The sequence below is a fragment of the Macaca mulatta genome, chromosome 13, assembly GCF_049350105.2.
Source record: "Macaca mulatta isolate MMU2019108-1 chromosome 13, T2T-MMU8v2.0, whole genome shotgun sequence".
NCBI lineage: Eukaryota > Metazoa > Chordata > Mammalia > Primates > Cercopithecidae > Macaca > Macaca mulatta.
Genome location: NC_133418.1, coordinates 13,245,476 through 13,360,518, shown reverse-complemented (window position 1 = coordinate 13,360,518; position 115,043 = coordinate 13,245,476). Strand labels below are relative to the sequence as shown.

The following is a 115,043-nucleotide window of genomic DNA, read 5'->3' as shown; positions in this document are numbered from 1 at the left end:
GAATATCCAAAACAGGAAGCCTTAAGTATCAGAGGCATATCCCCACAATGGAGAACTCCTGGCCACCAGAAATCACTTCCAAAAATGGGACAAAAACCAAACAAAACCAAAACAAAGATAAAAACCAGGCCACAAAGTTGTGATGCTGTATGATCTGAAGTTTGCAAAAGAAAAAGCGTATTTTTATACATAATAATAAAACCGGTTTTAAAATCCCTCTAATAAACACACTGGTTGTTTGGTTTCTGTTTTGTTTCTACAAGGAGCACGTTACTTTTATAATTTTAAAGAATCAGGATATAAGATTTTTTAAAACTAGGAGGCCAGGTGCGTTGGCTAATACCAACTGGGATTACAGGATCCCAGTGCTTTGGGAGGCTGAGGTGGGAGGATTGCTTGAGCCCAGGAGTTTCAGATGAGCCTGGGCAACATGGTGAGACCCTCTTTCTACAAAAAACGTTTTAAAATTTAGCCAGGCATGGTGGCACATGCCTGTAGTCCCAGCTACTCAGGAGGCTGAGCCGGGAGGATCACTTGAGCCCAGGAGTTTAAGGCTGCAGTAATCTATGATCACGCCACTGTACTCTGGCCTGGGAGGAAGAGCGAGACCCTGCTCTTTAAAACAAACAAACAAACAAACAAGGCCGGGCATGGCGGCTCACACCTGTAATCCCAGCACTTTGGGAGGCCGAGGCAGGCGGATCGCCTGAGGTCAGGAGTTTAAGCCCAACCTGGCCAACATGGTGAAACACTGTCTCTACTAAAATACAAAAAATTAGCCAGGTGTCATGGCACGTGCCTGTAATTCCAGCTACTCGGGAGGTTGAGGCAGGAGAATCGCTTGAACCCAGGAGGCGGAAGTTGCAGTGAGCCCTGATCGCACCACTGCACTCCAGCCAGGGCAACAGAGCTAGTCTCCATTTTAAAAAACAAACAAAAAACCAAGGAACATTTATTCACATATGTCATTCTTGTAGACAATTTACAACCTTTAAAGATGTTAAAAAGTTTAAAGATGTTAAAAAAAAGTTTAAAGATGTTAGTATCATCTCACATCAGGGAAAGGGCTGGTATCTGCTTATTGCATGGTTTAAGGAGAAGGAAGGATTCAAGGAAACCAGAGAAGAAGGTAGGAGAATGAAGAGGACATGCAGACCAAAGGAGGCTCCCATGAAGTATAACAGAGATTTAGAGATGAGTGGGACAAAAAAATCATGGATCATCATCCAGGGGAATGTGGGAGGCAGCCAGGAACCCTGTCTGGGCTTGGCTGGAGAGAAACCCCATGGTGCCCACAGCCACCCGTGCGGGTCTGAAGGGAATGCATCCCGGCAGTCCCCAAAACCCCCTGCAAGGGGGAAAGGACTTTCTGGTAGCCTAGACTGGCTGTTTCCCAAGGGGTCCTTCAGATTCCAGAGAGAATTCCAAGGCCTTGGGGAGAAAGAGCCTCCTATTTCAGATAGTTTCAAAGCAAATTAAGCTTCCCATTGTTCCTTGTGCATTTTTAAAATCATTCAGTCTTGTTTATCTTGTACAGTGAGCTTAGTGACCCTCTCATTCTGGTGTAATAAAGCATCTAGAGTCTTCAGAAGACCATCGCAAAAATGCCAAAAGGAAGAAATATGGCAGCAGCATTTTAATGAGGGAGGAAATGAGAAATATATTCCTCCAAAGGACCATGAATAAAGAACAGTAGGACTTCCTTTTAAAAAATGCTTCCGAAAATGAGCTTGGTTATTTTTCCTAGACAGGAATAGCTGGCAGAGGGGCAGCAGATGCCAGAGGCAGCAGGAGAGAGAACGGAGATGGAACATAGAGACCCAGGGCGAGTAATTTGTTCTCATTAACTGGGCCTTGGGGATCTTCAGGAGTTTACCTGAACACCCAGGAGGCTGAATTTGCATATCAGCGCCCTCAGATTGGTGGATGCAGAAGGTGAACTTCTGGTCTCATCTAAGTGTTTCTCACACAGATAAGTTCTTTCTGTTCTTATCAGACTAAGAGAAGTCTGTGCTGCAGCTCCTACTGGTTCCCTCTTTGACTACGGCAATCTCTGGCACCTCTCCTATTCCTAGAACACCTTGTTCTCTGCTCCTCCCAGATGAAGGGGCAAGAGAGCAGAAGGGAAACTGGAACTCTCTGCTAAAATAACCTTGGACACCAGCCCATAATAATGCACACACCTGTGCACGCACGCACACGCATGCACACACCATGCTTTTGCGTGCAAACATCCTTCTATTCTTACAGAATCCAGATGCTGACCTCCCAGCGAGGGTTCCCAAGCCCTCCGTCCCCTGGAATAGTTAAATTGTGGTGCCCTGGCCTGAGCCCCGCCCATACTCTATGGTGCTCCCTCTGAGCCACGGCCACCAGCCTCCACCTTTCAACAGCCAGAGCGTTGAAACTACCTTCCTTCCTTTAATGTAATCAAATTCTTGGGCAGAGTTGATTGTAATCAGTGTTGACTGTTTATTATTTTACACAGTAATTTTTTTTCTTATCCTGGCAAAGTTCCTCTCCTTGTGGCTCCAGATTTTCAGTCGTCTAGTTACTTTATGTCTCCCATCGTTTGTTTAAATGTGGTGCCTTTCTTTCCTTACCACAGGTATAAATGCATGCATTTTCTGTATTTGGATGTAGGACTTTGTAGGTTGGGGGCTGAGATAAAGAGAGAGGTAACCATCTTTGGCTGATGTGTTAGAGAGATGCTTACTTTACAATAAACAAAGGCTCCTTTGTGAAATTTGTAATTTGTATGTGTTGCTAGGACCTCCTGTTTTTAAAAATTGTGTAGTGTTTTGGTAGACACCACCAGATGTCCACCAAATCCTTCCCGTGTTTCTTTCTTTCTTTTTTTTTTTTTAAGATAGGGTTTCTCTCTGTTGCCCAGGCTGGAGTGCAATGACACCATTATGGCTCACTACAGCCTTGACCTCCTAGGCTCAAGTGATCTTCCTGCCTCAGCCTCCTGAGTAGCTGGGACTGCAGGTGTGAACCATCATGTTTGGCTAATTTTGGCATTTTTTTTATAGAGACAGGGTCTCCACTATGTTGCTTAGGCTGATCTTTAACTGAACTCTTGGGCTTAAGCTATCCTCCTGCCTAGGACTCCCAAAGTGCTGTCCTTATAGATGTGAGCCACTGCACCCAGCTCCCATCTTCTTGCACAGTAGGCTGGAGCTGGGCAGACAGCCTCCCGACGAGGGACTCCATTTCCCAGCCTCCTTTGCAGCTAGGTGTGGCCGGGAGCCTCCGCTCTTGGTGGTGGAAGACCAGGGTGGAGTGCGGGTTGTCTTATTGCACATGCTCCCCCATCCTCTCCCCAGTCTCATGAACTGGAACATGGAAGTGGCTGCAGCCCAGAGTGACCATAAAGATAAGGACAGTGCCCCGGGGACCATGGGAAACTACATGGAAGGAAACTGCATCCTAAACAACCATACAGAGCAGAGCACCCACCTGGCTGCCTGCACTATTAATCGGAGGGAAACGAAGTTTGTCTGTTTCAGGCCCCTTAGTGTTGGCTGTCTTTGTGACAGCAGCCTTTTACCCAATCCGCCTCCACCCTTCTCTTGCCTCTCTGCCTTCCCGGACAGGCTCCACAGTGCCCTGGGGACCTCAGAACAACCCCGAGAGCAGCGACGTGCACCAGAGGCTGCGCTTTCTAGGCATGGGAATGGGCTGCATCACACATCCATCTCATCCGTCTGTGCAGCTCTGTGAGACCAGCTTACAACCTAGGGAGAGTTTTGAATGGAGTGAAGTAGTGCAGTTGAGGTCAGCAAGCAGAATTTTGCTCTTGAAAGCCAAACTCATGCTCCTGGCTTCTGTGGATGTGGTGTTAGTGTCAACTGAACCCTGAAATCCTAGACCACATGAGGATGAGGAATGAGTCTGTGAGAGTGTGATATAATATATTATGTATTTGGTCTCTGCCCCTGGTTCCTGGCCTTAGTATCTCCAGAGTGGTAAGAGTGTCTGTTGTATGCTAATGAGATGACTGGTGGCTGGGGGCCCGAGGTGGCTTCAGGAGGAGGGCTGATCACTAGAAAGACTGTGACAGGATTAGCGGGTTGGGACTTTCATCCCACCCCCAAAACCTCGGGAGAAGGGAGAGGGGAGAGGGGCTAAGTTTGAGTTGATCAAGAATGGCCAGTGTTGTAATCAGTCATGCCTATGGAATAAATCCTCCATAAAACCTGAAAAGGTCTAGGTTCAGATGGGCTTCTGAGTCGCTGGATGTGTGGAGGTCCCTGGTGGTGATCCGGGAGAGGGCGTGGAAGCTCTGCACCCCTTCCCACACCCCTTGCCCTGTATCCCTTGTAATAACTTTGTAATTAATATGGTTTGGCTTTGGCACCACTCAAGTCTCACCTTGAATTGTAACAATCCCCACGTGTCAAGGGTAGGGCCAGGTGGAGATAATTGAATCATGGGGATGGTTTCCCCCATACTATTCTCACGGTAGTGAATGAGTCTCATGAGATCTGATGGTTTTATAAAGTCAAGTTCCCCCGCACAAGCTCTCTTGCCTGCCACCATGTAAGATGTGACTTTGCTCATTTGCCTGTCGCCAGGATTGTGAGGCCTCCCCAGCCATGTGGAACTGTGAGTGCATTAAACCTCTTTCCTTTATAAATTACCTAATCTTGGGTATGTCTTTATTAGCACTGTGAGAACAGAATAATACACTAATACATGGGTAAATGTAAGTAAAGTTCTTCCCTGAGTTCTATGAGCCACTTTAGCAAATTAAGCAAACCTGAGAAGGCGGTTGTGAGAAACTCCCATTTATAGTCTGTGGGTCAGCAGCACAGGTGACCACCTCCTGCTTGTGATTGGCATCTGAAATGGGGATGGTAGTCTTGTGGGACGGAGCCCACAACCTGTGGGTTCTGACTAACTCCAGGTAGGTAGCGTCAGTATTGAATTGAGTTACAGGACACCCAGCTGCTTTCCACTAGAGACTTGCTTGCTTTTGTTTGTTTATTTCCAGAATGACCAAACAGCCATTTTCTCAAAGAACTTTCCACCCTTGCCCAAAAGGAACAAACCTTGGCCATCAGCAGGTCAACAGTGCGACTCTAATGCTTCCATGTCTTTAGCATCTGCCATGGACTCAGCCTTGGATTAGATCCTTTCCATACATGATTTTGTTTATTCCTCACTGTGGTCTTCCGGCTGGGAGTTTTTCTGCCATTTCAGAGATGAGGCAGGTGGGGTACAGGAATGCCATGTCACTTGCCTGGAATCCCACAGACAGCGAGGCACCCTGGGGTTCAGACTGTCCTGTTTCAAGCACATACTCCACATCCCCTGCGTTTCCGTAAGAGCAGAAACTGAGCACGGGGCACTCCTGCAATTGTGAGGGCTCTGCAGCCAGAGTTCCCAACTACATGAACAAGGGAGCTGAACAGTGTTGAAAATACTTAACGCAGAAGTTTTTTTGAGTCAAAAAACAAACAAAAACACGCACCGTGACTTGTGTGCAGGGAAAATACACCCGTGGCTCCGAATGGCAAAGTAAGAATTGATCTAGGTATTTGCTGCTCATCTTGGTCATCAGAACATCCTAGGGAACCTTTGATTCTGTTTCACCCTGACCTTGGGGACTACAATTCAAGATGAAAAGGTGGCAGATTTGCAGGAGTAGTTACAAGTAGGAGGACACTTCTGAGACTTCCTTGTGTCTCATTTTTAATGCAAGAATCTCCCAAGGATCCCAGGTGTCTGCCTCCAGGGTTATTACCATGGTCAGCCAGTTTCTTTCTCTTGCCTAAGGCCCTACAGAGATAATTTAGCTGTGAAGCTGCCCAGACTTCACGCAGAGTGCAGGGTTTGGGTGAACCACAGGACTAGAGAAAAGATGCAAAAAAATTTAATAATAAATCAATGGGTTGGGCATGGTGGCTCCTGCCTGTAATCTTAGCACTTTGGGAGGCCGAGGTGGGCAAATCACCTGAGGTCAGGAGGTCAGTATGGTGAAACCCTGTCTCTACTAAAAATACAAAAATTAGCCGGGTGTGGTGGCGCATGCCTATAATCCCAGCTACTCAGGAGGCTGAAGCAGGAGAATCTCTTGAACCCAGGAGGCGGAGGTTGCAATGAGCCAAGATCATGCCACTGCACTCCAGCCTGGGTGACAGAGTGAGACTCCATCTCAAAAAAATAAAATAAAATAAAACAATGAAGCAGTGCTTATCCTGCAAATCTCAGGGAAGGAGACCAGAACCAGATATTTGCTTGGTATCTTAGGAAATCGAAGTTTGTTAAAGGTTCAAGCAAGGCCGGGTAGGATTATGAAAGTGGCACACTGCAAGTCAGAGGAGACTAACTGGCTGGAGTGATTCAGCAGCACCATCATAAAAACCAAAACAAAACATGTGGGGGCAGCCAGCTGTGACCCATGTTGTTCCAACAGTCTCCCGGTTGTCATCTTATCTTTAGTCTTTCCAGCTTTTGCTAGTAACTTTCAGGTTCTAGACTTCCTGAAGCCTTTCTTCTTAGGGCACTGCTGTGGCCTGAATATTGGTGTCTCCAAAGTTCATGTGTTGGAAACTAATACTCGATGTGATAGTATTAAGAGATGAGGCCTTTGGGAGGTGGATGAGATTGGTGCCCCTGAAAAGAGGCTTGAGGGAGTGTCCCTTCTCCTGCCATGCAAGGACACAGCCACAAGGTGCCATCTATGAAGCAGAGCGGGAACCCTTGCCAGACACTGAGTCTACCTACACCTTTATCCTGGACTTCCCAGCCTGCAGAACTGGAAGAAATAAGTTCTATTGTTGATAAATGAGCCAGTCTGAGGCATTTTGTTATAGCAGTGTGAACAAATTGATATAGGGGTACTGGGTATTGGATTCTGGGCTTAATATGTGTGGTCTTGGTGCAAATTTTGGCAAGAACATAGAGGCTTATACACCGAAAGAGCAATAATACTTTATTTAAAATATATACAAAATTATTACTTTGAAACATATATATTACTATCCAACATACATCATATAACACTGGTCGATGTAAATTTTGGTACCTTCATTTATTCAGTTGTGAACTCTTTTGTTCAAGGCTCCTGAAGAAATGATCTGAAATGCCCACCAGAGGGGGGCGTGCCCATGGGCTTGGTCCCCTTGGTGGCTTGGCTGTGCTGTTGGGCACTGCTGGGGAACTACAGCCTTACTCCATGGAGCTGAAGGCAAATCCCCACCTTGCTGGGGGAACTGGAGACACAGAATTGATGGGACCCACCTCTGTCGCTCACACGTCAATTGCTCATCTTCTCCCTCTCTCTCCATCTGGGAATAAACGGGGAGGTAGGTGAGGGGGAACAAGTGTCAATTATCTTCTTTACCCTCCTCTGGGCTGAAGAGGAGGGTTAAGGGAAGTTATATTTTCCCTTTCACCCCCCTTCTTCTTTGCCCATGTTACCACTACTGCGGGAAGAAAGTATGAGAAGGAGGGGCTGGCTCTTAATTCAGTTTAGAAAGAAATGGGAAGTGAAGCAAAAATGGGGCTTCTGTGCTCTTAAGCTGAATTTGAGTTACAATGATCCTGAGATAAATCAGACAACTGCTTTGGGGCATGGCCCATGCCTCATTCATCACTATCTCCCCCACAGTGCCTTACATCTAGTAGGCACTTAATGCATGCTCTTTGCATGGATGAATAAATGGATGCGGGGGACCTGATGACTTCAGAGAGAAAATACACGTTTCAGAATCAGAGTGTTTGAGAGATGAAAGGGCACATGGGAAATCATCTAGACCTGCCTCCTCGTTTGGCATATGGGGAAACTGAGGCCCAGAGAAATGAGGAGAAATGAACAAGGTCACATGACTAGTTCCTGATAGAGTCAGACCTGGAATCAGATTTTCTAAATTGCTCCTTAAATTTCCCACCCTCTTCAGATCTGGAACAATAAAGAGAGCTCAGTGGGCTCAGTGTTATGCCCTGGATCAGGACCCTCATATGCCAGTGTGGGGACCCCTGGTGGTGGCCGAATAGGGCACAAGCAGAGAAGTCCCCTTTGGGCAACCTCACTTCCGGGATCTGGTCCCAGTAGGTAAACAGGATGGCAGCAGTGGATCTGAGTGAGGTAGGAGGAACACAGAGAGCAATGGGGACCCCGAGAATTGGGCTCCTTGGTGCCGCACTTGCAGCGGGTCCAGTGCTGTTGGTGGCTCGAAGGGCTCTGGAGCTCCAGGGGATCCAAAGGAAATGTGTAAACTAAGCCCAGCCTGCCCGCTGCTGACACTGAAAGCAGTTCACTACAGACGCTTGCTCAGCAGGTGAGTTATAGCACACGGGAAACGGAGGGGAGGAAAATGAAGGGAGGCAGGGACAGGGGTGGAGGCAAAGAGGGAAGGGCCAAAGGGTTCTCCAGTAGACAGGCCGAGTGACCTTAGGGTGCAGGGACAGGGTGGACCCAGCAGGTGGGGGGCGCTGGGGACATGCAGGAGCTCCCGGATGTGCTTGTCACTTCACCTGGGCTATGCATGACCTTCTCTGGGCTTCAAGCCTCTGAGGCCTCCCATGCATCATTCCAGGGAGCTCAAAGCACAGAGGCTCACTCCGCTTCCCCGTGTGATTTTCGTTTCTTTCTAGGAAAGATACTTAGGCCTGGGAAGAAATGCACATCTGATCAATATAAAGGGCCTCTTGTGAGTCCCCACACACCACAAACATCAATAGCTGAAGAGCCCTGATGTCAAACAAAACGAGTGAACACCCAGGAGCTCACACCTACTGGAGTTTCTCAGGGTTTCTCTTGAGCAGGTGCAGAGAGGGCTCAGAGGGCAGGTTGAAGCTCTTGTGACTGACCCATCCTCCTGCCCCACACTCAACCAGCTTCACTCCCTGTTGCCCTCCTCCTCCCTTTCTGCCCAACTTCTGCACGCCCCAGCCCACTCCATTTTTGCCTTAATGACTTTGCAGTCCCCATCAGCCCTGTATTCGGCTCTTCTGCAAAGAGAAACAAAAATAATTCGTCTTGCCAAAATTTGAAATTTGGGCGCTGCAGCTCATCTGATTACAAATGAGTACCTTTGTGCTTAAATAGCCACCACAAAGTGCAGACTATGACCAACATGCCAGGGAACATAACAGGACAGACCAGCGCACCCTGTGACCCGGGCTCAGCTGCTCCTTCTCTGTGGCCCCCTGGCCCCCTAAACCGCAGACTGGTTTTCGTTGCACACGTAGACTGTGCTCGGCTGGATTCTCCTTCGGATCCGCTCAGGCACTTTGGGGAGGATTTGGAAGGTCTGGGGCAGCAACTCTATGCAGGCCTCGCGGAATTTTTTGATTCTCCAGCAGTAGACGATGGGGTTGAAGACGGACTTGAGGTAACTGAGCCACAGGACGCAGGTGCTGGTGGCATAGAAGGAGGAACCGCAGTAAAAGCGCTGGCTGAATACAGAGAGGAGGCTGTAGATGGAGTGGGGCAGCCAGCAGAGGGAGAAGCCCACGAAGAGGATCAGGATGGTGGTGAAGGCCTTGGTCTTGAAGCTCAAGTCCACGCTGACCTGTTGCTGCCGCTGCAGGCGCCGCAGGCCCGCCCTGGTGAGCTGTCGCAGGTCCAGGCTGTCCGACTGGTTGTGCACGCGCACGGCGTTCTTGCGGACCGTGTTGAGGATGCACATGTAGGCGCACAGCATGACGCCGAAGGGCGCGAAAAACACGGCCACCACCAAGGTGACCACGTAGGCGCGGTCGGCGGGGAGCTCCGTGTAGCCCAGCACGCACTGTGGGGCCCGTGCCGGCACCTCCACCAACGTCCAGCCGGTGAGCGAGGGCCCCGCGATGCAGAAGGACAGCACCCAGGAGACCGCGATGATCACCTTGGCCCTGCGCGGGTTCAGCTTGTCCTGGCGCTGGACGATGATGAGGAAGCGGTCCACGCTGATGATGAGCAGGATGGCCACGCCCTCCAGGACGAAAAACCAGTAGAGCGTGGCTGAGAGGCGGCAGAAGTTGTCCCCAAAGTGCCAGCGCACGGTGATGAGGGTGACGGCGGTGAAGGGCATGCAGCAGAGGGAAAGCATGATGTCCGAGAAGGCCAGGGTGGCCAGCAGCAGGTTGATGGCCGAGCGCATAGCCGGCCTCTGGTACACGATGATGCAGACCACAGTGTTGCCCAGGAACCCCACCACGGTCATCAGCAGCATCACTGCGGCCAAGGAGATCCTCAGGGGTGCGGGCAGCGGGGTGGATCCGGAGTCCGAGGCGTTGCTGGTGTTCAGCAGCAGGTATGCGTAAGCCTCGAGGGACGTGCTGTTGCAGGCCATCGTGGAGAGACCCTTGGAGCTGGGACAGAAGTGGCCAGGAGGGCTCCCCTCAGCGCTTCGGTGGCTGCCATTTTTTGTCTGCCGGCTGCATGTTCCTGGATGTCTGTGGACCTCTGGGGCACTGGAATGGTCTTGGGGAGAAACGTCCGCCTTTGTGAGCACTAGCTGGGATTTACGATTCATGGATCACATCCTAAGCATTTCTGCCGGGAGCGACTGTGTGCACAGCTCGGTGCTTGGACACTCTGTAGCGGACAGCAAGCAAAAGTACAAAAGAGAAGGGAGTTAGAGTTTCCAATCACGTTGAAGAGAGCACGCCTTTAAACTTTACAGGTGTTTCTAAACAAGTTTATTTACCACTTGGGACAAAGCTTCGTATTCACAAATATTGTCTGAGTCTTGTCAAGGGGCCCAGAGAAACCTAATCAGCTCTCCTCTGGGGAAACTGAGGAAGTAAACTTTGTAGTTAGTGTTTATGTAATAACTTGACTTTTCAGCAACCTGTTGGAATGAAGCCTTGGTCTAGCCAACTAGCGTTAGAATCCAGCTCCTCAAGAGAAAGGTTTTGCCTGTTTCATTCTCTGCTATCTCCCAGTACTGACAACAGTGCCTGGCGTGCAGTAAGAGTCCAATAGATATTTGTTGAGTAAATGAATAAATGATAGTTAATGCTGCTGCTATAATATTTGTTTAGTTTTTTAAAAAACCCACTTCATTGAGGAATGACTGACATGTCAAAAGCTGTACAGATTTACATCTCAATATACCGAGAACCTATCACCACCAAGGCCAAACACGTACCCAGCTCCCCCTGCCAAAGCTCCCTCCTGCCACTTTTCTGGTATTATCATTTTGTTTGGGTGGTAAGAACACTTCACCTAAGATCTCCCCTCTTAGCAAATTTTAAGTATATATTTTTAAATTTTAATTTTTTTTTTTTTTTTTTTTTTTTTTTTGAGACGGAGTCTCCCTCTGTCACCCAGGTTGGAGTGCAGTGGCCAGATCTCAGCTCACTGCAAGCTCCGGGTTTATGCCATTCTCCTGCCTCAGCCTCCCGAGTAGCTGGGACTACAGGCACCTGCCACCTCGCCTGGCTAGTTTTTTGTATTTTTTAGTAGAGACGGGGTTTCACCGTGTTAGCCAGGATGGTCTCGATCTCCTGACCTTGTGATCCGCCCACCTCAGCCTCCCAAAGTGCTGGGATTACAGATTTGAGCCACCGCACCTGGCCAAGTTTTAATTTTTAAAAAGAAATGTAAGTGTGTGTGTTTAACTTTATTTGATAAGTATAAATTCGCATGGATTATAATAATAAATAATATGGTGAAATTCTGTGTGCCCTTCACCCAGTTTTCCCTAATGGTAACGTCTTGGATAACTGTGGGGCTGCTATACTATTACTTCCAGAAGCACAGACTGGGAGAAGGGAACTTCCCCCAAAGATAAGGACTTTTAAAATACAGTGTTAGCTGGGTGCAGTGGCTCATGCCTATAATCCCAGCACTTTGAGAGGCAGAGGCAGGAGGATTACTTGAGGCCAGGAGTTCAAGACCTGCCTGGGCAACATAGAGAGATCCCATCTCTACAAAAAAATGAGCCAGACTTGCATCTATAGTCCCTGCTACTCAGGAGGCTGAGGCAAGAGGATTGCTCAAGCACAGAAGTTCGAGGCTGTAGTGAGCTAAGAAGGTGTCACTGTACTCCAGTCTCGTTAACAGAGTGAGATCCTGTCTCTAAAAAAGAAAAAAGAAAAAAAAAGTAAATGAAATGAGCTTTTATTCCTTTACTTTCTTAATAAACTTGCTTTTACTTTCAAAAAGGTAAATATAATATTAATTTTAATTTTGTCTCACTGATGTGGTAAGAGTGTGTTCAGTAGCTCAGGTCTGCAGTCACATCACCTGGGCTGGGGGAAGTCCAGCCTGCATCGTTTATCCAGCCTGGACATCTGGCTGTTGGATGCACCTCTGTTTGTAAGAAACTTCTCTTTTTCTAAATTCCTTTTGGTCATTGTTAACAGATATCTCACACCGAGGGGAATGTGGGCAATGTAAGAAGCCAGAAGGCCTCAGACAAGGCCTAGAGGATCTGGGAGTGGCAGTTATTTGGTGATGCTACCTCAGTTTAGACCCAACCAATCCTTGGTCTTCCTTCCCAAGCACACCCAGAATGGGTTCATCTCTCAGTGGTGGGTACCAGTATCCAAACTTTTTCTGAGCTATAAAAACCAGAAACATGGTGTGTTCATTTATAAATGGGAATTATCTCTCATTCAAACCAAAATTATGACCCTTCTTCATCTCAGTTTTCTGATCTGTGAAATGGAGGTAATTATATATTTACCCCTAGAGTCGTTAAATACAAGTGCAATGCCCGGTAAAAGAAAGGCATTAATAAATTAACTCCATCTCCCTCACTGTTTCAAGTTTAGGGGTTTCTGTCTCTTGGATTAAACTGCAAATTTGTTGATGGCAGGAACCATGACATGCATGTAGGAAGCCCTAATGGATTAAGCTCCTCTTGGAGCAGAGAATAAAGGACCACTGAGAAAAAGCACACTCTCATGCATCCATGTGCCTGTCAATCTTAGCTGATAGTGAATTCTTCATCTGCACTCTTCTCTATGCTATAAACTTAGATTTTCCTCCCAATGATAATTACAGAGAGTGATTTCATGCTTAACTAAAGGAGCAAATAATGCAAGGTATCTTTTTTTTTAATGTATATGTCTTGAGGTTGAACCTGATTAAAATTATTTTGGCTTCTGGACAACAACCTGTCTTAGATATTTTAATTTAGCATTTTGGTCCCAGTCCTGTTGTTAATATCTGAATCAACAGTGCCTTTATTACAAGGGACTAGGGCACGAAGATCAAAGTAAAAGGTAACAAGTGAACAAGAAATATTCTGCTGGTGTTCTTGGAAAAACAGCACTCACCATCTCCGGCAGTTTTCACGGTGAGAAATGGGTGCCACACTATGAATTTAAAGCTGCAACAGAAGCTAGCTGGGAACTGAACCGTTTCAAGGTATTTATCTTAGTTCCTTTCCAAATGATCTCACCCTAGAACTGGGAGGCTCTGCCAAGTGTCAGGAGGTAAGTCATCCTCTCTAACTGAAGTGTGATTAATCAACTAAGGAAAGTGTGACCAGGCTGTGTGCTGCTGTGTGCCATGGTGTGGCTAGCTGTGCACTCGCAGAGTCTTCAGTGAACTGTGTCCACACAAAAGATAGAAGGCGCTTTCAGCAAAGCGGACACGTGGCCACCCATGCATTGTGTTTACTGCAAGGTTTTCTAAAGCCTTCCCTCCGCATCCTCACACCTGGCAAGAAGGCAGGGAAATTATGAAAAGGAAGCTCAGATACAGTCCGCACGAGCTCCAGTTCAGCAAAGTAGTAACCAGTGGAGCCGAGACTGGAAGCTGAGACTCCAAGGGAAAGATGGGTCTGTGGTGAGGACGGTGGCTTGGGGAGGATGACTTCATGTCTGTGACACTGACAAGCATGGGGAAAAGAAGAACCATCCCCCCACCCCCAAGCTACGCCAGTTGAGGTACAGACAAATTTCTTTTTTTTTTTTTTTTTGAGACGGAGTCTCGCTCTGTCACCCAGGCTGGAGTGCAGTGGCCGGATCTCAGCTCACTGCAAGCTCCGCCTCCCGGGTTCACGCCATTCTCCTGCCTCAGCCTCCCGAGTAGCTGGGACTACAGGCGCCGCCACCACGCCCGGCTAGTTTTTTGTATTTTTAGTAGAGACGGGGTTTCACCGTGTTAGCCAGGATGGTCTCGATCTCCTGACCTCGTGATCCGCCCGTCTCGTCCTCCCAAAGTGCTGGGATTACAGGCTTGAGCCACCTCGCCCGGCCAATACAGACAAATTTCAAACAAAATCCCATTCTGTTTTCCTTCCCCGGTAGGTGAAGAATGGGCTTCTAAAAACTTAGCTTCCGCCGGGCGTGGTGGCTCACGCCTGTAATCCCAGCATGCTGGGAGGCCCAGGCGGGCGGATCACGAGGTCAGGAGATCGAGACCATCCTGGCTAACACGGTGAAACCCCATCTCTACTAAAAATACAAAAAATCAGCCGGGCGTGGTGGCGGGCGCCTGTAGTCCCAGCTACTCGGGAGGCTGAGGGAGAAGAATGGCGTGAACCTGGGAGGCGGAGCTTGCAGAGATGGCACCATCAGACTCCAGCCTGGGCGACAGAGCGAGACTCAGGCTCAAAAAAAAAAAAAAAAAAAAAAAGGACTGAACTTCGTGAGGATGAGGGAAGGAACCTTTGTCTCTGCTCACCGAATAGGACAATTCTATGTGCGACCACCAGGGGGCGCGCTGGGGCAGCCTCAGGAGGCTGGGAAGTACCAGTGTCTGACCTGCCAAAGCCTTTCTTCCTCCTTCCTTCCTTTTTTCCTTCCTTCCTTCTCTCTTTCTTTTTTCCTTCCTTCTTTCTTTTTTCTCTCATTTCTTTCTTTTATCTTTCTTTGTTCTCTTCCCCATTTTCTTTTCCCAACTTTAAAAGTCTTTATTATGTTAAATTTCAAACATAGGCAAAAGTAGATAACATAGTACAGCAAAGCCCCACTTGGCTAAGCTTTTGAGCTGTGTTCCCTCCATTTCCTTCCATTTAAGCTGGCTCTTCCTGGTCCCCATATACCTCCCGTCCAGGCTTTTGTTTTCAGTACAGCGGGGGAGATCCTGCCAAGTTTTCTTGGGGAGAGGAGTCCAGGCTGTGAGTGGCCTCGTGAGACAGACATGAGAGGGGGAAATGCGGCCCGGGAGAGTTTTAAGGGACTGGGGGACACAGCAGAGGTCCCTGCAGTGGCGCCGGGGCAGCTCTCCAGAGCTCCAACGGTCCTCCTAAGGCCTGGTCAGCGGGGATTCGAGTGGCCTTCTGCTGGCCAACTTGCGTTTCAGGTAGCAACACTCATCTTCGGCTGGGAATATGTTTGGCTTTAAGCAGTCAGGAAGGAGAAGGTAAGAAATTTCTACCTCCCTTTCCCATCCTCAAGATCAGGCTTGAAGACGATCCGCCGGACCCTGATTGAAGCAGGGAGGGATAATTGCTTGACGAAGGCACAAAGGCAGGCAGAACCAGAGAGACTGGCGGAGGCACAGGGAGCTGAGGAGCAGCGGCGATTAACACGTGGAGGAGGAAGACTTTGCCACGTGGAGGAGGGAGACTTCCTGGCAACCGGGCGGTGAGCCCCGGGTGACCTTCAGCTAGAGGGCATGCCTCTCCTTCCTCCCTGCCCTGAAACAGAATGGCTGAAAGGCGCTGCGTGGGGACGGCGGAATGGATTATTGTGTCTGACGTCCTGTCCCATCCAGAAAGCCCACAGCATCACTGTTAGGTGGTCAGGAAAACGACGGAATCTTCCCCACCTTCAAATCCCACATGCTACCGTATCCTCCCCAGCAACTCCACTCGCCCCCTGTGACACTTCCCCGGTCACTCCAGCAAAAGCTGCCCTGGGCTCGTCCTTGTTCCCAAGTGGCTTTGTCTGTCGGAGCATCCATTCCTATTGGCCCCTTGCCTAGCTCTACGTCGAAAGGTATTGCGTGCATCCCGGTCCCTCTGCACCTGGACCCTGCGGGGTCGAGGCTGCGCCCAGGTGCGTTCCGGGGGCGGGGCTGCCAACCCCTGATCCGCGAAGGGAACTCTCACATGCACAGTGGGAGTAGGCGGTTCTTTTGGAACTGTTTTTCACAAACATTAAGAAAAAAGTCAAGTACACACTACACACAGGTACATCTACATTTTAATTATCAGATTTGGAATTATATATAGATGCATTTACATATATATGTACATCTGATAGAATTTGCTTTCTCTCTGCTGGTTCTGTTTCAGCCAAATGGTGGAAAGCCGTCTTTCTCCATAGACTTTAATATTGCTGCAGGTAAAACCAATTGGTTTTGTGATATTGGATTTTTAATCCCTGCTCCAGAAGAACATGTTGGTTCAAAAGAGGATGCCAAATCTAAGAAACGAAGTCAATTTTGGCAGATGGGGAAGCTAGGAACAGCCCTTTGCTGTGGGAACAGCTTGACTCTGTCATTACCTGCAACCTTGTCCCTGTCTTTTTGATACAAACTCTCAAACAGATGGTATATTTCAATTTCAATAACTTTATTGGCGGTGAAAAAATATGCAAGAGCTGCCAAAAGTAATACATCAAGTAGCTGTGTTTAGAAACAGGTGTCGCGCCACGTGTCTTAACTTCAAAGAAAAGTGAGCTGAAAGGAACCAGATTTTTTATTCCTCGACTTGGACAAGATTCTTGGGGAGAAATTTTCAAATACAACGCAACTGGGAAGTCTTTTAATGAGGCACATCTTCATTGCCTGTTCTTCTTAGTAATGGCTAACATTTCTCGTGTGCTGATCCCCTTACACAGCTCAGTGGTCACGAAGCTCGGCCCCTGCGTCTTCAGCATCCGCATCACCTAGGAACTTGAGAAAGGAAAATTCTCAGGGCCACTCCAGACCTACTGAATTAGAAACCCTGGGACGCCAGGGGGCGCCACCTGCATTTTAATAAGCCATCCAGGGTAAACGTTCTCAGTTGTAGGAACTACTGACACGGTTTCTCTCAGTTAACCCTCACATTGACTCCTCTTTACCGATGAAGAACTGGATGCACAGTTATTTATCTAGAAAGTACAGTAGTAGGGTCCTGCATTAGAACCAGACGATCTGACTCCAGGACCCATGCCTTAACTCCTAGGCTATGCAAAGAGAGGCCACTCAGATAGTGATATAACTAGCAGTTCCTATCAATTTTATATCAGAAATGAGTCAGCATTGGGAGCCACAGCAAGGATGTCTTTCAGCAGGAAAGGTAAGATGTGAAGGCCGTGGGTGCAGGGCCCGTGTGTGGGACTGCCGCAGGGCTACGGGTGTTTTGGCAGGCACTCAGGACACAGGTAGCCCTCAGGCCTATAGGACCCTGTGTGGATCTGATGCAGCAGCTTTTGCAGATGCTTCTCAAGCAGATGTGGATGAGGCCTATTTGTCCCCTCAAATTTAAAATCTGCTGGCTGTCGAGAATGTAGGATTTAACGCCAGACCCCTGGGAGATGCAGGGTGGCCGCGGAGACTCAGACACTATCTCATCTCTTTGTTCAATCCTTGGTGCTTCCCCACCCTTTTAAAATCAAGACTTATATAGAAAATGTGATTCGTAGGGCACACTAGAGTGACCGACCGCAGGCCTGTGCTGCTGCTGCCAGGGCTAAGAGGTTAATGTCTCAGACACACCAGCAACCCATTCATAGCTCCAGAGCCTTGCACACCAGCTGGTGGCTGGGATACTCTAATCTTAGAGGCCGGCTTGAAGATTTCAGGCCTCTACATATCCCCAATCTAACAATGACTGAGTTGTTGCTCTGACCAAAGAAACAGTAATAGGTAGTATTAGAATAAGACTTTAAATACACAAAGTGCTTCCAAAATGTGCTTTTACTTCTTTCTCACAGCCACTGGGATGATACGTGACTATTCCCACCTACAGATGAGGAAACTCAATCAATGCAATTAGGTGATTTGCTTACGCTGATACAAATGGAAGAATGGAAGTCGAGTCACATCTTCTTTTTACTCTTCGACTCTTCCCTCCTTTCCTGTGTCCTGGGTAACCCCATGTTAGGCATACCCACTCAATGTACATGAGGGTTTCATTGTGTGGACAAATTTATTTCTACAGATTCAGATAGATTATGACTCAGACTGACTGCCTATGCTTGCTCTGGTTATGAGAAAGAGCAATTGGTTATTTAAGAACTTATGAAAAGTCCAATATAACCCACGGATGGCCGTAAAATACTCATGTTTAAGCATCTTTATGCTACCACCCTTCTTTAGAGCAGGGGTTCTTAACCCCTGAGACCACAGACCAGTACCTTTCCCTGGTCCATTAGGAACCAGGCCACACAGGAGGAGGTGAGTGGAGGACAAGCAAAGCTTCATCTGTGTTTACAGCTGCTCCCCATCGCTCACATTACCACCTGAGCACCGCCTCCAGTCAGATCAGAAGCATTATTCGATACTTATAGGAGTGGAACCCTATTGTGAACTGTGCACGCAAGGGATCTAGGTTGCACACTCCTTATGTGAATCTAATGCCTGATGATCTAATCCCTGATGATCTGGTGAGGTGGAACAGTTTCATCCCAAAACCATCCACTCCTGGTCCTGTGGAAAAATTGTCTCCCATGAAACGGATCCCTGGTGCCAAAAGGTTGGGGACCACTGCTTTAGAGGAGGCCAAAGCATATAATTGACTTAGGGTCACCAGCTTCCAAATTAATCCTTGAGAATTTTGTTTGTGCATTTTACTATTAAAAGCCAACTTATTCACTTCCTTTCTTAACTAGTTTAGAGGTGTTGCCTCTAAGGTAGGGTTTTAAAAGTCCCTGAACCATGTATGAAGATTTTGCTAGAGGCACAAAGCATATGGCACTTGCTTAAAAATGGAGTTCTATATTTCAGTGGAATCTGAGACAATTAGCACTTTTTCAACACGCTAAAAATTAATACCTGCCAATGTTGTGTTTCTCCAGGTAGAGCGTGTGACATCTCAAGTAGCCTGCACCCAGGGGTTCCTGGGACAGGTGTGGCTTACACAGGAGAAAAACCCAGTACTGACACCTCACATTTCACTGGGCTGCTTTATAAAACCTGTTTCCTTCTCCAAAATTACATCTGTGGGGCCCTCTACTACACTTTTACCTGGCTTTCTCAAAAACTAATTTTAAACTTATTTGTGCCTTTTGCATTTTCTCTGACATTTTATGCCCTAATTCTAAACAAACAAACAAAACCTCTAAGCCTGGGGAAAATATACTTTTTCATTTGTAGTGTAAAGCAAACAGACACAGCTTACGTACTCTAGTAAAATTATTTTTGATATTTTAATGTTTTAACAGCTTCATTGAGGCCTAGTTTATGTATCATGACATTCGCCCTCTGCACATTGACAATTAAATGATTTTTAGCCAATTTAAAATGTTGCAAAACTATCACCACAATCTGCTTTGAGGATATTTTCATCACCTCCAAAAAGATCCCTCATGTCTGTTTGCGGTCAACTGATTGTACTTTTTATAATTGCTCCAATTTGTTTTTGCAAAAAGGGTTCTTAATATAACCCAAGAACTTGACAATTCCTTTTTTTATTATTTTTTTATTTTTATTTGAGACAGAGTCTCGCTCTGTTGCCCAGGCTTAAGTGCAGTGGCGAGATCTAGGCTCACTGCAACCTCCATCTCGCGGGTTCAAGCAATTCTCATGCCTTAGCCTCCTGAGTAACTGGGATTACAGGTGCCCACCACCGTGCCTTTTGTATTTTTAGTGGAGACTGGGTTTCACCATGCTAGCCAGGCTGGTCTCCAACTCCTGTCCTCAGGTGATTCACCCGCCTTGGCCTCCCGAAGTGCTGGGATTGAAGGAGTGAGGCACAACACCCAGCCAGAACTTGAGAATTCTAATTGACAGCTTGGTAACTCTAGCAGCACCTCTGCCCTTCCTACACAGGCCCATGACATATGGAGGAGCAAGGTTGGAACATCATTGAAATCACTGAGTCCTTGTGCCCTGACCCATGTTAGTAACCATGATCTGAATTAGGAAGTATTAGTGGGGCAAGAGGTGGGACAAGCTAAACTTATTTGCCCATGTAAACCCACCAAAGTACCAACCAAGATAAAGTCACGATGAACCAATGAAATACAGGAGGAAACGGGGCCTCAGTCTTAAAGTGTCAAGACTTGGACTCAGAAGATCAAAATTATAGTACTGGTTCTGCCTTATAGCCTGGAAAAAATTCCCAACTGTTCAGTTTCTTCTTTTGCAAAATGGTATTAGGGTACCTACCTCACAGAGTTGTAAAGATTCAATATGTGGGAAAGCACGCTGCATCTCATAAAACACTAGACAGGGGTAAGGAAGGGTCTTACTTTTTTTGTGGTTGTTATTTTTGGGGTGGGGGTGGGGAGGACAAAGTCTCGCTCTGTTGCCCAGGCTGGAGTGCGATGGTGTGATCTCGGCTCACTGCCACCTCTGCCTCTCAAGTTCAAAGGATTCTTGTGTCTCAGCCTCCTGAGTAGCTGGGACTACAGAGGCACATCACCACGGCCAGCTAATTTTTGTATTTTTAGTAGAGACAGGGTTCCTGCCATGTTGGCCAGGCTGGTCTCAAACTCCTGACCTCAAGTGATCTGCCTGTCTCAGCCTCCCAAAGTGCTGGGTTTACAGGCATGAGCCACCACACCTGGCCTGGGAAAGGTCTTTATTAGGACAGTTGGCAAGTTCTGTCCCAAGCACACAGCATGCCAGCTTTTGGGGGCTGTCTGAACCAACTATGGGTATGTGAGTCCCCTGGGGTGGGGTCCTGAGTTCTTCCTGAGCATTTTGCTTCATAATAAAGTCAACTTTAAATGTTTTAAATGTATGGTGTTTAATGCTTTGCACAACTTTTCCTGATCTCATTACCTGAGCTGTTTTACTCCCATGAGGTCACACAGCATTGCATAGTGAGGCTGAAGCTTGTCACCTGGGTCATCCTTTTGAAATTTCTCCAAGCTAGACTTTTGCCATTCTTCTCTAACAGCAGGTTAGAGCCCTCCAGCTGGCAGAAAGCACATATCCAGAATCTCAAGGAGTGCCAGACCCTTCCCTCCCCAGCGCAGTCAGCCGACTTAGCACACGATGCCATTTTCCTTTTCTGTTACATTAAAAAAAAAAAAAAAAAAAAAAAAAAAAAAAAAAAAACTTGGATATAAAATCCTCCTAACTTTCTAAGACACTGGACAAGAAATTAATGTATTCATTTGTTCAGTTAATATTTCCTGAGTAGCATTACCATGGGGCAGGCATGAGAGATTCAATGGTGACTTCTGCCTTTTAGAGCTTTATAATCTGATTTGCTTTTCTCCAGATGTGGTCTGCAGATAGCTGCATGAAGATGACACGGGCTGCTTATTGAGAGGACAGACTCTGGGGACCCATGGCAGACTCACTGGATTAAAATCCCTGGTTAAGGGGCCAGGACTCTGGTCTCAGAGGACTCTTAGTGCCCCAACCTTTGAGACTGGCAGCGAACGGGAACAGCATAGAGAAGTGGAAGAGGCTGAGCTCTGCTGCCTTGTGATGCAAAGAGAATTTATTATCTACAGTTAAGAATTGTGGGCCAGGCACCACGGCTCACACCTGTAATTCCAGCACTTTGGGAGGCCGAGGTGGGAGGATTGTGTAAGGCCAGGAGTTGAAGACCAGCCTGGGAAACATGAAGAGAGAAAAAACAGAAAGAAAGAGAGAAAGAAAAAGAAAAAGAAAGAAAGAAAGAAAGAAAGAAAGAAAGAAAGAAAGAAAGAAAGAAAGAGAAAGAAAGAGAGAGAGAGGAAGGAAGGAAGGAAGGAAGGAAGGAAGGAAAGAAAGAGGCAGGGAGGGAGGGAAGGAGGGAGGGAGGGAGGAAGGAAGGGAGGAAGGAAAGAAAGAATTGTGTCAGACTCCTGATGAAATGAGAAACTATAAAAGATTGTGTCTTATACGGTTGCGCTGGGGCGGGGGGTCATGTGAACCGGCCGGCACTGAGATCTACATGCCTAGTTCTACTTCCCACCTCATCGCTTTTTTTTTTTTTTTTTTAACATACATATAATTGTTTTTGGAGCAGCTTTAGGTTCACAGCAAGATGGAGAGAAAGTACGGAGATTTCCCATCCACGCACTGCCCCACATATACACAGCCTCCTCCATTATCAACATCTCCCACCAGTGTGGTCCATTTGTTACAGCCATGAACCTGCATTGACACATCGTAATCACCCTTGGTTCGCTCTTGGTGGTGTATGTTCTACGAGTTTTGACAAATGTGTAATTTCCAGCATTGTAGTGTCACAGAGAATAGTTTTACTGTCTTTAACCACCCCCATGCTCTGCCTGTTCATCCCTCCCTGCTCCTCAATCCTTGGCACCTACTGATCTATTCCTGTCTTCATAGATTTGCCTTGTCCAGAATGTCATGTGTAGTCAGCCCTGTATCCCTGAACCCCACCACTGCGGATTCAACCAACTTCAGATCGAAAACATTGGGAAAAAAATCGCATCTGTACTGAACATGTTTGGGTATTTTCTCCTTGTCATTATTCCCTAAACAATACAATAGAGCAACTATTTATATAGTATTTACATTATATTAGGTATATTATAAATAACCTAGAGATGATTTAAAGTATATGGGAGGACATGGATAGGTTATATGCAAATACTATGCCATTTTATATCACAGACTTGAGCATCCAAAGATTTTGGTATCGGAGGGAATTTCTGGAACCAATGTACCATGGATATTGAGGAAAAGACCGTAGTTGGAATCATACTGTATGTAGCCTTTTCAGACTGGCTTCTTTCACTTAGTAAGTTTCCTCCATGTCTTTTCATGGCTTGATATCACTGAATAATATTCCATTGTCTAGAGGGACCACAATTTATTTATCCATTCACCTACTGAAGGGCATTGTTATGGTCTGAATGCCTGTGTCCCTCCAGAATTCATATGCTGAAATTCTGATCCCCAAGGTAATGATATTAGGAGGTAGAGCCTTTGAGAAGTGATTAGGCTAGGGAGTAGAGGACTCATGAACGGGATTAGTGTCCTTTTGAAAGAGTCCCAAAAGGGATCCCTTGCCTCTTCCTTCATGTAAAGACACAGTGAAGGTGCCATTCTATGAACAGGGAAAAAGGCCCTCACCAGATGCTGAATCTGCTGACACCTTGATCTTGAACCTCCCAGTTGCTGGAACTGCAAGAAATAAATTTCTGTTGTTTATAAGCTACCCAGTCTGTGGTATTTTGTTACAGCAATCTGAACAGACTAAGACAGAAATCACGGTTGCTTCTGAGTTTCCATGTGCAAGGTTTTGTGTGGACCTAAGTTTTCAACTCCTTTGGGTAAGTACCAAGGAGTGTGACTGCTGGATACTCTAAGAGTATGTTTAGCTTTGCAAGAGACTGCCAAACTGTCTTCCAAAGTGGCGATACCATTTTGCATTCCCACCAATAACGAATGAGAGTTTCTGTTGTTCTACATCCATCTCAGCATTTGGCGTTACCAATGTTCTGGAGTTTGGCCATTCTAATCAGTGTGTAGTAGTATCTCATTGTTGTATTAATTTGCAATTCCCTAATGACATATGCTGTTGAACCATCTTTTCATATGTTTGCTTGCCACCAGTCAATCCTCTTCCATGTCTTTTGCCCATGTTTTTGATCAGATGTTTCATTTTTATTATTGAATTTTAAGAGCTGTTTGCATATTTTGGATAACAGTCCTTTATCAGATATGTCTTTCGCAAATATTTTTCTCCCAGTCTGTGGGTTGTCTTTTCATTTGCCTGATTATGTCTTTTGTGGAGCAAAAATTTTTAATTTTAATGGAGTCCTTCTTATGAATTCTTTCTTTCACGGATCATGCTTTTGGTGGTGTATCTAAAACAAATCTCCAATCTCCATATATCTTCTAGGAGTTTTATAGTTTTACATTTTACACTGTGATTTATTTTAAGTTAATTTTTGTGAAGGACATAGATCTGTGTCTAGATTCATTTCTCCTGCATGTGGATGTCCAGTTGTCCCAGCACCGTTTGTTGAAAAGACTCTCTTTGTCTTGTCTCCATTGTATTATTGCCTTTGCTCTTTTGTAAAAGATCAGTGGACTCCACCCTCACTTTTTAAGCATCCATCATTTTAAATAGAAAGTGCTCACATTAGGTTGAGGGAGGGGGTGATATTTGCATGTTTGCTAGCAAAGAGAAGAGGACATCAGCCGTGGAGTCCCTCCATCCTTCTTGACTATCCAGATACATGCCAGAGAGAGTGGTATGCCTAATGCATTACTAATTAAATGGTTATCTAAGTTACCCAGAAGTCACCCTTGTGATAATATTTGCTGCTCAAAAGGTTAACATCCCAAGGCTGCTTTGGAAAGCCCAATCCGGGAAAACCTGTGCTCTGAGATGAGGCACTGTAGAATGGTTAGTACTGGGGCTTCGGAGTTGGTTCTTACAACCTGTGTTACTGGAGGGAAGCCCTTTGGCCTTCTCAATTTATTTTCCTGACATGTAGAATATAGACAATAATATTCATTACCCAGGGTTGGTGTAAGAAAGAAATAACGCACTCTGCACAGTGCTTAATATAGTGACTGTTATTATTCCTGAAATTGTTACTAAGATATTATTTCCTCTTCCTCTATCCCATTGCTCTCTCTCTCCTCCCCCAAATTTCAGGCTCTGCCATCCTTAAAGACTTGATGTTATTAATCTATTAGGCTGCTTCATCTTGTAGCATCTACTGACCTGGCCTGAGCGAGGCCCAATGAATGCTAGCCTCTTTGGCTGGAATCTACCTAAGGTTACCATAACAGATTACCACAAGCTTAAGGAGCCTAAAACAACAAAAATTTATTCTCTTACAGTTCCGGCGGGTGAAAGTTCAAAATCAAGGTGTCGGCAGGGCCACATTCTCTCCGAAGACTCTAGGGGAGCATCCTTCCTTGCCTTTGCCAGCTCCTGGTGGCTCCTGGCAATCCCTGGCACTTGGCTTGTAGCTGCATCCTGCCCATCTCTGCCTCTGCCTTCGCCCAGCATTATTCTATGTCTCTGCCGCTCCTCTCCTTTTCTTATAAGGACACCAGTCATTGCACTTAGGTTGCACCCTAATCCAGTATGACTTCATCTTAACTAGGTTACATTTGTAAAGACCCTATTTCCAAATAAGGTCATATTCTGAGGTTCCTGGTAGATGTGAATTTTGGTGGGAACAATGCCCAACCCAGCACAGGGCCATTTAGAGTCAGCACAGCAGGTTTTAAATACCAATAGGAACAAGTTGATCTGTTCTGCTCCCAGATCCCATCCCCAGAGACCCTTCTAGACAGGGGTAGCATGGAGGGACCAGCTGAAGTCCGGGTATCATCTTGACCCAAACCAGAACTCCAAGACCATTCAAAAACTCCCCGGGGGACTGACTGTGCAAACCCATTTGGGAAAAAAACCCTTCTGGACTTATTGCATATTGTTCGTTTCTCTTTTCTAAGAACCGTTTCTGAAGCTGTCCTTGAAATAAGTAACACAAAACAATGCCCTTGGATCTATGAATTGAAAAGAGCCCAAATGGATGAAACAAACCTAATTTTGGCAACAGATAACTTATAATAATATAGAAGAAGGTATCTAAAAGCTCCCTGGGCTGGGCATGGTGGCTCATGCCTGTGATCCCAGCACTTTGGAAGGCCCAGGCAAGTGGATCACTTGAGGGCGGGAGTTTGAGACCAGCCTGGCCAATATGGTGAAACCCTGTCTCTACTAAAAATACAAAAATTGGGAGGCCAAGACGGGCGGATCACGAGGTCAGGAGATCGAGACCATCCTGGCTAACACAGTGAAACCCCGTCTCTACTAAAATATACAAAAAACTAGCCGGGCGAGGTGGTGGGCACCTGTAGTCCCAGCTACTCGGGAGGCTGAGGCAGGAGAATGGCATAAACCCAGGAGGCAGAGCTTGCAGTGAGCTGAGACCTGGCCACTGCACTCCAGCCTGGGCAACAGAGCCAGACTCCGTCTCAAAAAAAAACCAAAAAACAAAAACAAAAAAACCCAAAAATTAGCTGGGCATGGTGGCGTGCGCCTGTAGTCCCAGCTACTCTACTCAGTAGGCTGAAACAGGAGAACTGCTTGAACCCAGGAGACGGGGGTTGCAGTGAGCCGAGATCGCTCCACTGCACTCCAGCCTGGGTGACAGAGCAGGACTCTGTCTCCAAAAAAAAAAAAAAAAAAAAAAAAAAAAGGCCAGGCGCGGTGGCTCAAGCCTGTAATCCCAGCACTTTGGGAGGCAAAGGTGGGCGGATCACGAGATCAGGAGATCAAGACCATCCTGGCTAACACGGTGAAACCCCGTCTCCACTAAAAATAGAAAAAAGTAGCTGGCCTTGGTGGTGGGGCCTGTGGTCCCAGCTACTTCGGAGGCTGAGGCAGGAGAATCGCTTTAACCCAGGAGGCGGAGATTGCAGTGAGTCGAGACCGCGCCACTGCACTCCAGCTTAGGCGACAGAGTGAGGTTCTGTCTCAAAAAAAAAAATTTTAATTAAAAAAATAAAAGCTCTCTGATTTAGAATATTACTATTTGGAGAAAATTACTATTAACTAAGAGAAAAGTGATATTTCAGTTTTCATTTCCTAAAAAAGTTCTTTCCTTTCATCCTTTCTCTCTCTCTCTCTTTCCCCCTCCTCTCTGTCCATTCTTTTACAACCTCAGGAGTTAATGGCAGTACATTAGTTTGCTTGAAAGATTTAAAAAATTAGAAAAAATTAATGCAAAACAATATTTTTCCTACAACTTTTTACAGAATATTTATATTTATGTGTTTGTTTGTTTGTTGAGACAGGATCTGACTCTGTTGCCCAGACTGGAGTGCAGTGGTGCAATCTGGGCTCACTGCAACCTCACCTCCTGGGCTCAAGTGATCCTCCCACCTCAGTGTCCCGAGTAGTTGGGACTACAGGGCGCATGCCACCACACCTGGCTATTCTGTGTGTGTGTGTGTGTGTGTGTGTGTTTCATATTTTTTTGTAGAGGAGGTGGTTTTGTCATGTTGCCCAGGCGGGTCTCGAACTCCTGAGCTCAAGCGATCTGCCTGCCTTGGCCTCTCAAATTGCTGGGATTACAGGTGTGAGCCACTGCTCCTGGCCAAGAAAATTTGTCATAATAAAATAAATATGGGCTTCGGAGTCAAGCCATGACTTGAGGTAGATCCGAAAGCCAAACTGTCTAAGGCTATTTTAATTCTGACTGACGTGACTGTAGTTGAAAGGAATAATGAAAAACATTTACATCAAGGAGAGGGGCACACAGCCTGCATCTGAGGACGTGTTTCCTGTGTGTGTGTGAAGGCGGATAATCACCGCAGTCCCCTGACCACCTCCCCAGTGTGTCCTCACTAGGTATGGAAAACCCGGGGCCAGGTTGGTATGTTTCTTATCTTGAGAATGGGAGTAAAGTTTTTTGAATGTTGCCAAGAGTTCCCCCACGTGGAGCCCTGCTGGCTCCTTCAATTTCCCAGTCAGGCCTTTCTTCTCCACTGGCCACAGATGATCAGGGGGAAGTCATGTGTACACAAGGGACCCCTTCTTAGTTGAAGCAAAGCAATCATACTTTACGGTCCTTTAAGTTTTTCTACTTTAATGCACCTCATTTTACTGTTACAAAATTCCAAAATACTATGAAATGCAAAAAAAGGAAAAGAAAAAGGAAAAAAGAGCAAATGAACTTTTAGAAATATATCAGTCTTCAGGACGTGTTTTTAAATATGTAGTTGCCCCATTTGGGACCCAGGCTTCTGTATTCTTCACAACTACTGACAGGCATTTCTTCCCCTATTTTACATGATGATCTTCTCAGTGCCATCTTTTTTATTTTATAAAGTTGTTAGCAAAACATTTATCTCTTGTAGGTACTTGATTCAGTAAGGAAGAAAGCAGAAAGCACACCACAGAAGGGGGATAACGTGGAAAAAACTGGGTGCTTCTCAGCAGAGCAGATTCCCACCAGAACAGCACTTTGGGGGTGAGTCTTAGGAAATGCACCCCCAGCACCCACCCGAGTGATTCTCCAATGCCTCATGACAGAGAACCCCTGGGCTGCTTCATGCCACAGTTTCCTTTGTTTAGCTTATTCGCAGTCTGTGCTGGCTGGGGCTGGACGCTTCACGTCTGAGAAAGAACAGCCTGAGTGATGAGAAAACAGCAGCACGAGGAGGAGGAGGTTTGGAGAATGAAGTATTTTTTCCTAAGGAGGAGTGAAAAGGGGGGTTAAATCTAGAGTCAGCTGCACTTTGGAATTATCAGGAACCCTAAAGCTGCCTGGTGCTTGTGCCCCTCCCTGGAGTGACATAATTGGTGGGAGGCGAGGCCAGGGCATTCAGATCTTTATATCCCCTCCAGCAATTCCTGTGGACAGCCAGGGGTGAGAACCTGTGATAGAGGATATCATGGGGTGAAGGGCGAAGTCTTGGAAGAAAACAGCGGACTTAGCAGTTAGGAAGAGAGGAGATTCAGGGCAGTGGGGAGGGGTAAAGGGAGCATCTTAGCTTGATGTTCTGACATTTGAGGCTTTGCTGGTCCTAGAAGGAGTGCCCTTCCCAGGGCTAGCCAATTCTTAGCGATAGCAAACACAGGATGCACCCATGGGTGTGCCTTTTTTTTTTTCTTTCTTTTCTTTTTTTTTTTTTTTTTGGAGACAGAGTTTGGCTCTTGTTGCCCAGGCTGGAATACAATGGCACAATCGTGGATCACTGCAACCTCGGTCTCCCGGGGTCAAGGATTCTTCTGCCTCAGCCTTCTGAGTAGCTGGGATCACTGGCACGCACCACCACGCCCAGCTATTTTTTTTTTTTTTTTTGTATTTTGAATAGAGATGGGGTTTCACTATGTTGACCAGGCTGGTCTCCAACTCCTGACCTCAGGTGATCCTCCCGCCTCTTCCTCCCAAAGTGCAGGGATTACAGGCGTGAGCCACCGCGCCCGGCCGGGTGTGCCTTTCATCTGCACACCAAACAGTCCAGCGCCCACACTCCAAGCACCTCTGCTATAGAGGCTCTCACGCTCCTGGCCACTATCCTCCGCCCTAATCATTCCAGGGCAGATACCAGACAATCTAGGGCGTATGCGCCGGAGATCACAGAAATTCAAACTAGCCTATCCTCTGCCTGCCTCGCCTTTCTCAAGGAAACCACAGGGAAGGCTCCTGCCATGTTTTCCCGCTTCCCCGGATTGGCCCTGGTGCTCCCCCGTGTGGTCCTGTGTGGTGTGGCACGCCCCCTTGTTTTGGGAACGGTGAGTAATAAACTCTTCAATGGCAGTCATTCCCTGATCTGTCGGCCTCACCATACCTGAATGATAATAAAACCTGCATTTTAAAACGGAGAGATGCAAGCCGAGGTGGAAGAGGAGACACAGAAAAGTAAAGTATTTTTGAAAGGTGGAGGGTGTGGGGGGAGAAAGGCAGCAGGCTGGCTCGGGGCAGAGGGCCAAGACAAGGTTTTGTGTTTTCTGAAGTCATAATACCTGTTTCATAGGGATATCGAAGACTTGGAGTTACATTTACATTAAACTAAAAACAAACAAACACACACAACAATACTTCGTTAAAAGAGATCTTACCCTGCCGGGAATGTGTTCACCCTGCCACCCGGCTGTGGTTTCCATGGGCTGCATGGGGCAGGGATGTGGCGGAGAGTCTGAGACAAGGGCAGGGGCCAGCTCGCTGTACAGGAGCTTTGGAAATGATAACCAGAAAGTATAAAGCGTACCCTGTCCTTGACCACCAAGATTAATGAGAGTATTGTGGTATAAGCACATTATTTCCTGAACAAAAGCTTTTTTTAACTTAAAAAAAACTGTGGTAAAATGCATATAATGTAAAATTTAGTGCATTAACCATCTGTAAGTGTACAGTCCAGTAGCAAGTACATCCACACTGGTGCGCAAACAATCTCCAGAGCTTTTTCATCTTGCAAAACAAAAGTTGTACCCATTAAACTCGAATTCCCTATTCCGCCCTCCTCCAGCCCCTAGTAAACACCAGTCTACTTTGTTTCCATGAATTTGACTACTCTAGATCTCTTATATAAGCACATTCTTTTCTCTTAGCACATATTTATATTTTGGTAGCAGAGGGCTGGGAGGGGGAAGGGAAGCATGAGAAGAGGAGGGGGGACACACGATGGTAAATCTGAATGAAGCTGATGACGGTATTAGCCACGGTTTGCTGAGAGCCTCATGTAGGCCAAATATTAGCATAATAGACTGTCGAATTTAACTTTTACCACAAACCCAGAGGTAGGGGTTATTTCTACTTAGAGATTGCATAGCTTGTCTGCCCAGGATGGCTGGGTGGCTATGTGGGAGACTTTGAAGGTCTAACTCTAATACTGTTCCATCCTCTCATTCCTAGGCTGGGGGGTGGGGGAGGGGACATCTAGAATGTGGCAATGCCTCTCTACCCTGTCATACTGTCATGGTGCAGCATAGCTATTCAGGAGGCATCTGCCTGAATCTCTGAGGGGTGGGATCTGGTGTGGGTGTCTGCTGTGGGGTACTGCCACCAACCTGTCTTGGGGCATGTGGAGCCAAAGGCTGAAGCTTGAGAAATGCCTGCTTATGCTTCGGTCAAGTTCTTGTTCAGGAGAAACTATGTAAATAGAAAGTTACGTTTCAAAGAAACCCCATCAGACCAATGGTAATTACTGCTTGTAAATCAATTGTCATTTATCGTGTTCAATAAATATGTGGTTCCTCTAAGCATTTGAAACAATTTGTTCATAATTGTTTAATTTACAAAACAAATATCATTTCTTTGTCACCTTAAATGAATTGACTTAGAAATTCCATTCCAGGAATTGGTTCTAGGAAAACAATTATTGACATTTACAAAGATTTAGTTACAGGGATGCTTTATGCCTATAAAAGAGAGAAGTTGCAAACTCATTCAAAATTCAATGACAGCAAGTTGGTTAGGAGGAGAGGTGATGTAGCGCTTGGGATAAATGTTGACTCTGCTTTTTGTGAGTCTTTATGAATCTGGGCCAGTTCCTTACCCTTGATCCCTCATCTGAAAATGGGCATCTTGAGGTTCCCTCTCTCAGTGTTATGGGGAGGAGCCCTGCAGTGCCTAGAATATGGTGAGCACTAGGTCCAGGCTAGATTTTTAATCCTTCTGCCTGGTCATATAATGTCTAAAACAAAATTGTCTTAGGCACCAGAAATGACACTGTAGGCAGATATTCAATGGCATGGAAAGATGTTCATGAATAAACAAGTACAAAATGAAAGTTCAAGAAGAGTTTGTAGAGTTTAACCCATTTATACATGTGTATGTGTTAAAAACAAGATTGGAAGTAAGTGTGCATGTGCTTGTGCAACGGGGTGTTGGGCTGACCCCGTTGATCTCCTTGCCTCTCACCTCCCGCTCCTGAAGTCCCTCATCAACAGAGCAGTCAGGGTGCTCCTGGTCAGATGCAAATCAGATCAAGTCACTCTTGTGCATCAGTTTCTCCATTGGCTCCAAACTCATTTAGAAATGGGAGGGAAAGCCAAAGTTATTACTTACAAATCTAGAAAGCTTTCTATGCTCTTTCCCTCAGCTCTACCTTCCCTCTCTGACCCCCATATCGCCTCCTTCCCCCACCCCTGACTCTGCTCCTCCACACTGATTTCCTCGCTGTGCCTCCAGCATATGGGGCATGTTCCCTCCTCAGGACCATTGCATGTGCCCTTCCCTCTGCCCAGAATATTCTTCCTCCAGCTGTCCACTTGTCTCCTTCCCCCACTGCCTGCAAGTCTTATTTCAGAAATCACCTTTCAGTGTGTCCTTCCCCATTCATCATAGTGACCATGTTAACAACCAACCCACTGCTAGTTCATGCCCCTGTCCTCCTCTTCTGAGCGCTTATTACTAACATGCATGATAGATAGGGATTCCTGTTGGTTCTGTTCACTGTTGTATCTTCAGTACCTATAACAGTCTCTGGAGCATAGTGGCCACTAAGTAATCATTTACTAGATGGATGAATTATTTTTACTTTTCTTCCATTGCTAACTTATATGTTCTAAGATTTCTGCAGTTAACATATCTTATTGTGCTAATAAGAAAAAGGTCAATTTAAAAAATGAGTAGCGTTTTATCTGTATGTTTCCACTTTATGCCATTTCTGTTTTAACTCAAGATACTTGGATGTGATGGGCAGGAATGGAAAACAGAGACAGTGAGATGAAGGCAGAGAGAGGGAGACAGACAGAACCCGCTATTTCAGGCCACATCCTGGATAGCAGCCAAGTCCTTTGCTGAATTGGGGGGCTGGAATTTAATACTACTGCTTATCAAGGAAGCCAACTTACTCATTTAAACCTAGGGCTAGAATATTTCAATACCAGCTGCTCCAATTTCTAGTAATTTCCAACATATTTTAATTGTTCAGGTTTCTAATAACATCAAACACATGTTTTCTCCAGCATGAGGAACACATTTAGTTCAAAAACAGCCAAGATGGAAAACACTGGAAGTACATGGCCAAGCCACAGGAGTGAACCAGCCCCCAGGTTAGCAATTTCCATGTGGCTTCCCCCATATTCAGCCAGAAGAAGCGGTTTATTTGCCATAATGAAGGCTCAGGTCAGGTTTCTTGAGACACTGTTTAACAATCAGGTCAAACACAAGCCTGTTCTGTGTTAACCTCCTCTGAGTAACATTATTCGAGGGCTGGAGTGTATTGGAGATGGTGACTTGATTCTTACTCGGATCACTCTGGAGAAGGACTGTGAGTGTTCCAAGTCTGTCCTTGTTTTTCTCACATATCCTCTCTAGGATACCTCCTCTATTCTAAGTTCTGGAATGCTGCTCAGCCCAATTCCACACACCCACCCAGCTCCCTTTCTTGAGTACCAAAGTCCATGGGACGTTGGCTCTTGGATATTTCATATCCAATCTGCCCAACATGGAACTCAGCACCTTCACCCTCACGGGGGGGGGGGGCTCTCCCCATGCTCTGTATCTCAACGGACAGCACCATTGTCTTTGCAATTTCCAAAGCAGAATCCTGGAGTTACCCTTGACTTCTCCCTCCTCTCACCTCCTTCCAGCCAACCATCTATTCTCTGTCTTAAGAATCTCAAAAATCGATCCACTTTTTTTCCATCAATGCTTGTGTTTGGGGTGTGCTCCTCTCTCAGCTGGATCACAGCAACCAGCAGGCCCCAGGGTGGCCCTCCTCACACCCACCACTATCCACCCTTGCAGCGGCTGGAATGTCATCCTACCAAGGAAGCTAGACCACATCACTCCCCAGTTTAAAACCTGTCAATGGCTCCCTCTAACCTTGGGATAAAGTCCAGACTCCCTCCCATGACTTACAAAGGTGTGTGCAGAGTCATTAGAAGGTTGTAAAGTCAATAACCAGCACTTAGAAAGTAGACTAGAATAGAAATACTGTAGAGTGGTTTGTGCATGATGAGGGCCAGTGTTGTTTGTGACTGTTGATTCATGCCTGGGTGTGTGCCCTGAGTGTGATTGTAAGATGTATTATTATTATTAATTTTTTACCATGGATTGCAGTCAAGACAAGTTTGATAAAGCACTAGTAGACAAAACCTTTTGGGATCTGGCCCAACTCTCGAAGTTCCTCTCTTACTTCTCCAGCTTTGCAACCTTTTCTGGTCACAATGTAGAAACTGCAGTATCTAGACATGTGCAGTATCTCAAACACACAGCTCCCACTACCTGCAGCCCTTTGTGCATAATGTTCCCTTTTCTTGCAGTTCCTTGCTTGCCCTGCATCTACTGAGCCCTGCCACAGCCTTCCTTGAGCCCCAGGCAGGGGTAGATCACCTGCCCTATGTCACACTTACACTGTTGTGCATCCGCTAATTTGTAACTATCTTTTCAGGGCAGGAATCATGTCTATCTTTTCACCTGTATATCCAGCACACTGCAGAGTGGCCAACATACCAGAGGTACTCAACAACCTTGTGTTGGATGAACAAACAAATAAGCCCATTCATTAACTCAAGAGTTGTTCACTGAGCATTTTTTGAGCCTCTCTGATGTGCCAGACCCTGTGGACACATAGAAACAAATGAGACTCCATTCTTGACTCAGATTCAAAGAGAATATATCCCTGATTTCTGCAGCAGGATGCCTTCTCCCCCCGAGAATGGCTCTCAGGCGAGTTCATGAGCAAAACATGCTACAGGGCGATGCCTCCTGGAGGATGAAGGAAGGTTCTTTTGTGATCCCACAAATAGAAATTAAACAAAACCTCCCCTAGCCACATGGCTTTACCCAAAATTTCATTACTAGATATAAACCCCGTGGTTCACGCAGAACTGTAATGTTTTGGGGGCGATGAGAGGTGTCATTCCTTGGGTCTCAGCCAGAGATAAAGACTTTGCCAAGCTCCCCTACTGCCCTGAGGAGAAGGAATACATTATCCACCTCAGTTATTCACACCTCATTATGGATGACTTTATTAATCTGTTCTGAAATAAAGTGATGTTGGGCAGAAGGGGAGAAGCTGGAGACTTCCAGCTCCTGAGACCAGGCGTCTCGCAGAGAAGGAGAGAGAAAGAAGAACTAGAAGGACACTCTCCACTTCTGCCTCAGTGTGCCGGAGACCACAGGGCTTTGGGATCAGCCAACCTGAGTCCTGATCTTGCCCTGTCCCTGCCTGCTTGGGTAGCTGTGGCCAAGGCACCTACATTTTCAGAATCAGTTGACTTACCTGTAAGAGGGGAGGAAATATCTATGCCCAAGCTTGTTGGAAAGATGAAAACAAAATTTGGAGGCTAACTCTCCATGTGGGCTTTCCATACAGAGCGCCTACAGTTATGAGGGTAGCTGGGGCAACACTCAAAATGGTCATGAGGGAGAAAACATGACCTCTTAAAACAGAGAGGGGGACCCTGGGTGAGGCTGGGAAACAGGCTCAGGCAACTGTCACACACCCTGGAGCAAAGAGTGGGTCACAGACCAGTTGTAAGAATGAAAAGTACCATGGCCCGTGATTAAGGAAGTAAAGAGGGACTTTTGCAAACCATTAAGCCACAAGGCACTTTTTGCATTTGTTTCATTTGATCTTTCCTTTACATATGTTACGAGCTTCTGTGTCCGGCAAACCCACCACCAGCAATGGAAAGCTTTCCGCAGTGACCGTGTCAGTTTGAGGAAAGAGTTAAAGGAATGAATACGCCTGCGTATTATCCCTTTGGACCTTGCAGCCCTTCGGCTTATCTGATGTGAACATGCCTCGGGAGCATCCCAGGATGGCGTGTTCTCTATTTCCTGACCTGCTGGAAGACAGGCAGGAAATGAGAGGGTAGGCGAGGCCAGCTGGGCCCAGGGAAATGGAATACCCAATGTCTTTGTTCAAAATAACTTCCACTGATACCTTTGAGAAGCTAATATAAGCCATGCGAGGGCGTCTTTGTGTTCCTGCGAACATTTAATATAAAACATGCACCAAACAGTCACTGGGCTTTGAAGGAAAGGTGGTTTGTGTTCCCCAGAGAAATTCTAGAGTCAGATTTTCATGAAGTTTCTGTAAGAAATTGGTAAAAATGAGGAAAATGAGCGGCCCACTTGGCTCTTCCCACGTTGGGGTGAAGGGTAGTGAAAAGTGAGGTGCACTTTACAGTGCCGTCTCGCTCAGGCACTCTCCCCAGGTGCTGCTTCCTGAGTCTTTGCTTATTGAATTGGAGGCTCACCAAGGTGGAGGTGTTGGTAAGTTTATGTGTCAACTTGGCTAGGCCATAATACCTACTGGGTCCAACATCAATCAGGATGTTGCTGTGAAGGTATATTTTGGATGAGATGAACATTTAATGCAGTAAACTTTGAGTAAAACAGATGTCCCTCCGTAATGTGAGGGGATCTCATCCAGTCAGTGGGAGGGAAAAAGACTGAGGTCACCTGAGAAAGGGAGAATTCTGCTTTTTCAGATCGCCTTCCACTTAGCCGCAACATCCACCCTTCCTGGGAGCTCCAGGCTGCTGGCCTGCCCTACAGATTTCAGACTTACAGCCTGTACAATTTCACAAGCCAATTCCTTAAAATGAATGTGTCTCTTTATATGCTCACATTCCATTGGTTCTGTTTCCCTGGAGAACCTTGACTAATACAGGGCTGAACACCACACTCCCAGTGCAGGTAGGAAGCCAGGTGGTCAGGGTGAGAAGGGGGCTGGGGAAGAGGGTATTTACTGATCAGGGGGAGTGGAGTCAGGCTAACATCAGGGTCGTAGGAATCATAAATGGGTCTTGCGTCCCCACCAAGCTAGGAAATAGCAAGCTGGTTCTAAAAGGTTCAGGGTCGCACATCTATCCGTTCATTCCTTCTTTCGTGTAACAAAATCATGATTCTAAGGCTCTCTCTAGGCACTGCAGGGCAGCAGTGAGCAAAGCAGGCCCTGCCTTCCTAGAGCTTAAAGGTCTAGCACGGAAGTGACAATACACCTGTAACTCAGGATTTGAAAAGGAGGAAAGTAAAAGGATAGAGATAAACGGACTGCTTATCGTAAGGCCCCGTTTTTTGGTGGCACACACTGTGCTAGGCCAATAGGAAAGAGATAACCCCTCCTTCAAGGAGGTTTTCTGAGGGAGGCCAGTGAGTTACTAGGCAGCTAAAATTCAAGCTCTGTACAGGGGCCACACAGCATCCTGAGAGGCCACCCAGTTCTTAGGCATGCCCGGCCCTTAGAATCATTCCCGGAGGAAGTGTCCTCAGAGCTTCCGAGCAGCTGCAACCCTCCCCAGGTCTTCCCCTTAGGGAGGATACGCACAGCAGCGGACATATGCGCCGGTGAAGCCCCACAGGTGGGCTGGCGGGGGCTCCGTCTCGCTCAGGCACTCTCCCGGGGTGCTGCTTCCTGAGTCTTTGCTTATTGAGTTGGTCCAGACTAGAAGGCTGCCTGCTCCCTTGATTCAGGTTCACTTAGGTCTGCATGGTTTCTAGTCTGGGACATAAGTAACATCTCCATCCTCTCACACAGAAAAGCCCCAGTCAGTCAAGGGGGTGGGAAAGAGGGAAAACTGCAATTCAGATGGGAGGGAGAACAGGCTGGGGTTTCCAACCACACAAACTAGGGCCTCCATGAGCTGTGGTCTCTCTGGTCAGGCAGACTCCAGAAATCAACAAAGGGGACAAGCGCCTGGAGCTGACTTGGTGGCAGTGGGGGCTCTGAGCTGAAAGAACTGAAAGAGTTTTTCCTTGCCAATGGCTAAGTTGTGGACTGCACACACTGAGCGGGGGCTGATGACCCTTCTCTGTTGTTAGTAACTGTTCTAAAGGCAAGGGTTGACCACAGCATTAGCAACATTTGCAACGTGTGTGTCTTTTCCAGAGCCCTTTCATTTTGCTTGAATGCCTGAGGGAAACGTCCCCTTAATGGCTAGTGATGCGGTGGCACCTCTCTCTTGTATTTTGCACAACACGGTGATGGAGGAAGCCCAGTTGGAAACAAGCAAAGTATTCATGACGACTGCAAATGGAATGAATGATTGCAACCCAGCAAGAGCAGAGGCTGCAAGGGAGCAAAGAGGTGGCATTGAGAACACACAAGACTAATATTTTATCTCGTGGATTAGGCTTTAGTTGAGAGAAGGGATCACGTCTTTCTATTTCTTTTATATTCCTTCTACCGAGGATATTAGAGAGATTTATGCGAGTGAACACAGTCACTATTTATTACGTTAAAATGTACTATAGTAAGCTCTTAATTTTCTGCATCAATGGCAGGAGGCATTTCTGGGCAGCAGAAGTAGTCATAATAATGATAATGATATTAATACTAACTACTACCTAAAGACTTAATCCTTCAGACCTGAAACTATGAAACTCCTAAAAGACAGCATAAGGGAAACTTCCATGACATTGAATTTGGCAATGGTGTCTTGGATATGACACCAAAAGCACAGGCAACAACAAAAAAAAGTAGATAAATGGGACTACATCAAACTTAAATACTTCTGTCAGGCAAAGAAAACAATCAACAGCGTGGAAAGGCAACCTATGAAATGGGAGAAAATATTTGCAAATCTTGTATCAAATAAGGGGTTAATGTCCAGAATATATAAATAAATCACCACGCCACAACAACAAAACATCAAATTACCTGATTTTAAAATGAGCAAAGATTTGAAGAGACATCTCTACAAAGAAGATACGTAAATAGCCAATAAGCAGATAGAACTATGTTCAACACCACTAGCAATCCAGGAAATGCAAATCAAAACCACAATAAAGCTGGGCGCGGGGCTCACGCCTGTAATCCTAGCACTTTGGAAGGCCTAGGAAGGCAGATTGCTCGAGTCCAGGAGTTCAAGACTGGTCTGGGCCACGCGGCGAAACCCCGTTGCTACAAAAAAAATACAAAAATTAGCTGGGCATGGTGGCTCGCACCTGTGGTCCCAGCTACTAAGGGGGCTGAGGCAGGAGGATCACTTGAACCTGGGAGGTGGAGGTTGTAGTGAGCCGAGATTGTGCCACTGCACTCCAGCCTGGGTGACAGAGAAAGACTGTCTCGAAAAATAAATAAATAAAATAAAATAAAAATAAATAAATAAAAATTTTAAAAAAGATAAAATTGAAGGCATTCCTTACACTCTTCACTATAAGAAATGAAACCGGCCAGGCACAGTGGCTCACACCTGTAATCCTAGCACTTTGGGAGGACAAGGCAGGAAGATCACTTGAGGTCAGGAGTTCGAGGCCAGCCTGGCCAACACAGAGGACCCCATCTCTACTAAAAATACAAAAACTAACTGGGCGTGGTGGCGTGTGCCTGCAGTCCCAACTACTTGGAGGCTGAGGCAGAGAATCACTTGAACCCAGGAGGCGGAGGTTGCAGTGAGCTGAGATGGAGCCACTACCCTCCAATCTGAGCAACAGAGCAAGACTTCGTCTAAAAACAAAAACAAAAAACCACAATAAGGTATCACCTCATACCCATTTGGATGACCAGTACAAACAACAACAACTAGATGATAACAAGAGTCGTTGAGGGTGTGAGGAACTGGAACCCTTGTGCACTGTTGGTGGGGGTGTAAAATGGTGCGATCCTTATGGAAAACAGTATGGCGGTCCCTCAAAACATTCACAATAGGATTACCATATGATCCAACAATTCTACTTCTGAGTATATACCCAAAGAATCGAAAGCAAGATCTTGAACAGATATTTGTGCACTCATGCTCACAGCAGCATTATTCATAATAGCCAAGAGGTAGAAACAAACTGTGTCCATTGATGGATAAATGGATAAAGAAAATGTGGTCTATCTATACAATAGAATATTATTCAGCCTTAAAAAGGAGTAAAATTCCACCATATGTTACAACATCGATGAACTTTGAGATATTATGCTGAGTGAAATAATCCAGTCACAAAAATAAAAATATAATACGATTTCACTTATATGAGGTCCCTATATTAGTCAAATTTACTGAAAAAGTACAAGGATGGTTACCAGAGGCTGGGGGAATTAGAAAATAGAGAATTATTATTTAATTGGTATAGAATTACAGTTTTACAAAACAAAAAGTGTTCCAGAGATTGGTTGTACAACAATGTAAAGGTACTTAATGCTGCTGAACTGTACAATTTAAAATGGTTAAGACGGCAAATTTTGGATTGTGTGTTTTCTTTTTAACCACAATTAAAAATGCATTAATTCAACGTTTTTGAAGAAAGAAATGACTACCATTTAGGATTACTATGTGTCAGGCACAGAAACAGGCTTCTTTCTTTTTTTTTTTTTTTTTTATACTTTATGTTCTAGGGTACATGTGCACAACGTGCATGTTTGTTACGTATGTATACATGCACCATGTTGGTGTGCTGCACCCATTAACTCGTCATTTACATTAGGTATATCTCCTAATGCTATCCCTCCCCCCTCTCCCTACCCCACAACAGGCCCCGGTGTGTGATGTTCCCCTTCCTGTGTCCAAGTGCTCTCATTGTTCAATTCCCACCTATGAGTGACAACACGTGGTGTTTGGTTTTCTGTTCTTGTGATAGTTTGCTGAGAATGATGGTTTCCAGCTGCATCCATGTCCCTACAAAGGACATGAACTCATCCTTTTTTATGGCTACATAGTACTCCATAGTGTATATGTGCCACATTTTCTTAATCTGGTCTGTCATTGATGGACATTTGGGTTGGCTCGTTATTGTGAATAGTGCCACAATAAACATACGTGTGCATGTGTCTTTATAGCAGCATGATTTATAATCCTTTGGGTATATACGCAGTAATGGGATGGCTGGGTCAAATGGTATTCCTAAGAATCAGGCTTCTTACCTACATTGTATGTAATCATTACAATGACTACAAAGCTTCCTTCATGGGTAATGACTATTAGTTAACCCATTTTGCAGAGGAAGTAACTAAAGCTTAAAGGGCAAATAATGTACCCAGGGTCACACACTGGTCAGCGGACTGGAGCATACGAGGTTGACTAAATTATACAACTAGTAAAGGCTGAGCTGGGATTAGACCTCACTCCAAGCCCAGTGTCATATTTTGGGCAATCAGAGAGGCTAGGGTGGGGTGGTATTTTCTGACCTTCACATGGGACTAAGGCATCTTTTTCTCCCAATGAGGAGTGCTTCCTGATCAGGGAGGCAGGCTACATGGCTAGTTATTTTGGAACCAGGGATGGGTGATGGGTGTTGTGGACTATTATGGGGATATATTTCTAAGTCAATGCAGAGGGTTTGGGGAGGGTAGTGTGGACTGAGGGACCCAGTTTCCAGAAGCAACAAATAGGGGGTTAATTTGTAGTGATGCCAATGTCTGTGAGACCCGTGCACCAAAGAGAAGGAAATGGAAAGCAGCATTCATGTGAGTGAGATCCTGTGTTGCGGTGTTTACTGATTTCATTTAATTCTTAGAGAAAGAGTCATGAATCAGGGTTCTCATCACTATGAAACAGATGAGGAAATTGAGGCTCATAGCGGTTCAGGAATTCACCCCAGGTGCCATGGTTCGTACCAGCAGAACACCTCCCAGGTGTTTGGAGTGCTGGCTGCTCTCCCTGCAAATCCATGCACGGAACCGCTGACGATCACAGCTGTCTACACTTTTCTGATCAAATTGGCCTTCGTCTCTCCTAGAAGGGCCCTTCCATACCTTTTTCTCACTCTTCAATCCTTGTCATCTCCCACTTACCCCTGTGTTGCGTGACTTGCTTCCAGCCTAACAGACCAGCAGAAGCAGCAAGAATAGAATCTCCCCAGGCTGTGCCCAAACCCAGCACAATAATTGCATCTGCCATCTTCCAGCCACAGCTGAACTGTTCTTAGGATGCCATCCCCTCCCAACAAGGACACTCTTCCAGTGCATCTCCTTTCTGTCTCTTGTATTGTTCATTTCCCCTCACTATTGGCTCACTTCCATTAAAGCACACATATACAATAGCATCTCACCTTTTTTTTTTTTTTTTTTTTTAACAGAGTCAGGATCTTGCTCTGTCACCCAAGTTGGAGCGCAGTGGCATGATCATAGCTCACTGCATCCTCGACTTCCTGGGCTAAAGTGATCCTCCTGCCTCAGCCTCCCAAGTAGCTAGGACTTCAGGTGTGTTCCACCATGCCCGGCTATTATTTTTCATTTTTGTAGAAACAGTGTTTTGCTGTGTTGCCCAGGCTGATCTTGAACTGCTAGGCTCAAGCAATGCTCCCACCTCAGCCTCTCGAGTAGCTGGAACTAAAGGTGAATGCCATCATGCCCGGCTATTTTTTTTGTAGAGACAAGGTCTTGCCGTGTTGCTCAGAATAGCATCTCACATTTTTGAAAGCCCTCCCTGGACTTCACAGTACCTGCTACCCGCTGTACAGCAAAGCTTCTTGAAACAGTTGTCTCTGCTCCTTGTTTCCTCGTCCTCTTTTTCCATTCTCTCTCAACCCCTATCGTGTTCTCTTCCCACCACTTCCACAAAACTGCTCTGTTTGACATTACACCATGACCTCCGAAGAAGACATCCTTAGTGTATTTCACACCCATCCAGGTCATTTTCAACAGCCTCTCCTCTACACAGCACAATTACAGTCATCAATAACCTTTGTTTTCTTGATTCATTTTCTAGTTTAAACACTACTAAAGAAGAATAAATTTCCATTTCGAAGCTATTCAAATTCAGTATATTTCACATGAAAATTTGCCCTTATGCAACCAAAACATTGCACCTTGCAGTTTGCACTCTACTTTACTGTCCTAAATTTGAAACACAAATAAAAATGCCAGTTGGTTATACAAAATGACAGAATTAAAGTAACTCAAGTTCTGTTTGTTTGTTTGTTGTTTGTTTAGAGACAGGATTTCACTCTGTTACTGATATGGTTTGACCCTGTGTCCCTACTCAAATCTCATGCTGAATTGTAATCCCCACATGTCAGGGGAGGAGCTTGGCTGGGGTGATTGGATCTTGGGGGTGAATTTCCTCTTTGCTGTTCTCCTGATAGTGAGTGAGTTCTCATGAGATCTGATGGTTTAATAGTGTGGGCACTTCCCCCTTCACTCATGCTTTCTCTCTCTCTCTCTCCTGCTTCACCATGGTAAGACATGTGGGCTTCCCCTTTGCCTTCCTCCATGATTGTAAGTTTCCCGAGGTCTCCCAGCCATGCTTCTGTACAGCCTGCAGAACTGTGAGTCAATTAAACCTCTTTTCTTCATAAATAACCAGTCTCAGGCAGTTCTTTATAGCAGCGTAAAAATGGATTAACTCACCCAGGCTGGTATGCAGTGGTGTCACTTGGCTCAGTGCAGGCTTGAACTCCTGTACTCAAGCAATCCTCCCACCTCAGCCTCCCTAGTAGCCAGGACTACAGGCAGGCATCACCATGTCTGGCTAATTTTTAAATTTTTTTTGTAGCGATGGAGTCTTACTATGTCGTGCAGGCTGGTCTGTGTTTGTTTGGACCATCTCTCTGCTGTCATTGTCCGTGGCAAATCTGTTTAAATGTAGGAATATGGTCTCACGGGGGCTGGAGATGGTGAACTGGGCTCAAACCATTTTGGACTGTTGCAAATGACTCTAGAAGCAAAAAATGTAGTTGAGTATGCATCTGGAGGGCTGACTATATGCTGGTCATTCTCTCGAGGATACCATTTTATTAAGGGAAAGTAACACAGATGTGCTAGTTTAAAGCTTTCACATGTGTTATTTAAACCCAATAACAACTGCAACAATGTTTAGAACTTAGACCAATTAAAGATTGTTTTCACCTACATTGTCCAGAATTGCCACTGCATGGTGAGGATAAAAAGAGGGCTCATTTTTAGTCAGTTAATTTTTTAAAAAAATTTTAGTTAATTATTTTTAAATTCTGTCCAGACTATTACCTACTCCTGGGAAAGACCCAGTCCTGGCCCACCTTCCACATTGCCAAACCCAGTGGTCACTTCTCAGCCCTCATCCTAGCTGACCTGGCCACAGCATTGAACACAATTTCTTCTTCCTAAAACACTTTTTTCACATGGCCTCTGGTCCCCCAATGCCTCTGGGTTTTCCTTCCATTTCTTGAGCTGCTCCTTCTCAGTCTCTGTATTGGATCCTCCTCATTTTCACAGCCTCTAAATACTGAAATCACAAGCCTCAGTCCTCAGACGTCTCACTCTGTAGGTGATCTCCTAAAGTCCCAAGGCTTACTAACTGGTAATTTTCTGGAGACGATCATCTCCAGACACTTAAGGACATCTGTGTGCTGAACACTTCAAAATTTGTATCTCCCAGTTGAGACTTCCTGTCTGAACTCAGATACTTTTATTTTTAAGAGATGGGAATCTCACTCCGTCACCGAGACTGGAGTGCAGTGGTGTGATCACAGCTCCCTGCAGGCTCCAACTCCTGAGCTCAAGCAATCCTCCCACCTCAGCCTCCTGAGTAGCTGGGACTACAGGCATGTGCCACCATGCCTGGTTAATTTTTTAAATCTTTTATTTGTAGAGATGGAGTCTCACTTTGTTGCCCAAACTAGTCTCAAATTACTGGCCCCAAGTGATCCTCCCACCTTGGCCTCCCAAAGCGCTGGGATTACAGGTGTGAGCCATTGTGGTGGCTGCAGATACTTATATTTAACAAATATCTTCTCAACACCTCCACCAGGATATCTTGCTGGTGCCTCGAATTCACTCCTTGCCCCATCCAAATCCAGCTCTGCATCCAGTCCTTTCTCTGGGCAGATGGCAACTTTAGTTTTCGTATGGCTTAAATCAAATCCTTGCATTAATCTTTGACTCCTCTTTCTCTTATACCCCACATCGAACCCGTTAGCAAATCCTGTTCACTTCACCTTCAAAATATATCCAGAAGCACCCGACTCTTACCCCTGTACTCTTGTTCAAGCCACCATCATACCTGCTTGGACTATTGCAGAGGCCTCCTGTCTCTAGTCCTGCGCGTCTACATGGGAGCAAGAGTGGTTATTTCAAAATGTAAGGGAGATCCCTTATTCCTTTGCTCAAAACCCTCTTTCCATCTCACTCAGAACAAATTCCAATACCTTTACCAAAGCCTTTAAGGTCCGTTAATAATAATCCAGCACTATCCAAACTTCCAGCCACTATGTACTCTTACCCGCTAGCATTCTCTAGCCTGCTCACTCTCTGCAGCCACACTGCTCCCTCAATGCTTCTCAAAACTCTCAGTTACATTATTGTCTCAGGGCCTTTGCACTAGCTTTCACTTTCCTGGAACACTGTTTCCCCTGATACCTACAAAGTTCACTCCATCATTTTTTACTCTACTTAATAATCAGTTAAGGCCTATCTTTTTAAACATTTTTTATTTTTGTGGGTATATAGTAGGCATATATATTTATGGGTTACATGAGATGTTTTGATTACAATTCAGCATGAGATTTGAGGTATCTGTCACCTCAAGCATCTATCTTTTGTTAGTGTTACAAACAATCCAATTATACTCTTTTATTTTAGAATATATAATTAAATTATTATTGACTATAGTCACTGTATTAGTCCATTTTCACACTGCTGGTAAAGACATCCTGAGACTGGGCAATTTACATAAGAAAGAAGTTTATTAGATTTACAGTTACACGTGGCTGGAGACGCCTCACAATCATGGTGGAAGGTGAAAGGCACATCTCACATGGTGGCAGACAAGAGAAGAGAGCTTGTGCACGGAAACTCCCCTTTTTAAGACCATCAAATCTCATGAGACTTATTCACTATCATGAGAACAGCATGAGAAAGACCTGCCCCCATGATGCAATTACCACCCATTGGGTCTCTCCCACAACACCTGGAAATTCAAGATGAGAGTGGATGGGGACACAGCCAATCATATCAGTCACCGTGTTGTGCTATCAAATACTATGACTTATTCATTCTTTTTATTTTTACACTTTTTGTACCCATTAACCATCCCCATCTCCCCACCACCCTTCCCAGCCTCTGGTAACCATACTCCTACTCTCTAATTCCATGAGTTCGATTGCTTTGATTTTTAGCTCCCACAGATAAGTGAGCACATGTGATGTTTGTCTTTCTGTGCCTGGCTTATTTCACTTAACATAATGACCTTCAGTTCCATCCATACTTTTGCAAATGATTCAGTCTCATTCTTTCTTATGGCTGAGTAGTACTCCATTGTGTATATGCACCATATTTTCTTTATCCATTCATCTGTTGATGGACACTTAAGGTTGCTTCCAAATCTTGGCTATTGTGAACAGTGATGCAACAAACATGAGAGTGTGGGTGTCTCTTTGATATACTGATTTCCTTTCTTTTGGGTATATATCCAGCAGTGGTATCACTGCATTGTATGGTAACTCTAGTTTTAGTTTTTTGAGGAATCTCCAAACTGTTCTTTATAGTGGTTGTACTAATTTACATTCCCATGAACAGTACAGGAGGGTTCCCTTTTTCTTCACATCCTTGCCAGCATTTGTTATTGCTTGTCTTTTGGATAAAAGCCATTTTAACTGGGGTGGGATGATATCTCATTGTAATTTTGATTTGCATTTCTCTGATGATCAGTGATATTGAACACCTTTTTGTATACCTGTTTGCCATTGGTATGTCTTCTTTTGAGAATTGTTTTGTCATTTTTTAAAATCGGATTATTAAAGGCGTGAGCCACTGCGCCTGGCCACATTGGACTAGTTATAAACTAGGGATGGCACAAGAAATGCCATCTTACATGCCAACGCTCTCCATCATGCCTGTGAATCACAAACACTTTGGAGACCACACCCAGGGCTAGCAGGAGCTAGCGGCTGATGGAGGGCCTGTTTGTCTGGGAGACTGTGTGGGTGGGTTGGTTGGGGTGGGAGAGGCTGTGGCAGGGGCATGGTGATACCTTCTTAAGGACACAGGAGGCTGGGGGAGGCCAGATGGAGGGCGGCTGCTATGGAAACAGGGTGAGGATTTAGATTTGACTTTTTGATAATGTTTACTTGGTAAAAATAATGGCATTTTCTGTCTCTTTTGTAAATAGGCAAATGCCAGGCAGGACTATGTAAAGAAAGAATCACACAATAAAACAAATTCAGATAGACTTAAATCATCGTCTGTGACTTCTGTGATCTGAACATTTGTGACCCTGCCCCTCCCACCCCATAATGCATATGTTGAAATCCTAACCCCAAGGCAATGGTATTAGAAGGTGGGGTTTTAGGGAGGTGATGAGGTCACGAGAGCGGAGCCCTCATGAATGTGATTAGTGCCCTTATGAGACAAGACCCCAGAGAGCTTGTTCACGCTTCCCGTCATGTGAGGACACAGCAAGATGGTGCTGTCTGTGAACCAGGAAGAGGGCTCTCATCAAGAACCGAGTTTACTGTGCCTTGATCTTGGACTTCCAGCCTCCATAACAGTGACAGATATATTTCTGTTATTTATAATCCACCAGGTCTATACTATTCTATTATAGCAGCCAGAATTGACTAACACAATGCCTAAATACGTGTATTTTTCAAAAATGGGTATTTCATCTTTGAATTTAAATACAGAAAACACTCCTTGGAGATAGACTTCTAATTTAAGATTGCTTTGAGAGACATGCAGGCTTAGTGGATGACTAGTCTCACCACACATACTTCCAAACAGGATTTGAGACTGCAAGGCAGACATTCTCCAGTGACATCATGACCAGAAGACAGTCTCTCATTTCACCTGAGCTGTCCTCACAACTTGGTAGTGCCTCCCAATACAGGCAGTCACCAGATTACAGACAAAATATTGAACTTCAGGAAAGACATCGCCTGGGGCAATTTGGAGACTCCGGTAGCCCCTGTGCACGGAGACAGAGGGGTGGTTAGGTGGGAAGGATGTTTTGCAAAAAATGTTTCAAGTGCTATTGGACTTGGGTCCTAACTCTTCCCTCTAGGTTCACCCTCTTTGGGTAGATTTCCCTTACCATCCCAGTTCTTGACACCAGCCTCCTTCTCTAAAATCCTAGACCTCCTCTGTCTACCCACCCATTTGGCACTTTGTTTATATCACTCCAGTGATGACCAGTGATACACATTTCCCATACAATTGTTCTTCGCTGCATGGGTGTAGAGTCAAGTCTCTCAAACTTCCCTCAGGACCACCTGGGGTCGAGTGACAGTGGAGAATCTAATTCAGTAGGTCTGGGTGAGGCCAAGCCTCAGGTGAAGCCCATGCTGCAAGGCTGGGTCCATGCTCTGAATAATGAGGCATAAGAAGATTGTGGCATGCAAACGGACATAACTAGGCTGAAGTTCTGCTTTGCTCTTAACTAACTCTAACACTACAGCTTTAAGATCTTTAAGCCTCAGTTTTTTCTTTTCTTTCTTTTCTTTTCATCTTTTTTCTTTCTTTCTTTTTCTTTCTTTTTTTTGGTTTTTCCTGTCACTTAGGCGGGAGTGCAGTGGCGCAAAGATGGCTCAGTGCAGCCTCGACCTCCTGGGCTGAAGCAATCCTCCCTCCTCAGCCTCCTGAGTCGCTGGGACTACAGGTGTGTAACACCACATCAGGCTGTTTGTTTGTATGTTTGGTAGAGATGGGTCCTCATTTTGTGGCCAAAGCTGGTCTTGAACTCCTGGGCTTGAGTGATCCTCCCGCCTCATCCTCCTACAGTGCTGGGATTACAGGTGTGAGCCATCATGCCCAGCTAAGCCTCAGTTTTCTTAACTTCGAATGGGCATAAATACATTGTAAGCTGGTGGATAAAGGACACTATCCACACCCAGAGAACTTCTAGTTTATGAGTTCTTCACAACATTTTAGTTTTCTTTTTTCATCCTCATACTGGAGGCCAATCTGTCATCTCCTGACTGCTCCCAGGGTTTGCTGGGCTGCTTGGGTGACACGATGGATGTGCATGTTTAGCACACAGCCTGGCGTATAGTATGTGGCTGCAGTTGTGGTGATTATTTTTATTATTTTTGCTCAAAACTTCCCCAAACCCATATGATTAACATAAAATAACTACTTCCATAATCTGCATCACTATTAATTTCCAGAGAAAAACACTGAAGAACTGTGTGGGCTGCCTTTGAGGATGAAGCAGATGTCTGCCACGATCTGTTTCCATTCTGAGGAGCACAAGCTAAACATCGGCCTCTTCACTCCTCGCTTACACCCCTACCCTGAGTCGATCCATCAAGATCCTCCACTGAGAGGAACAAATTATAATGATCTTTGTATGAGGCAGTTTGAACTTACCTTCCTGTTGCTTATAAACTAAGTCGCAACCCAAACTGCTGAGAAATCTCTGCACGTCAGATATTTTTCTCCTAATTGATAAGAAAGTGCTCAAAAATAGAACTGTCATCTGACAAATCCTGGAACTAATTGCCTTACACATAGCAGGCTGCTAAATGTGACCGGCATTCTCCCCTCCATTCGGTGGTTCCCAAGGAAACAAGGTTAATGCATTCATGACTAACGTTTGCCTTGTCAATCCCAGTTCACTGCAGTAGGCATACAGCATGAGGGGAAAGTGCTGAGAACGTCGTTTCATGCTTTTTTCCCTCTTTCTGCTCAAAGTGCAAACGTCTCAACCAAAGATTAAACACATGCTCAGCCAACCATCAAAAATCAATCAGCATCTGCACTTGTCCCCTGCTTCTAAAGGTTTGCCTGAGTATCCTACTGGTACCAGAACATTGAGGCATTCAAACGCCTCAACCACAAAGTTTTAACAGGAGTGTTAACTCTTTAGCAATGACTGCTTAGATTTTTCTTTGCATGTATTTTCACAATTTATTAATTTTCTTCTATAGATACGTGCCACCTTATTTTTTAAAAAAACATATAAAATATTTCTACCTATAGAAAATTGCAGTTTTTTTTCCACATTACAATTTTTAAAACTTTTTTTTTTTTTTTTTTTTTTGAGACAAAGTCTCGCTCTGTCACCCAGGCTGGAGTGCAGTGGCGCGATCTCGGCTCACTGCAACCTCTGCCTCCTGGCTTCATGCCATTCTCCTGCCTCAGCCTCCTGAGTAGCTGGGACTACAGGCACCCACCACCATGCCTGGCTAATTTTTTGTGTTTTTAGTAGAGATGGAGTTTCACCGTGTTAGCCAGGATGGTCTCGATCTTCTGACCTCATGATCCACCTGCCTCGGCCTCCCAAAGTGCTGAGATTACAGGTGTGAGCCACCGTGCCTGGCCTAAAAAACTTTTTTATGTATTTAAGGAGTACAAGTGCAGGTTTCTTACATGCATATATTCATCATGGTGAAGTCTGGGGTTTTAGTGAAACTGTCACCCAAACAGTGAACACTGTACCCAGTAGATAATCTTTCAACCCTCCTCCCTCCATCCCACCTTTAGTAGGCTCTAATGTCTATTATTATATTCTCTGTGTGTGTACACACACATACACACATATATATCCATGTGTGTCCATTGTTTAACTCCCACTTATAATTGAGAACATGCAGTATTTGACCTTCTGTTTCTGAGTTATTTCACTCAGGATAATGGCATCTAGTTCCTTCCATGTTGCCGCAGAAGACATGATTTCATTCTTTTTTATGGCTACGTAATATTTCATGGTATTTATTTATACCACATTTTCTTTATCCAATCCACCACTGATGGACACTTAGGTTGATTCCATATCTTTGCTACTGTGAATAGTGCTGTGATAAACATACCAGTGCCTGTAGCTTTTTGATATAATGATTTATTTCCCTTTGGGTATATACCCAGTAGTGGGATTGCTAAGTCAAATGGTAGTTCTACTTTTAGTTCTTTGAGAAATCTCCATACTGTTTTCCATGAAAGTTGTACTAATTACACCACTAACAGTGTATAAATATTCCCTTTTCTCCATATCCTCACCAACATCTAGTTTTTGTTGTTTTTTTTAAATTTGGAGATGGGGTCTTGCTCTGTTGCCCAGGCTGGAGTACAGTGGCACAATCTCAGCTCACTGCAATCTCCACCTCCCAGGTTCCAGTGATTCTCCTGTCTCAGCTTCCTGAATAGCTGGGATTACAGGCATGCACCACCACACCCAGCTAATTTTGTATTTTTAGTAGAGACGGGGTTTCACCATGTTGGCCAGACTGGTCTTGAACTCCTGGCCTCAGGTGATCCGCACATCTTGGCCTCCCAAAGTGCTGGGATTACAGGCATGAGCCATTGCACCCAGCCCAACATCTGTTGTTTTTAGACTTTTTAAACAATAGCCATTCTGACTGATAGAAGATTGTATCTCATTGTGGTTTTAATTTTCATTTATCAAATGGCAAAATCAAAGAGATTATTAAAATGAATATGTATGTCATGTTTCACACTTATAATCAGAAATGACTATAGTAATAATGACAGCAAATCTCCATTTCATCATCTTTTTCTCCAATTCACTCCTTTCTGACTTCCAATTTTTGAGTACGCTGGCAACACAGTACTCAAGACAACCAGCATGAAACCCTCAGAGCTGTGATTGAAGGTTTCCTCTTCTTTAACCCACAAACCCAATTGATGGCACCTCCAAGTTTCTTTAAAAAGTTTTTATTTTTCTGGTTCCCATTTCCAGTTTATTTTAAAAGCCTCAATTAGCATCCTTTTCCCCATTCTAGTCCTTTCTAAGTTAGCAGTTTTAGTCATTTGAAGACATCATTCCACTGTCTCCTTGCTTCACTGTAGGTTGAGAACTCAGCTGTCAGTCTTGTAATTCCTTTGTGTTTAATCTGGCTGTTTTTGTTTTTTGTTTCTCCTCTCTGGATGACTTTAAAAATTTTATTTTTGGTGTTCTATAATTTCTCTATGTTATGCTCAGTTGCAGATGTCTTTTTTATTTTTAATCTTTGGGTTTTTTTTTTCTATTTTAATTAATTAATGAAGTAGGGACAGGCTCTGTTGCCTAGTCTGGTCCTGAACTCCTATGCTCAAGTAATCCTCCCACCTCAGCCTCCTAAAGTGCTGAGATCACAGGTGGGAGTCACTACATCTGACCCTATTTTTATTTTTGGGTGCCATGAAAGAAATACTTTAATTTGTCTGTATCATTGTGGATACTGCTACTGTTATCTTAGTAATACAAAACTACCACATTCTCTTCTCTATTTAAAAAGTCTTTGGCCAAGCTCTGGAGAATTTTTATGGACACATTTTTCTGTGGGGGCTGGATCAGCAATGCTTCAATAAAATCTATTTCCAGGAAGAATAGACAGTGTACTTTATCAGCCACAGTGAATCCTATAGGAGAGATCTTGTCTAGGAGAAGCTGGTGCTTGCATCCCAAATTCTTCCATGATTAGAGAGAAAAAAAGTTTGGAAAAAGGAATGTTTACTGGTTAATTATAAAGAATATTTCTTTTTTTTTTTTTTTTTGAGACGGAGTCTCACTCTGTCGCCCAGGCTGGAGTGCAGTAGCACGATCTCGGCTCACTGCAAGCTCCACCCCCAGGGTTCATGCCATTCTCCTGCCTCAGCCTCCCGAGTAGCTGGGACTACAGGCGCCCGCCACCTCGCCCGGCTAATTTTTTTTTGTATTTTTAGTAGAGATAGGGTTTCACTGGGTTAGCCAGGATGGTCTCCATCTCCTGACCTCGTGATCCGCCCATCTCGGCCTCCCAAAGTGCTGGGATTACAGGCGTGAGCCACTGCCCCCGGCCATATAAAGAATATTTCAAAGGACACAGATGAATAGCCAGATGGAAGAGATGTGTAGGGTGAGGTGTGGGAGAAAGGATATGGAGTGTCTATACCCTCTCAGGGCACACTACCCTCCAGGAACCTCCATGTGTTCAATTATCTAGAAGCTCCAGATGTTTTTTTAAACATTCTACATGACATTAGTTAGGCTTCCTGAAGCTGAGGAAGCTAAAGTTTTCCCATCATTTCTCTCTTTTTCTTTTCTTTTCTTTTTTTTTCTTTCTTTCTTTTTTTTTTTTTTTTTTTTGTGAGACAGAGTCTTGCTCTGTCACCCAGGCTGGAGTGCAGTGGTGTGATCTTGGCTCACTGCAAGCTCTGCCTCCTGGGTTCACGCCATTCTCCTGCCTCAGCCTACCAAACAGCTGGGACTACAGGCACCTGCCACCAAGCCCGGGTAATTTTTTGTATTTTTTTAGTAGAGACAGGGTTTCACCATGTTAACTGGGATGGTATCGATCTCCTGACCTCGTGATCCGCCTGCCTCAGCCTCCCAAAGTGCTGGGATTACAGGCATGAACCACTGCGTCCAGCCTCCCATCATTTCTAGAAATTCTGAACCATTATGTCATCCAATTTTGCTTCTTTCATTCTTCCTTTTTCTCCTTTTGTCACTCTATTTAGACATTTGAGGAAAGTTCTCACTTTTTTCTCTGTATCTTCAAACCTCTCTTATTTTCCATTTCTTCATCTTTTGGCTGTGCATTCTGGGTGATTTCTTTAGGTTTTTCTTCCAGTTTACAAAGCTTTCCTTTTGCTGAATCAATTCTGCTATTTAATCTGTTTAGGGAGTTTCCATTTCCACATTTTTCATTTGCATGTTCATGGCACAGAGCTTTAAAACTCTTGAAATTTATGATAGAGATGTTGTTCTCATGCTAATGAGACAACTTATGGTGGGACCCTAGATAGTTTTGGGATGGGGCTGGTCACCAGAAAAACCAACCACATGATTAGAAGGTTGGAACTGTCAGTCACCTGACCTCCAGGGAGGGGAAAGGGGCTAGATATTGAGTCCATCATGGGATCAATGATTCAATCAATAATGTACATAATGAACTCCAATAAAAACTCTGGACACCGAAGTTCAGGACCAGCTTCCTGGTCAGTGAACAGATCAATGTCCTGGGAGAGTGCTGTGCCCTGATTCCATGAACAGAGGCATGGAAACCCTGTGCTCCTTAGAGCTCACCCTATGTCTTTCATTTGGCTGTTTCTCCTCATTGTATCCTTTATACTAAAACTGTAATTGGACCAGACACAGTGGCTCATACCTATAATCCCAGCACTTTGGTAAGCTGAGATGGAAGTATTACTTGAACCCAGGAGTGTGAGACCAGCCTGGACAAAATGGAGAAACCCTGTTTCTACAAGCAAGCAAACAGCAACAACAACAAAGAAAGAAAGAAAAACAAACAAAATACAAAAATTCTCCAGGTATGGTGGTGTGTGCCTGTAGTCCTACCTACTTGGGAGGCTGAGGTGGGAGAATTGCTTGATCCCAGGAGGTCAAGGCTGCAGTGAGCCATGATCATGTCACTGCCCTCCAGCCTGGGTGACAGAGGGAGACCCAGTCTCAAAAAAAAAAAGAAAAAAAAAATCCCACAAAACTGTCATTGTAAGTATAGTACTCTCCTGAGTTCTGCAAGTTATTCTAGTAAATTATTGAACCTGGGTTACAGGGGGATTGTGGGAACCCTTGAATTTGTAGACAGTCATAAGTGTGAGTAGCCTGATGACCCTTGAAGTGTAGCTGGCATCTGATGTAAGGGCAGTCTTGTTTCGAGACCATGATCTTGGACTTGTGGAGACTATGCTAACTCTGGATGGTTAGTGCCAGAAGTGCCTTGCTGTACACCCTGTTGGGGTTGAGACAGAAGATAATCCCAACCTTTTTATTTACTATATGTGATACTTCGGACAAATCACAAAAACCTCTCTGCAACTCAATTTCCTTGTCTTAGAAATGACAATATTAGCAGCATGTACCACATTATGAAAAATAAATAAGATAACTCAGTGTCTGGCATATAGTAACTGCTCAACAATGGTGGTGAGTACTATACGCTTCTGCTCAAATGTCACCATAGCCAAAGAGCCTACTCTGCCATTCACAAGAAAATAGTACTCCTTTTTCCTGGCAATGAGTACTTTCTATTCCTTACTTTGCATTATTTTTCTTTTAGCCTGTACTATCACCTCCATTACTCAGCTTTTCCTATGATAATGCTTCATAACAAGTCACTCCTAAAGCTCAGTTGCTTGCAGTAGCAAGCCTTTATTCTCAGGCTCATGGACCTATAGGCCTACTGGATTGGCTGATTCAGGCTGAGTTCAGCTGAGTGGTTCTTCTTTCATCTTCAGGTCTGCTGGGCTTGTCTCCAGGCTGCATATTGGGTCCAAGTTGGCTCCACAAGTATCTCATTATTTTGGGACCAGAGACCACCCAGGTCATGTTCTCATGGCAGTATGTATTTGCAGAAGTACAAGAAGCAGGCCAAACCCTACAGGTACATTTCAAGCCTGTGCTCACATTATGCTCACAAATATCCCACAGGCCAAAGGGAGTCACACAGCCAAGTCCAAAGGCAAGGGGCAGGAAAATGTACTCTGTCCCCTGGGGGAGAAACTCCACTGTTACATGGTAAAATGCGATGCATAATTGTAATATGAGCAGGGTGTAAAGAGTTGGGGAACCAACCTACCATAGCACTTGACAGATTATATTTTCATTTGTTTTTAGCTAGAGTACATTTCCTGACATGGTAATATAAACTCTACGAGAAGAGGAACATTAGTTAGTTTGTACACAGTTCTATCCTCAGCACCTAAAATAGTAGCCCTTCAGCAGATATCTGCTGACTGAATGAACGCACAACTAAGTCAAGTGAGAATAGTAGTAATAGTCATGCCTCTCACCATTCTATGAAACAGCTTCTAATAAGCTGTGAAATGACCAAGAAGAAGGAGAGGAGAGTAGATGGGGCTCCCTTGATGTTGAAAGAGAGGGCACTGCAGCAGCAGCTGCGGGCTGATTGCCTGCTTATATCAGAAACTCACAGTGGTATGGTGGAGTCACAGGTTCTGAGCCAGGTCACAGTTTATCCATGTGGTTAGCTTTATATTCATCTTCAAAGCAAGATTCTATAGCAGGAGCTGCACTGAAAGTACCGAAAGGTGCTGATGAAACATTCCAGTACCTCAATTCCCCTGGTTTTCAACCATTCATTGTAAGAAAAGGCTCTAGTACCAAGCAGACTTTGTTAAAGTATCGCTCACAGGCTGGCTGACAACAGAATCAACCAGCTTCAATTCAGTATGTAGGATTCTTCTACACCTGGAGCTGGAAACACTGAGTGAAGCCAACTTTTTAATATTTCTTTGGCTTTCCTCAAGGAATGACACCATGAATGGAGAGAATCCTAAAAATACAAGTTCTCTGCAATTTAGCAAATAGAGGAACAATGAAAAGTCTAATAATAAACTTGAGACAGACTAAATACTACATAATTAGCACACTTGAACCAAAGGCAGAAGAAAAACATGTAATTAAATATGAACACTTTAGGAAAAAATCAAAATGGTCCAATAATAGCTAAATCAACCAGAATGAGAAAGCTTATAAAAAGCAACCTCTGATTGATTTCCTCAATAAGAAGATGACACGGGTCCAAATAGAAAAGGCTGGAGGGAAAGGGGAGAAATACACTGGTACAGAAAAGGGAAGATTATATCGTTTCTGAAGAGAAAATAGCTGCTTCTCCAGGAAGACCCAGGAGGCTAAGTTCTCTTACAGTTGGTAAAAACAAATAAACCAAAATGTGTGAAATGTCATTTACACGCATTCATTAAATCCTTCCTATGAAGAAGTCCAAGGTTAGGAGCTCTTCTGAGGAGGGCTTGTGACTCAAGTGTAAGGAATTTGGTCTTCACACTGGTACACTTAGGACCCTCAGGGGAAGACCTTTATCAATGCAAAAAAAGTCGAAACTAGAGAAGTCTTCTAGTTCTTTGTATCACAGGAGATTCAATGTTGTCTGTGCTTTTGCTGAGTCAGGAGTTCACCCCAAAGTCCAAATGAAGCACAATAAAAGGGGTTCCCGGTGGAACACTGCTGCCCCCCACTTCATTTCAGCCTGCGGTTTCTTCACAAACCCTTTCTTCAACTCTAGTTAGGTACAGATCTGCCTTGATTTCAGTTACACTAATTGTAATCTGATTTAAATACGCACAAATGTGCATGTCGGTGTTGACAAAGAGTCTCTGCTTGACCAAACTTTAGTCAGGCTCTTCAAGCTTCTGTTAAGCCCATCTGTACACTTCCTTGTAAAATCCAGTCCTAGCAAAGAATCCTGCTAAGTCAGTTTGGCAAGAACCTCCTGTCCTTGACATCTGATCATCCTCCATCCTTGATCAGGGTCCTCAGCCTCCACCATCCCCAGGGGATATCCGGTCACCCTGGCCTCTTTTCAGGCCTGTTAGGTTTGTTTTGCCAGAATCCCCCATACCCTTGATGTTTCCTCTCAGTAATTTCTGTCCATTAACCCTGACCCTGCTCCCACTTGCCTTTGCTGGATTCGGATTTGAGCCCAATCTCTCCCCTACTGCAAAACACCATTGTAACTGTCCCTACACCTATCAAGATGGTCCTGAACAAAGTAAGCTCTACTGTGCTTTATCAAGTGTCGTTGAATATTTTTTTCTTTAACACTGTTAACTATTTATGTATGTGGCTCCTATACTTCCAGAAAACTCAACAGATATAAATTCAATATAGACCCAATGATATGTTTTTTAAAAAAATCAAATGGGCCGGGCGCGGTGGCTCAAGCCTGTAATCCCAGCACTTTGGGAGGCCGAGGCGGGTGGATCACGAGGTCAGGAGATCGAGACCATCCTGGCTAACACGGTGAAACCCCGTCTCTACTAAAAATACAAAAAAAACTAGCCGGGCCTGGTGGCGGGCGCCTGTAGTCCCAGCTACTTGGAAGCTGAGGCGGGAGAATGGCGTGAACCCGGGAGGTGGAGTTTGCAGTGAGCCGAGATCGCGCCACTGCACTCCAGCCTGGGCGACACAGTGAGACTCTGTCTCAAAAAAAAAAAAAAAAAAAAATCAAATGAACAGCAAGCAATAAACATTCCGCCCATAACGCTGTCCAGCGTGGAGCAGGTGCACAATGCATGTCTGTGGAATGCATCTCCAAAGACTGAAGAGTGATTTTTTTTTTTTTGAGATGGAGTCTTGCTCTGTCACCCAGGTTGGAGTGCAGTGGTGTGATCTCGGCTCACTGCAACCTCTGCCTCCCGGGTTCAAGCGATTCTCCTACCTCAGTAGCTGGGGCTACAGGTGCGTGCCACCACTCCCAGCTAAGTTTTATATTTTTAGTAGAGACTGGGTTTCACCCTGTTGGCCAGGATGGTCTTGATCTCTTGACCTCGTGATCCACGCGCCTCGGCCTCCCAAAGTGCTGGGATTATAGGCGCAAGCCACCTTGCCCGACCCTGAAGAGTGATTTTAGCATGACTTTTAGGTTTTTTTAACTGACTTTGTAAAGGCTAAGTTGAGAAGTGGGGAAGACTGCAACCAGAGCCATTGGCAGAGCAGTTTTGATCCCTGAGTCGTGACAGCAGAAATTTTACTTGGGAAGGAAGGGGCAGGAGCTCAGCTAGGGGAGCTGTCTCCCTCTGGCCTGTCAGCCCCCAAAGGCTGGGTCCTTTGCCTGTTTTGTTAGTTGTGTCCCTTGAGCACCTGGAATTGTCTGATTGTCTTTAGCACACAATAGGAGCTGCACATGTACCTGCTGGATGCTCTCCCACCTCTTCTGCTGCGGGCTTCAACCCTCCTTCCTGACCTGCACACAGGAGGGCCTCCCAGGATGTTACACCCACTTCCCCAGAACCTCGCTGCAGCCTACCTTGTTTCACCTGGGTGCCTGCTTTGAAGCCCACAGACCGGTAAATAGCTGAGCATTTATTTCAGACTGGAAAAAAGCCCAGCACTGACTGAGGCCAGGAGGTCCTGGCCATATGGGGGCGCTTAGTCGCTCTCAAGCTCCCAGCTGGAAGGAGGGATATCCTGTCCACCAGAGCTCAAGAGCCCAAGGACGTGAACACTTAGAACCCTGGGGTTATTTCAAGAAGCCATTCACCGGTGCAGAAATTCTGCTTCTAACTCCTCTGGCCTTCTTGTCTTTCTTTCTACAGAGAGAACGGAAGAATTGCTGGGAGAGAGAGAGTAGTGGTGGCCCTCAGTAGCAAGGCCCTGCGAGCTGGGGATCACCTGTGGTGGCCAAGGGCGCCAAGGGCTGCTCCTGGAACCCTGTCTTGCAGGAGTGTGCCCAGCCCTGGGCCTTGGGCAGGGTTCAGGAAATGTTCTCAGGGTGGGATTGTTCTCTGGGGCAGGCATCCCCTCACTGGGGGCCTCTACAGCAGCTGTTCCCCCACTGTTCCACGCGGCTAATGCATCAGGATTTATTAGACTCTTATCTCTTGTTAATATGTATAAAAAGTGATCAAGCCATACTACACTCTCCCCATTCAAACCTTCCCACGGCTTCCCATCGCATTCAGAGTATGAACCCAGAGCCCAATCCCTTCCCCTCCCGCCAGGCTCCAACCTCTCCCATTTCACTGCAGCCGCGTGGGCCCCCTATGGTTCTTGGAAGAGCCGGGAGCATTTCTACCCAGGGCCTTTGCACTGTGCTTCCTCCAGATGAGGTCATGGCTCACTCCTCTAACTCATTCATCGCTGTGCCCTAGTGTCCTCCTGCTCCTGGCTAATGTAGCACCCCCAGGCTCTCTCTCTTCTACCCCACTTTATTCTTCCAAGCACATTCCTCTGCTTCACACTGAATGATACATTTGCCTGTTCTTTGACTTATTCTGTCTCTCCATAAGCACTACAAGGGGAGAGCCTTGGTCTTTTATTTTCCCCCATCCTGGCCCTAGTGCATAGAATAGTGCCTGGTTCTCAGTGGGTAAATAATAAATGTTTATTACTAGACTAAATCAACATGGGTTCCCAGGGGAAAGCAGAGTGAATCTACCCAATGCACCTGCAGAATCTGTCCTCTTGTCTAAAGGAATGCATATATTCACCTTCAGTGCCGTTATTATGAAGTTTAAGTTAGTTAAGTAGTAACAGTGGTAGCCATGGCTGCCCTTTGCTGAGGCCTTAGCACATTCCAGGCACCATGAATGGCATTCACTTGGAGATTGCTTCTCACCATCCGCTTACAAAGGAATATGCTGTTTCTGTGGGGGAAGGCGACGCTGCATCCTGGTGATACCTAATGACCTGCCATGACAGGCGAGGCAGGACTCAGGACTGTCGGCTGGTGAGTGAGCAGGTGAGCCAGGAGTGAGCCACCAGTCTGTGGCTGCAAGGGCTCTCCAGGAACCTATAAATCTGGGCTTGACAGAAAGATTCCCGACTTTTAGCTTTTCTCCAATTTCTATGCAGGAAAAATAAAAGTATAATTACTTGCTTCCACCTCTCTCTGCTAAAGAAGCCCCAGAGGAGGGGTGGCTGGCTTTCCAGTGGCCCTCTGGACTCCGGCAGCAACTGTTGTTAACCCAAGTAACGCAGCGTTTAACTCGGGGATTCTCAGTCCAGACTGTGCCATAGAATCACCTGGGGATGTTCAGGTCCCGCCCCTGACATTCTCCTTGCAGTAACTTGAAGTGGATGGAGCTCAGCCACCTGCATTTTCTTAAAAGAGGAATGGTTGGTCGGGCGCCGTGGCTCAGTGCTGTAATCCCAGCACTTTGGGAGGCCAAGGCCGGCAGATCACGAGGTCAGGAGATCGAGACCATCCTGGTAATCACGGTGAAACCCTGTCCCTACTGAAAATACAAAAATACAAAAAAAAAAAAATTAGCCAGGCATGGTGGCGGGCACCTGTAGTCCCAGCTACTCGGGAGGCTGAGGCAGGAGAATGGCGTGAACCCGGGAGGCGGAGCTTGCAGTGAGCCGAGATCGTGCCACTGCACTCCAGCCTGGGCAACAGAGCGAGACTCTGTCTCAAAAAAAAAAAAAAAAAAGAAGAAGAAGGATTGATTTCAACGTGCAGGAGAGTCTGGAGGAGGCTGTGGAGGCCTGGCCCAGGCTGAGGGAAGTGGGGAGCTTTACTTTCTACCTAAAGACAGGCGCAGAATTCAGATCTTTCCTTTTGCCTCTGGCTCCAATAGGGTGAGGTACTGTCAATGCTACTGTCTTTTAAAAAACATTTTGATATTTTGTTCATCATGATTTTTTTGGCATTAATTTGGTTTTTAAACATATTTTGCATTAAAATATTATTTATCACTGGGCGCGGTGGCTCACGCCTGTAATCCCAGCACTTTGGGAGGCGGAGGCAGGTGGATCACCTGAGGTTGGGAGTTCGAGACCAGCCTGACCAACATGGAGAAACCCCGTCTCCACTAAAAATACAAAATTGGCCGGGCGTGGTGGCACATGCCTATAATCCCAGCTACTAGGGAGGCTGAGGCAGGAGAATCGCTTGAACCTGGGAGGTGGAGGTTGTGGTGAGCCGTGATCGTGCCATTGCACCTCAGCCTGGGCAAACAAGAGTGAAACTCCGTCTTAAAAAAAAAAAAAAAAAAAAAAAAAAAATATATATATATATATATATATATAATTTATCTTGATTATTGTTTTGGCACCACCTTAAGTTTTGCACCTGAAGCCAGTAGCACACTGGCCTCTCTCTAGTCCCAGACCTGGGAGGAACTAGACTCTCTTGAGACTGAGAACCATCTTTGTTTTCAGGATCTGAGATGTGGGTGTGGCCGTGTGGGGTAAGGAGTGGAAAAAGAGGCATGGCAGAGAGGAAATGAAAAGTTTTTCTATCTCCAGGTCTAGGCAGACAATGAAGTAGTGATTGCAGCTGAAATGGCATCTAACTCCATCAGCAGAGCCTCCGTCCAGGTTCTTCACTCCCTTGGGCTCACCCCAGGGCTCAGTCAGACTTTGGCTGTAAATCCCATCTTAGTGTGGATGGTACCTTCAGCCCACATCGTTCCCTGAAGCCCCTGGCACCTCAACCCACCTGCCTGCTTGACAGCCTCACTTGGGTATCTAAGCACATCTCAAACTTGTCCAAAGCAGGCCTCATGGTTCCAAATCCCTCCTTGCCAAGAGCAAAACAACAGTGACAAGGAACCCAGGTGTTCCTAGATTTCCCATCTCAGTATCAGTGGCACTGCTGTCTACAGCTCCAGCACATCCCTATCTGTAGGTGACCTTGCCAGCCCTTTGGGAGGCTGAGGTGGGTGGATCACTTGAGCCCAGGAGTTCAACACCAGCAACATGGCAAGAGTTCATCTCTACAAAAAAAAAAAAAAAAAAAGCAAAAACCTAGCCAGGTGTGGTGGCACGTGCCTGTGGCCCCAGCTATTCAGGAGGCTGAGATGGGGGATCAGTTGAGCCTAGGAGGTTGAGGCTGCAGTGAGCCATGGTCACGTCACTGCACTCCACCCTGGGGAACTGAGGGAGACCCTTTCTCAAAAAAAAGGGGGGAGCAAAAGATCTGAATATATATTTATCAAATGAAGACATACAAATGGCAAACAGGCATATAAAAAGTGCTAAACAGCACCGATTATTAGAGAAATGCAAATCAAAACTACAATGAGATATCATCTCACCCCAGTTAAAATGGCTTTTAGATAATAACAAATGCTGGTGAGGATGTGCAGAAAAGGGAGCTCTCATACACTGTTGGTGGGAATGTAAATTAGTACAACCACTATAGAGAACAGTTTGGAGGTTCCTCAAAAAACTAAAAATAGAGCGACCATATGACCCGACAATCCCACTGCTGGATATATACCCACAAGAAAGGAAATCAGCATATCAAAGAGAGATCTGCACTCTCATGTTTTATTGCAGCACTATTCACAATAGCCAAGATTTGGAAGCAACCTAAATATCCATCGACAGATGAATGGATAAAGGTGGTACATATACACAATGGAGTGCTACTCAGCCATAAAAAAGAATGAGATCAAGTCATTTGCAACAACATGGATGGAATGGAGGCCATTATGTTAAGTGAAGTAAGGTAGGCACAGAAAGACAAACATCACATGCTCTCACTTATTACCTAAGAGCTAACAATTAAAACAATTGAACTCATGGAGATAGACAGTAGAAGGATGGTTATCAGAGGCTGGGAAGGGTAGTGGGAGGTAGTGGGGAGGTGTGATTGGTTCATGGATACAAAAATATAGTTAGAAAAATGAATAAGACCTAGTATTTGATAGCACGACAGGGTGACTATAGTCAATGACAATGTAATCGTACATTCTAAAATAATTAAAAGAGTATAAATTGGATTGTTTAAACACAAAGGTTAAGTGCATAAGTGGATGGATACCCCATTCACCCTGATGTGATTACTACACATTGCATACCTGTATCAAAACATGTAGCTCATAAATATATACACCTACTATATACCCACAAAAATAAATATTCAAAACTGAATAGCTTCTCTAATCTTTATAAGGCAGATGGCATTAGCCCATTCTACAGATACTCAGAGGGGTTTGCCGGTGACTTGCCAATGGCCCCGGAGAGGGGAAGCAGCAGAACAGGATGTAGCTGAGGTTTCACTGGCCCTAAGACATACGCGTTTTCAGTGACATTAAACTGACTCTCAAGACAGAAAACATTTCTGTTATTTTAATAATCGCATGCCCAATGCTTCGACGACAGTATCCACACTGCTCACAGCAGCCCTGTGTAGAAGGCATTGCTATCTCCATTTCACGGATAAGGAAACTGAGGCTCCCCAAATCACACAGCTAATACATGTCACAGCCAGGGTTATTGGTCTCCAAATCCCATGCTTGGTTCACACGGCAGGCAGCCTTGTGGCACCCTACCTTAATTCTATATTTTTAAAAACACCATCTCCACCTCTGCCATTCATTCCTATCTTTCCTCGGCAGTAGACTGTCAGGCAGCCGTTCCACCCCTCCTCTTCCTCCCCTGGCCCTCTCACCCCACGTGCCTGGGTTCTGGAGTCAGCACCGGGCTAGTGATGGGGAAATTGTTTTCACCAGGAAATCAGGATGAGCAGATGAAGTCTTTGAGAAAACGCCGTGAAAACGGGAAGCAGCTTCTGTCAGAGGCCAGCTCCTGGCCGAGGGGCCAGCGTGGATGCTTTTCTCTGGGGGTGACCACAGCACGGAATCCCTGGGGTTTCTATGGAGACACCTCTATGGATTTCTCTGTCTCGCTCACCTGTGGCAGAGCTCAGGACACCAGCTTTGAAGGGGGCACAGGCTCCTCCTAAAGGGAGGAGCATTGGTGGCCCCATCTTCCCACTGGGTCACGACAAAACCTACCCTGGGCTCTGTCAAAACAGGCTTCCTAACGAGGTGCCCCTTGCTAGGAGAGGGAATAAAATAGAGGCAAGCCCAACATTTTGCCAGTGGAATTTTCCAGAAGTGGCGTTGTAAAGCAGATTCGCCTGAAGCTCATTTTCTTTTCCATGGCAATAACACTGTTATTAATGCCATGATTCTGACCTGAGAAGCTCAGAGAAGACATGGATATGGCTGGGTTGGTCAACAGGCTGCCTGATCAACAGGAGTCTCTCTTCCTGCCGCCAACAGAGCTCAGCTTTGGTCCGGACACACCTGGACATCCAGGCAGGTGGGCAGGCCCCAGTTCTGGCCATTGTGATGTTAGGGGAGGTGTCCGGGGTGCTCCCGGGAAAGATTTTTTGCTCCTGTATAAAGCGCAAGAGTGTGAGAGGGGTCCAGCCATTTGGCACCTAGGAAGCCACACAAGGGTGAAAACCAGCAGCAGCTGCACTGCGGAGCCCGCAGCCCTGGATCTGGAGCCTGCACCCTTGGTTCCCTTTGTGGATCAAGCATCTTTATTGCTAAAGCCACCATTCACTCTGTTTTCTCTTCCTTGAAGCCCAACTTAACAGGCAGGCCAACAACCAGCTGTAAAAGCAGACAGCTGGGCCGGGCGCGGTGGCTCACGCCTGTAATCCCAGCACTTTGGGAGGCCAAGACGGGCGGATCACAAGGTCAGGAGATCGAGACCATCCTGGCTAACACGGTGAAACCCTGTCTCTACTAAAAATACAAAAATGATCACTTGGACTCGGGAAGGGGAACATCACACACAGGGGCCTATCGGGGGGAGGGGGGAGGGGCGAGGGATTGCATTGGGAGTTATACCTGATGTAAATGACGAGTTGATGGGTGCTGAAGAGTTGATGGGTGCAGCACACCAACATGGCACAAGTATACATATGTAACAAACCTGCACATTATGCACATGTACCCTAGAACTTAAAGTATAATAATAATAAAAAGAAAGAAAGAAAGAAAGAAAGAAAGAAGGAAGGAAGGAAAGAAAGAAAGAAAGAAAGAAAGAAAGAAAGAAAGAAAGAAAGAAAGAAAGAAAGAAAGAAAGAAAGAAAGAAAGAAAGAAAGACAAAAAACTAGCCGGGCGCGGTGGCGGGTGCCTGTAGTCCCAGCTACACGGGAGGCTGAGGCAGGAGAACGGCGTGAACCCGGGAGGCGGAGCTTGCAGTGAGCAGAGATTCGGAGCAGAGATTCGGCCACTGCACTACAGCCTGGGCGACAGAGCGAGACTCTGTCTCAGAAAAAAAAAAAAAAAAAAAAGCAGACAGCCCTTTCTCTGGCCTCGGTGAGTGCCTCTCTAGTTAGTGATGTCACGGATGGAAGGTTCCTGAAGGGGCCTCTGCGCTGTCCAGCCCAACACCCTCCTTCAACGTGGAAGGAAGCCGAGCTCGGGCAGGCAGAATGCTTTGCCCAGCGGAAGAACCAGGAATAAGAACTACAGTTCCAAGATTTGGAGAGCTGGGAGGATCCACACCCAATCCTGCCGCCTGCCGCATTGGTCTTGTGCTTTAGCCAACCCCACCAGAGCCTGTAGGGAGAAGGCAGCCTCTGGGGACCCCTCCTCTGGCTCCCTCGTGCCTGCCTGCCATCTGGGCCCTGCAGTCCTGGAGGGACTCTAATGAGTTAACTGTCTCCAGGGTCGGGGGAACCACTTGGGTTACTGCGTATGTTTTGGAAGATGCAAATTCAAAGCTCAGGAGAAAGGGACGAACTTTCCTATGGCAGAATTTCAGAACGCTTGTTTAGAATCCCTCCGCCACACTCCTAAAGCACACTTGGTCGGGCCCTGCTATTCTGTCCGCCACACATCAAGGGACGGCTTCTCAAGCTAGGAAGTTTTCTACTTAGACTTAGAGAAGATGGAAAACCATTTCATGCTTTTCCAGCAGAGTCTCACAGCTGTTTCACCACTTGGAGGAGCGCAAGACACTCAGCAACCTGGGTTCTCTAAAGCACTGCTTCAATCTGCCGGCCATTAGCCCAGTTGCACTGGCTAACATGGTGAAACCCCGTCTCTACTAAAAATACAAAAATTAGCCAGGCATGATGGCACGTGACTGTAATCCCAGCTACCTCTGCCTCCATCCTCTTGTGGCCTCTTCTTTTTGTGTCTGTGGGTCTCTCTGCCCATCAGTCATTGATTATGTCCACCTTAATCCCATGTAGCCCCATCTTAACTTCATTACGTCAGTAAAGATCTTATTTCCCGATAAGGTCACATTCACAGGTATGGGGGGTTAGGACTTTGACGTATCTTTTTGGGGGCCCCAATTCAACCAACAACAGATGGTGCTGTGTTTTTATATATATATGTGTCTATATGTGTAGACATACACATGTGATACATACTTATAATCACCTGTTTAGATAAATGCTGGAATATGTATAGATGAAATGATGTAACGAAACATACGAGATTTGCCTCAGAATAATGTAGAGCCACTGTGTGAGTTTAGATGTAACAAGATTGGCTTTAGCTGATAACTGTTGAAGCTGCTGTTTGGGTACATGGGTACATGGGGTTCATTAGATGTGCTCTCATTAGCTGTGGCTGTGCAACATGTCACATTTAAGACGTTGAGGCTTACATCAACTGCTGTCATCTTATTCTCTCTCAAGCTCCTAGGGATTTAACAAACACTGCTAGGTGGTTCTTGCTTTGATTTTTTTGTTATAGACTAAATGTTTGTGTCCTCCCACCCAAATTTGTATGTTAAAACACCACTCCCCAGTGTGATGGGATTGGGGTGGGCCTTTGGCAATAAGGATGAGAGTGCCAAGAGAGCTTGCTGCCTGCTGCTGGCTGACACCTGAGGACCCAAAGAAAAGTCAGCAGCCTGCAGCCCAGAAGAGGCCCTCACCAGACCCTGGCCATGCTGGCATCCTGACCTCCTACTGCCCAACCTCCAGATCTGCGAGAAATAAATTTCTGTTGTTTACAAGCTTCCCAGTCTGCAGTGATTTGTTAGAGAAGCCTGAACGGACTAAGACCATCTCTCATGTAATTACAGTCGGCTGGGCTGGAATCAGCTCAGGGCTCACTCAGGCACATGCCTGGCACGTGGGCTGGGGAGACTCCCACATCGGAGGCTTCCGGGGCTCCTGTGTGTGTGATTCTCCGGTGTGACAGCTCTTTCAGATTTCTTACATGGTGGCCCTAGGCTCCCAAGGTATGGATGTCCCTGTGCTGCCCTCTCTCACCTGTGTCAAAAGAGGCTGGCATCAGGATTTCTGTCACATTCTTTGGCCAAGGCAGTCACAAGGTCCATTGGGCTACAAGGGGAGAGGGACATAGACTCCACTGCTTGATGAGAGGTGTGTCAAAGCACTCGCGAACACATTTTAAAACAACCGTGTACCATGCACTCTACATTTGCCTATGTTTAAAATGCTTCCATGATGATATACACCCACGTACAGTTTATAAAATGCTATTTAGGAACTCTCTTTACTCCCTTAAATTAATTTCAAATTAAAGTAATATAAAAGTTCTGCATACAGTTTGGAGGCAAAAGAAAGGAAGCAGGGAAGGGAGGAAAGAGGGAAGGAAGGAGAGAGGGAGGAAGGAAGGAGAAACGGAGAGGAGAGAAGGAAGGAAGGGAGGACAGGAGGGAAGGAAGGAAGGAAGAAAAGAAAAGAAAAAAGAAAGAGAGAAAGAAAGAGAGTCTAGAAAAGAATACCTTTCCAGTGTCATGCAGAAAATAAACATTGATATCAAGAATCTGGGGAAATCTGAATGCTATTTTATTAGACTTTGTAGCCTGTAATTTCAGTTATCTTTTTATGTCATCTTTCAGGTCTACAGTCTGTAAATGTCTGCTGACATATATATGCAGTTGCCATAGGAAAAACAACAAAGATTTTGGAAATTTTTAGCCAGGCAGAGGGAGATAATGGGGAAAGCAGAGTGATGTACAGGGAGGGGTGGGGGCTGTGCCATCCAAGAATCATCTCAGCGCTTCTCTGAGGACCAGGAGGGGCAGGAGAAAAAGTGTGGTGGTGATCCCATCACGCGGCCCACCAGGTATTTCCTGCGTGTCTCCCAACCATGCGGCCGACTTGCCCTCTCCCCTCTCTTGAGGATGGGTGTGGCAAGTGGTTTGTGTGCCCAGTGAACTGTGACGTGTGTGCTTCTGGGCGTATGTTTACAAGCCAGCACAGTGTAAGTCACTCTTTTCCTTCTCCTCTCCTGGCACTTGGAGGTGGTGCCTCCCTTGGTATGGGTCCCTCGCATATTTCTACGTGAAGGTGACAACAGAGAAAAGAACCCCTGCCAATCCATGGTGCACACAGAGCACGAGCTACAGAGAGCCCTTTGTCGCTCTATGGGCTGTTTCCACAGCATCACCTTGCCCCTCCTGACAGATGCAGCAGGCGTGGACTTGGGGTTTGGGCCAAAGCTCTGCCAATAACTGGCCATGGAGGTTTGCCTTCACTGACTGAGCTATGCATATTAATGCTTCCAACAAACTACAGAAAATATTTATAAGGCTTCTCTGTAGGACATATGAAGGAGCAGCTAGCACGGACCAGGCACAGAGTGGGTACTCAGTGAAACTCACTCTCTGCCCTGCCCATCGTCTTCACAGCCTCAGTTTCCTCATCATCAAGATGAGAGCATGCGGTTGGAGTGGATGGCCTCTGTCTTGGTCCATCTCAGGTGTGATAGCAAAAGTACCATAAACTGGGCAGCTTATAAACAGCAGAAATCTATTTCTCACAGCTTTGGAGGCTGGAAGTCCGAGATCAGGAAGCCAGCAATAGTCAAGTTCTGGTCAGGGTTCTCTTTGGGACTGCAGGCAGCCACCTTCTCACTGTATCCTCACGTGGCAGAAAGAGCTCTCCGGGGCCTCTTTTATGAAGGCATTAATTCCATTTGCCAGGGCCCCATCCTCACGACCTGTTCCCCTCCCACTGGCCCCGCCTTGTAACACCGTCACACTGGGGCTTAGGTTTCGACATGTGAATTTGTGAACTCAGGGGCATCAACATGCAGCCCTCCGCGGTGCCTAGGAACCCTTCCTGCTCTCACTCGGTGGTGCAGTCACAGCTGGAGAGCCGGAAGCTGGAGAGCCGGAAGCTGGGGTGTCTGCGCTTGCTTTGACAATGATGGATTATTCGGAGGAGGACACTGAGTTCCCAACTGTGCCTTCTTCGTTCTTGGAAGAGAAGCAGGAACGTTCCTCTGCCCTCAGAGTCATTTATTATGTTTGTAAAATGCTTGGCAGTCCTTTGCAAATAAATAAGTGCTTGGAGTTATTGGATGTCCCCCTGAGGCTTCATGGATAAGCACCAGGAAGATGACCAGCAGACCTCGAGGAAAGCCACAAATGTTTGTGTTTTCGGCTTCTCATCGGCCATTCCCTACATTGGCTGCTTATTTTTCACTTGCTTGTGTGATCAGATCCACTTGGCTGACCGCATTTCAAGGCTTCCTCCTCAGCAAAACCATTTTAACACTTAATAAGCCTTAGGGTGGAGTGCAGCTGCTGTAAGTCGTGGGCAGTGCTGGTCATACTAACCCTCCCTTCTCCCCTCAACATCATCCTAACGTTTTCTTCTCCACGATGTCCTGTTTGGCACACAAATACTCGTAGACGCCCCCAACCCTCAGGAAAATCCTCCTCCTTCCCCTGACACCTGATTCCTTCAAACAACAAAAAATTACTGAGCACCTACTCTGTGTGGGCCTTGACAGGCCGGGCTGGATTCGGCATGGGGCCTGATCCCATGGCGTCTAAGAGAGCTGGGCTTTTCCATCCATCAGCTGAATGATGGAGAGTGAGAGGCTGGTAGGAGCTGGGAAAGTGAGAAATCTATGGTACAGAGACCAGGCCTGGTGGGGGAGGGTCAGGGAAGCCCCCTGACAAGTGGTGTTCCCCCGGCATGTGCTGCCACTTACCAGCTCCGGCTTTGAGGATCTTACACGCCCCCACGTCCGTGCCGAAATTCCCAGATCTTTACCTCTAACCCCTCCCTGGAGTTACTTGCTTGTATTTCCAATTGCCAGTGACACAACTTACTGTTATCCCTTGTAATCGTAAATCAAACGTATCTAGCACCTACTCCATGCCTGTTTTACACGCACGTACACAAATCCTTATTATTCCTATTTTACCCAGGAGGACTCTGAAGTGCAGAGTCCTTGCACCTGCTGCCACCATGTACAAAGTGCCTTTCACCTCCTGCCATGATTCTGAGGCCTCCCCAGCCATATGGAACTGTAGGTCCAATTAAACCTCTTTTTCTTCCCAGTCTCAGGATTATCTGTATCAGCAGTGTGAAAACGGACTAATACAGTAAATTGGTACCAATAGAGTGGGGTATAGATGAAAAGATACCCGAAAATGTGGAAGTGACTTTGGAACTGGGTAACAGGCAAAGGTTGGAACAGTTTGGAGGGCTCAGAAGGACAGGAAAATATAGGGAAGTTTGGAACTTCCTAGAGACTTGTTGAATGGCTTTGACAAAAATACTGATAATGACATAGACAATGAAATCCAGGTTGAGGTGGTCTGAGATGGAGATGAGGAACTTTTTTGGGAAGTGGAGCAAAGGTGCCTCTTGTTGTGTTTTAGCAAAGAGACTGGCAGCATTTTGCCCCTACCCTAGAGATTTATGGAACTTTGAACTTGAGAGAGATGATCTAGGATATCTGGTGGAAGAAATTTCTAAGCAGCAAAGCATTCAAGAGGTGACTTGGGTACTGTTAAAGGCATTCAGTTTTATAAGGGACGCAGGGCATACAAGTTTGGAAAATTTGCAGCCTGACTATGTGATAGAAAAGAAAAACCCATTTTCTGGGGAGAAATTCAAGCTGGCTGCAGAAATTTGCATAAGTAGCAAGGCCTAATGTTAATCCCCAAGACCATGGGAAAATGTCTCCATACCATGTTGGAGACCTTCATGGCAGCCCCTTCCATCACAGGTCCAGAGGTCCAGGAGGAAAAATGGTTTCATAGCCTAGGCCCAAGGTCCCTGTGCTCTGTGCAGCCTAGGGACTTGATGCCCTGTGTCCCAGCCACTCAGGTCGTGGCTGAAGGGGGCCAATGTATAGCTTGGGCTGTGGCTTCAGAGGGTAGAATCCCTAAGCCTTGGCAGCTTCCATATGGTGTTGAGCCTGGAGGTGCACAGAAGTCAAGAATTGAGGTTTGGGAACTTCCACCTAGATTTCAGAAGATGTATGGAAAGGTCTGGATGCCCAGGCAAAAGTTTGCTGCAGGGGTGAGGCCTTCATGGAGAACCTCTGCTAAGGTAGCACAGAAGGGAAATGCAGGGTTGGAGCTCCCACACAGAGTCCCTGCTGGGGTACTGCCTGGTGGAACTGTGAGAAGAGGGCCACCATCCTCCAGACCCCAGAATGGTAGATCCACTGACAGCTTTTACCATGCACCTGGAAAAGTTGCAGACACTCAACAAAAGCCCATGAAAGCAGCTGGGAGGGGAGCTGTACCCTGCAAAACCACGGGGGCAGAGCTGCTCAAGACCATGGGAACCCATGTCTCACATCAGTGTTATCTGGATGTGAGACCTGGAGTCAAAGGAGATCATTTTAGAGCCTTAAAATTTGACTGCCCTGTTGGATTTTGGACTTGCATGGGTCCTGTAACCCCTTTGTTTTGGCCAATTTCTCCCATTTGGAACAGCTGTATTTACCCAATACCTGTACCCCCATTGTATCTAGGAAGTAACTGGCTTGCTTTTGATTTTACAGGCTCATAGGCAGAAGGGACTTGCCTTGTCCCAGATGAGACTTTGAACTGTGGACTTTCAGGTTAATGCTGAAATGAGTTAAGACTTTGGGGGACTGTTAGGAAGGCATAATTGATTTTGAAATGTGAGGACATGAGATTTGGAGGGGCCAGGGGTGGATTAATATGATTTGGCTGTGTCCCCACGCAAATCTTAATTTGAATTGTATCTCCCAGAATTCCCACATGTTGTGGGAGGGACCCAGGGGGAGAGAATTAAATCACGAGAGCTGGTCTTTCCCCATACTGTTCTCATGATAGTGAATAAGTCTCGTGAAATCTGATGGGTTTATCAGGGTTTCCACTTTTGCTTCTTCCTCATTCTCTCTTGCCGCCGCCATGTAAGAAGTGTCTTTTGCATCTTGCCATGATTCTGAGGCCTCCCTAACCATGTGGAACTGTAAATCCAATGAAACCTTTTTCTTCCCAGTCTCAGGTATGTCTTTATCAGCAGCTGAAAACAGACTAATATAGTAGTATAAGGTGCTGGCATCCCAATACCTTGGAGCCACCACCTTAGCTGTAAGCTGCTTATGCTTTAACATTTAGGCAGAAAATAATGTTGTCTAAGTCACTTTGTGCATGTGTTGTGTGTGTGTGTGCATGTGTGTGTGTGTTTTGTTTTGGTCTTTGTTTAAACGACCAAATCTGTATCCCAATAATACTTTTCTCCTCCCCCTACCCCAACTCTCTCCTTCTAGTTAATAACACCCTGTACCCCTACTGCTTAAATCAGAAAGCTGGGTACCACCAGCTGACTCCTCCTCTTGCTCACCCTGTCCCTCCAATCAGTAGCTGGTTGTTTCAGTTTCACTTTTACTATTTCTCAGACCTGGGTGCCCTCCTTTCCATCTTTACTGCCTTGTCCTTGCATACTTTTCCTTTTCGAACCATGTTTCTGGGTCACCTGGCCCTGTTCTGTCTACCCACCCCAGGGGATTGTACTAGCCAGAACCCCTGGCCCATGACACACCTGCTCAAATCCTCTTCATGACCAAATCAAAGAAGTGTGCATGGTCTGTGAGGTGGGGCATATGGTAGTGAGGAGTGGAGGAACTGTTATGATCTAATAAGACTTCCGAGACTTGCCAGCCACATGAAATGTGTGGATCTTGTCTGGATCGAACACACCACTATACAAAAATATTCTGAGCCAAGTGGGGAAACTTGAAAACTGGCTGATTATTAGATGACATTATAGAATGATTGTTCATTTTTAAGGTGCAATAATGAGATTACGGTGTTTTAAAAAATAGTCTTTTTCTTTTAGAGATACATCCTGAACTCCTGGCAAATGAAATAATATGATGTCTTGGGGTTGAATTAATTAAGATAAGTCATCACGGGGAGGGGAGCAATGGAAAATAGAAATGAAACAAGATAGGCCATGCACTGATAATTATTGCACCTAGATAACAGGTATGAAGAGGTTAGTTATATTATCCTACTTCTGTGTCTATTTTAACATTTCCATGGTAAAATATTTTTTTCGAAGCCAGAAAATACAAAACTCCAGTGTGCAAGGAAACTTGGATGAATTCTGCTGCCTTCAGAGTCAAGTACCAAGTCCTTCAAGTAAGGTAGGACATACTTCAGGCCTTCCCGCAACCCCCGACCTCTGTCCTCTGAACTCCTGTTCCTCTGCCTCCCAGTGGGATCTCCAGCCCTGCCAGGCCCTTTGCTGCTGCCACATGTGCCCCCTCACAGCCCTGAGCCTCACAAGCCTTCTCACACTTGCTGGCAACATTCCTTCCCCATCAGTCCCCACTTGCTCACTACATGGCCCTTCCGAAGTCTGTGCCTTCCCATGAGCCTGCCTCACACCCCCACCCTGCAGGGAGGAAAAGTAGTTTTTCCTCAACCATCCTCAATTCATGGCTGAGACCCTTATATCAAAAGACAGATTAACAAGAGGAAAGCATGCAAATATGTTTAATGTAAGTTTTACATGACGCAGGAGCCCTCATGAGGAAACGAAGACCTGAAGAAATGGTTACACATATACTTTTATGCTTGGTTTGATGAAGAAGTGGATAGTTGTAGAAAAATAAGTTTGGACAAAGGGCATCTGATCTAATGGCAATAAACTGGGGACAACTTAACAAGAATGTAAACTGGCTGTTTACATTCTTCTCTGTGTCCCTGTGTCTTCAGAGATAAGGATGCTCTTTGCCTCTGGGTACAGAAAGGGCACATCTCACTCAAGTGTCTCATGACCTGCCTCTGGGGGGACAGTGAGAGAGACCTTCCTGCTTCTGCTGTTTTCTCAAATGCCAAGGTGTTGGGGAAGCAGGTCTTGAACCCCATCAACCCCCACAGTGCTTAGGGCTCCACTGAAGACGGCACCCTCCAAACAGTTCTGAATCCATTTGTTTTCTTTTGCATCCTCCTCTAGAGCCTGAGCTCCTTGGAGATGACAAGTGTGACCCCTGAATATTGTCTCCAGAGCCAGGGCACTGTCCTGGGCCACAGTGAGTGTTCAATAAGCGAGCAGAATGACTTCCGGACAAGAAGGCTAAGGCCAGTGGCGGTGCTTCTGCCATGGACCAGGTGCAAGCATGTTCCATTGCTCACTCTGAAGTGATGTGGGATCACACAGATGGAGAAGGACTTCCTGGTTGTCAACAAATCCCCTCTGGTCATCCCAGACAGGGGGGACTTTTCCAACCTCGGGGCAATATTAGAAAAATACCAATCATGGCTGCCGCCCTTCTTTAAAAGTGAAGAGAACAGATGATGATGTCTCTGCTGAGAATGTGTTTTTCCAAAAGAACAATTGGAAGCTGTCACTCCTCCTGGAAATCCCTGGACCCTCTGTCCTCTTGAATGTGGCCCTGCAGACACAGGGTCAGTGCTTCCACTGTGCTCTGTCAGCAGAAGATAACTTCCGAGCAGCAGGGATGGGGGCTTCCTTCCTCTGGGAGTCTGAACTATAAATATCTGCGGAGCCAGATTTCTCCATAGGGAAGAAAAACGGAGAAATTTGTGATAACAATAAGGAAGCGCCTCCTATCTCTTTAATGAACAGGATTCCAATTTGCCTCACTTGCCTCTGGGCTCCGTAGTCTGTTTACAATTTCTCACAAATCCTTTAACCCTGCAAGTTTCTTTCCACTCATTACTATTTCCCTTTGCTCTTTCCTGGGGGCAGAAATAGCACCTGGAGGAAGCCATTCCATTCACTTCCTGCTCCAATGAAATGAAAGAGATAAAAACCAAACCATCAATGCTCCCGAGGCCTGCCTGGGTCTCTTTTCTGATGTGAGCCTCAGGAAAGAGGAAATCATATTGCATTAGATGAGGCCAAAACAACGGCTGCTTGCTGGATGCAGGTGAGAGGTTCTCCTGAGTGCTGAGGGCTCTCCTGGGGGAGTGCTGGGCCCTGAGATGCAGCCATGAACGAATGAAAGAAATCCAACCATCCTTCCGCGCAGTTCACACCATGCGGGGAATTCTGACATTGGTCAATGCAGCCACCACAACTCACTCAAACCAACCCAAGTATCTGGGGCAATTTGGAAACAAGTCATGGAAATAAAGCAAACTACAAACCAGATCACGCTTCCAGACACAAAGCCAGTTTTTAAACCCTCACTACCACAGCTCCTTTCTCAAGGGACTCACAAATGTTTGATGAAGGAATCAGTAGATAATTAGTAATCACCTAACAAGTAATTCATCCCTGGACTGCTGTGTCCATGACAAATGCCACATACAGCAGAAGTGGGAGGTTAAGGGCTGATATTTACGCAGCCTATGTGACGTGCTTTACAAATGCTGTTTCATTGAATCTTACAGCAGCTCTCCAAGGCATTGTTCATTATCCCTATTTTACAGATGAGCAAATGGAAACTGAAGCTGGTTATATAATAAGAGGGAAGGGGAGAAGCGTTGTAAGGACTGAAATCCAGCTTTGTATAAGTTCAAAGCCCTGCTCTTTCTAGAATGTCATGACTTTTCTTTTCTTTTTTTTTTTTTTTTGAGACGGAGTCTCGCTCTGTCACCCAGGCTGTAGTGCAGTGGCGCGATCTCGGCTCACTGCAAGCTCCGCCTCCCGGGTTTACGCCATTCTCCTGTCTCAGCCTCCCGAGTAGCTGGGACTACAGGCGCCCGCCACCTCGCCCGGCTAGTTTTTTTTTGTATTTTTTAGTAGAGACGGGGTTTCACCGTGTTAGCCAGGATGGTCTCGATCTCCTGACCTCGTGATCCGCCCGTCTCGGCCTCCCAAAGTGCTGGGATTACAGGCTTGAGCCACCGCGCCCGGCCGTCATGACTTTTCAAGCTTGCTCCAGCAAGACAAAAATGGCTTATAAGCTTAATGGGGATGTTCTGCTGCTAAAATTAAATAATGATTTATAATGATAGCCTTGTCCCAATTTGCACAAAAGTTCACTGAGAGAATTTTCTTAATTTCATGTTTTTGTTTCTATTATTTTTTCCTAGGCTGTGGTGCCTGCCACCCCTTATCTGATAGTGACACCAACAGTCCCAAAAGGAATGAAAAATTAGGAAAGGATAATTAAAGCCCGTTCATGCTCTATTCAGTAGATTTTCTTTTATTGTGGAATGAATGCTCCCAATTTTGATTTCATGTTGAATTTGTGTTCCAAGATTCTCAGGGGCTCATGAAGGAGCTATATACACAAAGTTCACTAAAAAGGCGTCTGGACTGGCTGTCCTGAGGCCAGCCATCCAAGGGAGAGCATCATGGTGAACCCAGCTCCAAATTAGCAAGGACACACCAGGGTATGAAATTAATTTCCTATTCAGGAGTAGCTGGTCATGTTCCTGCCTCACCTTCAGCAACTAGCTTGTCTGTACTGGTTTCTATTATGGACAGAAACAGTCCTTGGTCACTCAATAAATCACTGATTTCTCACAGAAGGCATGTACCTTGTATTAAAGGAGGGAAATTAGGCCACTGCCTGAGAGCAATAGAGCAGTATTGTTAACGCTGCAAACAATTATATAAAAGCCAGGTCCCACTGAGAAGCGACCTCCCAGGACAATGAGGAAAGAAAGAAAGAGATTTGCAAACAACCAGGGCTGACAGGCCAATTTCTTCCTTCCTGGAGCCATTTATTCAGTTACCCCTTCATTGACTTCTCACTATTTACACAGTCCCACTCTGTGCTGTGCCAGACCTCTTGCCAGGACCCTTGATGGACAGGAAAGTGAGATTCTCTGCATCTGGGAGCTTCCAGTCTGGTGGGAAACAGAGTAATAAACAGAATTTATATGACACTGTGCCTCACCTGCTCTGCTGGATGTGTGAAGGGGTCTGAGTGGGGGCCACCCAGGAGTATGGGCTCTGGGAGGAAAGAATATTGTATTTTCGCACTGTAATGATGCCCCAAAGAATCTCCAAATCTGATAAAGGCAACCAAAAAAAAGATAGATTGAACTTCATCAACATTAAAAATTTATGTGCATCTAAAGACACTATTAACAAAGTGAAAAGGCGGCCAGGCGTGGTGGCTCACACCTGCAATCCCAGCACTTTGGGAGGCTTGGTGGGTGGATCACCTGAGGTCAGGGGTTCAAGACCAGCCTGGCCAACGCGGTCTACCAAAAACACACACACAAAAAAAATTAGCTGAGTGTGGTGGTGGGCACATGTAATCCCAGCTACTCGGGAGGCTGAGGCAGGAAAGTCACTTGAGCCCAGGAGGTGGAGGTTGCAGTAAGCCAAGATGGTGCCACTGCATTCCAGCCTGGAAGACAGAGCAAGACTGTGTCTCCAAAAAAAAAAAAAAAAAAATCAACATGAATAAATAAATAAAATAAAGTGTAAAGGCAAACCATGGAAAATATTTGCAATGCATATATCCAACATGGGACGACTACCGGAAATACATGAAGAGCTTCTGCAATCAACAACAACAACAAGCAACCCAATTAAAAACGGGCAGAAGACTTGAATAGGCATTTCTCTAAAGAAGATGTACAAGTGGCTAATGAGTACACAAAAATATACTCAACATTGTTCATCATGAGGGGAACACAAATCAAAACCACAACGAGACACTCCTCAGGCCTATTAGGGCGGTTACTATTTAAAAAGCACAGAAAATAAAAAGTATTGGTGAGGATGTGGAGAAACTGCAACCCTTGTGCATTGCTGGTAGGAATGTAAAATGCTACCACTGCTGTGGAAAACAGGGCAGCAGTTCCTCAAAAATTTCGACATAGAACTACCGTATGATCCAACAATTCCACTTGTGGGTATATACCAAAAGAATGGAAAGCGGGAATGTTTTCAAACAGCTCCCTGTACACCCACGTTCATAGCAGTATTGTTCACAGTAGCCGAAAGATGGCAGCAGTCCAAACGTCCATCAGTTGGTAAATGGATAAACCAAATGTGGGATATTCATGCAATGGAATATTATTCAGTCTTAAAAAGGAAAGAAATTCTGGCACATGCTATAACGTGTTCAAGTTTTGAGGACATTCTGCTGAGTGGAAGAAACCTATCACAAAGAGAAAGATACTGTATGATTCCATATATACGAAGTATCTAGAGTAGTTAAGTTCATAGCAGCAGAAAGTAGAAGAGCGGTGCCAGGGGATGGTGGGAGGGAGGATGGAGAGTTTTAGTTTTGGAAGATGAAAAAGTTCTGGAGATGGACATTGGTGATGGTTGCCTAACCGCGTGAATGTACCGCTAAACTGTACACTTAAAAATGGCTAAGATGGCAAATTTTATGTTAGGTCTATTTTACCACAATTTAAAAACATCTCCAAGTCAGAGATAGTGTTCCCTTAGATACTTCAGTTATTTTAGCCTTTTCTATAACAAAGAACACAGTATTCTTTTCTCTCTCAAATAAAGGCAAACAAGCTCTGTGTGAGAAGTAGTGTTCATTTATCTTCATTAATTCAAGAATTATTTAAATATTTGTTGAACTTCTCTTGTGTGCCAGTGCTTTCTTGAGCACTGGGGTTATAGCAATAAATGTGAATTTAAACTGGTAGAAATCGATGCACCTCTGACTTCTTCATGGTGTTGTCATGCTAGGGGAAACTAAGAACAATTATACACACACACATACTATATATGTGTGTATGTGTGTGTGCATACATATATATGTATGTATAAAATATATAATTGGAATATAGTTATAAAGGGCCTATACATCAAGGTCCCTTTTTTTATTTTCTATGGACCAATCTGAAATCTAAGGTTGTATCAATCAAGGTCCCAGAAGGAAATAGATGGTACACTCAAATTAGGGCAATTTGAGGAGGGTTCGTTTATTTATTAATTAATTTTTGAGAGACAGGGTCTCACTCTGTCGCTCAGGCTGGAGTGCAGTGGTCCGATCATGGCTCACTGCAGCCTCAACCTCAAGCTCGAGTGATCCTCCTGCCTCAGCCTCCAGAGCATGCCACCATGTCCAACAAGTTTTTTTTTTTTTTTTTTTTTTTTTTTTTTTTTTTTTTTTAGAGACAGGGTCTTGCTATGTTGCCCAGGCTAGTCTCAAACTCCTGACCTCAAGCGATCTTGTCTTCTTGGCCTCCCAAAGTGCTGGGACAACAGGTGTGAGCCACAGTGCCTGGCCTTGAGGAGGGCTTAATAAAGGAGCTCTTCATGAAGATGTGGACTGGCTGTAGAGAAACCACATAGGGCGTATTTCAGAAACCCACACTAGTAACAGTGGAGCTGCTACCACCACAGGTTGTATGGCTAAAGGAAAGATAAAATGGTAACAAAGGCTGTCATGAGAGGAGGAGTGACTTTGGTGGAGGGACACAATCAGCCCAAGGCTACCCCACAGTCAGCTCAAAGCTACCCTACAGGTGGCCCAAGGCTACCCCACAGTCAGTCCAAGGCTACCCCACAGTCAGTCCAAGGCTACCTCACAGTCAGCCCAAGGCTACCCCACAGTCAGTCCAAAGCTACCCCACAGTCAGCCCAAGGCTACCCCACAGTCAGTCCAAGGATACCCCACAGTTAGTCCAAGGCTACCCCACAGTCAGTCCAAGGCTACCCCACAGTCAGCCCAAGGTTACCCCACAGTCAGTCCAAGGATACCCCACAGTTAGTCCAAGGCTACCCACAGTCAGCTCAAGGCTACCCTACAGTCATTCCAAGGCTACCCCACAGTCAGTCCAAGGCTACCCTACAGTCAGCTCAAGGCTACCCTACAGTCAGTCCAAGGCTACCCCACAGTCAGACCAAGGTTACCCCACAGTCAGTCCAAGGCCACCCTACAGGCAGCTAAAGGCTACCCCACAGTCAGACCAAGGTTACCCGATGGGGAACAAATACCCAACCTCACTCTCCTCCCTACTACAATTTTCTGCTAGTTCTTTAGTGATTCTTCAAATCCAAGGAGATGAGTCCATATAACTCAGAAGGGTAGGAAGTGGCAACATGGTGGGAGGTGGGAGTGGGGATGGGGACTTGGAGAGGCAGATAAAAGATGTTTCCCACCATGAAGAAAACATCGGGTGGGGGACCATCCTGAGCCTATCTCCAGGAAGCTGACTCAAGGTCAGGCCATCTTCTAGGAAGTAGGCAGTGCCAATGCAAAGGGAATCTGAACATTGTTCCAGCTTTGAGCCACCCCAGGGAATCAGCTCACTGCAGTCTGAGATTTGATGAGGAGGCCAAGACAATTTTACCATCAATCTGAGTGGGTGAGATTAGACTGTTCCAAGCACCTTGAACCAAAGTTTGACCCAAACTAAAGCCCAAACCACATCAAGACTGGATTCTTGTTGAGCAGATATTCACTTCTCACCATCACCTGCTGTGGGTGGGACAGATTTCCTTACCCTACATATTACTTGTTGCTTGCACTGCAAGGGAATGTTAGCAGACACAAGCAAGCTGAAACATGCTGCAGAGATCTGCCTTGAGAACATGTGCCCTGGGTAACTACAGCCCTCAGTCTGACCTCCAGTTGAACGGAGGTGTGGCAGATCCAAACCCAACCTGAAGTCAGAAGCCAGGCCCTGCTGATCCACAGCATAAATAAAAGTCCCACATCTGAGCCCATCCTAGGTCAGCCGAACCACAGTGGACCTGCAGATCCATGAGCATGAGAATAAATGTTTGCTGTTGTCAGCTACTGTGTTCTAGGCTTATTTGTTACATAGCATTATTGTGACAATTGCTGACTGATAATAATATGGCAACAGACTCTTGCATCAAGATCAAGAGAAGCCTGAAGCCAATCCAGGCATCTCAGGCCTATCTCAGGCTGCAGCAGACACCAATGCCCCTTTTCTACTGGGCCCACAGCAGCAGGCTAATCTTTCAGAATGACATGCTATCACATGGATTGCACTCTCCAGTTCCAGTGGATTTTCATGTAGAGGGACTCATTTAACCTCCCTTCCTCTCCCCATTTAACAGATGAGGAAACTGAGGACTAGAGGTGTTAAATGATTTGCCCAGATCACATCTGATAAAGTGGAGTCAGAATGATTTGTTCCCAGGAGTTTTAGCTCCATGCCACTGCAGAGAATACTCCTGGTCCACTCATTTTAGCTGCATCAGCTACCTGGGAGATGTGAACCAGTTGCCCATGGTTTAGAGAAGGAGAACTATGTCAGTCCAAATGAACAAAAACTAGAGTTACTAGAGTTAACATGTAAAAATACAGGGAGTCCAGTTAAATTTGAATTTAAGATAAGTGACATGTAATTTTTTAGTACGTCTCATGAAATAATTAGGACATATCTGTACTAAACAATTATTCAATGTTCATCTGAAATCCCATATTTCATGTTATGGATATACCACAGTTTGTTTAACCATTTGTCTGTTAAAAGATGTTTCCAGGTTTTGGCTGTTGCAAAGCTGCTATGAACAATGGTGTATATAAGGTATTTGTGCGCACGTATGTTTTCATTACTCTGGGACAAATGCCCAGGCGTGAGGTAGTTGGGTGGCAATGTAAGCATATGTTTAGTTTCTTTTCTTTTTTTTTCTTTTGGAGAAACTGCCAGATGATTTTCCAAAAATGACTGTAACATTTTAAATTCCCACCGGCGATGTAGGAGATGTTTCTTCACATCCTTGCCAGTATTTGCTATTGTCAGTACATTTTATTTATGTGCTTTGATAGGTGTATGGTGGCATCTCACTGTGGTCTCAATTTGCATTTCCCTGATATTTGATGATGCTATCTTTTCATCTGCTTATTTGCCCTCCATAGATCATCTTCAGTGACATGCCTCTTCATGTATGTAGCCCATTTTAATGTTAGATTGTTTTTTTTATTTTGCTATCAGCTTTGGAGAGTTCTTGATGTATTCTAGATAAGAATCCTTTGTCAGACATGTGAGTTGCAAATATTTTCTCCCAGTCTATCGCTTGTCTGTTAGTCCTTTTGTAAAGGTATTTTACAGAACAAATATTTTAAATTTTGATGAAGTCTAATTTTTGAGTTTTTTCTTTTATGGATTGTGCTTTCAAGTGTCATCTCTGAGAACTCTTCACCAAACCCTACTACATTTTCTTGTAAAAGTTTTACAGTTTTACCTTTACATTGTAATCTACGATTCATATGAAGCTAACATTTGTATAAAGTGAAAGGTTATTTAAACCTTGATTTTTTTCCCCTGTGGATGTCCAATTGCTCCAGCACCATTTGTTGGAAAGATGATCCTTCCATTGAATTGTTTTTGCTCCTTTGTGTTTGATTTCAGAATCAGTTGCTGTACTTCTGTGGGTTTCTTTACGGGTTCTCTGTTTTGTTCCATTGATCCAAGTGTTTATCTTCCACCAATACCATGCAGGTTTTAATACTGTAGCCATATAATAAGCCTTGAAATTGGGTAGACTAGTTAATTCCATTTTATCTTTTTATAGAAAACAAAATTGCTTTAGCTATTCTAGTTCCTTTGCCTTTTAAAATAAATTTTAGGACAATCTTGTTTATATCAACAAAAAAATCTTCCTGGGATTTTGATAGAAATTGCATTAAACATTCACATCAATTTGAATAGAATTGCCATCTTCATTATGTTGAGTATTCCAATCCATGAACATTGCATGTTTCTCCATTTATTTAGATTTTCTTTGATTTGTTTCATCCATGTTTTACAATTTTCAGCATTTTTATACATGTTTAAAAAACTTTTATACCTATTTCAATTTTTTAATTGCTACAAATAGTGTTGTATTTTCGTTTCCAAGTATTTATGGCTATTATACAGAAATGTAATTGATTTAGGTTAATTAATCTTTTATACTATAATATCACATATTTCTAGGAGAGTTTTTAAAGATTCTTTGGGATTTTCTACAGAGACAATCATGTAATTCTCCATCTGAGTGCCTTGTATCTCCCTTGCTTACCTTATTACAATGGCTTGAACTCCCAGTACTATGCTGAATGGAAGTCGTGAGAGCGGACATCCTTGTTTCTGATCTTAGAAAGCATTCAATCTTTCACCATTTAAGTATCATGTCAGCTCTAGGATTTTTGTAGATTTCTTTGTCAAGTTGAGGAAATTTCCTCTATTTCTTGCTTTCTGATAGTTCTAATTATGAATAGGTACTGGATTTTGTCAAATGCTTTTTCTGCATCAGTTGATATGATTGTGTGATTTTTCTTTTTTAGCCTGTTATTATAGTGGATTACATTGATTAGTTTTCATATATTTAACCAGCTTTGCATACCTGGAATAAACCCCACTAAGTTATAATGTGTCATTCCTTTTTTATATTGCTGAATTATATTTGCTAATATTTTATAAAGAAATTTGCAACTATATTCATGGTGTTTCTTTTTTTTGTATTGGTTGGTACTGTCTGGTTTGGGTATAGGATAATAATGACTTCATAAGAAAGATTGGGAAGTGTTCTGTCCTCTTCTGTTTTCTGGAAGGCATTGGGTAGAACTGGTGTCAATTCCTTTTTAAACTTTTAGTAGAATTCTACAGTGAAACTATCTTGGCTTGAAGATTTCTTTTTCTAGATATTTTAAATTAGGAATTCAATTTTCTTAAAAATTACAGGGCTATTCAAATTATCAGTTTCATATTGGGGCAGTTGTGGTACTTTGTGCTTTTTAAGTAATTGGTTCATTTCATCTAAGTTGTTAGATTTATGTGTATAAGGTTGCTCATAACATTCTTTTATATCCTTTTGATATCCGTGTGATCTGCAGTGATATGCTATTCATTGCTGATAATAGAATTTGTGTCTTCTCTTTGTCAGTCTTGCTAAAGTCTTGCTAAAGGTTTGTCCATTTCTTTTAATCTTTTTGAAGATCCACCTTCTAGTTTCATTAATTTGCTTTCTTCTTTTGTTTCCTAATTCCCAGATTTACGTTTTATTTTTAAATTGTTGTTATTATTAAGATGAAGTTTCTCTCTGTTGTCCAGGCTGAAGGGCAGTGGCTGGATCTTAGCTCAATGCAGCCTTCAACTCCTGGGCTCAAGCAATCCTCCTGCCTCAGCTTTCCAAAATGCTGGGAGTACAGGCATGGGTCACTGTGCCTGGCTCTAATTCACAGATTTCTGATTGTATTTTTATAATTCTCTTCCTTCTGCTTGCTTTGAGTTTATTTTTGCTTTTTTGTTGAGGTGGGGACTTAAATCATTGATTTGAGATTTTTCCACATTTTCTAATGTAAACATTTAATACTATAAATTTCCCTGTAAGTATTGGTTTAACTGTGTCCCACAAATTTTGATATGCTGTATCTTCACTTTGATTCAATTTAATGTATTTTCATTTCCCTTGAAGCTTCCTTTTTGACCCATGAATTACTTAGAAGTGTGTTGTTTTGTTTCCAAGTATTTAAAGATTTTCCTCTTATCTTTCTGTTACTGATTTCTAGTTTGATTTCATTGTGGTCAGAGAATATCACATTTATGATTTTAATTCCTTTAAATTTGTTGAGGTTTGTTTTATGACCCAGATATAGTCTATCTTGGTACATGTTCCATGAGTGCTTGAAAATAATGTGTATTCTGCTGCTGTTGGATGGATTGTTTTGTAAATGTTGATTAGGGCCCATGATTGGTAGTGTTATTAAGCTCAATATTCTTATTGATTTTCTTTCTAGTTGTTTTATCTGTTGTTAAGAGGGTGTTGAAAGCTCCAACTAAGATTGTGAATTTGTCTATTTCTCTATCAGTTTCTGTTCAGCTCTATCAGTATTTGCTTTACATTTATACACTCTGTTGTTTGGTGGATGCACATTTAGGATTGCTATTTATTTTTGGAGTGTTAACTCTTTTATCATAATGTAGTGTCCCTGTGTCCCTAGGAATAGTCTTGGCTCTGCATTCCACTTTTTCTGATACTACTATAGCAGTTTCTGTTTTTTAAAATATTACCATGGTACAATTTTTCCTATCATTTTATTTTCAATCTACTCACATAGTTATATGAAGTGGGTTTCTTATAGGCAGCATATAGGAGAATCACATTTATTAATCCACTTTGTGGAATCTGTCTTTTATTTGGCATATTTAGACCATTTATATGTAATGTAATTATTAATATGTTAGGGATTAAGTCTGCCATTTTGCTTTTTCCTTTCTCTTTGTTCTCTGTTGTTTGCTTTTCTGTTCGTGTTTTTGTTTTCCTTCTTGTGGGCTAGTTGAACATTTTTAGTATTCTATTTTTATTTATCTATAGTGTTTTTAAATGTATCTCTTTGTACACTTCTTTAGTCATTGCTGAAGATGTTACATTATAGATATACAACATATCATATTCAACTGGTATTGACATTGTATCAATTTTAGTGAATGTAGAAACTTACCTCCCTGTATGGTCCTTTACTCTTTCTCATTTGTAATGTCTTCAATATTCTACATACTTTGATAACTACGTTAGATCATGTTATAATTTTTATTTCCATCATCAAATATAATTTAGAAAACTCAAAGAAAATAAACGTATTCTTTTTCCCTATCTTTTTGCTTACTACATTTTTCCTTCTTTCATATTGTTCTCTGATTCCTTTTTTATTTCTCTTTCTGTTTAGAGAAATTCCTTTAGCCATTCTCTAGGATAGTTCTATATTCTGTTATTTTACAGTACATCTGAAAATTACGTGATTTTTCCTTCACCTGAAAAGGTCTTGATTTCCCTTTATTACTGAGATATTTTCACTGGATATACAATTCTAGATCGACAGCTCTTTTGTGTCAAGACTGGAAACATATTTTGTCACTTTATTTTGGCTCCAGACAGAGAGGTCTGCTGTCATTCAAATTGTAGCCCTCCACCCTGCCCCCAATAAGTAAGGCATCACTTTTCTCTGGTGGCATTCTGGAGTTTTTCTTTGCATTTAGTTTTCAGAAATTTAATGATGATGTGTCTTGGTATGTATTTCTTTGGGTTTATCTTGTTTGGGGTTTGCTCAGTTTCTTGACAAAAGGCTTATCTCTTTGGTCAAATGTGGCAAATTTCCAGCCATTATTTATTTGAGTACTTTTTCAGCCCTGCACTTTAAATCCTCTTCTTCCTGGACTCCAGTGACATAAATGTTAGAGCTTTTTTTCCTTTTTTTATAGTCCGCAAGTCCATGAGCTTTTGTTCTTTTCTCTTTCTTTTTTTTCAGTCTACTTTCTATTATTCAGATTGGCTAGTTTCTATTTTTCTACCTTCAAGTTCACTGATTTTTTTCTTCTCTCCCTTCCATTCCACTGTCAAGTTCATCCACTGAGATTTTTATTTTACTTACTGTATTTTGCAGTTCTAAAATTTCCACTGAGTTCTTTATATTGTCTATTTTTACACTGAGATTTTCTGTTGTTTCATTTGTTTCATGTGTGTTTGTGATGCTCAGGGTAAATAATCACAGCTTTAAAATCCTTGTCAGATAATTCTAATATACCATCTTGGTGTTGACATCTGTTGCTTGATTTTTTTCATTCAAGTTGAGATTTTCCCCAATTCTTTGTATAATGAGTGGTTTCTATTGAAGCCTGGGCATTTGGGGGATTAGGTTATGTTGGAGAAGAAGCCATCATGCAACCTGCCACCTGCCCTGAGATTATCTAATCACTGCCCTGGGCCTGGAACTTCCCCCCATATGAAAGCTGGGTACTGAGCTGTTGTGTAGCTGAAGATTCTTCTTATTTATTAGAAGAATATATTTTCCTGCTGTGATTACACAGTAAGCTTCCTTGTACCGTTTACACATGTATCATATGGCACCTGGCCAGCCCCAAGATTGTATCTGTCCCCACCAGCAAAGAACAGGGTCTTCGCCTGCAGCAAGAGAGGGTTGTGTGTTCCACCCATTGCCCCACACCTGCTGGCCATGGGAGACCAGCACACCCTACAGATGTTATCTTGCTGCATCTTTTCTTCTTTCTGTAAGTACAATATTGTTCCAATCAGTGCCTTGAGTTTGAGTCCTCCTTGGCAACTCTGAAATCACAGCAGATGCAGTGGGCCAAGGTCTGTAGGCTCCTCCTTCTGCTTGTTGACATTGCTGTGCTTCTTGCTGTCCTCCATGTGGTGGAAATCCTCACTTGGGATTAGTAGCGGGATCTTCCTGCTCAACAGGTTATGAAATTCTGGGGTTCAAAAGGTAGGAAAAAACCCAAGGAACTCACTCTCATGTCATGCTTCAAGTCCTGAGATCCCTGGTGGGTCTGTCTGCCTTCTTCCTTCCCCTTTTCAGAGTCTTCTTAAGTTCATCTTACACACAATGTCCAGAGATTTTAGTTTGACTTAGTAGGAAAAATAAGGACAACCATGTTTACTTCATCTTTCTGGAGGAAAAAAATCCGTATTTCCTTTAGTTGAACTATCTTTCCTCTTGCTTTAGGAGTCATATCTGCTTCCACTTCCAATATTGGAACAATATTTAAAAGATTTCACTTCCTCAATACTCCCCAAGCTACAGGTATGCTTCTTTCCATGTTGTATGCTTTTGTCCTGTTTGGAAACTTATTATTTCTCACTTAGATCATTTCAATGGTTTCCTAACTAGTCTCTAAACTGTCAATCTCTTCCTTTTTTTCTAGTCTCTCCTGTTCTATAGATTATAACCAGGTTTATTTCCTTAAGCACAAATCTTATCCCTTGCTTCCCTTCCTCCATAAGTTTTGTTTTTAAAATAAATTTTATTGTATGTATTCAAGGTATACAACATGACCTCGATAACTTTTACCAGCTCATTACTGGCTACTTAGTAAAATTCGAACTCCTACTTGGGGTTCAAAGCCATTAATATAATGGTTCATCTCCCTGTTTACAGCCTTATCTTCCTCTGCTCTCACACAAAGTGCTCCACTTCCAGACCTTGGACACACACTGTGCATTTTCATCCCAGGCCTCCACTCATGCTCTTGTCTGTCTCAAGGAAACCTTCCTTGATTACCTAAGTCAAAACTGGTGTTTCCTCCCCATCCACAACCATATACTTTTGCTTACATCTGTCTTATAATCCATGTCATAGTTACAAGACACAATCTACGGTTCTGACAGGGTCTCTCCTCTTGCATAGAATCAGGCCTTCTTGGATTAGTGGTCTAGGAGGGAAGCAGACCCATCAACGGCTACGAGACTGGGCTGGTTGCTTGTGAGTAGGAGGTATAGTGTGGAAGCATCTGTTTACTTCTAGAAGGTGCACCAGTTCCAGGAGATTCTATTCTGCCCTGGGATTCTCTGAAGGTCCAGAAAAGGAGGCTTTAGAGACAAGTCCACTATGTATGTCTTGGAAGCAACTGTGGAGATGCTCTAAAGCAAAGCTCCCTGCCCTTCTTAGATTTATGACAAGTCTGCAATATGGGCAGTACACCCTCTGTGGCTAAAGGTGTTTTCTCTGTAAGCTAGGGTTTACATCTTACCAGCTGTGCAAACTCTGGACAAATTACTTAGCTTATTTAACTCATCTGCAAAATGTGGATAATTAAAGTACCTAAAGAGAATCACACAAAAATGCTTAGAACAGTTCATGGTACTCAATAAATGTTAGCAATTACCATTTGCAATACTTTCCATCAAAGGGCCCTGAACAGTAGAAGAATACGAGGGATGATCTGGAGGAATGCCCCAAATTAGTCTCTATATGCATGAAATTTCTTTTAAGGCTTTTGTTACATGTTAAATATTTGTGCAATTTTGTGTTCCACTCCAAGATACAGTTGAGCTTGTTTTAATACCTGATTTATATTTCTTCTGGAAAAATGTTTAAGAAAAAATTATATTCTCGAAACATGCCTCTCTGATGAATCTCTGGCACCAGGTGGAGTCTCCAATTCATACATTGGAGGTGCACAGTCCCCGCAGGCCTTGAGACAAAGATTGCACAGGACTAGCCACCAGGCCAGCACCAGAAAGTGTGTCTCACTCACGAGTGTCATGTGGGATGGGTGCAGCCCCTGCCCTCCCATTCGCTGACCTTGCAGAAACTGAGGCTCACAGTCTCAGTCCATCTTTCTCATTCAGGAGCACTCGCCTCTTGTTGGATATGTGAAATGTGGTCAATGTCAGCATGGAAAGAAAAAACTTGGCTTGGATTTCCTGGGCTATGATCATGAATAAAATAAGGCTAAAGAGAGCTATAATCTAATGCACTATATTACTATAATTAGAGCTTCATGCATAGAGCTCTCTCCCACCCTCCCTCCGAAATAATAAAACAGTTTAACATAAACAGTAGTGACTTTAGTCTCTATCATGCAGTGTTCAGTGATTGGGTAATTATGGTAACAGCATATAGTTAATGCACGCTGAGTTCAGAATGTAAGAGAAAAGAGATGAGAAACAGCACACAAATGAATAAAGTCATAGAATCATAGCACTGCAGAGCTGGATGGGACCCCAGCAGTCGTGCACCTTACATACCCATTCTACAAAAGAGGAAAGTGAGATTCAGAGAGATTAAATGACCTGCAAATGTCAGATGCTTAGATAGAAGTGGAGTCCAAACAAAAGCAAAGTTTCCTCTCTCATGTCCAATATTCTTTCTCACCCACCACGTTGTCTCTGGGAAACTTCATAAGGCAGTTTCTAGAACACTAGAAAGTTTTCTGCATGGCAAGCAAACTGTGTTAGACAAACCCTGCTGAAGTAGAGACAATGTTTCTGAGATTAAGATGCTCTCTGTCTTTTCATTGTATGTCATGGCATTGGATGTCAACAGCAGCCAGCAGTGAACACTTTTCATTGTATCCATTTCATTCATTTGATGTAGAAGAGAAGAAAAATTAGCAAATGCACACATTAAGATTATGTTTAACTAACGATGAGGTTAATTATTTTAATTTTAATTAATTTTAATGTTCGATTTTATTTATGTTACTACAATAAGAGCATCAAATAAATAATAAAACTTCCCATATGAATGTTTACATTTCATAGTCCTTTCTTTTTTTTCCCCTTGAGGCAGAGTCTCACTCTGTCACCCAGGCTGGAGTGCAATGGCACAATCTTGGCTCACTGCAGCCTCTGCCTCCCAGGTTCAAATGATTCTCCTGCCTCAGCCTCTGGAGTAGCTGGTATTACAGGCACATGCCATCATACCTGGCTAATTTTTGTATTTTTTGTGGAGATTAGATTTCACCATGTTGGCCAGGCTGATCTTGAACTCCTGACCTCAAGTGATCCAAGCACCTCGGCCTCCCAAAGTGCTGGGATTACAGGCGTAAGCTACCATGCCTGTCATACATTTCATAGTCTTGTATTACATGGAAGAAATTTAGGCAGAGCCAACACTTTTTGTAATGAAGGCACATGGACTTCCCCCAAAAAATAAGCCAAAAGTCCTCATGGTACAACTTGGAACCAGATTCCAGCTTATAGACGTTTAACCCATATTTTTCACAGTGTGTTGGACATAAACACAGTCACAGTCAAAGTCATCTGCACACCCCCTCTCTTCTCTTTCCTGTAGAAAGGGAGAGGCTGATGTCACTGGAGATAGGATGAGCTCATCTCTTCCACTAATCCCTGCTGACTGTCATATGCTTCTCGATCCCAGAAAGCCAGACCTAGGGGATGGGGTCAAGGTTCTTCCTCCTTCCTACTTTGTCCAATAACTGCCCATTAAAACGCCCCTGACACCACTAGGAGCTGAGGCTAACCTTGAAGGAGGCAGATTTGTAAATCCTATTCTTCCTATGATGAGAACATGCACCACTTTGGAAAGAGCAATGGGGGTCACAAGGCCAGGCACCAGACCAGGGGGCACTTGCAGGAAGTAGCAATGCAATTGGAAGTCTTCTCTAAAGAAGCAAGGTGTACGCCATTACCTCCAAGAGAAATAAAGACACCACTAAGAAGCAAATTGCTCCTCAGAGATAATAGTCTTTCTTTCCTGGACTTTGACCTTGCTCCTCCCCTGAAAGGCAGTCAGGGGCCAAAGGTCTTGCTTCACAGAGTCACACCAAGTCAGATTTCAAGATGGGAGTAGGAGGATGTTGAGGTGGCGAGGGACGCAGGCATGGGAAGCAGAGCTGAGAACAGGGACATGAGCATGGAAGACCCCTTTTCCTAGGTGCCTCTGCCTTCCTGTTGAGGCTATCAGTGGGACTCCCCTTGGTGTCTAGTCCAGTGTAGTAGTGGGTGCAGTCAGTGGCCGCACCGACCTGACATCTGGGAGTGTATGTGTCTCTAGAGCACGTTCCCATCACAGTACTTACATAGTCAAAGTTTTATTTGAATATCCCCACGGGCCTACTCCCCAGTGGTAGGGCAAGTACTATTGTCTTCATTGACTGGAGGAAACTGAATTTAGCACTTATAGATGCTAAATTTTCTGAGGATCTACTATGCTCCAGATACTCAATAGTGTTGTACCTACTTAGTTTTTCCTCATCTGTAAAATGGGACTAATAATGGTACGTCTCTCATAGGATGTTATAATAAGGATTAAATAACATAATGCAGGAGAAATGTGTCACATGGTGTACAGGAGGCCTTCAATGTGTTAGCTGATCCCTACGATATCCCTACAAGTGTCTATTATAATCTCCATTTTACAGATAGGACACTGAGGCACAGAGAGGAAAATGGCGAACTAGGAGTCAATCAGCATGTTAAGAGGACTCTTCAGGCCTTCAATGCAGATTGGCACTCTTTGCGCTCAAGAACATGATTTTTCTGGGAGCTTGTGGTCTGTTTACAATTTCCATGCACTTTCCTTGACCCATTCCCCCTGACTAGAGAAAGTCTTCTACATACTGTGTTGTGACCTGGTTTGAAGAGCGATTACAAAGCCTCTTATCTCCAAAAATATACAATGATTTGTCATCTTCCAAATAAAATGTCAAGCACCAGGCTGTATGAAGACTTCTATGACATAAAGAAAGAAGCTCTCACAAAAGACCCGAGAGCTGTGAAGCAATTTTGAAACAAGTTGAGTGTTTGAGGCCAGTAATAATAGGAAAGTCAAAAGGGTGTTCTCATCAATATTCTTACAATTTCACAACTCCTTTTGCTTTATTGCCTAATTTCCATCTCAGTCCTTTTTTCGTAAAAGGTTAAGGGATGGAAAAAAGATAATTGGAAAAAACATTCCTTATTTCCATGGCTTCTTGTATACAGTAAGCATTCCATAAATGCTTGTAAGATGTATGAATAAAGTGATGGTGAAAGAATGCATCTATTTTCTTCATGTGAATTGGCTCAAAGACCAGTTTTATGGGGACTGACTATAAACTACATCCTTGAGAACATCCACTAATGCTTTGCTATAAGTCCTACTGCCTTTACGTTTTTTTATGTACCCGATGCAAGGATATACCCCCTGAATGCAGCCCAGAGGCTCAGGTGGTATGCTAGCTCCATCAGAGCTCACTTCTGCTTTGCAAACAATCAGCTTGAACTTGAGCTTGAGTAGGAAGCACCTGTGCTTATGTCAGGATCAAAAGCACGTGCAGGCAGACACCTTCCTTTGGGTGGTGTGTGCATTATGTGCCCTTTACTGGCAACTTGCCAATTCCAATCCCATTTCCACCTATTTGATGAGTCTTCAAAAGGATCAACACACAAATGAGATCAATAGACTGACACATCTGAAATACGACACATGTTTTGCTGGGAGTTTCATGACTGAGAAGTCATGAAAAGAGAACTGGACTCGTCAGAGCACCTGAGTTGGAGTCTTGGCTTGGTGGTCTCACTGGGGAATGCTTCTCCTTCTTCCTCATCTGTAAAGTGGCAACACCTACTTAACAGGATGTGTGCATTGAAAATGTTTGTGAGAGCACCTTGCAAATAGTGGAGAGAGAAGCTGGCTTATTTCTAAGGATCATTAGCACCAGCAGAGGGGCAGGAGGAGGAGCTCATTGTGTGCCACTGGTTTGCTCTTGACTTGGAAAATAAATCACTCATGATATATTCTTAATAGCAAGTAACTTCAGATTATTATTATTATTTTTTTTAGATGGAGTCTCCCTGTGTCACCCCGGCTGGAGTGCAGTGGCCGGATCTCAGCTCACTGCAAGCTCCGCCTCCCGGGTTCACGCCATTCTCCACCTCAGCCTCCGAGTCGCTGGGACTACAGGTGCCCGCCACCACGCCCGGCTAGTTTTTTGTATTTTTAGTAGAGACGGGGTTTCACCATGTTAGCCAGGATGGTCTCGATCTCCTGACCTCGTGATCCACCCGCCTCGGCCTCCCAAAGTGCTGGGATTACAGGCTTGAGCCACCGCGCCCGGCCTACTTTTTTTTTTTTGACAGAGTTTTGCTCTTGTTGCCCAGGCTGGAGTGCAATGGTGCCATCTCAGCTCACTGCAACCACCGCCTCCTGGGTTCAAGCAATTCTCCTGCCTCAGCCTCCCGAGTAGCTGGGATTACAGGCACGTGCCACCACACCTGGCTAATTTGGTATTTTTACTTGAGATAAAGTTTCTCCATGTTGGTCAGGCTGGTATGCACCCCACACTTGGATACATTAAGCTTACCAATGACAAATGTGTGTGCATAAATGAATGAGATATCCCCAAAGCAGAGCAAAAGTGCAGTCCTAACATAGTTAAAAGCAACCCCAGATGACAATCCATTATCTAACCATATATAACATGAATTATTTACATTCCTATAGCACTTTACAATTTTTACAACACATTCATGGCCATTATTCAATTTGGTCCTGACCACAAACCTGGCAGCAGGTGGGGTAGGTGATACTATCCTTTCACATAAGGAACACAGAGATGTTAGAGAGTTTGAACAAGACCACATTAGAAATAAGAGACAACGTCACTAAGCCATCCAAGTCTTCAGCTCAGTTCAGCTCATTGTACTGTACCTTCCTCAGGTGAAGTAATATTTTTTTAAAAGACTGTTTTTGCCTCTTTAGGTAAAAGTCTCTTACACTATCTTTTATCCATTCACTCTTCCACCTCCCTATTTATTTACCCATCCATCTACCCCGTCCATATATCCACTGATTCATCCATCTACTCATCTGTCCATCCATGCATCCATCCATGCATCCATCCTTGCATCCATCCATCCATCCATCCATCCATCCATCCATCCATCATTTATTGATCTATCCACCCACCCATCCATCCACATATCCATTCTTTTGTCTGCTCTCTATGTGTGTATCTATATCTATCCATTTATCTTCCTATCCACCCACTGATTCATTCATCTATCCACCCACCCATCCATCCATTCACTCAACATTTGTGGTCCTTCTTTGTGCTTGTTACTATACAGAGTACAGGAACTACTTACCAGTTTTTGTTCTTATAAAAGGCAATGTTTTCAGTAAACAGGGATGGCTACAAGAGTAGTATCTGCATCAGTTTCTTCTCATTTACCATAGGTTTTCCCTGATGACAGCAAAACAAAATATTGTGCTCTAATTCTTCCTGTCAAATGCAATAAAGTACCTGGGAGGATGGCAACAAAAGGACCAGGAAAATACCTAGTTAGTAAGAGTTCTTTCCTTTATAAGTGCATTAGAAGTACAATAATTATGGTTATGTTGTTGGATCACTTGAGATGAAAAGGGCACACTTCCAATTACTTCTCATGAGTAACAAGTTCCAATAATTAGAAATATATCCTTAATAGGGTCTTGGAACTTTTTGGAAGAGCTAAATTAACCATCTAGGTGTTTTCTCAGGCTGCCATTCAGAGTTGAGACTCACTTATCTTCATGATTGCACTCTGTTTTGGGCAGTGAACCAATATCAATGATGCAGGTGCCCTAACATGTTGAGACCCTGTAAAGTGATGTGTTTCAAAGGAGACAGGAACAAAATTTCACAAATCAAAACAGATGGGAAAAACATATGGATCAACTATCAATGAGTAATCAAAGAGGGAAAAAGACCCCAAACTGTGCAAAAGAAAATAAAAACATTTTTATTGCAAAAGAAAATAAAACATTTGAAATTTATAAACAAATAGAATAAAATGGTAACAGTCCCATGAAACATTTTTAAAATTTGCCCAAACAGAGTGTAAATTTTATGAAGTTACTTTCACCAAGTTTCTGCATCACCAATGACTTATATCAATTAACACAATAGAGCTGTGGTGCTCAAACCTTAGCACGCATCAGGATCACTGGAAAACCCTGTTAAAACATAGATTGCTAGGCCCTTCCCTCAGAGCTCCCAAGTCACCAGGTCTGGAGTAGATCTCAAGAATCTGCGATTGCAGCAAGCTCTTGGTGCTGCTGCTGCTGGTCTGGGGACCCCACTTTGAGAAACGCTGCAATAGACCATCTCCAGCCCTCATCTCCCTTAACTTCACAGTTGTTGTATGACACTAGGGATCACTCCCTAGACCTGTGAAGCCCAGCTTCTCTTGCTTTCCTTGCCATCTCTCCTCTGTTCCTTTTTAGCCTCTTAGCATTCTTGGGATTTTATCCTGAGCTGCTGCTCTTTCACTGAAATCTGACTGAGCCAGCTCATTCACTCTGAAGCTTTCTGTCACCACTTAAACCTTGTGGGTCTCCAGGCTGCAGCTCCCACCTGTGTTTCACAAAGGCAGAGTTTTCATCGTCTTGTTCATGACTGCATCCCAAGTGACAGAGCATGCCTGGCATATGGAGTGTGCTCAGTCGGTATGAGTTACAACTCCCCAGTAGGTATTTCTACCTGAATGCATCACACACTAACTTGCAACCGAAACTAAGTCCACACAGAAAGAAACATACCAAAGGAGGATATTATATATACAAGATTCTTCTCCCATCTTTCCAAGAGTACCATTAACCATCCATTTTGTAAGACCCAAGAAACCGAAGGGCTATCCTTGAATTCTCATCTGGCGAACATCAACTTGTGTTCATTTTACCCCATAATTCTTGCAGTTTCATTCATTTCTCCCCATTCCTGTTGCCCCTGCCCAGTCCAGGTCACCACTGTCTCTCACCCGAATGCCCACTTGGCCCCTCACCCACGCCTCCTGTAATCGCCCAACCCCACAGCCGCCGGCTGAGTCCTCAAGTCTCCTCCTGCCATGCCCACCACGCAAGCCTGTCCTAGAGCTCTCCTAGCTCTTACAGCCAAGCCCCACCCCTCAGCAGGGTCTTTGTGTCAATCTGAAAGGGTCCCTACGGCCTTTCCAGCATTATTTCCCACTTTTCTCCCACAGCCCTATACTCCAACCATTTTCAACTTAGCTTTGTTCTTCGAACACTCCATGCTTTCTTATTTCTGAGGCTGGAATTTAAGATGTTCCTTCCCCCTAGAACAGGCTTTCGTTTTCTCCCTACCACGTTTTAGCTGGATCACTTCTACTCCATTTTCCATTTTCAACTTAAAATTCACTTCCTCCAAAAAGCCTTCCCTTTCCCCCACAAACAAAACAAAACTGGGTTCGACCGAGACTCTCGTGGGTTCCCCTAACCCTCTATTCTGCACACAAGGTATTGTTTCTGCTTGTTGAATTTTTTGCCTTATGTGCTAATAATACCATGTCTCATGTCTACACAGTCTCATGTCTACACAGCACTGGGCTCAGGGCCCCCGGATTTGGTCATAAATGGAATAGGCCAAATGCATTTAAGGAACAGGCCAATTGCATTTAATGGAGTGAAATGTAAAAAATTACTTAGAAATTATTTTAAAAGAAACTATTTTTCTATGTTGATAGAAGTCTGGTAGTGGCTCCATTGAGGGGATAGTGGCTCTGTTGAGGGGGTACCGACTAGAAAGGGCACCAGGGGATCCCCTAGGCCTGTGGAAATAGTCTGTATCTTACTGCTGGTAGAGGTTATACCAGGGGACACATAGGCAAAAATTCATCAAGCTGTCCACTGAAGAGCTGTGCATTTTATGTATGTAAATATCGTATCTCAACAAAAGCAAATGAATTGTTTTAAATTAACATAGAATTAGTATAGGCTATAACAATTTGTATGGGCTAAAACAATGTGTGTTGGATGTAACATTGGAACTCAACGCCAGCCTGCCGCAGTCTGAATATTGGTGTCCCCACAGACTCTATGTTGAAACCTAATCCCCAATGCAACAGTATCAAGAGGTGAGACTTTAGGAGATAAGCTTCCGAACGCCCGATGTCATGCATGGGATTAGTGCCCTTACAAAAGAGGCCCAAGGGAGCCTGTGCGCCCCATGTACCATGTGAGGACACATAGAAGGTGCCATCTATGAAGCAGAGAGCTAGCCCTCCCCAGACACTGAATCCACAGCACCTGGATCCACGACTTGCCAGACTCAAGAACTGTGAGCAATACTTTTCTCTTGCTCGGAATCACCCAGTCTAAGGCATTTTGTGATAGCAGACCCAAAAGACTAAGAAGACACTATCGTTGGCATGAAGCTTCCTTGAGATGCTAATTATTTCCTAAAGATCCAGAATTAAAAACATAGCAAAGTAATTCTTTAAGTCTTTGTTCTGAAAATGTCATTGTTTTAGACTGACTATGCCTTACTTACATTTCAGGTCCTCAGAATGGTTTCAGAGTCATTCTCCACAGAATTACATACCCTATTTAAAACCCTGCTTCACAAATTAGAGAGGTTTGAGTTAATGACATGTAATTATACCTCGACATTTGAGAAATCTTAAACTATGGTAATGACAAATGCAGCTCAGCTGGGTTCACAGTATTTTTAATATGATCACTTTCCTTCTTGAATTGTAAAAACAGGACACGGCAAAAAAAACAAAAAAAACAAAAAAAAACAAAAAAAAAACACACCAGGTAGGGGACTCCATAGCCCTATTAAAAAGGAGCCTGACTGGGCATGGCGGCTCACGCCTATAATCCCAACACTTCGGGAGGCCGAGGCGGGTGAATCCCCTGAGGTCAGGAGTTCCAGACCAGCCTGGCCAACGTGGTAAAACTCCGTCTCTACTAAAAATACAAAAATTAGCCAGGCATAGTGGCCCACATCTGTAATCCCAGCTACTCTGGAGGCTGAGGCAGGAGAATCACTTGAATCCGAGAGGCGGAGGTTGCAGTGAGCTGAGATCACGCCACTGCACTCCAACCTGAGAGGCAGAGTGAGACTCAGTCAAAAAAAAAAAAAAAAGCCCTGCTACATGACTTCTCCGGAAGAAGATTTTCCCAGCTTGTCAAGAAACGTAGGCTTTTCTAGCTGTCTTTTATTAGACTAGAACACAAAACACAGAAGTTCAAGATTCACTTTCTAACCAATAGGGGAAAAGGCGGGGGGTTTAAGAGCTTGTTTTTTGTTTTACTTCTCCTAAGAAGGTTCATGCCCTCTGGTGCTGGGCTTCCCAACAGTCCCGGGGCTCTGTCGCTGTGTTTGTTCTGACTACTCAGCTGTGCCTGGGGCCTCGTGAAAGCCAATTTTGAAAAACAGCAATTAAAGCATTCTGTAGGTAGGGTGAAAACCCCATGGAAAAAACTGTGCATCCAGACTGAGGAGCTCCCCACAGCCACTTGGCACTGACGGGGTGCTTTCTACACTGCAAATGAAAACCATTACCTGCAGCTCTCTTGGGTGATGTCCCTACAAAAGTGCCTGTTTTGCATCTATTCTTGGTATTATGTCAATCAAAGTTTCACTTTCCTTATGTTTCTGTTTGCTACTGGTATACCCACACTCAGAAGTCAAAGAAGAGTAAGTTTGAAAACTCCCAACTGTCCAATTTAATGAAGACATTACTTTATCATCATCATCACCAAGCATATAAAACCGCCCAGTACCAGGACTGGAAAAACTGGAGGCTACCCAGCCATCTCAGTGTGATTGAGAGGAAGGAAATGCCACTGTGCCCCCTTTCCTGACAGGAAAATTGAGGTAGCTACATGGAAAGGGGAAGATAAATGTCCCACAGCGGATGTACTTATTCCTGACTTGGCGCACTCTGTCGCTTTTCCAAAGTAGCACCCAGTGAAAAGGAGATGATCTGATAAAGTTGGCACTGCACAGGGATATGAGATGGGAGGTGAGGCAGGGGAGCTGGGATGGGCGACAGTCAGTGATGGTGATGGTAGTGGTGGTTGGTGATGGTGGTGACGGTGGCGCTTGGCCGGCTCCTCTCCCGTTTCTCCATCACTGCCCGTCCTCTCTGCCTCCTCCGTCCCCGCGTGGCCTCTGCCCAGAGAAACAGGATTTGCACCCAAGCCGCACGTCTGTGGGCGCCAAGCTGCGGCGCCCCGCGAGCCCGCACCCCCTCCCCCGGCCCCGCGGCCCGGCGGGCCCCGCGCCCCTCTCTGGGCCCCGCGCCCCTCTCTGCGCCCGGTGCCCTCCTCGGCTGTGGCCCCGCTGGGCTCTCCTCGCGCCCCGGTGCGCCGGCACCGCCCGAGCATCCCGGGACACCAGCGGCTGGAGGATCTGGCCGGCCCGGCACCCCCTCGTCCCCCACTGCAGGAAGCGCCTGCGACCCCCAGCCCGCTCCCCGCCCAGCCCCTAGAGGCCGGGCCACCGGTCACTTACGCCTGCGCTGGGCCCCGCGCGCCGGGCGGCCCGAGACAAAGGCTGCGCGGCCGCGGCGCCGCCGCCGGCTGCTCCCTGAGCCGCAGCTGCCGGGGGCCAGGAGGAGGATGGGGGACAGGGAGGAGGAAGAGGAGGAGGAAGACGGGAGGAGGAGGGGGCGGCTGCCAGGGAGAGCGGGGGAGGGGCCGCCGCGGCGCCGGCCACCCAGCTGCAGCAGCTCGAACCCAAGCCCTCCTCCTGTGGCCGGCCACCCTCCTGGGCGCAGTCCTCCCCGGTCCTCCGCCCCAAAACCTCCCCCGGGAGACTAGGGTACCGCCCCCCGGGGGGTGGGGTGAGAGGAAGAGGAGGGGAAGGAGGAAGGAGGTGTGTGTGTGCGTGTGTGTGTGTTCCTTCTTAATCGTGATGCTCTCCACCCACCCCCGCGTCCGCCAGCAATCTTATGAAAATGCTCGATTCCCGGCCTTACCTGGTCACCTCTGGGAAGCACCTTCACCTTCCTCCTTCCATCCGCCCGCACACCTCGCCTCTGGATGGTCCAACCATTTTATGAACAGCAAAACTGAGACCTGAGAGTTGAAATGCCCGAGGACGCAGGGATACCGAGGGGCAGGCTGAGAGGAGAATGCCGGATCTGAGTCCTTTAAGAGGAGGACCCAGATGCTACCTGTTCTGTCCTGGGCTGGATGCCCAGCAGCCGTGGGGATGGGTCCAGGCTGGGAGTGGGACAAGCAGGTGCAGTCCTGCCTGGGCCTGCCAGGAGACTCCTAGGCTTCCTTTCTGGGAGAAGTAAGATTCTCAGTCATTTGCTTGACTCAGACATTTGCATCTTGGTATAAAGAGTAGCTTTGATTCATTTTTATTTAAAAAACTTTTTATTGTGAAATTTAAAAATGTTAAAGTAGAATAGTATCATGAACCCACAAGTGCTCGGCTTCCAAGATTGTCAGCATTTTCCATTCTTTTATCTACTTCTTCCCTTCCCCATAGAAGAGGCTAAGGACTTTTTAAAAACATAATTACAATATTATTATGCCACTTTACAAAATTAACAATAATTCCCAATGCCCTCCGACTATCACTAAACAGCTGATAGTTATTCACTGAACAGTTATCTTTCAGGTCTGTGTTTAGCACTTTCACTGTGCCCTTCGGCTTTGGTTGGGCTGGAGTTTTGTCCAAAGCTGCTGGTGGACAAGAGTCCTGCAAACCTGTTGCTGGCCTGCAGTCACCGAGGGACCACGAACTAGAGAACGTGATCCGTCAAGGGCCAAACACTCATTACCCTGTCCCTGCCGTCTTGAAATTTTTGACTGAAGCCTATCCTTCCAGAAAAATGCATGCACAGAACTTTGATGTGAATTATAAGGGTTTCCATTCAATTCACACAAACTGTCTGAACCCTAGTGCAGGTTACAAACTACAGAGGTGGGTTGAAGTGTAACCTGCAGCCCCTTGGAGTCCCATGGGTGGGCTCTTGAAGGCTCTGCAGGGTCTGGCTCCCAGCAGGACAGCTGCCTTCGCCACTGGTTTCCCTGTGTCCTGAGGCCCGAGCACAGCAAGAGAGGGAAGTTAGCGTGCCAGCTTTATGCTATATTTAAGACCTGTGCAGGTGTGAGATGGAAATGGATGCTCGGCTCTACCTTAGAAGAGCATCTGAGGAGGATGAAGGGGCTCGGCTCAGGCTGTGGCAAGGGCACCTGGACAGTCAGCTTCCCTGAACTCCCCTAGTGGCAGAGCCGAGGCTGGCTGTCGGTAGGTGGCTTGAAGGGCAGCGTTAAGAGGTGGCAGGGCAGAGTGGCCAAGAGGCAGGCTCTGGATTCAGACCACCTGGCTTTCAATCCCAAACCTCTTGCTAGCCGTGTGACCTCGGCTGAATTACTTGGCATCTGTGTGCCTCAGTTACCCCATCAGGAAAAATTGGGGTTGTAGATCGAACCTGTATGTTGGGGCTGCCAGGGGCATTTATATGTGTACAGTGCCTGGCACAAAACGGCTGGCAAGGTGCTTGGAGCATTCACGCTGCTGGCACCCCCTACATGGGAGACCACAGTGACTGAAGCCCAGAGGGATGACTGCCCCAAAGGAGTCACACAGCCTTGCTTTAAGCAAACAAACAGGGCCCATGCCTGCTTTCTGCTGCAGTAGAAGCAGAATGTGCAGAAGAGAAAATGGCTCTTCTCTCCTCGCCAAAGGCCAGAGAGTGGGTGAGGATGCCTACTGCCGGCCTCAGTGGGATTCCTGGACACCGTGGGTTTCCCTACTACCATGAATCCAGGAAATAATCCTTGGGATGCTGAAGGGAAGGGCTCATTCTCTGTCCCCTCACCCCAGTCGAACTGGTCTCAGTTAATGGAACACAATGTTCCCTCTCCTGCCTCCCCACGCCTTACCTCTTCTTATGAATCTGTCCCTGGCAACCTCAGGCAGAGGAAGGTCTCTTCAGTATGAGTCCTTGGGCCTGCGCTGCATTTGTGATTAGAGCTGTTGGTTGTGATGAGAGCTGTTGGTTGCTGTGTGCATTGTATCAGCCTCTCTAGACTGCACGTACTGAGAGCTGGAACTGTTATCAAGTCTCAGTGTTCCCCATAACATCCCGTCCATTGCCCGACCTGGTACTGGTACAAACAATACTTCATATAACATACACACAAATAATAGGCTGTCCTCCCAAGGAGTGTGGCCCAGGCCAGGATTTCCATGTTCTGTAGCCAGCCCAGCAACTAGCCCAGGTGACTCAAACCTGCTCACCTGCCAGCACTTCCCTGGGGTGGGCAGGGCCTGGGGAGGAAGAGACCTGCCTCTGTAAGGCACATTCAAGGGCCACGATGATGAGTCTCTGATTTTGTATCTTCACCTCCTGGTTGCTGTATATTCTCATCCCCAAAAGGGGAAGCACAGTTACTTGCCCTGGCATGGTCCTGAATTTCAGTGACCTTGTTCTGAAAAGAATAAACCTTTCCCTTTTCCTTGTACGTTTCTACCATTTTCATTCCCTCACTTGCAACTCTCTTTTCCTTCCCTCTCTTGTAATATGGATTATGGTGATCTTTAAAGAAACCTTTTGGTATGCTTTGTATCAATTAGACATAATGTAGCCATAATGTAAAATTGAGTCTAACGCTGTTGTGGAATGAGATGAACAAGTGAAATATGTGGTGTCTGGTTCTGCTCATGGGAGGACTCTCAAATTGTAGGTCTTCTTGCAGAATGAAATATTTGGGGGATACTCAGACCTTCTGATTCTTTCGGGAAATAATTTTTACCAAAAATGTCTGGTAGTGTGTTCAGATGAAACACAGTGAAGAACATTATGAGGACCCATTTGTTCTTTGTGGACAATCTGACACTTCAAACCAGCTCTAAGAGAGAACTCTATAAACTATGAAAATGACAAAGAACTTCAGTCTTGATAAAGAAATAGAGTTTGGTTTAGCTAAATGGAAGACTATACAAGTGTGGAAAGGACAGCTTGTGGTGATGAATGGATTAGATGACTATAAAGATCAACTTACGGAAGATTAATGGAAGGGGAGATGTATAATATCTGGGCTTCCAGCTGTTGAGGAATGCTAAGCTTATTGACATTGAAGATAAGCTTAGATAAAAGACATTTAGTCCAAATGGAGAGAAAATACTTTAAAATAAGCCTAATGCTAGCAACTAAATTAAGGCAGTAAATATATCTGTGGTTCCAGCCCATTTACTATTATAGAGACGACAGATCATTCTAATGAACAGTAGATTATTAACCACAGAGCGCCCTATGCATCACAAGGAATTTGAGCCAGTCACGCTTCCACATCAGAGGAAATCCAGTTGTCTCTACAAGGAAACTTTCATATCCTAGTTGGAAACTAAAAAAAAGTTGAGAATGTCATATGGGATGGTTCTAAATCATCAGGGGTCCATGTCCCCTCCCTGTGGACCCCTGGATGAGCTTGCCGATCGGGAATACTAGAAGAGCTGATAAGTGGTCTCCTGGGACTAGATCATAACAGGCATGTACCCTGTGGCTCACTTGGAATGCTTACCTTCCAATATTCCCTCCTGGGAGACACCCACTCAGAACTCAGCCTGGGAGAGGTCTAAGCCACAGGGAGAGGTCGTAGAGAGGTGCTCAGGCCAACAGTCTCAGCCTTTGAGGCATCTCAGCCCAGGCCCCAGATGTAAGAATACATGTGATGATTCCAATGTCTGTCTTCAAGTTACCTCCAGCTGTTTGAATCTTTCTAGCTGTGACCGCAGTATTGTAGAAAAGAGATTAGTCATCCGCTCTGTATCCCATGCAAATTCCTGACCCAGGGAATCCATGAGCATAATAAAATATGATTGTTTAATGCCATTAAGTGTGGGTAGTTGTTATGTAACAAGAGATAACATGAATACCGAACAATAAACAAGCATATGTCAGGTGGAATGAGACAGATTTTGCCTTCAAAAAGCTTACAGTCTTAGCAGGAATCAGTGTGAAATAAGCTGAACATGAAGGGATCATGCTGAATTCCAGGCTGTTTTCTGCCCTTTCTAGATGCACAGACCTGGGAAGGTGTTGGCTTTTGTGCCCAGTGTCCCCATCTGTAAAATAAGCATAACAATAGTACCTCCTGCATGGGGGCTTGTGAAGAAAGAATACGTGTGGAGCACTTAGGACATGGTGCCACTCCGTAAGTGCCAGTCCATCGTTAATATTATTATGCTCCAGGCACATTTATTCCGTGGCACATGCAGGAGAAATGGCTCCTGAACCCTGACCATATCACTGGGTGATCTGTGTTTCAAGAAAAGTAGATTCCTGTAATGGGTTTGATTAACAGGCCCCAGAGTTTTATAATGAGTTCACAACAGCTTCTCTTCAATCAGAGTTTTATCATCTCTTCTGGACTGTCACCTGCAGTAAGAAATACATTTTACATTGTGACCATGTATCTACCCATATAAAACTATATTAAAATTTTTATAAAATAATACTTGCCCTTACTATGTGCAACATACTCTGTTTTCTATCTTTTCCCATGGCACTCTTCAAAATCCACTAAATTGATTTCACAATACACAAACGAGTCAAAATCTGCAATTTGAAAGCCATGCAATAAATAATAATTTTTATATGGTTTCTGTGATGGTCCATCTCATGTGTCAACTTGACTGGGCGAGGAGATGCCCAGATAACTGGCAAAACATTGTTTCTGTGTGTGTCTGTGAGACATTTCTGGAAGAGATGAGCATTTGAATCAGTGGACTGAGTCAGAAGATCACAGTCACCAGCATGGGTGGGCATCACCCCATCCCTTGAGGGCTCAAATAGAACAAAAAGCAGAGAGAAGGGCAGTTTCGCTGTCTTTCTTCTTTAACGGGAGCATCCATCTTCTCCTGGTCCTGGACATTAGAACTCCAGGTTCTTGGGTGTTTAAACTAGGACTGGGACTTACACCACCGGCTACCCTCACTCTGAGGCCTTCGGGCCTGGGCTAGAACCAAACCACCAGCTTTCCTGAGCCTCCAGCTCGAAGATGGCACATCATGGGACTTCTCAGCCTCCATAATCATGTAAGCCAATACCGTATACGCAGTCTCTTTGTATAAATCTCTATACAGTCAATGGGTCCTGTTTCCCTGTAGAACCCGGATGAACACAGATTCCTTGCCCTAAACTTTGTGTTGCTTTTGCCCTTGTTTGCCTAACTCTTCTCCACTTTCTGCAAGTCCTGCCCCTCCATGACCGCCAGTCTGTTGCCTCCCCAGCACAACTGACAGTTCTGAGTTCTGGTAGAATCGTGGATCTGTCCCATGTGGTGGTGCTGGATGTCAAGCTGTTTGATGTCATGGTTACTGTATCAGATGCATTCCTACTGTTTCCACAGTCCCTAGCACCATACCCAGTACATAGTAGGTGTCAGACAGGTTCTTCTGAGTTGATCTTGGCATGGGAATACTCACCAGTATTTTTCTGCTCACGTTATGTGTGTGCTAAGCAGTTAACTGTTCTCAGATGGTGTGTAATTTGATGTTATTATTGATGATGATGTAATTTAAGTGTCAGGGAGAAGCGATTTGGGCAGGCTTCTTTACTGTGGTGTCTCAAGCAAACATACTTGTGGAGTTCTACCTGCTCACCTCTGACATGATGCCTATCCTTCTTGAAAGCTGTTTTCATTTTGTAACAACAAGGCATTTAAAATCAAAATCCAGAAAATGCCTCCCATTAAAATTTTACACTGTCTATTGCTGCACGCCAGCTTTGTTATGGGTTGATGTTGCTGCCTATTAGAAATAATGACCCTAGGACATATTTTGTTATGAGAACCACTAATCAACACGCCATTCTGCTCACATGAAGGAAGCCATGTATCTGCTAAGGCGACTTGTGGACAGGTTGTTTTGTTTTTGTTTGTTTGCTTGTTTTTCTACATAAAGTGGTAATTTTACAGAAATGTAAATTACAGCTGCTCTTGAGTTTTCAGGGCTCATAGTTCAAAACACTTTTTTCTGCTCTTGGGCTGCTATTATCAAGAGTGTATTTGCATGGGGCTGTCACATTAATGAAGGCCACCTGAATGCCATGGCCTCAGATGGAGAGAATTGCTTTCTCTTCAAGGGTAGCAGTGTGATGGGGTAGAGAGTGGGTTTGATGTCACACCAAATTTGGCATTGAATTGCAGCTCTGCCATTTATTAGCTGAGCAACTGGAAGCCTGTTACTTTAGCTCCTGAAGCCTCAGTCTCCTTATTTGTAAGGTAGGGATAGCATTATACCTCTCCAGGTCATAGTACTAGAGAAAAGCTCATGAACAAAAAGTGGCCAGAAGCCATTCCTTGGTCATATGAAGAATGCCTGCCTTGTACCATGTCTTCCTGACTAAAACAGAAGAGGCTAGGGCTGATGGCTGAGCCAAAAGCAGCCCACTACGGGCTGACCAGTGACCAGGCTATGGCCTAAATAGAAAGTCACCAGTGATAAATGGGCCCAGTCAATTCATCTTTAAAAATAACTTTATTCAAAGAAATGATTATCAGAAAAATCCAGACAGTCGGTATGGCAGTCAGAATAATGGCCCCAAAGATGTCCGTATCCTAATCCCAGGAACGTGTGAATAAATTACATTATATGTTAAAAGGGCTTTGCAGATGTGAGTAAGTTAAGGATCCTGAGGTGGAAGGGGTCAAAGCCCTTTTTACCTTTTAAGGCAACATATTCACAGGTTCCGGGTGAGCACAGAGTAATCACAAGGCTCCTTCTAAAAGGGTAGTGGGAGGGTCAGAGGAGATGCCATTGCTGGGAAAGGCCAGGAACAGAGGAATGCTGGTACCTCTAGAAGCCAGAATAGACAAGAGCCTGATTCTCCCCCAGAGCCTCTGGAAGGAACGCAACTCTGCTGACACCTGGATTTTAGCCTGCAAAACTCATGTGTAGACTTCTGATCACCAGAACTGTAAGATAATAAGTTTGTGTTGTTTTAAGCCACTAAGCTTGTGGTAAATTGTGACAGCAGCCATAGGACACATCTCTGAATGGAGAAAGGAATACAGAGAGTTGGTGGACTTTGGAAATGCTGACCACAGTCCAGTTTTCATTTTTGGGTGGTGGTAGCATGGGTGTTCCATTTACAATGACCTGTTCAACATTAGAACCATGTTATATATGCTTTTCTTCCCGTAAATTATATTTCACAATTTTAAAAAGAGTTTCAATGGATTTTTTATCTTTTATTTTATTTTGTTGTTTTCAGACAAGTCTGAGATCCTGCAGGAAGTAAATCAGACTGTCCAACCAGAATTGAGAGAGTTTAAAGAAGGGATATTGACAAGCTGTGGCCAGGGGTTAGGGAAGGAAACAAAAACCAGTGCAGAATCCTGAGACTAGCAATGGTGGGAGGCGGTGACCCCTCATGGCCCTGCAGAGGCCAAGGGAGAGGATGGCTACCAAAACCTAGAGAAGCAGCTCCAGGCAGACAGGAGCTGTCAGTAGAGAAATCACTATGGGGTGATTTCTGAGGGGTGGTGCCCTCAGGCTCCTAATGGTGCCACCATTGGCTGGTCCCAGCCAGAAACCAGAGTGCAAGGGACCTGGTCGATGTCACCCAGAGAATCTCCTGCCCAGCCACGAAGCAGGAGAAGGATGGAAAGTGGATCTGGATGGGCTGATGCCAAATATCCTGTAGAGTCTCTCTCCTCTTGTCTTCTGCTCAGCTAAAAAATACTCATGGTCTCTAAAGAGGGACATGCAAAATCTCGCTAGATATTGCATCATTGCGGGTGATGTCAGTTCAGCCATAGGCACTGTGAAATCTGACACTTTAGCCCTAACAGTGCTTTTCCTGCCATGTAGCAGGGGTGATGAGAAAAAAGGAAGAATGAAAACAATGAACACAAACGTATCTGCTGCCGTCTCCTCTTCCATAGCTGGTTCTGAGGCCCACCCGGGAACTGCGGCTGATTTTATGCTATGTTCCTCTTACTCTCTGCAGCCCTCAGCTGGGCAAGGGTCTCTGTTGTAGGGTGCTGACCCAAACCTCCAATCTGAACAGGTTTGAATCCTCAGTTCACTGCAGTTTTCTGTGGATGAGGACTGCTGGGCAAGAAAGTACTAGAAGGCTGTGGCTCCTGAGAATCCCTGGGCTACCTATGCAATCCTCCCTGTCCCCATGGGATAGCAATAATACAGTTTTGTTTTGTTTTTTTCCCTGGTAACTAAGATCTGTCACTCTCTCAGTTCAGTGACCCTTTCCAGGCCTTTTGGTTCAGAAGCTGAGGAACCCCAAATGGCCAAGGGCCAGTCTCAGCTTCTAACTTAACACAGTGCCATGGTTGTATTCCTTCTGGGACTTCCACAATCACCCATTCCAAGGCAACAGAATGAGAAGCAAAAATTCTTCCAATGAGTTTTTAGGTATCACAGGCTCAGAAACACAGCCACTTCAACTCTTTGATTCTTAGACCCATGTATCTGGCTCCTGGGGAGATCAACCAAAATACTGGCCATTGGTTTGAGGTACTTGCTGATTGTCCTAAGACAGCCTCCAGTATCTCTGAGGTTGCCGCCTCCCATCTGCTACCATAACTGAGCCTCCAGCAGACCATCCTACCATTGTATGAATGCTGCTTCCAGGTGATGGGGGCGTGGGGTAAGACCAGTGCATTTCATGAACTTTCATCATCATACATGGTGTCTCCTGGCTATTTGTTTATGAATAAGGAATTCTTGAAGCCCACACTCTGAGGGTCTGGCAGAACCTTGAGGACAGGGGAGGCAAATGCATACCTAGATTATGAGTTTATCCTTTTGAAGACAGTTTATCCTTTTGAAGACAGATTGTCCCCTCTATGATGACAGAGGCCAGTGTAATAAACCCCTCAAGAGGTAGCACATTGCCCACCATATGCTCCAACTCCCCAAGAGAATGGCACCATATCAGGGGCTCAACTGGGTACTACTGGAAGTGCCCGGATCCACATTAGTAGGGAGAAGGCCCTGTTGCTCAGTCCTGCATGACTCCCATCCTGCCCCCAGGGCCACTTTGTACTTGTACAGTATGGTAGGGAAAGGGGCTGACTGACAGCTACAGGACATGACATCTTGTGAACCTGATTATTGTATGAGAGCCTTGATTCTGGTCTCTTGGGAGGATTCCCTTGGATTGTGAATTACTTCACATTCCAAGAGCTTTATTCACATTCCTTTCTCCAAGAGCTCCTTGCCACCAGCTCTCTAATTTTATTCTTTCATCCCGTAAGTCACCGCTTGTGAATCCGTGTAGATCCAGACCTGTTCTTCCTCACAAGCGGACATCCTGATGTATGACCTGAAGTTTTGGGAAGATTTTCCTTCACCACTGTCCCTGACTGTGACTGCACTGCCATCTGCCTCTACCAGCCCAGGTCCCAGTTATTCCTACTGAGATCAGGGAACCTATTCTGTTGCAGTATCTCCCACCCTGACCTCACCTTCAGAGGACACAGCCACAGAGTTCAGCTAAGAAATACTCATGGTCTCTAAAGAGGGACACGCAAAATCTCACTTTTTCATGCAACAACTCATACAATGATACAGGTGCCCATTTCTTAATTCCTTGGTGAGGGGGATGTCATTTAGACCCTTCCAGGGAGTATGCTTACAAGGTAAATGTACAGATGGCATGTAATAAATCCATGCTGACCTAACATACCTACCTCATTAAGCCTGTGAACTCTTCCCCTATGGAATACCTGGGGCATTCAGGAATTTTGAGTTTGGTAACTGTAAGCCATGACTGAATCCAGGCTTCAAGTAGCTAACCAGCGTACTATGAATGCATACTCTCCCTGGGTGCTTGCATGTATGAGAGGCACAAAGGTGGGCTGCCTTATTTCCAATTTAGGGAAGGACTTGTCATCCAGCTCTGGGAAGTACAGTCAGTAGAGAGCTTCTAGCTGTCTAGAGCTGCCTCACCTGGATCATGCCCTTTCAAGGCCACATCTTGTGATTAAGTCAGGTGGGGATATTTGTGTCTCAGAGTAGCCCAGATATTCTGATCTGTCATGACACTCCTCTGATAGGATACGCTTGTTCCAGAGTTCCCACCAGATGGGCTGGGGCTTGCAGTTTGATTTTCTTCTCAGCCCAATCCTCCAATCCTGCTTCTTCCTGCTTTGAAAATAATTTTTTTTAAAAATTCTGGTGAAACAATCAAACATAAAATTTGGTATGTTAACCATTTATAAGTAGAAAATTTCATGGCATTAATTCCATTCACGGTGTTTTGCAAACATCATCACTACCTATTTCCAAAACTTTTTCATGATCACAAACCAAAATTCTGGAACCATTAAGCAGTAACTCCCCATATTCCCCTCCCTGCAGCTGCTGCTGACCTCTAATATATATTCTGCCTCTATGAATTTGCCTAATCTAGAAAGATCATAAAAGTGGAATTATACAATATTTGTCCTTTTGTGTCTGGCTTATTTCATTCAACATAATATCTTCAAAGTTCAGCCACGTTGTAGCATGTGTGAGAACTTCATTCCTTATTCTGACCAGATAACATTCCACTATATGTATACGCAGCATTTTGTGCATCCATTCATCCATTGAAGAACACTTGAGTTGCTTCCACCTTTTGGCTATTGTAAATAATGCTGCTATGAATATCACTGTACCAGTATCTGTTTGAGTCCTTGTTCTGAATTCTTTTGGGTATAAACCAAAGGAGTGAAATTGCTGAGTCATATGATGATGATTATATGTTCGGCATTTTAAGGAAGTGCCAAACTGTTTTCCATACCACTCACAATGTACAAGAGTTCTAATATCTCCATATCCTTGCCAACACTTGTTACATTCTGATTATTATTATTATAGTCATCCTCGTAGGCATGAGTATCTCATTGTGGCTTTGATTTGTGTTTCCCTAATGACTTAAGATATTGGGTATCTTTTCATGTGCTTGTTGGCCATATGTATATTTCTTTGGAGAAATGTCTATTCAACTCCTTTGCTGTTTTTTAATTGTGTTGTTTGTGTTTTTGTTGTTGAGTGTTAAGAGTTCTTTATATATTCAGGATATTAATCCTCATCAGATAAATGATTTCCAAATATTTTCTCCTATTCCATAGGCCGGTTTTTTACCCGCTTAACAATCGTCCTTAGATAGAAAAAGTTTTACAGTTTGATGCAGTCCAGTGTATTTTTTCATTTGTCACTCACGCTTTTGGTCAGTTAGAGAAGAAGCTGTGATGACAGAAGCCAAGGTTGGAGTGATACCAGTCCTGGGAAAGGGTCACGAGCAGAAGAAAGCAGATGCCTCTAGAAGCTGAAGAATACAAGGAACAGATTCTCCCCTAAAAGCCCAGTGCCCAATCCAAGGTTATGAAGACTCACCCCTATGTTTTCTTCTAGGATTTTTATAGTTTTCTTTCTTATTTTTAGGTCATTGATCTATTTTGAGCTAATTTTTATTTATATGTGAGGTAGGGGTCTAACTTCATTCTTCTGAATGTGGAAATCCAGTTGTTCCAGCACCATTTGTTGGAGAGACTGTTCTTTCCCCATTGACAGACTTGGCACCCTTATCAAAAATCAATTGGCCACACATGTATGATTAATTTCAGGACACTCAATTCTATTCCATTGGTCTATGTGTCTATCTTTTTGCCAGTACCATATGCTTTGATTACTTTAGCTTTATAGTAAGTTTTGAAATCCAGAGATGTGAGTCTTCCAGCTTTGTTCATTTTTTCCAAGATTGTGTGGCCATTTGGGGTCCCTTGCAATTACACATAAATTTGAGGGTTCGCTCTCCCAGTTCTGCAAAGAACACTGTTGGAATTTGAACAAGGATGGTGTTAAATCTGTAGACTGCTTTGGGTAGTGTTATTATCTTAACAATCTTAAGTCTTTCTATCCAGAACACGGGATGTCTTTTCATCTATATCGACCTCCCATCTTTCAACATGTTTTTTAGTTTTCACTGTACAAGCCTTTCACTTCCTTGGTTAAATTTGTTCTCTGGTATATTATTCTTTTAGGTCATTACAAGTGAAACCATCTTCTTAATTTTCTTTTTGGATTGTTCATGGCAAGCGTTTAGAAACACAACTGATTTTTATATGTTGATCTTGTACCATGAAGCTTTGCTGAATGTATTTATTTGCTCTAGTAGCTTCAGTGTAGATTCTTTTGGAATTTTCTAAATGTAGAATTATGTTATCTGAAAATAGAAACAGTTTTACTTCTTCCCTTGCAATTTGGATGCCTTTTATTTCCAACGTGTGTAATTAGATCAACATATTTAGCAGTTGATGCAGCCCTCACATTGGGTACTTGGACTGTGGGGTAAGAGGTACTGTGAGAATGGCCAAGTGGAAACCTCTGAAACTGCCCACCCTTCCACCTAGACAAGATAGTTGGTCGTAAACAACATTGCATGGGGTGGTGGCAATGCAGACATTATGGACACTTTTAAGAGTGTAAAAGATGCAGAGACGGTAAGCCCTATCATACCTCCTTTTGATCACCAGTTAAACTGGTTGGATCCTGGAGGAAGACTATAGATACACCACAGGCTCAACAAAGTCATGCCCTGATTGCAGCTGCTGCACTAGGTGAGGTGGCTTTGCTAAAGCAGGGTGATTGCCTTAGACTCTTTGAGCTGCTTTAACAAAATACTTTAAACTGGGTGGCTTGCAAGAACAGAAATGTATTTCTCACAGTTCTGGAGACTGAGCAGTCCGAGATCAAAGCACTGGCAGATTTGGTGTCGATTCACTTTCTGGTCCATAGATGGCGCTTCTCACTGTATCTGCACATGGTGGAAGAGGCAAGGAGTCTCTCTCAAGCTTCTTTTATTAGGGCACTAACTAATCTCATTCCTGAGGGCTCTGCCTTCATGACCTAATCCCCTCCCAATGGCTGTACCTCCTAATACCGTCGCTTTGGGCGTTAGGATTTCAATATATGAACTTTGCGTAGACACAAACATTCAGAATACAGCAGTGATTCAGCCTGAGGCACATGCTATGCAGCCATTGATCCAGAAAATGTGTTATTTTCTATCACAATTAGAAGAAGAGGATCAGAGGTAGTTCATCTCACATGGAACAGGCAACAATATACATATACAGTTTCCCCTGAGGTTATGTCAACTCACTCCCTGTTGTAATGTTGTCTGAGAATATCTGCACTATCTGGACCACCTGCACTGATCCGTTACATAGATGACATCATGTTGACTGGGCTAGATAAGCAGGAGGTGGCTAGGACACTGGAGGCCCTGCTAAGGCACATGTGCTCCAGAAGGTGGGAGATAAACCCCTACAGAGATTTGAGGACTGGCCACATTGGTAACATTTTTAGGGGCTCTATGGACAGAAACATGCTGGAACATCCCCTTCAAAATGAAAGACAAACTATTCCATGTTGCACCTCTCATGATGAAGAAGGAAGTACAATGCATGGTGGACCTCTCTAGTTTTTGGAGGGGGACTGTGTCACAGCATCTTCTATACTACTTCTGCCCATGTACTAGTAACATAAATGTCTCCCAGCTTTGAGTGGGGCCCAGAATGAGAAATGGCCCTGCAGTGGGTCTAGGCTTCAGGGCAAGCATTTATGCCACTTGGAACTTATGGTATTGGAAATATCAATGTAGGAAAAGATGACATGTGGAGCGTCATGCACATGCGTGTGAAGAGACCACCAAACAGGTTTCGTGTGAGCAATAAAGCTTTTTAATCACCTGGGTGGAGGCGAGCTGAGTCCGAAAAGAGAGTCAGCCAAGGGAGATAAGGTGGGGCCGTTTTTTAGGATTTGGGTAGGTAAAGGAAAATTACAGTCAAAGAGGGGTTGTTCTCTGGCGGGCAGGAGTAGGGGTCACAAGGTGCTCAGTGGGGGAAGTTTTTGAGCCAGGATGAGCCAGGCACAAGATAATGTCATTGCTTAAGGCAAGGACCGGCCATTTTCACTTCTTTTGTGGTGGAATGTCATCAGTTAAGGCGGGACAGGGCATTTTCACTTCTTTTGTGATTCTTCAGTTACTTCAGGCCATCTGGGCATATACTTGCAAGTCACAGGGGATGTGATGGCTTGGCTTGGGTTCAGAGGCCTGACATTGAGTTTGTGACAGGGCCCAGTGGAAGAATCTTGTCACAAGACCCTGAGGTTCTGTAATGAAGCCATGCTATCTTTTGACAAGCAACTTCTGCCATGCTGCCAGATCCTTGTAGAGTTATGTCTCCTGACCACAAAACAGCAAGTGACCAGTGACCAGGCAGGGAGAATTACTTATCACGAGCTGTTTCCTGGCAGACTCCCCAAGTCATAAGGTTGGGTTGACTCACAAGCAATCCTCTGTAAGATGTTAGATGAAATTGATGCATTCAGGCATTCCAGACTCAAGGGAATGCATGCACAAGTGTTCCAGACCTCAATGACGTCTACCTCTGTTGTACCAGTTTCCCTAATCTCAATTTACATTCATGGCCATGTGTGTTTGTGTGGGTCCTTTACAACCAGAAGAAGGAGGAAGAGAAATACCTGAGCTGGGGTTGCAAATGGGTTGGCTTGGCATGTGGGTGGAAGTTGCAAATGGACATCAAGTACACTACAGCCTATGCTACAACAACTAGAGTACTTTCAAGGGTGACCTTGAAAGACAATGGCAAGGGAAAATATTTGCAAAGGCCAGAGCTTTGAGCAGTATACTTGATCACTGACATTATATGAGAAGGGAAGTAGCATGAGTTAGAATATATATGGACTCTTGGGCAATGGTAAATGGTCTGGTTGACTGGCTAGGAGTAAGGAATGGAGTAAGGTTAGGAATAAGATTGGAATATCATGTACAAAGAAGTCTAGGGTAAAGTCATGTGGATGGATGTGTGGGAGGGATCATGAAGAATGAAGATAATTGTAAAACATGTTGTCATCCACAAGAGTGCATCCACCTTGGAAGAGACAGTAACTTGTCAACATTATTGATACTTTGGGCCATATAATTCTTTGTTGTGGGGACCGTCCTGTGCATTGTAGGATATTTAGCAGCATCTTTCATCTCTATCAACTAGACGCCGCTAGCACCCTCCCACTTGTGACAACCAAAAATGTCTTAGGCATTACTAAATGCCTTCAAAAGAGGGGTGGGCAAAATTGTCTCCATTGAGAATCATTGCGCTAAACAACCAAATAGACAAAATGACTCAAATATTTGATGACCAGCCAGTCTCTATCACTAACCACTAGTGCCGGCATGGTGAGCACATGAATTAAATGGCCATGGCAGCAGAAATGGAGGGCACACATGGGTACAATAGCATAGATTCCTGCTTACCAAGGCTGTTCTTGCCACAATCTCTGCCAGATATTTGACCTGTCAGCAACAGAGACGGACAATAGGCCCCAATATGGCACCATTCCTCAAAGTGTCCGATTGGTCAGCTGGCAAGATGATTACACTGGACGTCTTTCTTTCCGAAAGCCTCAGTGGTTCATTTTCACAGGAAAGATACACATTCTGGATCGAGGTTTGCCTTTCCCATTCATGCGGCCTCAGCACCACCATCCACAGGCTTACGTGGTGTTTGAGCCACTGGCATGTGAGCCTGTATTGTGCATATCTTTTTATTCTGATGCTTTGT

General features: G+C 44.8%; 1 protein-coding gene across 1 annotated transcript; it reads right to left on the bottom strand.

Moving 5' to 3' along the window:
• Positions 1 to 6,922: 6,922 nt before the first annotated feature.
• On the bottom strand, positions 6,923 to 100,058 carry GPR45 (G protein-coupled receptor 45). Its single transcript, XM_015113042.3, has 2 exons — positions 98,935 to 100,058; positions 6,923 to 10,534 (listed from the first exon to the last, which is right to left on the bottom strand). The coding sequence occupies exon 2, from the start codon at positions 10,470 to 10,472 to the stop codon at positions 9,171 to 9,173; it is 1,302 nt and encodes a 433-aa protein (XP_014968528.2). The 5' UTR covers positions 10,473 to 10,534; positions 98,935 to 100,058; the 3' UTR covers positions 6,923 to 9,170.
• Positions 100,059 to 115,043: the final 14,985 nt, after the last annotated feature.

Coding starts and splice junctions, on each gene's coding strand:
- GPR45 (XM_015113042.3), bottom strand. CDS start 10,472: ATGAATCGTAAATCCCAGCTAGTGCTCACAAAGGCGGACGTTTCTCCC.